The sequence below is a fragment of the Oncorhynchus gorbuscha genome, linkage group LG03 (genome assembly GCF_021184085.1).
Source record: "Oncorhynchus gorbuscha isolate QuinsamMale2020 ecotype Even-year linkage group LG03, OgorEven_v1.0, whole genome shotgun sequence".
Lineage (NCBI taxonomy): Eukaryota > Metazoa > Chordata > Actinopteri > Salmoniformes > Salmonidae > Oncorhynchus > Oncorhynchus gorbuscha.
Window position 1 is genome coordinate 51915971 of NC_060175.1, and position 144179 is coordinate 52060149.

Sequence of the window (144179 nt, forward strand, 5' to 3'; positions counted from 1 at the left end):
TCCGTCTTTAAAGCCAATGGGACTGTCATCAAACGCTTTTAGCTCTTGCTTTTTTACTCATTGTATTATTGAATTTCATCATCGACAATACTTCGCAAACTCAATGTGCAATCAAATGTTATATGAATGCTTCCTTCCAGGGAAACCGAGGTCTGTCCTCAGCTAGGTGCTCACTTGGATTTATGCCAAGCTTTGACTCAGTGCCAGTGCCTAGTCATTACTTGATTACTTTATTGTATCACTATGATAACGCTATGATGTCCAATGTGTAAGACGAGTGTGAGACATCTCATCTCCTGTATTTACTCTAGTGCCCCTTACATCTATGGTAAACACCGGGTAACAACTCAGGGGAGTGTTTTGAGCAGCTCCAGTACCAAGGGGTCCTGAGGATGGATACATGTGATGAGGTGGAGGTCAAGGTGCCAGTCGATATGATATACACAGATGTCCTGGACAGAGTGATTGAAATGCTGCAGGACATCTACCCAGCCGCTAGCCAACTAGAGCAAGAGCTTCTCCAGAGTGTCTCTGCCAGAGCCATTGTAAAAGCGGTCGTGCAGCAGATCAATGCAGCTCTGTCTAGGGCCCTCCAAATAACCTGCTTATATCGTAATTACTTACTATGGTGGGATCTGCCAAGCACTATAGCGAAGATGGGTTGGCAGCTGTTGAGGGCCATGGAGTTCCTTTGATCAGCCCTTCAGCAGACATCTGTGGTAATGAGGAAGGATGTAGACCATTCAAATGTCGTTCTAACATTTTCCTTTGTGTCATGTCAGTGAAACTGAGGAGTATCTCCAAAGGGGATCAACAGAGTAACAAGGGAGCACAACAAGAACACAGGCTACTTGTTGAACTGCCATCTTCTAGCAAGAGTCAGCAGTGGAAGCTGGGTCTAGTACAGTTTCTGAACCCTCTAGGGAGATCACTGAGGTCAGGGAAGTCCTTCAGTCAGAATCAGACAATCCTCTACCATTGGGGCAATGCTCTACAACGTTGGGTTCATGTCGCAGGAAGGACGTGTTGATAAAGGCTTGTCCAAGGCTTGTTCCAGGACAACTTCTTTAGCACCACTTTCTCAATTGATGAGACCCAGAAGACTGTCGCTACTATGAGCACTTCTGGAAGTGACAGGGGTACTAGCATTATCACTACCACAGAAACCCCACTGCAGAGTCTGCACCACCAGGAAGGAGGTCTCTTCAGAGAAAAGAGTGGCCGAAAGTGACAGAAACAGCCTTTCAACCTGGTCAGATGCAGAGGGATTTAGTACTGCAGAAATGGCTGTATTGGAGCTAATTGAGATGGTGCTCAGCGGGGAGGATGTAGCATCCGGAGCCTGGAGAGCCTCCTCTCCTCTAGTTGTCTTCGTCCTCACACTGACAATTTAGTCGACCAGCTGTACGATCTTTTGACTGTAAACAACACTTTTACTGCTCTGCAGAAGTCCAAAATAACAGGGGAACTCAAGGGAGGGTTTTCTATAGATGGCATATGCTCTCACCGAGAGATCTACACTCAACAAAAATATAAATGCAACATGTAAAGTGTTGGTCCCATGTTTCATGCACACATGAAAAAATCCCAGAAATGTTTCATATGCACAAAAAGCTTATTTATTTCAAATTTGTTTCCATCCCTGTTAGTGAGAAGCTCTCCTTTGTCAAGATAATCCATCCACCGGACAGGTGTGGCATATCAAGAAACTGATTAAACACCATGATCATTACACAGGTGCACCTTGTGCTGTGGACAATAAAATGCCACTTTACAATGTGCAGTTTTGTCAAACAAAATAATGTCTCGAGTTTTGAGGGAGCGTACAATTGGCATGCTGGCTGCGAGAATGTCCACCAGAGCCGTTGCCAGAGAATGTAATGTTCATTTCTCTACCATAAGCCGCCTCCAATGTTGTTTTAGAGAATTTGGCAGTACATCCAACCGGTCTCACAACCACAGACCCTGTGTAACCACACCAGCCCAGGACCTCCATATCAAACTTCTTCACCTGCACCTTCACCTAAGGAATTTCTTTCAATTGACTGATTTGCTTATATGAACTGAAACTTTGTCAAATCTTAGAATTTGTTGCATGTTGCGTTTATATTTTTGTTCAGCATAGCCTAATAAAATAATCCCCATAAAAATCTGCCAGTTTTAAGCAAGCGATATTCATTTCTTTTCTTCATTGGATGCATCTCAATCCACCACAACGGCCTATGTAACAATTTCACATCTGTGGTGAAAGGTGGCAGAGCTAGAACGGTGTCAGACCATGAAACATCCTGAAAATCAGTCTTCTCACAAAGTCGTCTGTAGTGTCCAAACAGTTTAGCCTAAATGTAGTTAAATTACTTTTTTTTTAATGTATCATATATATTTTGTGCTACAAAAATATCCCGGTTTTTCATTTCCAAAATCTGGTCACCTCATTCTGTTTATTTCTGAGGCTACCATATACATATTGAAGTATACAGATTTTCAATGATTTTCTTGAGATATGCATGGTAAACCCACAAATAACAGAACCAAATATTTATTATAACATCCAAACTGATGCCACATGTTAACAATTAACTCCCCATTCATATATTTCAGGGAATGATTTATCTATCATTGCCTTGAAAGCATATTTGCATTGTTTTTCTTTATTTGCATTGTTCATTTCTGCATGAGATACAATAATAGCTTTACAAATACAATTACAAAGTAATCGAAGAGCCAATGCATTAGGGGTGCATTTTAACAAAGTGGGCGGGAGACGTTTGGTTCTTTTGGGTGGCAGCAATGTAGAATCTGAATGTCCTAGAGGAAGTTGTCATCACTGGAGACATAGGAGAAGCCAGTGAAAGCATTTGGGCTGCTGGTTGATAAGTTGGAGAATTCAGGGGTAACCCCCACAGAGCCTGACACCATCTCTTTGGTGAACTCTGGATCAATATGCTGCATGTCTGCTGGGCCTTTCTGTTGGGACAAAAGGTTTAGCCCTGCAGAAAACACTGAATGAATGTCATATTAATTGTGTATGTATGTTATGGATCGAAATTCGACGAAAAACAATACTGAAATCAAATTTGTTTTACACACTTACCACGTTGGGGTTGTACGGAGGTTTGATTCTCCGATGGTAAAGGTCATCCCAGTTTATCGGCGAGAAAAAAGTATGGTTTTTAACTTCGAGCTGCATGTGAAAGACAAAACGATTTTTAAGGCTCAATGCAGCCGTTTTTTAAAATCTTGATATCATATCATTTTCTGGGTAACAATTAAGTACCTTTCTGTCATCGTTTTCCTTTCAATTAGCAAAAAAACCTATTTCTCACGCAACAATTCTGCTTGGACTGTCTGGGGGTGGTCTGAGTGAGGGGCCTAGTTGGAGGGGCATAATTGGAAGGATATGTAACCTGAAAACTAGCTGTTATTGGCAGGGAGGTTTGAAACTCTCTTTGTTATTCGTCTATTAACTCATACTGCCTGCCAGGCATGTGGACTGTGGTTTATGAGTCAACCCATGTATCACTATCAGAGGACACCTGGACCACCTATTGAGATGTGCCTTTTGTTAAAGATGCCATCCTGTATTTTAAGGGCTTACAAACATTCGTTTTTGCAGGACGTAACATATCATATGAAATGGATGATGTTGTACACAATTGTGCCCGAGTTTCGGGGACCCGTTTTGCCTCGTTGGCACTACTTTCAAAACTACTGGCTGAAGTTATACAAAAGCTCTGGAGCATCCCTTTAAGTAAATCAGATGATAAATGAGGTTCTAGTGATTCTAGAGTGGGTCTGTGTGTATGTGTCTGCACGTGCGTTAACTCTAGGAAAGAGAGCGAAAGTAGACTGTCCGGTGAGGACATCCTCATCCTGCGTATTGTGACAAGTTCACTCACGAAGTCTGCGATAGCACCCAACCTGCGATGCTGGTCTTTCTGTAGGAGGCCCATCAGCAGGTCACACGCCCCAGAGCTGGCCCCCCCTGGCACACTCAAGGGCCTGTGGAGGATGTTGTCGTACATCTCAGACATATCCTGGCTATAGAAGGGGGGCTGGAAGGAACAGAGGACAAAATTAATTGATACTCACAATGAGGTGTGGCCGGCTTGGTTTGGAGAATGATAAATACATTACTATAGTACGCAGAACCATATTTCATTACAGCAAAGTGCACGTGACTAGGCCTTTCAGAGGGTATGCTCACCAGCCCATATATCATCTCATAAAGTACAGTTCCCAGACACCACCAGTCTACCGTGTGGTCATAGGGCTGCTGTTTCAACACCTCCGGAGCCAAATACTACAGAGCAAAAGGCGGTGTCAGTGGATACAGTGACTAAGGGAAATGGGGGGGACTGTAGGATATACAATAGAAATCAAAACTTACCTCTGGGGTTCCACAGAAAGTGGAGGTGGTGGACTCCGGGTCTATCCCCTCTTTACACAAGCCAAAGTCAGTCAACACAACATGGCCCTGGAGAAGGTCCAAATCAAAACATCAGGGTGACCTTGTTCAACCCACGGAGAACTAATATAACGATAGTCGTGAATTCATGATATACGTACACTTACCTCAGAGTCTAACAGTACATTTTCAGGCTTCAAGTCTCTACAACAGAGAAAATTGAGTTTTTTTTTTAAAACAGAGAACCTTCTGTACAGCCTAAAGGCTCTGCTGACAGAATGACCTTCCATAAAGGGAGCATAGGAAACCAGCAGAGAACATGTGGGTTTACTGTGAATGACCTGTGAATGCTGTTAAGTGGGTGAGACTTAGTTGTCAACATTGTTGAGAGGGTGTCACTGACCTGTAAACAATGTTGTGCGAGTGTAAGTAGCCGATGGCACTGGCCAACTCAGCCGTGTAGAAGCGAGCCCTTGGCTCTGAGAAGCAGTGCTCTCTCTGAAGGTGATAGAAAAGCTACAGTAGAATATCAAAAGTAGAAGGAAATTAAATTAAAAAAATTATCTCTTGTACAAACATTTAAAAAAAGAACCTATGTCTTTACTCTGTACATTACCTCTCCTCCATTGACGTAATCCATGACAAAGTAGAGCTTCTCTGGGGTCTGGAAGGAGTAGTGGAGCCCCACCAGGAAGGGATGTTTCATACTCTTGAGCAGCACATTCCTCTCTGCCATGATGTTCTTTTGCTTCACATGGAAGAATCCAGTGGCAAATAAATACAGCAAATGTGAATCATTATTGTTAAACCGACTCCTACCGACAGCATGTTTAGTATCTTTCAAAAAGAAAATTGACTGTTATATTCGGAATTATGTGAAACTCTGCGTGGAACCTCTTTTTTCCTCAGTATGATTTTTTTCTGCAGCACTTTCACAGCAAAGAACTTGTTGTCGGATTTCAGTTTGGCAAGAAGAACCTGGGGACGCAACAACATTGATTAATAATAAGGTAATAACACAAAGTAAAGTATATAAATTGTTGGTTATACACCAACAGCATTTTTTTTTTGTCAATTTAGAGAACACTGCCAAAGATGACCATACCTTCCCAAATGTTCCTTTCCCAATTATAGCCAGGATTTCAAAGTCTGATGGCTTGGCACTAAAACGTAAGAGGGAATGGTGTGGGAGAAAGAGGGAAATGGCTTTAGTAGCAAACTGTACAATAGTATACAGTGTGTCTTTAGATTTTAAAATGTATAGGCAAGGCTTTGCTGGTATCTCTTTGTTCTGTGGGAAGCCTTTCCATGTCACCCACAGATATCACCAATACCAGTGTAGTTGCCAAAATAGTGACACATCCTCGGGGTTCTGTCAACAAGTTAAATCATGTCAATAACAGAGGATCTGCTATATATTTTTTTGGGGGGGTGAGAACCATGATAAAACCTGGGAGGGTCATCTCTCGATCAGACCGCATGCTGGTGTTGATAACAATAACATCATTGTTGTGATGTTTCCTCTGTCAATGACTATCCACTGAGTGTTGGCTATATGCTGCAGGTGGTGGATTACAGAAAACAGCTAGAGAGAGACATGGGTTTACTAATTCCCTCTGGCGTCAGCGGCCTGCCCTTAATCGTTTCCTTTACACTAGTTCCTGACTGAACTTGCTTTACCTCTCAACTTCGTTTCCAATTGGCTCTTTCAACCCCCCCCCCGTTGCTGTAAATGAGAACAATTTCTCAGTCAATTTACCTGGTAAAATATGGGTTAAATAACAATTCATTACTGTATAAAAAAATATATATCACTAACTATTATGTGTGTTTAGTGTTCACTTCTTACCCATTTGCAACATCTACAGACAGTATTTAAATATTTGCATTAGACGATCATGACCTGAAGTGTGGACTGCAACAGTGATCCAAGTGTGTGCATCCACATTGCTTATGATCATAAAGCCTGGTTACTCACTGGTGATTGTGTGAGTGACCAAGGTTGACGTCAATGGAGTTTGCTGATTGAAGCTGTGAAGCAATTTGAGGAGACAATATTACTGTGCTAAATGGTTTGAAGTGAACAATGCCATGTTCACTGATTCGATTGATTGTAGAGGGGACAAATAATAGGTATACAAATGAGGAACCATCACACACCCATGTCATTTTGTGAAAATAAAAGTGATTGGAAAATATACATTCAAATATACCTGACTCCAATTATCCATGTCTCTTTTCTGTGCCTATCAGGGTGGGAGTCAAAGGCATTTGAACAGAAATTGATTATTTATTTGTACTCAAATATGAGTGAGCTCAAAATAACTTATACATTTTTTTAAAATACTGACTTGAAACCTAGACACTCTTTGCTAGAAATCAATAAAAGTAAGCAATATACAAAAAAAATGTACAAAATGTAACTGTAAAATAAACAATACATGAGCATTAAGTTGGTCAAGGATCTTACCCTCTTGTGTGTAGAGGACTTTTTTTCCTTAGGTTTTCTCAGGTAGGCTATTGGTATTCTGTCCTCGCAAGAATCTGTGACTTGCCAAATAACCTACATCTTATGTTCAAGTCTCTGATAAATATGTATCTTTGGCCAAGTCTTATGTCCAAAAATCTACGAGAAAAGTGTAAATTCAGAGAAGATTCTCGGGTATGTAAAAGTGTAAGAAATGGATTGATGCTGGACATCCAGAGCACTGACGCAAACTCGTTTGCACACAACAGGTTGTATCACTGTAAACAAGTACTACGCAAACCCACATGGTAACACGTAGCATGTATACAGAGTTGATACGCTCAAACTACTAATTCAAAGGTGCATTCACCAAGAGGGCCCAGGAATGTAATACTGTAGCTTAGTTGTCTCAACATATTTCCTTTTGAAACAAACCAAACTGCACATATTTGACACACCGCGTGTCCGAACCACATTTTATTGCAGTTAATTAGGTACATCGTATTATGGTGACCATTTCAAATAAGACAGTCAAAGCCAAACATGTCAAGACTGTTTATAAACATGAGTGTTTAACACATTTTTTAATATTTTTTAAAGACTTATTTCCACCCCTAAATCAGATATCTCAGAGCAAACAGTGACATGATTTCCCATACATCTTCTTTGAAAATAGCCATAGTAATGCTGTATGTCAGTCAATACTCAAATGCTCAAAGGACAACTGTCTAGACTATACAGACAGCATCAACTACACCAATAGGAAAGAAACCAATATATAAACCAACAAACCTGCCAAATGTATAAACTAGAAAAATGAATCAAAACATTTCAGAGAAAGTAACTGAATCATAAGGAGAACAATTTACATGGGAAAAGATTGTTGGGTGATTGTTGGGTCTTCATTTCCTTCTATTTTCGATTTGTCAAGATAGGTAGATGGCAAGGTATTATTTTAATGCCATAGCAATCACGATTTGATAATGGAATACCAGAGATTCAATGAAGCAACACAGACGGTGTTGACATTTAAAATTAGAAGTAAGAATTAACTTCCTCTTGAAAGACCAACATCAACCAGTATCTTTAACATGACACATAAGCAATCTCAGAAAGATAAGGAAACTGAGAACAACTCGGGAGTGACGCAGCGGTCTAAGGTACTGCATTTCAGTGCTAGAGGCATCACTGCAGACCCTGGTTCGATTCCAGGCTGTATCACAACTGGCCGTGATTGGGAGTCTCATAGGGCAGCGCACAATTGGCCCAGCGTCGTCCGGGTTCGGGCTTGGCCGGGGGTAGGCAGTCATTGTAAATAAGAATTTGTTCTTAACTGACTTGCCTAACGGTTCAAGAAAAAAAATACTACGCATTCTATAGTAATCTACAATCTTTCAGCCTGGTTCTCAACACTTCACAGCCAAGTGCTCAGAGAGGGACAAATTTAAACACTTGTAGCTGTATTCGAGCCGTGATTTATTTTTAAACAATCTTTCCTACTTTCTACTTAAACATGTGTGCATTTAATCACGAGAAGCCGATCGGGACCAGGATTTAGAGCGTGAGGCGGATCCAGAAGCTGGGTGCTTGGCGGGGGACTTGGATTGGTGAAGGTCTTCTTGTGGGAAGGGAGACTTGGACCGCTCTCCGTCTCCATTCTCTGTGGGTTGGTGGAGAACGACTCGGGGAATTCTCGCTGACAGATATCCTTGGAATACCCTCTGGTTCCCCGCTCAGACTTCACTTTAGAGCGAAACTTACTTGTGCGAGAGCGAGATTTGTGGCTCGCCGAGCAGCTGTGAGACTTGCGTGCCAGAGCGAGAACAGGACTTGGAACGGGACTTCCTGGTGCTAGAGCGGGAATTGGAACGGGTCTGGGACTTAGAGTGGGACTTCTTCACGGATCGAGAACAGGATTTGTGGTCGGATCTGGTGCAAGAGTGCTGTTCACAGCATGAGAGTGACCGGTGGGGGACAAACACACAGGAATTTAAACTAGGTCTTCTATTTGTATAGTTGTCTTGTAAAGTATGTGTGCTTGTTAGTATGCTGCTGTGTTACAATGAAATTTCCCCTCTGGGATGAACTATGTATTAATCTATGCAACTTCCCCAGCCACATGAAGTATTGGAGTTCTTGGGCAGGGCAGATGCAATTTGGTCAGTGTTATTTCCGTGAGAGTGACCTGGAGTGGCTGCCAGAACATCTGCAGCTCGTCTGTGAGAGCGACGTCTATTACGAGACCTAGAATGATAGCAAATGAAACCTGCAACACCTTCCACATTAGAGCTGTAAGGATCCAATGCCTGCATTTCTGAGGTGATGTAAGTCCAGACTTAGAGCAGCTGCCAGAAGAGGAGCATCAGCGGCGAGGCTTGTCCTCCACCAGGCAGATCTTCCTCCCATTGATGTCAGTGCTGTACAGCTTGTCCAGGGCCCTCGTCATGTCCGAGCGTGATCGGAACTCAATCACCCCCTCATTGGTCCACTCCTTATGGGCGTCGGCATAGGTCCCCTCACCAGCTTGGCACATGAAGTCCTGTCAACCAAAACAAATGGTGTGCTTGTAACATGTGCTGTTGTTCGGAACCCAGTTTTCAGAGAAGGACGGATAAAATATAAATGGAGACTTGAGCGCTCACCTTTAGGTCCTGCCAGCTGCAGCGACTAGAGAGGTTCTTCACAATAAGGCGGTACTCTGTGCGTGCAGGTGGCCCGTACTTGTCCCGGCCAGTGCGGCTTCGGCTGCTGTAACCACTACTATCTTTAAAAGAACACTGAACAGACAGTATGTCACAGTGGGGGAGTCTACAGAGGCTACACTGGGGGTGAAAACTCAAGGGGGCTACTAGAATTGATCCTTGGATGTTTATCCCTGTGTGGATAAACACAACAACTTAACATGATTGTACAAATAAGTGATGTGGTCTAACATTGCCCTGGCAGAGGTAGTAACACATACATTCAGCCAATGTGCATCTGAGCATCATGGCAGTTACAGGAAATGGACAGCATTCCCGCTCTTTCCCCATTTCTCTGATTCATCGACCTCAGGCTTTTATTTACATTTATTCTGCTGTACAAAAAGGTATACATCACAACACTAAAATGGAGGAGAAAATATGTACGACTACCAACTGATACCACAGTAGCTGGCAGAAATGTACCAGTCCACAGATACCATTTAACTTCCAACTGAATGCAAACTGCTCTCTTATGTAACAGTTAACTAACACAGACGCCAACATGGCTTCAACCTTTGGCGATATTTATTTTTAACAAAAAAACTAAAAATGGGATTCCTCACCATCACCCTGGTCGATTGGCAAAAGGCTGCTGTCGTCATGGCTTCCGTTAAGGTCAGCCAAGAGGTCATACGTCAAAGGTCACACAGACATTAAGGTGAAAGCCAAGGCCAAACGGGACAGACAGGCAGTCATCATAGCCAGTCATCATCAGTCATCTTAGCCTAAAGGTCAACAGATTCAGCCCACAGTGGACTCTTTCAAATTGAAACATCCAAGGACTTTGTTAAGATGGTGTAATTAATCTACACTGCTCCAAAAAATAAAGGGAACACTAAAATAACACATCCTAGATCTGAATGAATGAAATGTTCTTATTAAATACTTTTTTCTTCACATATTTGAATGTGCTGACAAAAGCACACGAAAATGATCAATGGAAATCAAATTTATCAACCCATGGAGGTCTGGATTTGGAGTCATACTCCAAATTAAAGTGGAAAACCACACTACATGCTGATCCAACTTTGATGTAATGTCCTTAAAACAAGTCAAAATGAGGCTCAGTAGTGTGTGTGGCCTCCACGTGCCTGTATGACCTCCCTACAACGCCTGGGCATGCTCCTGATGAGGTGGCGGATGGTCTCCTGAGGGATCTCCTCCCAGACCTGGACTAAAGCATCCGCCAACTCCTGGACAGTCTGTGGTGCAACGTGGCGTTGGTGGATGGAGCGAGACATGATGTCCCAGATGTGCTCAATTGGATTCAGGTCTGGGGAACGGGCGGGCCAGTCCATAGCATCAATGCCTTCCTCTTGCAGGAACTGCTGACACACTCCAGCCACATGAGGTCTAGCATTGTCTTGCATTAGGAGGAACCCAGGGCCAACCGCACCAGCATATGGTCTCACAAGGGGTCTGAGGATCTCATCTCGGTACCTAATGGCAGTCAGGCTACCTCTGGCGAGCACATGGAGGGCTGTGCGGCCCCCCAAAGAAATGCCACCCCACACCATGACTGACCCACTGCCAAACCGGTCATGCTGGAGGATGTTGCAGGCAGCAGAACGTTCTCCACGGCGTCTCCAGACTCTGTCACGTCTGTCACATGTGCTCAGTGTGAACCTGCTTTCATCTGTGAAGAGCACAGGGCGCCAGTGGCGAATTTGCCAATCTTGGTGTTCTCTGGCAAATGCCAAATGTTGGGCTGTAAGCACAACCCCCACCTGTGGACGTCGGGCCCTCATACCACCCTCATAGAGTCTGTTTCTGACCATTTGAGCAGACACATGCATATTTGTGGCCTGCTTGTGGTCATTTTGCAGGGCTCTGGCAGTGCTCCTCTTGCTCCTCCTTGCACAAAGGCGGAGGTAGCGGTCCTGCTGCTGGGTTGTTGCCCTCCTACGGCCTCCTCCACGTCTCCTGATGTACTGGCCTGTCTCCTGGTAGCACCTCCATGCTCTGGACACTACGCTGACAGACACAGCAAACCTTCTTGCCATAGCTCGCATTGATGTGCCATCCTGGATGAGCTGCACTACCTGAGCCACTTGTGTGGGTTGTAGACGACCAGCATTCAAAAGTGACCAAAACATCAGCCAGGAAGCATAGGAACTGAGAAGTGGTCTGTGGTTACCACCTGCAGAACCACTCCTTTATTGGGGGTGTCTTGCTAATTGCCTATAGTTTCCACCTGTTGTCTATTCTATTTGCACAACAGCATGTGAAATTTATTGTCAATCAGTGTTGCTTCCTAAGTGGACAGTTTGATTTCACAGAAGTGTGATTGACCTGGAGTTACATTGTGTTGTTTAAGTGTTCCCTTTATTCTTTTGAGCAGTGTATATTATTTAGTATACATTGCATCTATATTCTTTAGTATACATTAAAGCTAGGCTATTTGAATCTAAGAAGCAGGCAGTGGGTACATTAAGATTACACCAATGCATGTACCAAAGCAAGCAGCATAGCAGAAATGTAAACACTACATTTTACATGCCCAACCCTTAATTTTTTGTTTTATTTAACTAGGCAAGTCGGTTAACAAATTCTTAGTTACAATGACGGCCTACCGGTGAACATTGGGTTAACAGCCTTGTTCAGGAGCAGAATGACAGATGGGGATTAGATCCAGCAACATTTCGGTTACTGGCCCAATGCTGGGGTGGCAGGTAGGCAGATCTGTGGGTAAAACGTGTTAAACAGCAGCATTGTTAGAAATCCGTAAGCATTTCACTGTTAGTCTACACCTGTTGTTTACGAAACATAGTGACAAATACATTTAGATTTGTGAAATTGTATTTTTCAAGTGCTAAAAAATGCGCAATGGTTTAAAATAATTTTGGCAAACAAGACACTGCATACATCCAAACATTATTCTAACATTCAATCTTGTGCTTCATTAAAATTGCAATTATAAGGCTACAGAGAGGAGGTACTATTTCAGTGGCCCTACAAATGACAAGGAACAGGTAGCTAACTTTAAGTGTTGTTCATGACTTTACTGCCCCCTGCTGGAACTCTCCATCATCACACCTGATAAAAAAAGAAGTAAATCATGTAATTTTGCTGTAGTTATACATACAACTTCTCAGAGAACACTTACTAAGTTCACCTCCGCCAGCACCGTATACACCACGGTCCATCCGCCGGGCCTCGAGCTCAATGACAAGTCGTTCACCGCACAAGTATGTCCCGTTCAACATTCGATCGTGCACGTGAGCGAGAAGACGGAGCAATTATTGCTGACAGTAGGTCTACTGTGTTGGCTAAATCAACAACAGCTGACTAACCAGCTAACCGTTGTACTGCATTAGTAGTCGCCATTTTGCCCATACGATCCTAATGTTAGCTAGTTAAAACTTCTTATGGCTGGGGGCAGTATTGAGTAGCTTGGATGAATAAGGTGCCCAGAGTAAACTGCCTGTTACTCAGGCCCAGTTGCTAATATATGCATATTATTAATATATTTGGATAGACAACACTCTGAAGTTTCTAAAACTGTTTGAATGATGTCTGAGTATAACAGAACTCATATGGCAGGAAAAAAACCTGCGAGAAAATCCAACCAGGAGGTGGAAAATCTGAGGTTTGTAGTTTTTCAACTCTTTGCCAAAGAATATACAGTGTTTATGGGGTCAAATTGCACTTCCTAAGGCTTCCACTAGATGTCAACAGTCTTTAGCCAGAAGAGGACTGGCCACCCCACATAGCCTGGTTCCTCTCTAGGTTTCTTCCTAGGTTTTGGCCTTTCTAGGGAGTTTTTCCTAGCCACCGTGCTTTTACACCTGCATTGTTTGCTGTTTGGGGTTTTAGGCTGGGTTTCTGTACAGCACTTTGAGATATCAGCTGATGTACGAAGGGCTACATAAATACATTTGATTTGATTTGATTTAGAACCTTGTTTGATGCTTATACTGTGAAGGAGGGGGGAATGGGTCTGTCAGAGTGGCATGAGCTGACCACGAGCGTTCACGTGAGAGCGACCTGCGTTCCATTACATTTCTAAAGACAAAGGAATTCTCCAGTTGGAACATTATTGAAGACTGTTGATAATATCCTAAAGATTGATTCAATACTTTGTTTGATATGTTTCTATGGACTGTAAAGGAACTTTTTGACTTTTTGTCTGGCCTGCGTGTCATGAATTTGGATTACTGGGCTAAACGGAGGTAAAAGGAGGTATTTGGACATAAATTATGGACTTTATTGAACAAATCAAACATTTATTGTGGAACTGTGATTCCTGGGAGTGCATTCTGATGAAGATCATCAAAGGTAAGTGAATATTTATAATGTTATTTCTGACTTCTGTTGACTCCACAACATGGCGGATATCTGTATGCCTTGATTTGTTGTCTCAGCACTGTACTCAGATTATTGCATGGTGCGCTTTTTCGGTAAAGCTTTTTTGAAATCTAACACAGCGGTTGCATTAAGGAGAAGTGTATCTAAAATTCCAATTATAATAGTTGAATCTTTTATCAATGTGTATTATGAGTATTTCTGTAAATTGATGTGGCTCTCTGCAAAAATCACTGGATGTTTTGAAACTACTAAACATAACGAGCCAATGTAAACTCAGATTTTTGTATATAAATATGAACTTCATCAAACAAAACATGCATGTACTGTGTAACATGAAGTCCTTTGAGTGTCATCTGATGAATATCATCAAAGTTTAGTGATTAATTTTCATCTCTATTTCTGCTTTTTGTGACTCCTCTCTTTGGCTGGAAAAATGACTGTTTTTCTGTGACTAGGTGCAGACCTAACATAATCGTTTGGTGTGCTTTCGTCGTAAAGCCTTTTTGAAATCGGACAATGTGGTGGGATTAACAACAAGTTTATCTTTAAAATGGTGTAAAATACTTCTATGTTTGAGGAATTTTAATTGTGTTGTTTTGAATTTGGCACCCTGCACTTTCACTCGCTGTTGTCATATTGATCCCGTTAGCGGGATTCAAGCCATAAGAATTCAGATGGTATCCATCCTTCAGATCAACCTCCAGTAGTTTCCCGTAACCGCAAAAAACCCTTTGGATGTCTTTCTCACGAACATGTATCTCAATCTGCCGACTTAGAGACGCGGCATTTTGGCCAATAGTTGTAATACTGTTATATAAGTATGGAGGCCCAGGACACACCTTGGCATTTTGTCTGGATAAATCCCAAATCACTCCCTACCCCTTGGCTCTCCATTTGCGCACCTCATTAGATTAAGCAAAGCAGTGCGACAAAAACAACAACACAGAGTTACACAATCAAACATTCAGTCAATAACACAATAGAAAATCTATGTACAGTGTGTGCAAATGTAGAAGAGTAGGGAGGTACGGCAATAAATAGGCCATAGTGGCTAAAATAATTACAATTTAGCAATTAACACTTGAGTGATAGATGAGCAGATGATGATGTGCAAGTAGAGATACTGGGGTGCAAAAGAGCAGGAGGATAAGCAACAATATGGGGATGAGGTAGTTGGGTGTGCTATTTACAGATTGGCTGTGTACAGGTACAGTGATCGGTAAGCTGCTCTGACAGCTGATGCTTAAAGTTAGAGAGGGAGATATAAGACTCCAGCTTCAGTGATTTTTGCAATTCGTTCCAGTCATTGGCAGCAGAGAACTGGAAGGAAAGGCGGCCAAAGGAGGTGTTGGCTTTGGGGATGACTATGTACCTGCTGGAGCGCGTGCTACAGTTGGGTGTTGCTATGGTGACCAGTGAGCTGAGATAAGGTGGGACTTTACCTAGCAAAGAGTTATAGATGACCAGGAGCCAGTGGGTTTGACGACGAATATGTAGTGAGGGCCAGTCAACGAGAGCATACAGGTCACAGTGGTGGGTAGTATATGAGGCTTTGGTGACAAAACAGATGGCACTGTGATAGACTGCATCCAATTTGCTGAGTAGAGTGTTGGAGGATATTTTGTAAATGACATCGCCAAAGTCTAGGATCGGTAGGATAGTCAGTTTTACGAGGGTATGTTTGGCAGCATGAGTGAAGGAGGATTTGTTGCGAAATAGGAAGCCGATTCTAGACTTAATTTTGGATTGGAAATGCTTAATGTGAGTCTGGAAGGAGAGTTTACAGTCTAACCAGACACCTAGGTATTTGTAGTTGTCCACGTATTCTAAGTCAGAACCGTCCAGAGTAGTGATGCTAGTCAGGAGGGAGGGTGCGGGCAGCAATCGGTTGAAGAGCATGCACTTAGTTTTACTAATATTTAAGAGCAGTTGGAGGCCACGGAAGGAGTGTTGTAATGGCATTGAAGCTCGTTTGGGGGTTTGTTAACACAGTGTCCAAAGAAATATCAGACTTCAGACTTTAGTGGGTTCAAGACAACTGGCAACAAAAAAATAAAATCTCCAACTGGGAAAATTCATTTTGAATGGTCATTCAACTCGAAATTCCAATTCAGGAACTTGTGCCACTTTCGAGAGCTCTGACATTCCGACCTTAATGGTGTCACAGCCGCTTTAACGGAACAGATACTAAGATGAGTCCTCTATCTCTATGGTTTGTGCTCTGGAGCGTACACTAAATTGCGTACAGACATTTCCTCGCCTGTAATTTATGTTCAAACCACACTGATGTGCAGTTTGTGCACATCAAAAGATCTGGCCATCAACAATTCTAAATGTTTGTTGGGCACACGTGATATTATCTCATAGAACAAACATATAATATCCACTAAGCCTGTGTTAACCTTAGACCTTATTTTTGCATTCAGCCCAAAAACCCTATTCGTTCCCCATAGGAACGGCTGAATGAATGGCTGAACGCAACTCATTTCTGTTTGTTGGGAAAACAAAAATCCACTAAATATTATTGTGCACTTGATTTCTATTAGCAGGAATCGTTTTTAAAAATATATCATTTGAAGCTTCCATAACTATCCATGGGACCTGTTTCTCCATGTTTTTGTTAAACTTTGTAAAACAAACTATACTGATTCATAATGAATGACGTTTACTCTGGCTCTCTCCGACCAGTCAACCCTTGGATGAGCACACTTCTGGAACACACAGACACAGGAAACCATTTTGGGACTCATAACTAATGGAAGGGAAACTCCTCAGAGTTTGACAAAGCTCCAAAATGAGGAGCTAGAGACCTTTTAGAAAGAGCTGGTTGAACTCGGGGTAATTGCGGAACAGCCACTGACACAGAGGAAGCTGGCCTGGCTACTGTACAGAAAATCATTAAGACTGCAGCACAGAGAAATGAGTATATCCAGAGAACTTTCCTGACCAGGAAACAAAGTGAGAATGAGCTCAAAAAGGACATGAAAGAGACTCATTAAAGGATAACAATTTGATTTAATTCTTCATTTTCTTTACAGGTTTACAGATAACTATATACACACCTAATTCCTCAGATAAACCAACCTAAGAGGTTGCTGGAAAGCATCGATTGTCCACATCCTCTGACACGCCATGCTGAAGGGGGTGAAACGTAAAATAAATAAATAACACACACGCAGATGTAACAGACACAAACAGACAGACACACATTCTTATGGGTTCCATCACAGACATGTAGTCTGGTCTCAGATCTGTTTGCGTGGCCTCTCTATATGCCCTGTGAGGGCAGGAATAGGAGGGGGGGGGGGGGTGATAAAGGACAGAAATCGTTGGTAAGGAAAAGAGATACGACATATAGAAAGTACCCAGTTACACACACACACACACACACACACACACACACACACACACACACACACACACACACACACACACACACACACACACACACACACACACACACACACACACACACACACACACACACACACACACACACACACACACACACACACACACACACACACACACACACACACACAAGGCTACACAGAACTAAAGGCACTGCCAGCAGGAACAGCCTGAACATTGAAAAGGTTAGGGTTGGGTTATAAGGGGTTGAGGAGGTAAGGGGATGGGATGGACATGGACATTTCTTTTGGGCTCTCTGCATCAGGAAGGAATGTGCTTTTGGGCGATGATAGAGACTCATTGGAATACATCGGTATTAACTCTCATATCGTTTTTTATACTATCATCTCCAGCCCTCGACTCACACACCAATGATAACAATCATTATAACCAATGTTAATAATTTATCCTCCAATGTTTACTTCCAGAGCCTTCAGAAAGTATGGACTTTTCCCACATTTTGTTGTGTTATAGTCTGAATTTAAAATAGATTACATGTAGATTTTGCGTCACTGACCAACACCGTATAATTCTGTTTGTAGAACATTTTTGAAATGAATACAAAATTAAAAGATGACATGTCTTTTAAGTCAATAAGTATTCCATTTATTGTGGCACGAGTAAAAATGTGCTTAACGAATTGCACAGTAAGTTGGATAGACTCTGTGTTCAACAATAGTGGTTAAAATGATTTCTGAATAACTGCCTCATCTCTGTACCACACACACACACACACACAATTATCTGTAGGGTCCCTCAATCTAGTAAGTAATGTCAAGCACAGATTCAACCACAAAGGCCAGGGATGTTTTTTAATGCCTCGCAAAGAAGGGCATCTATTGGTAGATGGGTAAATATAACATAAAAAGCAATTGCTGAATATCCCTTTGAGCATGGTGAAGCTGTTAATTAGGCTTTGGATGGTGTATCAATACACATCCAGTTACTACAAAGATAGGCGTCCTTCCTAACTCAGTTGCCGGGATTTCACCATGAGGCCAATGGAGATGTTAAAACAGTTACGAGTTTAATGGTGGGATATGATCAAAGTGAGGATGGATCAACAACACTGTAGTTACTCCACAATACTAACCTAAATGACAGAGTGAAAAGAAGAAAGCCGGTACAGAATAAAAATATTCCAAAGCGTGCATCCTGTTTGTAGCAAGGCACTAAGAAAATGTGGCAAAGAAATTCACTTTTTGTCCTGAATACAAAGCTCTATGTTTGGGGTAAATCCAATACAACACATCACTGAGTATCACTCTTCATATTTTCAAGCATGGTGGTGGCGGCATCATGTTATGGGTATGCTTGTCATCGGCAAGGCCTGGCAGCATTTCCCAAACTATGTCCTCCGGCTTGATGATTAGTTGATTATTTGAATCAGCTGTGTAGTGCAAGGGTAAAAACCAAAGTGTGCACCCCTTGGGGTCCCGAGGACTGAGTTTGGGAAACCCTGGACTAGGGAGTTTTTTTTTTTTTAACTTTAAAAAATGGAATACAGCTACGAGCACAGGAAAAATCAGGAGGAAAACCTGCTTTCTATGGTAAGACTTGAAAATGGCTGTCTAGTAATGAATGATCAAGTTGACAGAGCTTGAATAATTAAAAATAATAATAAATGGGCAAATATTGTACAATCCAGGGGCCTCATTTATCAATATTGCGTAGAAACTATTCTAAAATACTATTTACAAACTGAATTTAGAATGGTGTATGCATAGAAACGGTGTGATTCATCAAACAATCCTACAAGCTTGGTAGTACACTGGTAGGAGATAAACCGTTTTTAAATACCAATTGTTCTCAGCCTCGGTGCTCTTGCACAACCTTGCTGGTTTGCGTTTCAAAATGCCCCTAAATAAACATAATTAAACAATGTTACTACAAAGAAACAATGTTTAATTAGGGGGCATTTTCAAATGCAAACCACATTTCAAAAGCATCACGTTAGAGCACGTGGGGAATATACAACCCCATACCATGAAATACAACAGCCTAACCAAAAAGGCAAAGAAGAGGAACAATCTCTGAGACTGAAAAAAGAGGTGCTTGTGTCAGAGTGAGTACAACCTAAATATTTCATTTGGCCCGCTCAGTTGTGGCTTTAACCAGTTTAACAAAAAACTCATGGCTACAAAGAGGGCCATTATGACAATTCAAGTTGCTTTAGCAATGGCAAATATACTTAAAATAAGTAGGTAACACTAACCAATAAGCCATCCATCCTCAACAGCTCTCTCCTATAGGCGTAGAGGCCAACATTGCTGTTGTGCAGAATGAACGAGTCGTGCGTTGCACCTGGCCACCTTGCCACCACATTCAGCAGTGTCTTTTGCACATCATATAACCTGCACATAAAGAGTGGAAGCCTTTTCTGTTCACATAGTTGAAATGGTTTTGAGATGGTGATTTGATGGCAATGTGGGTGCCGTCTATTGCTCCGTTCCTATTCGGGAACCCGTTGTTGGCATCGTGGCAAAGAAAGCCCTCTCCACTTCAATGTGTTGTGCGATGGTGTATGGAACTTGTATGTGTAGCTACGTTTTGCTGATGACTTCATCCAAAACATTGGCTCATCAAAGGGCTGTGAGATGCCGAACGGCAAGCCCCCCACGCAGAAAAGTACCCGTTGCCAGGTACCCTTAAAGTGCCCTTTTTAAAGTAGGTCTTAAATCCTCTCAAAATTCAATGATATCTGATGAGCCAATCTGTACTTTCTGCAGAAAAGGTCCCACCCGTCTCTACAAAATACAGCGTGTGCCTAATCTTCAAACCGAGCAGGATCAGCCAACACTCTTTCCATTTCACATTAGCTCAGGCTTTTATAGCATTTCAACAATGTTCGAATTAACAAACGACTGTACTTTATATGGATTTTAATCGAAACACGTGTACTGATGCGGTCAAATTATATCGCATGTCAAGGTATAAATGCACAATGGAAATACAATGAAATAAAAAAATGATTTAATTATTACTCAATTAATGTCACACATTTTCAACGTATATTTTCCCCATTCTACACTCAACAAGCAGTTCCCATATTCCAGCATGTGGCACTGTGCGTAAGCATGGTCATGGTCGTGCATAAATTTATGCACACTCAAGCAAGCGTTCATATTCATAAATCTCACACTTTGTGTGGAAACGACTCCATGTATGGTTTACACACAGATTTGTGCATCTGCATGATTGATAAATGAGGCCCCAGGTGTGCGAAGCTCTTAGAGACTTACCCAAAAAGTCTGTCGTCACTGCCAAAGTTGCTTCAACAACGTATGACTCAGGGGTGTGAATATTTATGTAAATGAGATATTTATGCATTTCATTTTCAATACATTTGCAAACATTTCTAAAAACATGTTTTCTATTTGCCATTGTGGGACATTGTGTGTAGATGGATGAGAGAAAATATTGAATCCATTTTGAATTCGGGCTGTAAATACAACAAAATGTGGAATGAGTCAAGGGGTAAGAATACTTTCTGAACGCACTGTATGCGTCACACTCAGATAAACATCATTGGTACGATCAAATTCAATTTCTACAAAATAATCACTAATTTCATGCCTAATTTCATGCCCCTTCTCTAGGATACTCTACAGACCTGTGGCCAGAATCAGTTGGTTTATTCTACAATAAGTCCTATTTCCAGTCAGATATCCCACCACCTCTGGGGAGAGAGGGACACAGGGTTCCTGTCCCTCTTAACTTGGGTGTGATCAACAGAATGGTGTTTCTCAATGAACAATACGGACAGGAGTTTTTCCTGACCACATGAACTGACCAGGAGTACCTCCTCGCGGTATGACCCTTGACCTCCAGTCAGTGTTTAAGCATCAGTTCCTCTCATTCACCCAGTCCTGTAACAGTCAGCTCAGTGGCAGGGCTTCATGGGCCTGTCACAGCAGCACAGAGTGGCTGGCTCTAACAGGCCTCTAACAACAGTAGCTACAGCTGCATACGCTCTACACAGACACAGCAGCACGGCACGTCTCACATCAGACGGAATGTCCATTTCCAGGTTAGGAGATAGGGGGTCGGGGTTTACTGATGACAGGGTGAACAGTTCACGGAGAATCAGAACATCAACATCCCATTGAGCTGTTTGTAAATGATTAAAACACCAGCAGACGGTTCAAGCAGTGAAGGAATGCTTACTTGTTTTGATTGTTTACGTTCTGTATGCTTACGTAGAATGGGTTAATGAATAACAGGGTGGATATCTATTGGGTATATAAGGCCTATTGTATGTTGCAATATATATATATATATATATATATATATATATATATATATATATATATGTGTGTGACTGCTGTCAGGGTACACAAATGGCTGTCTGAAGAGATGGGAATAACATCTACCTATGAAATACACGTCTGTCTGCACAAGACCTCCCACACTAGCATGGCTACTCTGGTAGAGGGAGACGCAGGGTTAAGTGCAAGTTAGCCGCCTGAGATAGAGGGTTCATTTCAGTGCTGGATAAAGAAGTTGGGACAGAGATGTTCAAGTCTTCTTACGATTCTGTAGCCTTCTGGGCTTAATAGAGCGGTTCCATGAGAAACACTGCTGTACATCCCTGGGACTGATATGAGAGGAGTCTGAAGATGAGAATGGATTCTGGTGTTTCTTTTTCCACACCCTAATCCTACAGAGATGTACCCCACCATACCAACCCTGCTTCCCAATCCAACCATGACAACCCCCCCATCCTACCCTCGGCCCTGGACACAAGGCATGCAGGGACAACATGAGAGTTGATATAATAAACATCAAGTAACGGAACATTTCAAATGGTCCACACACCTAAATCTTTATGCATGGGCACCGGGGCAGATAGAGCAAGGTGAGACTCATGCGTAAGCAACACTTGCAGCGGCAGCAGCAGTAGAATCTTCAAAACATTCTCAGACCAAACTGAGATTCAATGTAACACTAGAAGACCCATCATGTCAGATTGTCAGATCAAACCAAGATATCCGAGCCCCAACGAAGTCAGACGGTCGGTCCTTCAGTTCAGTGTCTTTTTACTCACAGGGATGCACAGACTTCTTTTGTTCTAGCATCCTGTCCACTCATCCCTCAAACAGTCCCTTTTCCCCTTTCCATGCTTTCTCAAACCCGCCTCCCTTCTCCAGAGGGGATGTGAGGAGTGAGGGAGGGGCTGCCCGTGTCCTGAGGGGAGAATAGTAATCTAAGCCTCAGTGGGCTCCCGTCTCTCCCTGGGTCAAAAGAGGGTGAGGGTTGAAAGGTCAGTGAGAGATGAAGGGTGAGGGGTCAGGGTTGATCCTCCCGTAATGCCTTCTGCAAGCTCTGTCGGTAGACTGCGAATCTCTGCTCCACCAATCGCACACGCTCTGCCTCCTCCTTCTCCAGAATCACCAGGAAGTTCTGCAGCTCAGGAACGGAAAATGCATGCCACTGAGATGGAGAGAACGAAAGGGAGCGAGAGCGGTATTAGTGATGTTAGAGATGACATTCATGAAGCAATGAATGATTTTAGGACACACAGTATGTGTGTGTGTGTGTGTGTGTGTGTGTGTGTGTGTGTGTGTGTGTGTGTGTGTGTGTGTGTGTGTGTGTGTGTGTGTGTGTGTGTGTGTGTGTGTGTGTGTGTGTGTGTGTGTGTGTGTGTGTGTGTGTGTGTGTGTGTTGTGTTGTGTTGTGTTGTGTTGTGTTGTGTTGTGTTGTGTTTGTCTTACCTCCACCTCTCCAGTCTCGTTCTCCTTGAGGACGAAGCTGAGCAGCTCAGGATCTGGACCCACCACCAGTCTCAAAGCGAGAGGACACTCCACAAGAGGAAGCTTCTGGAACAGATCTACACAGACACACGACAAAGGAAAGACACATTAGATTCCACATCCAGGCCGTTTTCATATTATCAGAAATCTTCAAAATCTACTCTCAGTCGGGTGGCAGAGTGTACATATGCGAATGTATACAGTGGGGAGAACAAGTATTTGATACACTGCCGATTTTGCAGGTTTTCCTACTTACAATGCATGAAGAGGTCTGTAATTTTTACAATAGGTACAGTTCAACTGTGAGAGACGGAATCTAAAACAAAAATCCAGAAAATCACATTGTATGATTTTTAAGTAGTTAATTTGCATTTTATTGCATGACAAAATTATTTGATCACCTACCAACCATTAAGAATTCCAGCTCTCACAGTCTAAACTGGTCTAAACTCCACTCGCCGTGTTTGGAGGAAGAAGAAGGATGAGTACAACCCCAAGAACACCATCCCAACCGTGAAGCATGGAGGTGGCAACATCACTCTTTGGGGATGCCTTTCTGCAAAGGTGACAGCATGACTGCACCGTATTGAGGGGAGGATGGATGGGGCCATGTATCGCGAGATCTTGGCCAACAACCTCCTTCCCTCAGTAAGAGCATTGAAGATGGGTCGTGGCTGGGTCTTCCAGCATGACAACGACCCGAAACACAGCCAGGGCAACTAAGGAGTGGCTCCGTAAGAAGCATCTCAAGGTCCTGGAGTGGCCTAGCCAGTCTCCAGACCTGAACCCAATAGAAAATCATTGGAGGGAGCTGAAAGTCCGTATTGCCCAGCGACAGCACGACTCCTTGCTGCAGTGTGTGCAAACCTGGTCAAGAACTAGAGGAAACGTATGATCAAAGGTTTCTGTACCAAATATTAAGTTCTGCTTTTCTGATGTATCAAATACTTATGTTATGCAATAAAATGCAAATTAATTACTTTAAAATCATACAATGTGATTTTCTGGATTTTTGTTTTAGATTCCTTCTCTCACAGTAGAAGTGTACCTATGATAAAAATGACAGACCTCTACATGCTTTGTAAGTAGGAAAAAAAAATCGGCAGTGTTTCAAATACTTGTTCTCCCCACTGTATACGCGTAATCTGTGTGCGTAACTTACCTTGTCCATCGCGGTGTGTCTGTCTGTACAGAGCAAACTTGCGTGGGTTATCCTGCACCATAAACTTCTTCAGCAGGCCCTGTATGACCTCCCTGACTGTGGTAGTACTACTGATGTGGATCTGCTTCACACAGTCACTGGGCAGGTAGAACGACGTCCGCTTCTCACTGAACCCTGCTCCCGCCCCCTCCTGGCCCTCTGACACAGTCATTGGCCGTCTTTCCGCCTGGCCGTCTAATCCTGTCCCCTCCACAGCAAGCACCGTGACTGGTCGACTTAGTCTGAGGTGTACCTTAATGAAGCCAGTGTACAAACCATCAGCACCCTGGGGGATAGACAGAAAGAGAGAGATTCATGTGTGTCTGTATTGGTAAATTCCCACTCAGTACTTCATTCTTGTACACTCTTAGAAAAAATGGTTCCAACATGGTTCTTCGGCTGTCCCAGTAGGAGAACCCTTTTATGGTTCTAGATAACACTGTTTTTTCTAAGAATGTACCTATGTGTATATTTAAGTGTTGTAGCACCCACCAGTTTCATGCCATTCTCTGAGACCGTAGAGTTGTAGTCCTCTATCTTGGCCCGTAATTCTTCCTCTGACAGAGCCTTGGGCCCTCTCTCCTCTTCGACGTCTTTCTGCTGAAACACAGAGAGAGAGACAGACAGCAGGCTGTGTGAGAAACAGGAACTGCAGTACAGGGGGAAGTTGACACAGACAGAGCAGTCATTATGACTCAGACCTGAGGACACCTGGACTATATATGATGTTTCTTTCAGTCTGCTGCCATCACTCCAAACAACAGAGGGCGCGCTGTCTTTCAGACAGGCAGAGTGGAGTTTACACTTAGGCCTAAGAACCCAGGGTGCACTGTGCGCGCGCACACACACTCACAGTCTTGTACAGCTAACCTTGTGGGGACACACAATTCAGTTCCATTCAAAATCCTATTTTCCCTAACCCTAACTGTACTCTTACCCTAACCCAAAAACCTAACCTTAACCCTAGCTCCTAACCCTAACTCTTAACATAATTCTAACCCTAATTCTAACCTTAACCCTAAACCCCCTATAAATAGCATTTGACCTCGTGGGGACTGACAATGTCCCCAGTTGGTCGAATTGTTATATTTTTACTATTCTTATGGGGACTTTTGGTCCCCACAAGAATAGTTAAACACGTCCACACACACACACACACACACACGCACACACACACCCCCATTGCCCATTGGGCTCTAACATTTATAGAATGTTGCGTGACTCCTCATTCTTGTCTCCCTTTCCCTTCCTCCTCTTCCCATCCTCCCAAGCCCCAGCATGACACAACACTGCAGTTGCCCCCACAGACTGAACAGGAGGCAGGAAATATTCTGAATGGAGCAGAGACATGGAGAATTACTGACACTATGCCTCTGTGTTGCTCTTTCTCTCCCCCCGTTCTCTCGCTCGTCATCCCCACTGACAGACACATCAAGCAGTCACTCGGACAGCTCCAATCTCTCCCACTGCTAAGGCCACGAAAAAGCACAAAACTCCCCCTCCCACCATGCAGTGTGAGTGAAGGGCTCATCATGAGGCTCGCTCATTATGGGGGTGAGGGAGAGATGAAGGAGAGATGGGGGATGATGAGGCGCGAAGAGATGATGAGAACGGGGGAGAGGAGGCGAGAAGAGGAGAGAACATGGGGAGGCATGGTTGCTGAGCAAGCCTTAGCAACACAGAGTTTGACTGGGTTATTTATAGATGCATCCTCTTATGTGGATGTTGCTGTTTTCTATTTTTTCTCCTCCTTTTCACTCTCTTTTTCTGGGACACGGTGGTGTGAGCGATAGACAGCTAGGGGAAGAGATAGAGAGAGAATGCAGGGCAGGAATCTTTTATGTATGGGAGTCCTCAGGGCGTGAGGGGACAGATTCTGCTTCATTCAGTACAGTCACTTTGTATACGCGTGTCTGTGTGTGTGTGTGTGGTGAGGGTGCAGTGTATCTTGGCTTGCGTTGAGCAGAGATGGGGAGTAGGTTCAGTATGAACAGGACATGGCGTCTTCCCTTTCTTCACTCCTCTCTTGTCTCATGACAGACCCATTAACTGCTCTCCTCCATGAACAATCTGCTCAGGCGGAGAGTTACGTTTGCTGTGCGTTTACGGCTTAGTGTGTGTGTGTGTGTGTGTGTGTGTGTGTGTGTGTGTGTGTGTGTGTGTGTGTGTGTGTGTGTGTGTGTGTGTGTGTGTGTGTGTGTGTGTGTGTGTGTGTGTGTGTGTGTGTGTGTGTGTGTGTGTGTGTGTGTGTGTGTGTGTGTATCTTGGCAGGTTCCAGTGCAGTAAGAGTTAATGATGTGAAAACGCAGAGGGAGCTTTGGGAAAACTGGTATAAAATGTCAAACTGACCATCTCTAAACAACCGCGAAACTAAAGACCTTGAAACAGCATGAACATTCCTGCAACATCAAAGCTAGAGGATTGGCACAGCATTACTGTATTATGTGCAACTCAATGTCTGCTGATGGGGAAAATACTCCACTGCAGACTGTATATATTTTTTATATACATTTAGGTTGCTATATGTCATAGAGACGCATTTTGAACACACACACCTGCCTCACACATAGGCAGGGTCAGACTACGGCATTTGGGACGCCGGGGCACTTCCCCAACCCCCCCCCCTGCTGTTTTATAGCTCATCTCATGCTATTCTTCACTAAGAAATTCCAATGACCCTGGGATTAAACACCTCCCTCTGGAATTGGATCCTGAACTTCCTGACGGGCCGACCACAAGTTGGTCAGGGTAGACAAAAACACATCCTCCAGGCTGACCCTCAACACGGGGGACCCTCAACACGGTGGGCCCCTCAAGGGTGCGTGCTTAGTCCCCTCCTGTACTCCCTGTTCACCCATGACTGTGTGGCCACGCACGACTCCAACGCCGTCATCATGTTTTCAGACGACGTAACGGTGGTATGCCTGATCACCAACGACGATGAGACAACCTACAGGGAGGAGGGTAGAGACCTGGCAGTGTAGTGCCAGGACAACAATCATTCCCTCAACGTCAGCAAGACAAAGGAGCTGATCGTGGACAACAGGACCGAGCACGCCCTCATTCACATTGATGGGGCTGTAGTGGAGTGGGTCGAGAGCTTCAAGTTCCTTGGTGTCCACATCACTAAGGCTCGATCATGATCTAAACTAGGGTTGAATATTTTCTATGTATTTTACAAAATGTTCTATCCTGAAAATAAATTACTTTTCTCCTGGGTAACCTGGTATTTCCTGCCAAAACCGGAAGTGTCATTCAAAATCATTATAAAGCATATCACCCCGCTCCTCCGCTCTCTCCACTGGCTTCCAGTTGAAGCTCGCATCCGCTACAAGACCATGGTGCTTGCCTACGGAGCTGTGAGGGGAACGGCACCTCAGTACCTCCAGGCTCTGATCAGGCCCTACACCCAAATAAGGGCACTGCGTTCATCCACCTCTGGCCTGCTCGCCTCCCTACCACTGAGGAAGTACAGTTCCCGCTCAGCTCAGTCAAAACTGTTCGCTGCTCTGGCTCCCCAATGGTGGAACAAACTCCCTCACGACGCCAGGACAGCGGAGTCAATCACCACCTTCCGGAGACACCTGAAACCCCACCTCTTTAAGGAATACCTAGGATAGGATAAAGTAGTCCTTCTCACCCCCCTTAAAATACTTAGATGCACTATTGTAAAGTGGTTGTTCCACTGGATGTCATAAGGTGAATGCACCAATTTGTAAGTCGCTCTGGATAAGAGCGTCTGCTAAATGACTTAAATGTAAAATGTAAATGTATATGCATCGTGCCTTTGTAAAGTATTCAGACGGCAGGGACTGTAAGACGAGTCAGGATCGAGCCAAAAATTAACAGAGCAAAGTACAGATCTTAGATGAAAACCTGCTCCAGAACGCTCAGAACTTCAGACTGGGGCGAAGGTTGACCTTCCAACAGGACAACGACCCTAAACACACTGCCAAGACAATGCAGGAGTGGCTTCTGGATAAGTCTCTGAATGTCCTTGAGTGGCCCAGCCAGAGCCCCGACTTAAATCCGATCGAACATCTCTGGAGAGACCAGAAAATAGCTGTGCAGCAACGCTTCCCTACCAACCTGATAGAGCTAGAGAGGATCTGCAGAGAGGAATGGGGGAAACTCCCCAAATTGACTCGGTACCGGTACTCCTTGTATATAGCCTCGATATTGTTTTTTTTTAATAAATAAATATAAATCTTATTTGCTAATCTTTTCTTACTTTTTAACTCTGCATTGTTGGTAAAGGGCTCGTAAGTAAGCAATTCACGGTCAAATCTACACCAGTTGTAAGATATTGTACAAATATTATTTGATTTTGCCATGAAGATGAGAGAACATTTTGCAGTTTTAAAGCTAATTTTCTGCCATTCTACACATTTTGCCATGAGGCTGAGACACAAGATTCCAGGGTCAGAGTTGAAAAATCCTCCTTCACTAGTTCTTAGTTCTTGAAAACTCTCAAGTCTCTCAGGAATTCCTGTGTTTGTGGCTTGATGTTTCCTAACTGCTAAATATAGTTCTCTCCCTCCCCTCTGTGCATTCCTCTAGAAGTGAGAGAGAGTATGGTCAGAGGACAATAGAATGGTAGGACAATTCACCCCTGCCGGGTCCATGACCTACCACACCCACACAGAGCTCAGGCCAAGAGAAAGTAAACCAGAATACCCCAACTCAGACCCAGGGCTCCCAGACATCCACAGCCAGAGAAAGTAAACCAGAATAGCCCAACTCAGACCCAGGGCTTCCAGACATCCACAGCCAGAGAAAGTAAACCAGAATAACCCAACTCAGACCCAGGGCTCCCAGACATCCACAGCCAGGGAAAGTAAACCAGAATACCCAAAGCCAGACTCAGGGCTCCCAGACATCCACAGCAAGGAAATTAAACCAGAATACCCAAAGCCAGACCCAGGGCTCCCAGACATCCACAGCCAGGGAAAGTGCACATGGCTCACACATTGGGGCCCTGGGGCGGCAGGGTAGCCTAGTGGTTAGAGTGTTGGACTAGTAACCAAAAGGTTGCAAGTTTGAATCCCCGAGCTGACAAGGTACAAATCTGTCGTTCTGCCCCTGAACAGGCAGTTAACCCACTGTTCCAAGGCCGTCATTAAAAATAAGAATTTGTTCTTAACTGACTTGCCTGGTAAAATAAAGGTAAAATAAATAAATAAATAGGAGGTTGTTGTTGCTCCCACTTTGACAGGATCAAACTTTGTGAAGCATTCATTTGGGCTGCAATCTGAGGTGCAGTTAATTTCCGATATCTGAGGCTGGTAACTCTAATGAACTTATCTTCTGCAGCAGAGGTAATTCTGTGTCTTCCTTTCCTGTGGCGGTCCTCATGAGAGCTAGTTTCATCATAGTGTTTGATGGTTTTAGCGACTGCACTTGAAAAAACATTAAAAGTTCTTGACATTTTCCAGATTGACTGACCTGCATGTCTTAAAGTAATGATGGACTGTGGTTTCTCTTTGCTTATTCGAGCTGATCTTGACATAATATGGACGTAGTCTTTTACCAAAAAGGGCTATCTTCTGTATACCTCCCCTACCTTGTCACTTTACAACTGATTGGCTCAAACGCATTACGAAGTAAAGAAATCCCACAAAGTAACTTTTAACATGGCACACCTGCTAATTGAAATGCATTCCAGGGGACTACCTCATGAAGCTGGTTGAGAGAATGCCAAAGGTGTGCGAAGCTGTCATCATGACAAAGGGTGGATTCTTTGAAGAATCTCAAATACAAAATATATTTGGATTTGTTTGACACTTTTTTTGGTTACTACATCTATGTGTTATTTCATGGTTTTGATGTCTTCACTATTATTATACAATGTAGAAAATAGTCAAAATAAAGAAAAACCCTTGAATGAGTAGGTGTGTCCAAACTTATGACTGATACTGTATGTTAGAGCACTTTGGTTTCATGAATAAATGTGTTGTAATGGAACCACATGACCGGTTTCTGTCTTCCGTCCTTTTAAAATTAGGATAGATGGGCTATATGGGCTAGGGTATAGGTCGATTGTAATAGTCTGACTATAACCAGCCTAAAACTTCATTCCTATTCAGAGTTTAGAGAAAATTAATCAAATTGGAAATGAGCTATTATCAGGCTGGTTAATCTGAAGCATGTCTGTTGAATTTTGAAAAATCCATCGCACTCTTCCCCACCCCACCTACTCAGCCAGTCAGGAGCGGCTACTGCGTTGCAGCCATGGCATACTGCATACCTTTTACTAAATGGTACATGCTAAATAGTATGTGGCAATAAGTACATAATATACAGTTTAAATATGTAGTACGCTAGTATGGGTATTCGGACACGGCCAGTGTCATCGGAGGCTGCAGTGTTGCCCCAGAAACATTACAAACAGATTCAGGCAACAAACACAACAGCTTAACGTTCAACATTTACTAAAAACTTTCCCCTCAACGGTAAATGGTGATGACTCATATTCGCCTGGGTACTCCGTGGCTCACTCTCAGATACCAGCTTACAGAAGGTTACAGCACTTTAGTGTCATAAGCATTTTCCAAACCAGAACTTTAAGTGACGTCTGTGGTCGTCCTGATACCGGATTACCTAACCCATGACCTGAGCTGCACCCTCATCTCAGACTTTGTCTCAGAACGTTAGGTCTTTATTTGTACTTTAAAAAAATAAAACATTTTCTAAAACAGTAGACAACATACACATCTAAATGACAACATCATACAAATATCAACCACATCACACCTGCCCAGACCCACTAACACACACAACCATCTCCAGTGCCCGAATCACTTTCCACCACATAGCCTGAAACTGAACCATTTTGTTTCTCTCTGTAACCCACGGACTTGATTTTCCCATCGTGTTAATGAAGGTGGATTGATTTCTTTTAGAATACATTTCTTCAAGATGATTGATTGAGAAGAGAATCAGCCAAACCATCGGGTATCCCACTGCACCCCCATATGCATGTCTTGAAATATGCAGACAGATTACAAAGGAAGTTAACATTGTAATACTTCTGACAGCCAACTTTCTAGCTCCTCCCCCAACTTCCAGACTTTACAGTGTTCCCAGAAAGCATGGATTATTGAGTGTTTATTAGTTTTACACTTAAGACACGACTCTGTTGTACTGTAGAATTTGAGAATTTTGTCTCGTATAATAAACTCCATACATTAGTTTACACTGGATTAAGTGTACATTTTCATTAACTGAAACTTTGTTAGTTATGCCCAAACTTTCCCTACATATTGCACCAACATCACTACTTTTTAAGTCCTGGTTCCAATAGTTTATATTTTTTTCTAAGAGATTGTCAGTTGGATATGCTCTCTGCAAGGTTGTGTATATATTTCCTATAATATGAACATCCTTTTCCCTCAAGGTTGCTCTGATGTCCAAAAGATGTCAAAGTTGCATGTATTTGAAACTATCTACATACTGTATTATTGGTTAGTCCAAAATGATTTTTAAAATTCTGCCATGGAAATAAATGCATTTCCTTTAACCACGACATTTACAATTTCTATGCCTTTAGTTTTCAATGTGGACAAATGTATTGGTGAATTCTGAAAAGCTACCAAGTATTGTTTTCAGGGTGTTATATTGGTTCTTGTAGAATACACTTAAAAAGATTCTGGGAATGAGCATGCGCATTATCAATATGTACCCATTTTTCCTCTTTAGTGCATTTAACTATATGTCGCAAGTAAAAGCCTTGAGTAGCGAGTTGATACAATCCAACATCTGGAAGGTTAAAACCACCCACTGACTTTTAAGATGCAAAACTTCCTTTTTATTCTATTAATTTTATTTGCCCATATAAAAGTACTATGACAGAGTCTACTTTTTTTGTGTCTTCGGTGGGGTAATTAGTATTACAGAAAAGAAATGCAAAAAAACTTTGGCTGCCATGCCATTCTAAAAGAGGTTTATTCTACCTGTAAAATTTATGGGGAGATTATTCCATTTAAATCGATCTGCTTTCATATTGTTGAGTGATGGAATAAAGTTATCTTTATATATTTGTCGTCACTTATTAAGCATCCTACGCATGTCATTTTTTGTGGTCCACTTGCTGTAGATCGTGAGTTATTTATTTTCTTTTTCCTATTGCCATTATTTTGGAGGTTTTCCATGTAAAAATTTTATCCTGAGATTTTTGAGTATTCTGAAAATAGTTTTAGCAAAGGGAGCATTGAGTTTTCAATATTGGTCAGGTATATCAGGAGATAATTTGCAACTAAATTTGGTTTATAATCCTGTTTACCAATACAGATACCTGTTAGAATTAGACAGGGCCCAAATGTTTCTGCAATTGGAACAATTGCCAGTGCATACAGGAAGGGAGAGAAGGGACACCCCTTTCTTGTGCCCCTTTCTAAAGTTTTATTTGTGCATATTTTTCCTTTAGGACATGTATAAAACATTTTTTTACAATGTATTATTTAATCTGTAAAGTTGTAAGCTTCCAAAGTTTTGAATAGGAAAGGCCATTCAAGGCGGTCAAAAGCCTTCTCGGATTCAACAGCCATTATTGATATATCTATATCTTGTTTTTCGTGTATTGTATTAAATTTAAACATGTTCTTATATTTTTTTTGTAAGTATCAAACCTTGTTTGATTGATATTTGTTATTATTTTGTCACAATTTATTAAACTTGTGGATTTATAATGAGCAGGGGATCCTTCAGATTTTCCTGGTTTTAATATAACTGAAATAACTGTTTGATACATGGAATTAGGGTGTACAGCATTGAGTGACGTGTGTTGTCATTTGTGCAAATAAGGGAGCTACTTTGTCCCAAAATGTTGAATAGAATTCTATAGGAAAAGCATCCATACCTGGTGCTTTTCTCCACACTAACGGTTTAACGGTATCTAATATTTATCTTTAGGGTACCTCTATTTTTAGTGATTAATTTTTGTCTGCTGATAATTGCTTCAAATTTGTTGAGTCTAAGAAGGCTGTAGGATCAATCCAACAATTCAGATTTGTATAGATATAATCTTTTAAACATTGTTGTTTCTAATTACCGCTTTTGTAACTTTATCTATTAAAATTATAACTGGTTTATCATGTATTAATTTTGTGAAAGCTGCTTATTTGCCATTACGTAGTATGCTTTATTTGAGTTTAACCTGTAGTTGTTGGATCTCAAATGCAAAAGACAGTATTCCTGATTAAGTTCCAAAATGTTATTTTCTTCTTTCCCTTGTCAAGATTTTTTATGCGCTTTTTCTAAGATGGTGATTTATTTTTCTTTCATTTTAATTTCAAAACCAAGTTGAATTTTTACTGAGTATGAGATTATCATCCCCCTAACGTATGCCTTAAAAGGTATCCCAAATTACTTTTCATTTACGTATATAATACACGTGCTCTGTTCATTATATAAATTCTGTCGCTATATGTATTTTCTATTGGTGTAATGATCCGATACGACCTCATCATTACTTTTTTAATCCAGTAAATAGTTGAGCGCATTTCAGGAAAAAAAATGTAGTCAATTCTTGAATCGTTTTTTTACTTTAAGAAAAAAAGGAATAGTCTTTTGTAGTTGGGAATAAATCTCCAGTTTTCCTGTAAAATATGTGTAGAGATGAACATGTTCAGCCTCTTTGGAGGCTCCCTAAATTAGACTTTTTAAAATTAATATGTCTGTTAATCTTATCGAATGTATAATTTAGGTCCCCTGCTAAAATAATAGTTCCTGTCTGGATTTAATCTAATATAGCTTGATATATAGCTTCTATCTAAAATCAGCAGATTTGTCGCTGGTGGAATATACAATGAAATCAATGTGCAATTTTCACCATGTTAGTTACAATTCATCATTAGAAAATGGCCTTCTTGGTCCATGTGCTGGGATATAATGGAAAATGGTGTATTCTTATTTATCAGGATGCCTACACCTCTGCTATTACTACAGTAGGTGGCAGCATAGGCCTCTCCAACCCAGCTCCTCTTTAAATGTTCAATTTCTATTTTAAAAAATGTAACTCTAGCTAGAAAACCACATCTGCTGACAATATCTCTTTAAATGTTCAAGAAACATATGTTATTTTACTCATCATGGAGCGCGTGCACTTTCCATGTAATAAGTTGGATTTTTGTTGGTCTTTACTTGTGTAGAATCAAAGTTAACCTTATAATAATAATAATAATAATAATAATAATAATATCTATTCCGTCTATCATTGAAGAACCAAGTAAAACATTTTAGCAGACATGACATGTGAAGGTGGTGGGCATTCCATAGAATGGGAGGATCACAGTATAAATACACAGTTATGGTATACATTACATACATAGAGAGTGTGGGCATGTGGGCCGAGCAGACATATTTATAGATTTTTTAAATAAAAAGCAAAGTACGTCTTTGTACTTGAGGCGCCATGCTTCAGTTCTACACGTCGACCGTTACCACGGCGACACAAAACCCACTTCCTGTCGTGGCACATGGTCGTTGGACGTGATCAGGTGACACAACACCCCTGGTGTCACGCACCGCTGTGGCCATTACCGTCTAGAGTGAGCCTGTAGAGGACTCATATCCCACAACACTGCCATACAGACATCACAGAGAATGAAACCCACGTACAACTCTATGAAACGACCTCTCTGAAATGGATCCGGGCTGGTATAACGGCGGTCCACAACACCATTGAGCCCTGAGCAGACTGCTCCAGTAAAGGAGGCACACGGGAGAGGAGACCACACTGAGCTCCCCAAGTCTCTGATAGCCAAACTCCTGTAGATGAGCTGTGACAGCTGCGGTAGCAGAGTGCCGCTAGGATAATGAGCGGTGGAGGTGACATAAGGGAGTGACTGAGTGAGGGAGGCCGGGGAAAAGAGAGGCACGGATCCTGTAATGGAAGCTCTAACCCACGCCTCGTTTCCCCATTTCACAGACGGCATAGACAGTAGACCAGGTGTGTGCGTTTCCCTGTGCTACTAGTTTCATACTTTCATTCAGTGTCGTATCTCACCCAATCACGTTCGCTCCTCTTGTAATCAGCAAGCGCCAGACAGACACGAATACGCACTCACACTCCTGCTTGCGCACCTTCGCTGAGCTCTGTTAGTGGGTCAAAGTGTCGAATGGAAGAAACACATGATCCAACCCCAGCACTGATTCCATTTCACAGCTCGGTGTGCGCAGACACACACAAGCACATGTAGACATGTGTGTGTGTACGTGTATCTCTGTGACATTAATTATAAACACTGGTGATTTGACTAATTCATTCATTTCCACGACATCAAAGCTCCCTTTAGAGCAAGGGAGCGCTCCACAGCAGTAACCACACACACACACACACACACACACACACACACACACACACACACACACACACACACACACACACACACACACACACACACACACACACACACACACACACACACACACACACACACACACACACACACACACACACACACACACACACGACACTGACAAACACGCAGGACGGGAGGGAGGAGATTAGAGGTCCTCTTTTCTTTGTGAATTAATGTCAAGAGAGGAGCCTACTGCTCCAGATCAGCCAGCTTTCACATTCAGCTAGGGTGAGAGAGAGAGAGTTTATAAATGCATGTAAATGTGCGTGTGTCTGTTTCGCTGGGTTTGCATTGGCGCCATTCCTTCTGCGTTTCTTCTGTGGGAGACAAAGTGCTTCCAGTTCAGAGGTCATTAAAGCTGGAATCCACAGCAGTGAAACTGCCATCTCCATTAGGTTGATGGAGAAGGCCTGGGGAGTAGGAAGAAAAAGCCCCTAGACCCGGAGGTAGGGTTTCTCCCATTATGGTCAGGATTAGGGTTTGGAGAGCTGATTCTAAACCTGTGGCTGGAGCCATTGTAGACAACAACAAGAGTAAACTGACACGCACTCTAGTAGATTGTGTCGGAGAGTACAGGCAAACTGTGGCTTTCCTATATTTGCATGTCTGTTTTTCATATTCAAACATTAGTGAGTGACAGGGTGGTTTTCCTGTACTGAGAGACAGTTGCTACCGCACGGTATCGTTCTTACAGTTTATGGGGAATTGGAAACTTTGGGTCATGGTTTAAGACTGGGTCCTTTGTTTTTGGGGCACAACAATCTCCACTCTGGCCTTCCAAAGTCCCCAACACACAACAGTCTTCACCCTGGCAACCCAAACTCCAAACAGACAGACACAGGGCTGGGGCTGAATTATTTAATGATGGTGCTCTTTCCAAACCAGTGAGCAGAGGCACTGCAGGTATTGAGATCACACTGACAAAGGCCTGTGTGTAAGTGTCTGTCTGTCTGTGTGTGTGTGTGTGTGTGTGTATGTGTCTGTGTAAGAGTGTTTGTAAAACAGCATCTCTATGCCCTCTGTCCTAATCAGCAAACGTTTGCTTCCTACACCTCCTTGTTTGTGTGTGTGTGTGTGTGTGTGTGTGTGTGTGTGTGTGTGTGTGTGTGTGTGTGTGTGTGTGTGTGTGTGTGTGTGTGTGTGTGTGTGTGTGTGTGTGTGTGTGTGTGTGTGTGTGTGTGTGTGTGTGTGTGTGTGTGTGTGTGTGTGTGTGTGTGTGTGTGTGTGTGTGTGTGTGTGAGAGAGAGCGAGAGAGAAGGTCAAGTAGCCCGTTAAAAGCCTTAAGAACAATCTCCCAGTTGCGGTGTGAGAGTGGTGTGGGGGTGTTTTCTGCATAAATATTTAGTACATATTATTCTGTAACTTTACACCGACACAGTTGCAGTCCAATGTTATACAACTGCTTACTATTTACATGAACAGACAGACAAGCTCCAAAAACAGCATCACCACTGCTCTGCAACATTAAAAGTGTGTGTGTGTGCGCGCGCACGCGCTCCTGTGGAGTTCTGATCTCAAAGCAGAATCAGTGAGATCCGCCGTTGCTATGGTTACATTGACCAGCTGAATTATGCTAAGCGAAAAGAAAAAAACGTGGAAGAGCGAGAATGACAGCTATAGCAAAACTCACACTGAACAACGGATGTGTGTAACTATTTAACTAACTTCCCTGTTTCTACGGAAACAGCGCCAGGCGATGAACCCATTACCATATTGCTGCTATGCAGTCCTTTGCGTTTTAAGCCATGAAGAACTGTCCTAGAGGGGCTCCTACAAGGAAGGCTGCATGGATAGCTGATCGAATGCAGGCACACCTCTCTGTTACACACACACACACACACACACACACACACACACACACACACACACACACACACACACACACACACACACACACACACACACACACACACACACACACACACACACACACACTTTATTTGGATAGTCCAGATATTCTATCTGAAGACCCTCTACAGATGGTCAACCAATCTGTTGATAAGCAGATGCTTGCCAAGATTACGGTTAGGGATAAGGGTTAGAGCTAGAGATAGTCTGTAGAGCCTCTACCGATGGACCATCCACACAGTGTTACCACACACACATACTCAACGCTTCTCCTTTTTTCAGGCATAAAAAATGGACACAACATGAAGCGAAACATACCCCTCCTCCCCTCCCTCCATCTTAAAAAAAAATTAATAATCTCTGTCGTACCTTAACCAGCTTTGGGGGCTGGCGGAAGAAGGAACTCTTTGCGGTGAAGAAGGTGAAGTCTTCGCCCTCCTCGTCCAGACTGCAGTAGCCGCTGCTCATGCTGTTGCTGCCCGTCATTTAAGGGCTTCAATTTGAGCCCTCGGCTGCCTAGAAACACCCAGCAGAGCAGCAGGAGGAAACCTGATTGTCCCCGAGGGGGAAATACTCTGTCTGGAGAGGCATTCAGCTCACTGTTCACAACGCTCACAGTCCCAGAGCCCTTCACATCCACGATGCATCCACAGTCAGTCACCTCAGTAGGTCAGTATAGGGACACACATACGGCTCACAATCCAAGTGGCACCTCTCGATTCCAAACATCCACTGCCAGTCCTCCACAGTCTTGTGTCTGTAGGTACCCAGATAAGCTTGGGCTCCAGAATCAGGGGTGAGGTCAGCTCAGATTCGGGTCCTATCAGTGCTCCTCGTGTCACCGGAGAGGCTTCAGGAAATCCGAGAGCGCGAGTAGAGACGTGTCACTTCCTCCTGTCGTGTGTGCTCTGTCCCCGATATCACACACACACACACACACACACACACACACACACACACACACACACACACACACACACACACACGTTGGTGTCACAGAGTCAGTTAACCCTGCTCACCTGAATGCCTCACACACACACACACACACACACACACACACACACACACACACACACACACACACACACACACACACACACACACACACACACACACACACACACACACACACACACACACACACACACACACACACACACACACACACACTTCCCCTTCTGCCCTGCAGCTGTGTGTGTTGATCAGCTAATAAGAACTGTGAATGGGTGCACACACACACAAATGACTTCAGCAGGGCACTGCTGCTTACCCATTCAGACACACGCTCACATCAATTACTCTGACAGGCTCTCTCCCACACACACACACACACACTCCGGTAACTGTAGTTCAGGTCAGTGGCTCCAGACTGCAGTGGGCCTGTGCTGTATGGCTGTGTGAGAGTAGTCCTTGGTTCTTAGGGAATAGACCCAGGCTGCTGCAGGCTTCTGACATTCAGCGGTTTCTCCTCTCTTCTCCTCTCTTCTTCTCAGACTCACGGACTAACAGAGAATCCTACGCGCTGCACCTCCCACTCGCTCTCTCTTCTTTTGTGTTCGTTTTGCTCTCTCTCTTCCTCTCTCAGCCTTGCTCAACCATCTGTGGTTGAGTCTTATCTGCCAACGAGCTTTCTGCAGAGCTACAAAAACACCCCCCCCTCCCCAATTCGCTCTCTTCCTGCAAGCAACGGCACCCAGCTCAGCCCAGCCACATCCTCTGAGAGAGAGAGAGAGAGAGAGAGAGAGAGAGAGAGAGAGAGAGAGAGAGAGATGCGGCCTCGCTGCTCATAACACCTGATATGCATGAGCAGGAAGCCACTCAGTAACATGGCTGCTGTGCTCTGCCTTAGCGCTACCAATGCTGCATGAGTTGATTGTACCTCTTATAGAATATTAGCTCAACATTATTGTAGAGTTCCTGTACCTAAATATAAAACAGTACTGGCACCCATTTAATTCCAAGTCAAGCACTGGTGATGATCAAGAACAGGAATCTCAGAGAACCTCATGAGGTCTAGTTCCATAAAAAGGAATTGAAAACATGGGTACGATTGTCTGTTGGTTTTAGGAGAAACCAAGCGTGGAGGTCACGTGATCGTCCCCCAGGGGTCAGTGATGAAGATGACCTCTAACCTTTCGTTGACCCCTGACCTGTCCCCTCTGCCCTCTGGCCCTGGTCTTGACCATATGAACAGGGTCCAGCTAATGCCCCTGTCAAAATAGAGATGGACTACCAAATAATAGTGTGTGTATATGTACGGTGTGTGTACGTGTGTGCCGGTGTGTACGAGTACGTGCATGTGTGTGCGTCTAAGTCAGAGAACAATATCTAGCTCTGGTCTTTCTCTAAATCACAACCAACTCAAGGCATACAGCAGGTTATTCATTAAAACATTCGATTAACAGACCGCTGTTCAGGTGGACTCTGTCAGTCTGTCAAAGAGAGGGAGGCTGTTCCGTCAGAGGAGACATATCCTCCATTAAAGAGATGGAGCCTGTCCATCTCCTCAAGCCATCCCCCCTGTCAGAGGTTGATTAGATTCTGAAAGATTGTTGGGAGAGCTGTCTGTCTCTCGCCAGTGGTAATCACAGACAAACAGAGAGCCGTCCGTCTCTCGCCAGTGGTAACAACAGACAAACAGAGAGCCGTCCGTCTCTCGCCAGTGGTAATCACAGACAAACAGAGAGCCGTCCGTCTCTCGCCAGTGGTAACAACAGACAAACAGAGAGCCGTCCGTCTCTCGCCAGTGGTAATCACAGACAAACAAAGAGCCGTCCGTCTCTCACCAGTGGTAATCACAGACAAACAGAGAGCCGTCCGTCTCTCGCCAGTGGTAATCACAGACAAACAGAGAGCCGTCCGTCTCTCTCCAGTGGTAATCACAGACAAACAGAGAGCCGTCCGTCTCTCTCCAGTGGTAACAACAGACAGACAGAGAGCTGTCTCTCTCTCTCCAGTGGTAACAACAGACAGGCAGAGAGCTGTCTGTCTCTCTCTCTCCAGTGCTAACCACAGACCGGCAGAGAGCTGTCTGTCTCTCTCTCTCCCCAGTGCTAACCACAGACAGGCAGAGAGCTGTCTGTTTCTCTCTCTCCATTGCTAACCACAGACAGGCAGAGAGCTGCCTGCCTCTCTCCAGGTCAGTATCAGCTGACGACAGATTAGTCTACCAGCAGAGACAGCCGTCAACCCCATTACCATCATCACTGTGGAGGGAGACAGATGGGGACAGTGGGTGGTGGGGAGGTTGAGAGGAGCTCATTGACAGACCACACCCCCATCCCATCTCAGCCCCTCCCAAACCCCTACCTTTCCCAGAGTCGATAAAGCCCAGCCAACCCTTACTAGGCTCCAGTCTGACTCAATGAAACACAATGAGCGTTTGGCGAAAAGGGGGATCGATCTCTGCTGGTGTAAGCACAAAAGAGAAAGAGGGAGGGAGAGGAAAAGAGTGAGAGAGAGAGAGAGAGAGAGAGAGCGAGAGAGAGACAGAGTATAGAGTTGACGAGGGAGAAGGGCCTTGAGATGGGAGCGGTCATCTCTCATCAGGTCTCTGGTGCAGCAATAGTGTACCCATTTCAGCCTCCGAGTCAGACTGGAGGCCAAGACACCCTCAGCCTGCACACCAGACAAGAGTGTAACATGACTCCAGGTTACAGAGATAATCAACTGGCCCTCCACTGCAGCCCTCAGCTCTAACACACAGGTCCTTGTCACTGTACACCCTCTCACTGTAGCACATTACACTTATACTCCACGAGCACCACACTTGGATAAGGAGTCTATTTTCTCCCTCTAGTTACGTTTGCAAGGTCACCCCATCGGCATTCTGTCACGCTATTTCTCACATTCGCTCATTCTCTCTCTCCTACACGTGGTGTGTGTGGAAGCAGATTACATTGTGTGTGTGTGTGTGTCTGTGTCTGTGTGTGTGATCCATGGTAGCAGTGTGGTATTTGGCCTCTAGGCATGGCTACACAATTGCCAGCATACTTGTTACACACCGATAGAGATGTGTATTGTGTGTGTGTGTGTGTTATCTGGCTCACTCTAAGCAGTGCCAGAGTGTGTGGGCTTTGAGAGCAGAGGTGCCAGTATCACAACAGAAACACGCAGGTCCACATGTACACCTGCTCACACAGACACCCTCAGTTAAAAAGGTCAGATATGAATTTGATAGAGAGATACAGTTATACTTCATGTGCGTGAACACCTGAAAATATTTAGGACCTCGATAGTTAAAACCAGAAAGATCCGTTCGGGTGCATGTGTGTGTGCTTCCATGTCGTAGGCAGTGTGGGCAGACAAACATCTAACGCATCTGTGCTCACAGAGGCCAAGAACAGTTGGAGGTCTTATTAAATTACTAGAGGGACTATGTCATAAACCCTCAAAGTTCCATAATGGCAGCCATCTTGGTCAGGGAGAAATCCAAAACTAGCCTTGTTGGAATGAATGGCAGTCGAGGCATTGGGAACACATTTCCTGCCTTTACTATTGCAGGAAAATAAAAAAAATGGAAGGTGCGTTATGCATCAGAAATTGTGTAATGGAATTATGGTTCTTTGAGTGTGTCTCTCTGTATGCTGATGTCTCGACACACGTCCGCTACGACAGCGACTGAAGTGACTGCAACCCTTAACCAATGGCTGCAGTTGGTTTCAGAGTGGGTGGCAAGGAATAAGTTATAGCCCTAACTATTTATAAAACTGAACCCCAAACTCTCAACTAAATCTTGTAATGAGTCGATGTGGAAATCGAGCAGGTCGAGGAGACTAAACTGCTTGAAGTAACCCTGGATTGTAAAACTGTCACGGTCAAAACATACTGATACAACAGTAGCTAAGATGGGAGACGTCTGTCCATAGCAAAGCGCTACTCTGCACTGTCAACAAGGCGGGTCCAGTAAGCACCCGTTTTGTTGCACCTGGACGACCGTTCAGTAGTGTGGTCAGGTGCCACAAAGTGGGACTTAGGGAAAAGTACCATTGGCCCATTGGATGTACACAGAGAGCTAACGTTAATGATACGTATGTCAATCTGTCCTGGCTCAAACTGGAGGAGAGTGACATCATGATGTATTGTATTTATGAGAAGTGTTGACATGTTGAATGTACTGAGCTGTCTGTTTGAACTACTGGCACACAGCTCGGACACCCATGTATACTAGAGGTCGACCTCTAATGCCTACCCCACAAGAGGTCTCTTCACAGTCCCCAAGTCTAGTACATACTATGGGAGGTGCACAGTACTACATGGAGCCATGACTACATGGAACTCTATTCCACATCAAGAAACTGACGCAAACAGTAAAATTTGACTTTTAAAAAAAATATATGAAAATACACCTTATGGAACAGCGGGGACTATGAAGCAACACAAACATAGGTACACACACACACACACACACACACACACACACACACACACACACACACACACACACACACACACACACACACACACACACACACACACACACACACACACACACACACACACACACACACACACACACACACACACACACACACACACACACACACACACACACACAGTAATGTAGATATGTGGTAGTGGTGGAGTAGGGGCCTGAGGGCACACGGTGTGTTGTGAAATCTGGGAATGTATTGTAATGTTTTTTAAATTGCACAACTGCCTTAATGTTGCTGGACCCCAGGAAGAGTAGCTGCTGCCTTGAGGATCCTTAATCCACCATAATAAATACAAAGAGTAAAGTATCGTCAGAACTACTATCATTACAGTTCATGCTGGTTCATGCTGGGGACTGACTATGTCGCTGTGAATGTTGGTATAGTGGCAGTTCATTGGAAAAACGGAGTCGTCATTCCTCCAAAACTGGCTGGTTAGCTACCTTCTTCCCATTCATTGTTGTACACAATATTTTCTGATCACAGCACTGGCAAACCATGGGTATCCAACTCCCTGACCAACATGGCTGACCTAATATTATAATTCTATTGCAACAATTTAACCAGGAGTATAGCCCTAATCATCTGACCAAGAGCCTACATCACGTGACCAACACCCACTATAATACACACTGTTAGCTAAAGCAGCTTGCTTGCTAAAGCATTGTCTGTTTACCAAAGAGAGGCTATATAAAACACAAAGAGCATACACACGCTGAGAGACTGACACAAAGGGCACAGCAACACACACACACACACACACACACACACACACACACACACACACACACACACACACACACACACACACACACACACACACACACACACACACACACACACACACACACACACACACACACACACACACACACACACACACACACACACACACACAGTAGATGAGTTCTGTGACAGTTCAGACAGAAGGCCGGGCATGTTTGGAATAGCTCTGGGGGGTGAGGGGAGGGGGTGCTCTGCTCCCAGACTCACAGAGACAGCACAGCCAGGCTGGCGTAAGGCTACGGCTAGGCTAATGACTGAGCATATACAGACCCCTAGGCAGAAAGACTGGGGTCTGAGGATATGAGGACTGACACTACCACTGTTTACCGCCCTTAGAGAGGGGTAGGAGGGGAAGGGGAGAGTAGGGGGAAGGAGTAGACTGCAGAAGGGGAGAGTAGGGGGAAGGAGTAGACTGCAGAAGGGGAGAGTAGGGGGAAGGAGTAGACTGCAGAAGGGGAGAGTAGGGGGAAGGAGTAGACTGCAGAAGGGGAGAGTAGGGGGAAGGAGTAGACTGCAGAAGGGGAGAGTAGGGGGAAGGAGTAGACTGCAGAAGGGGAGAGTAGGGGGAAGGAGTAGACTGCAGAAGGGGAGAGTAGGGGGAAGGAGTAGACTGCAGAAGGGGAGAGTAGGGGGAAGGAGTAGACTGCAGAAGGGGAGAGTAGGGGGAAGGAGTAGACTGCAGAAGGGGAGAGTAGGGGGAAGGGTAGACTGCAGAAGGGGAGAGTAGGGGGAAGGAGTAGACTGCAGAAGGGGAGAGTAGGGGGAAGGAGTAGACTGCAGAAGGGGAGAGTAGGGGGAAGGAGTAGACTGCAGAAGGGGAGAGTAGGGGGAAGGAGTAGACTGCAGAAGGGGAGAGTAGGGGGAAGGAGTAGACTGCAGAAGGGGAGAGTAGGGGGAAGGAGTAGACTGCAGAAGGGGAGAGTAGGGGGAAGGAGTAGACTGCAGAAGGGGAGAGTAGGGGGAAGGAGTAGACTGCAGAAGGGGAGAGTAGGGGGAAGGAGTAGACTGCAGAAGGGGAGAGTAGGGGGAAGGAGTAGACTGCAGAAGGGGAGAGTAGGGGGAAGGAGTAGACTGCAGAAGGGGAGAGTAGGGGGAAGGAGTAGACTGCAGAAGGGGAGAGTTGAGATACAGATGTGAGAGGCGTGAAACATGTTCTCAGAGAACATCTGGTCTCCAAATCATCCGATAAATGAATGAATAAGTGAATGAGGGAGCGAGATGAGAGGGTGAGGAAGAGAGAGAGAGAGACAGAGAGAGAGAGACGCCCCACAGAGCCCCAGGACAGCAACACAATTAGACCCAACCAAATCATGACAAAACAAAAAGATAATTACTTGGCACGTTGGAAAGAATTAACACAAAAACAGAGCAAACTAGAACGCTATTTGGCCCTAAACAGAGAGTACACAGTGGCAGAATACCTGACCGCTGTGACTGAACCAAACTTAAGGAAAGCTTTGACAATGTACAGACTTAGTGAGCATAGCCTTGCTATTGAGAAAGGCCGCCGTAGACAGACCTGGCTCTCAAGAGAAGACAGGCTATGTGCACACTGCCCACATAATGAGGTGGAAACTGAGCTGCACTTCCGAACCGCCTGTCCAACGTATGACCATATTAGAGATACATATTTCCCTAAGATTACAGAGATCCACAAAGAATTTGAAAACAAATCCAATGTTGACCAACTCCCATATCTACTGGGTGAAATTCCAGTGTGCCATCACAGCAGCAAGATTTGTGACTTGTTGCCACAAGAAAAGGGCAACCAGTGAAGAACAAACACGATTGTAAATACAACCCATATTTATGCTTATTTATTTTCCCTTGTGTACTTTAACCATTTGTACATTGTTACAACACTGTATATATATATATATATATATATATATATATATATATATATATATATATATATATATATATATATATATATATATATATATAATATGACATTTGTAATGTCTTTATTGTTTTGAAACTTATGTTTGTGTAATGTTTACTGTTAATTTTTATAGTTTATTTCACTTTTGTATATTATCTACCTCACTTGCTTTGGCAATGTTAACATGTTTCCCATGCCAATAAAGCCCCTTGAATTGAGAGAGAGAGAGAGAGAGAGAGAGAGAGAGAGAGAGAGAGAGAGAGAGAGAGAGAGAGAGAGAGAGAGAGACAGAGACAGAGACACAGAGGGGGGGGTCAGGAAGTGTGATGAAGGAGAGAGACAGAGGGAGAGAGACAGAGACAGAGACAGAGACACAGAGGGGGGGTCAGGAAGTGTGATGAAGAAAGCAGGGCCTCATGGGGATTCCTATTAGTTACATAACAACCTGAGACTCAACAAAATGAATCCAGTGAAAATCCCATCCCATCCCATCCCAAACACTAACCCCATCGCCGAGAGAGCAACCGCCAGTATGAGAGACATACTGTGGGGCAAAAAAGTATTTAGTCAGCCACCAATTGTGCAAGTTCTCCCACTTTGGTCAATAACAAAAGTTTCTCAATACTTTGTTATATACCCTTTGTTGGCAATGACAGAGGTCAAACGTTTTCTGTAAGTCTTCACAAGGTTTTCACACACTGTTGCTGGTATTTTGGCCCATTCCTCCATGCAGATCTCCTCTAGAGCAGTGATGTTTTGGGGCTGTTGCTGGGCAACACAGACTTTCAACTCCCTCCAAAGATTTTCTATGGGGTTGAAATCTAGAGACTGGCTAGGCCACTCCAGGACATTGAAATGCTTCTTACGAAGCCACTCCTTCGTTGCCCGGGCGGTGTGTTTGGGATCATTGTCATGCTGAAAGACCCAGTCATGTTTCATCTTCAATGCCCTTGCTGATGGTAGGCTTTGTTACTTTGGTCCCAGCTCTCTGCAGGTCATTCACTAGGTCCCCTCGTGTGGTTCTGGGATTTTTGCTCACCGTTCTTGTGATCATTTTGACCCCACGGGGTGAGATCTTGCATGGAGCCCCAGATCGAGGGAGATTAATCAGTGGTCTTGTATGTCTTTCATTTCCTAATAATTTCTCCAACAGTTGATTTCTTCAAACCAAGCTGCTTACCTATTGCAGATTCAGTCATAGTGGAGTTTGGAGTGTGACTATTTGAGGTTGTGGACAGGTGTCTTTTATACTGATAACAAGTTCAAACAGGTGCCATTAGTACAGGTAACGAGTGGAGGACAGAGGAGCCTCTTAAAGAAGAAGTTACAGGTCTGTGAGAGCCAGAAATATTGCTTGTTTGTAGGTGACCAAATACTTATTTTCCACCATAATTTGCAAATACATTCATTAAAAAGCCTACAATGTGATTTTCTGGAATTTGTTTTCTCCTTTTGTCTGTCATAGTTGAAGTGTACCTATGATGAAAATTACAGGCCTCTCATCTTTTTAAGTGGGAGAATTTGCACAATTGGTGGCTGACTAAATACGTTTTTGCCCCACTGTACATAGCAGTGATGATATAGACTATAGACAAAAGGAACAAAAAGTATACCCAAACACTTTCGACCAGCTTAAACAAAAAAGGGAATCAGGTGCTCGACTAAAACTTCAAAATGGTGACAATCCCGGAAGAATAAAGAAAAATAAGCACTCTGTTTCTTCGGTGATCAGACTGGACAAACAAACAATAGTCCCACAAGCTGAGGGTCTCCTGACCATGCAGAGCACTGCGCTCACTAGAATAGTGGATCAATGAAGACAATCTATAGTGACTGAGTGGATGTTACATCTTTGTCTCCTGTGTGTGTGTGTGTGTGTGTGTGTGTGTGTGTGTGTGTGTGTGTGTGTGTGTGTGTGTGTGTGTGTGTGTGTGTGTGTGTGTGTGTGTGTGTGTGTGTGTGTGTGTGTGTGTGTGTGTGTGTGTGTGTGTGTGTGTGTGTGTGTGTGTGTACACGTGTGTGTACACGTGTGTGTACACGTGTGTGGCTTTACTATCCTTGGATACCAGAAGTCCTCACAAGGATAGTAAAACAAGGAAAATTCAGACAAGTGGGAACATTTCACCGGTCCCCACAAGGGAAAAAGGCTTAGGTGTTAGGTTCGGTGTTACAATTTAGGGTTAGGGGTTAAGGTTACGTTTAGGTGTTAGGGTTTAGGGAAAATAGTTTTTTGAATGCTAAATCAATTGTTAGGTCCCCACAAGGATAGTAAAACAAATGTGTGTCTGCTGCATTGACTTTCTGTGTGTCCTTCACATCCAACAAGACCAGCAGCAGCAGCCTGTCAAACAGCTCGTGACCTACAACTACCCCCACCACACAGTATATGCACCTAATTGATTTAGCTCCAGGTCAAATTTACCTTGTACTGAGGAGGCGTGGAGCAGTGTCTTCTGGGAGATGTCCTTTCCCGTGGGTTGCTGTCTCTCTGGTTGCAGTCCAGCTGGACCCGCCCGCCACACTCCTGGTGACAGGTGTAGTTGCAGTCTGACGGACACACAAACAGACCAATCAATGACTGGGTCCACACACAGGGCACCAATTAGAGAGCAGCAATGATAACGCATTGTCCTCCGAACTGAGGGGATTCTATTAATCTGGCCCAGGTGGTGTAATTTACGCCAGATGAAAACAGATTGCATTCGTTTTGGAACTGGGCTTCAGCTAGGTGCCCTGTTCAGGCTGATGGTGAAGTTGGCTCAAAAATAAAAGTGATGTCGGCACAGGAGGTTGCTGGCACCTTAATTGGAGAGGACGGGCTCGTGTTAATGGCTGGAGCGGAATGGTATCAAATACATTCTATTGACTCTATTCCAGAGATTATTATTAGCAGTTCTCCCCTCAGCGGCCTGACGTGGAGAGTAATGAGTGTTCTTTTTGCATGTGTGTTCTCACATGCAAAAAGGATTGTATTTTATTTCATTTTAATCTCTTACTCTGCCTTCCCAATAAACTGTTTTTTTTTTAAAATTACATTTTAAATGCTTCATCTGCCTTCCCAATGAAAACTGTTCGATATGAACAAGGTGTGACTCCCTCACCGCCTTGCCCGGTCACGTGATGGACCATAGACCAGTATAACCCTGGCCAGTTGAATCAAATCCCCTCATTCATGGTTTGACCATTTGTATCACCTTTGTCTTTGTGTGGCGTACTGTAATGCTGACAGAGTGCACTGCTCTGTGTGTGAGTCTATTGAAGAACCACATACTAGCCATGTAGCCAGCAGTCAGAGACCTCTCTCCCAGAGCAGAGGAATGAGTCGAGGTCTGGGGACGTTTTCCAATACAACACACATGTAACAACATTTAACTACGACAACACACGCTTACAAATCCTTTCTCCGGGAAAAACAATTAAATAGATTCGATGACTCAGGTCTCCAGTGTATTTTCACCATATGTCAGACAAATCTGCTGACGTGCTCCGGTGTTCAGTCTTCTGCCTGAGAAACGTGTTCACGTGGCGCCACCTAGAAGGCTGCTCTCTGTATGCTTTCGACACAGCACTAATTTTGAGGGGAACTATCCCTTAAAGTACAGTACAGTGATACTCTATGACAGATGTCACTAGATGGAGCCAAAGAGCTAAAATCTCACCGATCGAGATGAGAGAGTGCGTGGCGCGAACAGAATCAACAGTACACATAGAAAAGAATGTCACTGCTGAGTGTTCGTAGATCAGAGGTCAGGGGGAAAGGAGCAGAGGAAAGGAAGAGATTGATCTCTGAAGGGAAAGGGACAGCCTTGCTCTCCCATTAAAACAAAAAGAAGGGTCGACAGTCAGAAGCGACACACTTTGACAGCTACACAGAAGCACGGTAACCAAGGCAAAATATCCTTTCTGGAGGAGCCTGACGCGTCAGCGGGAGGCACAGGCTGGGAGGCCTTGCTTATAGGAGGTGCCTGGGAAAGAGATTCTCAGTGTTGATGGAACTAGAGGTCAGAGAGAGAGAGAAGGCCAAACCAAACACTCAGAGAGGGGAAATGCATTTCGGGAGGAGACGCTCCCATCCTGTCCTCCTCTTCACATCTCGCCCCTCAGGTTTAGGTGACACCCCATCTGTCCCACTCACGTCAGACTCGTCCGCCCGGGTGGGTCTGGCGCTGCACCTTCCCAGAACAACGATCAGTTAAGACCTGTCTGTTGGAGTGTTGATGCGATTTATAAATCAAATCAAATCAAATTTTATTTGTCACATACACATGGTTAGCAGATGTTAATGCGAGTGTAGCGAAATGCTTGTGCTTCTAGTTCCGACAATGCAGTGATAACCAACAAGTAATCTAACTAACAATTCCAAAACTACTGTCTTATACACAGTGTAAGGGGATAAGGAACATGTACATAAGGATATATGAATGAGTGATGGTACAGAGCAGCATACAGTAGATGGTATCGAGTACAGTATATACATATGAGATGAGTGTGTAGACAAAGTAAACAAAGTGGCATAGTTAAAGTGGCTAGTGATACATGTGTTACATAAGGATGCAGTCGATGATGTAGAGTACAGTATATACATATGCATATGAGATGAATAATGTAGGGTAAGTAACATTATATAAGGTAGCATTGTTTAAAGTGGCTAGTGATATATTTACATCATTTCCCATCAATTCCCATTATTAAAATGGCTGGAGTTGGGTCAGTGTCAATGACAGTGTGTTGGCAGCAGCCACTCAGTGTTAGTGGTGGCTGTTTAACAGTCTGATGGCCTTGAGATAGAAGCTGTTTTTCAGTCTCTCGGTCCCAGCTTTGATGCACCTGTACTGACCTCGCCTTCTGGATGATAGCGGGGTGAACAGGCAGTGGTTCGGGTGGTTGATGTCCTTGATGATCTTTATGGCCTTCCTGTAACAACGGGTGGTGTAGGTGTCCTGGAGGGCAGGTAGTTTGCCCCCGGTGATGCGTTGTGCAGTCCTCACTACCCTCTGGAGAGCCTTACGGTTGAGGGCGGAGCAGTTGCCGTACCAGGCGGTGATACAGCCCGCCAGGATGCTCTCGATTGTGCATCTGTAGAAGTTTGTGAGTGCTTTTGGTGACAAGCCGAATTTCTTCAGCCTCCTGAGGTTGAATAGGCGCTGCTGCGCCTTCTTCACGACGCTGTCAGTGTGAGTGGACCAATTCAGTTTGTCTGTGATGTGTATGCCGAGGAACTTAAAACTTGCTACCCTCTCCACTACTGTTCCATCGATGTGGATAGGGGGGTGTTCCCTCTGCTGTTTCCTGAAGTCCACAATCATCTCCTTAGTTTTGTTGACGTTGAGTGTGAGGTTATTTTCCTGACACCACACTCCGAGGGCCCTCACCTCCTCCCTGTAGGCCGTCTCGTCGTTGTTTGTAATCAAGCCTACCACTGTTGTGTCGTCCGCAAACTTGATGATTGAGTTGGAGGCGTGCGTGGCCACGCAGTCGTGGGTGAACAGGGAGTACAGGAGAGGGCTCAGAACGCACCCTTGTGGGGCCCCGTGTTGAGGATCAGCGGGGAGGAGATGTTGTTGCCTACCCTCACCACCTGGGGGCGGCCCGTCAGGAAGTCCAGTACCCAGTTGCACAGGGCGGGGTCGAGACCCAGGGTCTCGAGCTTGATGACGAGCTTGGAGGGTACTATGGTGTTGAATGCCGAGCTGTAGTCGATGAACAGCATTCTCACATATGTATTCCTCTTGTCCAGGTGGGTTAGGGCAGTGTGCAGTGTGGTTGAGATTGCATCGTCTGTGGACCTATTTGGGCGGTAAGCAAATTGGAGTGGGTCTAGGGTGTCAGGTAGGGTGGAGGTGATATGGTCCTTGACTAGTCTCTCAAAGCACTTCATGATGACGGAAGTGAGTGCTACGGGGCGGTAGTCGTTTAGCTCAGTTACCTTAGCTTTCTTGGGAACAGGAACAATGGTGGCCCTCTTGAAGCATGTGGGAACAGCAGACTGGTATAGGGATTGATTGAATATGTCCGTAAACACACCGGCCAGCTGGTCTGCGCATGCTCTGAGGGCGCGGCTGGGGATGCCGTCTGGGCCTGCAGCCTTGCGAGGGTTAACACGTTTAAATGTCTTACTCACCTCGGCTGCAGTGAAGGAGAGACCGCATGTTTCCGTTGCAGGCCGTGTCAGTGGCACTGTATTGTCCTCAAAGCGGGCAAAAAAGTTATTTAGTCTGCCTGGGAGCAAGACATCCTGGTCCGTGACTGGGCTGGATTTCATCTTGTAGTCCGTGATTGACTGTAGACCCTGCCACATGCCTCTTGTGTCTGAGCCATTGAATTGAGATTCCACTTTGTCTCTGTACTGACGCTTAGCTTGTTTAATAGCCTTGCGGAGGGAATAGCTGCACTGTTTGTATTCAGTCATGTTGCCAGACACCTTGCCCTGATTAAAAGCAGTGGTTCGCGCTTTCAGTTTCACGCGAATGCTGCCATCAATCCACGGTTTCTGGTTAGGGAATGTTTTTATCGTTGCTATGGGAACGACATCTTCGACGCACGTTCTAATGAACTCGCACACTGAATCAGCGTATTCGTCAATATTCCCATCTGACGCAATACGAAACATGTCCCAGTCCACGTGATGGAAGCAGTCTTGGAGTGTAGAGTCAGCTTGGTCTGACCAGCGTTGGACAGACCTCAGCGTGGGAGCCTCTTGTTTTAATTTCTGCCTGTAGGCAGGGATCAGCAAAATGGAGTCGTGGTCAGCTTTCCCGAAAGGGGGGCGGGGCAGGGCCTTATATGCGTCGCGGAAGTTAGAGTAACAATGATCCAAGGTTTTACCACCCCTGGTTGCGCAATCGATATGCTGATAAAATTTAGGGAGTCTTGTTTTCAGATTGGCTTTGTTAAAATCCCCAGCTACAATGAATGCAGCCTCCGGATAAATGTTTTCCAGTTTGCAAAGAGTTAAATAAAGTTCGTTCAGAGCCATCGATGTGTCTGCTTGGGGGGGATATATACGGCTGTGATTATAATCGAAGAGAATTCTCTTGGAAGATAATGCGGTCGACATTTGATTGTGAGGAATTCTAAATCAGGTGAACAGAAGGACTTGAGTTCCTGTATGTTTCCTTCATCACACCATGTCCCGTTAGTCATGAGGCATACGCCCCCGCCACTCTTCTTACCAGAGAGATGTTTGTTTCTGTCGGCGCGATGCGTGGAGAAACCCGTTGGCTGCACCGCCCTGGATAGCGTTTTCCCAGTAAGCCATGTCTCCGTAAAGCAAAGAACGTTGCAGTCTCTGATGTCCCTCTGGAATGCCACCCTTGCTCGGATTTCATCAACCTTGTTGTCGAGAGACTGGACATTGGCAAGAAGAATACTGGGAAGTGGTGCGCGATGTGCCCTTTTTCGGAGTCTGACCAGAACACCGCCGCGTTTCCCTCTTTTTCGGAGTCGTTTCCTTGGGTCGCTGCATGCGATCCATTCCGTTGTCCTGTTTGTAAGGCAGAACACAGGATCCGCGTCGCGGAAAACATATTCTTGGTCGTACTGATGGTGAGTTGACGCTGATCTTATATTCAGTAGTTCTTCTCGACTGTATGTAATGAAACCTAAGATGACCTGGGGTACTAATGTAAGAAATAACACGTAAAAAAACAAAAAACTGCATAGTTTCCTAGGAACGCGAAGCGAGGCGGCCATCTCAGAGCTAAGAGGTGAACAACCCTGGCCTGTCCACAGGCTCGGAGACAGAGGAGCAGGAGGGTGGATCCAGTCTGACAGATAGATAGATAGATAGATGCCCCGTAAGTCTTAGAGCGCAGCGGGATGGAGAGAGCTGCCTGAGCTGCCTGGGCGTCTATCTGTTCCTCCTCTTCCTGCCTCTGATACACTGCTGTCAACAGGGGACGGATAATGTCGTCTGATATTGGTCACACTTACTGTATTCACTCTGCACACACACACACACCCTCGCATGTTGATGAAGCGTCGCACCCTGAAAAGATTAGCTGTGAGCGCAGACTAAGCCACATTAAGAAGAGAATAAAGACACTCTCATAACTCCAGGCTGAAGAAGAAGAACACAGCAGAACAGGGCTGAAGGCAGATGAACGTGACAGCCTCTGTGTCTCTACAGCACCGAGGGGGATGCAATTAACTGGCCCAAACAGGCTCAGAGTGGATTAGAGAACTCAAAGCCCCCCGAAGACCCCATGAGGTCCCCCAGAACACACATTAGGACTATTAGTGAGTAAAACTCCCTACACCCCATCAGTATTAGGGTCTTTACTGTCTAAACCCCTCTGCCGCTGTAACCACACTGAGTTAACCGTACCACCCTCTCTCCTCGCCGCCTTCCCTCTACCCACGTACCCCTAGAAATTCAACTCCCACCCCTATGACCTCCTTTACGAATCCTATAACCTTTGTTAATTTACTCCCCCTATCCCCCCCTATTCTACCCTACAGTATTGCTTGCTGGAAAAGAGACTACCCCCTACCCAGAGGAGCACAGTAAACATATGTTCCTACTGCCACCATCACCCAGCCGTCTGTCTGTCTGTCTGTCCCACGTCTCAGTCTGCCCTCCTACTAATCTGGGCAGGATGCAGACTATCTGTACCCTCCCCTGGCCATCAAACACCCCCATCCCTTCCTCCCCCCTCTCCCTATCGCCTGGCCCAGCCTTGGTCACACACACACAGGGCGTCTCGGGTTACAGACGCAGGGATGAGCTGAGATTTTCCGGCTCCTTGAGCATTGTCTCACAAAACTAGACGCAGGGGAAAAATCTATGGCATAGGAGAGAGGAAGAGATGAGAAAGAGAGAGAAACAGCAGTGGGTGCAGAGGTGGTCCTTCTGTAGCTCAGTTGGTAGAGCATGGCGCTTGTAACGCCAGGGTAGTGGGTTCAATTCCCGGGACCACCCATACGTAGAATGTATGCACACATGACTGTAAGTCGCTTTGGATAAAAGCGTCTGCTAAATGGCATATATATTATTATTATAGTGTGGTCGATGTCATCTGTCTACAATGAGGACAAATCTCTCTCTCTCAAGCAGGGGATTCCATTTTCTCACAGGATTTACCTGAAAACACCCATATCTAATCAAAAGAATCAAACCTCAAAGCCAGAGCTTCCAAACGCTCTCTACAGTAGAGACAGTGACAGTTGGAAATCCCCTCAGGGAAAAGCCATCAAACTGAAACGACAGAGGATAAAGAGAGAGAGAGAGTCAGCACTCTTCTACTTTCCTTTCCTCTGAAAGAGTAAACATTCCCTCATCCGTGACGGAAAACTAGGGGTATTAAGAGCTGTTGGGCCAACAGTCACCAAAGAAACATACACACACACCTTTCGGTTACTGGCCCAACGCTCTGAGCCACTAGGTTACCTGCCACACACACACACACACACACACACACACACACACACACACACACACACACACACACACACACACACACACACACACACACACACACACACACACACACACACACACACACACACACACACACACACACACACACACACACACACACACACACACACACACTTCAGGTTAATGATACTGATGAATTACAGTTTTGAGGTCTTCATTAACGTGTGAAACTGTGTATCTGCTGCTATCTGGGGATGGGCATAGTGTGTGTGAGCTCTTAGGAATGCTAACTGTGTGTGTCTGTATCTGTGTGTGTGCAACACTTTCAGGAATGCTGACCGGTTCCTCCGTAAACTGTGTGAACCACCTAAAAAGAATGATCTGTGCCTGTATGAACACAAGGGACGAGGTCTGTCTGAGCAGGTCTCTACCCACTCAGACACAACCATTTAAAATCAGTTTCACAATTCCTGACATTTAATCCTCATAAAAATTACCTGTCTCAGGTCAGTTAGGATCCCCACTTTATTTTAAGAATGTGAAATGTCAGAACAATAGTAGAGAGAATTATTTATTTCAGCTTTTATTTCTTTCACCACATTCCCAGTGGGTCAGAAGTTTACATCCACTCAATTAGCATTTGGTCGCATTGCCTTTAAATTGTTTAACTTGGGTCCAACGTTTCGGGTAGCCTTCCACAGCCTTCCCACAATAATTTTGGCCCATTCCCCCTGACAGGGCTCATGTAACTGAGTCAGGTTTGTAGGCCTCCTTGCTCACACATGCATTTTTCAGTTCTGCACCACACATTTTCTATAGGATCGAGGTCAGGGCTTTGTGATGGCCACTCCAATACCTTGTCTTTGTTGTCCTTAAGTCATTTTGCCACAACTTTGGAAGTATGCTTGGCGTCATTGTCCATTTGGAAGACCCATTTGCGACCAAGCTTTAACTTCCTGACTGATGTCTTGAGATGTTGCTTCAATATATGTTTTACTGTGGGTATAGATACCGTTGTACTCGTTTCCTCCAGCATCTTCACAAGGTCCTTTGCTGTTGTTCTGGGATTTGCACTTTTCGCACCAAAGTACGTTCATCTCTAGGAGACAGAACACGTCTGCTTCCTGAGCGGTATGACGGCTGCACGGTCCCATGGTGTTTATACTTGTGTACTATTGTTTGCACAGATTAACATGGTACCTTCAGGCATTTGGAAATTGCTCGCAAGGATGAACCAGACTTGTGGAGGTCTACAATTTTTTTTGTAGGTCTTGGCTGATTTCTTTTGATTTTCCCATGATGTCAAGCAAAGAGGCACTGAGTTTGAAGGTTGGCCTTGAAATACATCCACAGGGTTCATCTCTAATTGACATCAATTAGCCTATCAGAAGCTTCTAAAGCCATGACATCATTTTCTGGAATTTCCCAAGCTGTTTAAAGGCATTGTCAACTTAGTATATGTAAACTTCTGACCCATTGGAATTGTGATACAGTGAATTATAAGGGAAATAATCTGTCTGTAAACAATTGTTGGTCAAAATGACTTGTGTCATGCACAAAGTAGATGTCCTAACCGACTTGCCAAAACTATAGGTTGTTAACAAGAAATGTGTGGAGTGGTTGAAAAACGAGTTTTAATGTCTCCAACCAAAGTGTATGTAAACGTCCGACTTCAACTGGATATGGATTTCCTGCTAGCAGTCACTTTTTATGTATAAACCCACCTCAACAGCTCCAGTAACCCTGCACATTGAATAAAGTACTGGACCTAATCTGTATCAACCTGGATTCTTGTGTTCTTTAACTCTCTTTAGTTCTTGTGTCGTTTTTATTCTTACATTTCATTTTTATTCTATTTCCCGTTATTCTTATCACCGCATTGTTGGGAACGAGCTAAGAATTTTAAAAAGGTAAGAATTTCACTGTCTCGTATTACTACACCTGTTGTATCCCGTGTACGTGGTGAATAAACTTTGAAACTCCACACAGTCATTCTCCCAGAGGCTCTGGGCTCTAAACTCCACACAGTCATTCTCCCAGAGGCTCTGGGCTCTAAACTCCACACAGTCATTCTCCCAGAGGCTCTGGGCTCTAAACTCCACACAGTCATTCTCCCAGAGGCTCTGGGCTCTAAACTCCACACAGTCATTCTCCCAGAGGCTCTGGGCTCTAAACTCCACACAGTCATCCTCCCAGAGGCTCTGGGCTCTAAACTCCACACAGTCATTCTCCCAGAGCCCTGGGCTCTAAACTCCCCCAGCCAGCATAAGGAATCTCCTCCTTGTCAAACAAGCCCTCTGTCGAAAGAGTCACTTCCCTTACAGAGCCACACCGCACTGTGGCATTACTGTACTGAACCTCACTTCCCCTACAGGCACTGCTGAAAAAAACTGGACTTTCCCCAGCACAACTCGTATAACCTCTCTCGCTCTCTCTTACTTGTCTTCCTTGCCCTCTATCCCTCTCGTTCCTTTTGGGTTCTGCAGAAGCCCTTCCCCTATAGGGACAGAACACTATGGAGCGGTGTGGTGCTTCCCTGAGCCGTGCTGTGGTCAGAGCTGGAGAATCCCCCTGCAGTACCTGGAACTCAGGGGGGCTTTTACGAAAGAGGGGAAACACTGATCTCTCTGTGTGTGTGTGTGTGTGTGTGTGTGTGTGTGTGTGTGTGTGTGTGTGTGTGTGTGTGTGTGTGTGTGTGTGTGTGTGTGTGTGTGTGTGTGTGTGTGTGTGTGTGTGTGTGTGTGTGTGTGTGTGTGTGTGTGTGTGTGTGTGTGAGACAGTTGCCAGGACCTTTTATGCTGACACCCCTCTCTCTCTCTCTCTCTCGCTCCTACTCTGTTCTGTATATCTCCCCCCCTCCTTTTCTCTCAGATTCACCTCCGTCAGCAGACTTTTCTGGTGCCAGAGACTGTAACCTTGAGACCAGCTATGTCCCTCTGTGGTAGCACTGCTACAGTCCTCCACACCTCTCTTCCATCACGGACACTTCCCTGTTCCCGTCTCTCTCTATCTCTCATACATACATCTGTGCCCACCAGCCGCTCACCCAGCCTGGATAAAGCCTGAATAAACAGCTCGTGCTCTGACCCGCCTATACCAGCCAAAGTCAACAAACCCTTAAGCTTAACCAAAATGGCCTGCTATCCCCCTCTGAAGCTCCGGTGTGTGTGTGTGTTTGGTCCCTGCTGGATACAGTAACACCAATCTGAATCTCTCTACCACTCCTTCCTTCCTCAGTTCTTACAGGCTACAGCTCCCACAGGAGGCCAAACCAAAACACAGAACTGTCCCCGTCTCCCAGGCAACAGAGGAGAGAAGGCCAGGACATTATCTAACAGAACACACATGTCGAACGCATCTGTGTGCTTGTCTACAGCTGACATCACACACAGCAGAGAGACCCCCTGAAAACGCAGCTAGCCAAATCACACACAGGGGGCAGATTTTGAGAGAACTAGAGATAGCCAATGAAAGGGAGATGTTGTGAGAGATGGATGAAAGGTGTGTGAAATTGCATTTGTCACATGTGAGGAACACAACGTGCTTACGAGCCCATGCCAAACAGTTTTTAATACGAACAATTCAATAGTAACACAATAGGAATAAAATATACCAGATCAATGTTTTTCAGACAGAATTCATGGTATGAAATGGCGCGTGCACACACACAGCCACACACACACACACACACACCAGATATAACCAGTGTGTCAGGACAGAGGAACGCAGCAGTCCAATGAGAAAAACACACTAACACACTCAGCGACTGGAGGCCAGGAGGTTTTCCTGAGAAAGTAAACATCTGGCCCCTGGGGCCCTTAGACAGGAGGACACCAGAGACAACAGAAGCAGCAAGTCAACAGTTCTATTTGTAAAGCAGAGTGGGGGACAGCAGGGGAGGTGGGGCCAGAAGATGACAGGGATTCCATCTGCCATCTTGGTCAGTTAGTTAGGTCAACACAGAAGCCCTGCTACACAGAATCATGTCAATGACAGCTAGAAGAGAAGTCAGCCAGTAATAAAGACTCATTTCAGATAATTCCATGTTTTGATGCAATGATCTACGATTAAGTAGAAAAGGAACTGTGGAATATGAAGGAGCTCTTTAGGCTATTTAAACTGCTTTTAAACGGAGCTATTTCAACTTCTCCACTAGCCCTGATTGATATAGGAGTCTCTAGAGGCTGTGGCATCACACAGGCGTAGTGATGAGTTCTGGGCAGGACCTTATCAGCCCTACACAGACAGGTCTAGAAGAAAACACCCTTTCATATTTACTTGTTAGTCATTTCGCAGACGCTCTTATCCAGAGAGACTTACAGGAGCAATTAGGGTTAAGTGCCTTGCTCAAGGCCACGTCGACAGATTTCTCACCTAGTCAGCTCGGGGATTCGAACCAGCGACCTTTCGGTAACTGGCCCAAAGCTCTTCAACCGCGAGGCTATCCTGCCACCGTTGAAGTCAAATGGTCCACACACTCACAAATGCATGGACGCACACACACACACACTTCAGTCTCTTTTCTCCTTCTTTCCCTGTGTAAATCTATCGATCTGGCTCTCCTTATTACGTTATTTCTCCTACCATTTTGTGCCTTCTATATTTATCAGTCGACACAACTGCGTCAGTCGTCTCCCTTTCTCTGTGGAACAAACACGCGCTAGAGGGTCGATGCTAAAAACTCCATTCCTGGGCCCCTACGACAGCCAGCTCGAATATCATATTCCCACAACAGACCACAGGCGGGCGTCTATAATCTGGTTGTATGGTATCGTCCCATCAGTTTACAGATCAGGTTTAATATAACACATTTATCAGGGGCTGACATTCAGAGACAGAATATGCATATGACCTGGATGGCCTGTGATAGAACACTGCCAGTGGAGGGGAGTCGGTTCACTGAACAGTGTGTGGATAATCCCTATGCCCTGTTTGGGGGAAGAGTTCCAGAAGCTCCACTGTGTTGATGACTCTCTTTCTGTATCCCTCTATCTATTCATCCCCACACATTTACTCAACACAATAGAGGGAGAGGGAGAGAGAGAGAGAGAGATTCAGAGAGATAGACAGGGGGGGAGAGAGAGAGATTCAGAGTACCAGCATACAAAATGGTCATTGCAGAGCTGTCCCCTGTGACACACAATGTAACAATAGACCCACCGCCTCCCTCTTTTCTCCCCTGTATCCTTTTCTTCCTCTGCTCTTACCGCTTGTCCAGTCTCCTCATCCTCCGTCATCCCCTCCTATCATCTTCCACATCTTGCCATCTTCTCCCCACTCTTTTTGACACTCCTATCCATCCCCCATCTTCTCTTACTCTTTCCCTCCATCCCTCCCTCCCTCCATACCTGAGGAAGAGTTGATGAGTGATCCATTGGAGCTGGTTCTGCGGAGCATCCGAAGTCCATCACTCCAGGAGCGAGACTTGGGCAGGCGCCGTAACAGCCGGCCCAAACGCCTGGACACCTGACCGAAACACGCACTGCCCATATCGCCATCCTCACCCCCCAACTCCCCCTCTCCTTCACCACCCACCTCAGCCCTCACACGCAGAGACAAGGATTGAGAAGCTCTTACCTGGCTCACACCCTCACCGCTCTCCCCCGCCTCCCCCTCCTCTACCCGCCGCCCCATAACCAACGGCGCTACCTGTGCCTGTCTGGGAGCATGGCACCAGCCTGCGGGCGCTGTCCTGTACCCGAGCCCAACAGAGCTCCCTGGCGTGTGCCCTCTGCCCCTCTCCTGCCCGCGGCTGAGGGGCTCCCTGTCGGTCCGAGGGCTGCCAGCTCGCCAGCCTCCCCAGTGCCCGCCATCCCAGCGCCACCACTCGCCCAGCTGTGCCACGCTCCGAACCAGCACCCCGTCCACCTCTCGCTTTGCCACCCCGTACACACACACACACCTAACACACACTTACACGGCTCTTACCTCACACATACACACACTCATGATCAACACCCCTTCCTCCCGTACCACTCCGCTAGTTCGCGCACACACACCTCTACCCTTCAAAGTCCTCAAACCTCAGCTTGCCTATACTTCCTCCTCCTCCTCTGCCAACCGCTTCCTTACTGCCCACACGTACCACTACCCTCACGCTTCTCCTGTCCCCTCCACTGGAATATCTCTCTCTCATTCACTTGTTTTGTAGCTGACGGACTCCGGGGTTCTCTCGTTCTCGCTCTCTCAGTGCCTCTGCTGCAGCACCCACACACTCTGCAGCAGCAAACAGCTTAAAGAGACAGAGCCCCAATGAATGTCCCTCTCTCTCTCTCTGTGTGTGTGTGTGTGTGTGTGTGTGTGTGTGTGTGTGTGTGTGTGTGTGTGTGTGTGTGTGTGTGTGTGTGTGTGTGTGTGTGTGTGTGTGTGTGTGTGTGTGTGTGTGTGTGTGTGTGATAGCCTGATGAACTGAAATGATTCACCACAAAACATCACAGAGATGGTGGGAAATCGTATTATTGTAAATGACATGCATCGCACCGGCTGTGTGTGTGTTTGTGACGTGTGTGTCTGCGTGCGTATCTTGGTGTATATGATACACACTCTAATGGCTATTAATATGCGCTGGAGAAAAGAGAGAGGGCTGCCCTACTTCTGAGCCTGAGGAGTTTGGAGACACAGGATGTTCCAGCCCTCATCAATCACACACTTCTTTACACTGCATGTAAATGTCACCATTAATGAACATTTTAAAAAAAACACAGACAGACACACACACACACACCTATATGACATAATAAACTATATTATACACTAATATAGAGATGCACATCCCTCTTTTGGAATCACTTGTGTACTAAACCGGTAATACCATGAATCCCGGGGTGAGAAAAGGATGGTGTGACGATATGCAAATCTGGATACCGTCCAACCCTAATAAAAGGCCTCATTGCCAAAATCCCGCAGTATCCCTTTAAGCACTGGTCTCTGCTGTAGCTGGAACGCCTGCTGTGTGCCCTCTCCTCCTCCCTTTAACATCCTTTAAGACAAGGCGGTTCACACACACCTCTGATGAGCAGTCCCAGGACCTGTCAAGGGCACCCTAAATTTAGCCTGAGTAAAACTCCCCACAGATCTGTCACACATACAGGAGAACTGCGCCAGCCTAAACACACACACACACACACACACACACACACACACACACACACACACACACACACACACACACACACACACACACACACACACACACACACACACACACACACACACACACACACACACACACACACGTTAGTAACAGATATAGGAGGCTCTTACGTGAAAACAATATCACTTGTTGATATGCATCCCCGGGCAGCCATAACAGTTTAACCACTTCCTTATGTTTTATATTTAACCCTAACCCTAGCTCCATGTCCACCCTGGCTCAACCCTAACTCTAACCCTAGCTCCATGTCCACCCTGGCTCAACCCTAACTCTAACCCTAGCTCCATGTCCACCCTGGCTCAACCCTAACTCTAACCCTAGCTCCATGTCCACCCTGGCTCAACCCTAACCCTAACCCTAGCTCCATGTCCACCCTGGCTCAACCCTAACCCGAACCCTAGCTCCATGTCCACCCTGGCTCATCCCTAACCCTAACCCTAGCTCCATGTCCAACCTAGCTCAACCCTAACTCTAACCCTAGCTCCATGTCCACCCTGGCTCAACCCTAACTCTAACCATAGCTCCATGTCCACCCTGGCTCAACCCTAACTCTAACCCTAGCTCCATATCCACCCTGGCTCAACCCTAACTCTAACCCTAGCTCCATGTCCACCCTGGCTCAACCCTAACCCTAACCCTAGCTCCATGTCCACCCTGGCTCAACCCTAACCCTAGCTCCATGTCCACCCTGGCTCATCCCTAACCCTAACCCTAGCTCCATGTCCACCCTGGCTCAACCCTAACTCTAACCCTAGCTCCATGTCCACCCTGGCTCAACCCTAACTCTAACCCTAGCTCCATGTTCACCCTGGCTCAACCCTAACCCTAACCCTAGCTCCATGTCCACCCTGGCTCAACCCTAACTCTAACCCTAGCTCCATGTCCACCCTGGCTCAACCCTAACTCTAACCCTAGCTCCATGTCCACCCTGGCTCAACCCTAACCCTAACCCTAGCCATAACCCTAACCCTAACCCTAGCTCCATGTCCACCCTGGCTCAACCCTAACTCTAACCCTAGCTCCATGTCCACCCTGGCTCAACACTAACCCTAGTTTCATGTCCACCCTGGCTCAACCCTAACCCTAACCCTAGCTCCATGTCCACCCTGGCTCAACCCTAACCCTAACCCTAGCCATAACCCTAACCCTAACACTAGCTCCGTCCACACCCTGGCTCAACCCTAACCCTAACTCTAACCCTAGCCATAACCCTAACCCTAACCCTAGCTCCATGTCCACCCTGGCTCAACCCTAACCCTAACACTAGCCATAACCCTAACACTAGCTCCATGTCCACACCCTGGCCCAACCCTAACCCTAACCCATAACCCTAACACTAGCTCCATGTCTACCCTGCTCAACCCTAACACTAGCTCCATGTCTACCCTGGCTCAACCCTAACCCTAACACTAGCTCCATGTCCACACCCTGGCTCAACCCTAACCATGCATGCCATACACTCATCATTTTATGGGGCTCCCGAGTGGTGCAGCGGTCTAAAGCACTGCATCTCAGTGCTAGAGGCGTCACTACAGACCCTGGTTCGATCCTGGGCTGTATCACAACCGGCCGTGATCGGGAGTCCCATAGGTTGGCACACAATTGGCACACTGTCGTCTGGGTTAGGGGAGGGTTTGGCCGGGGTAGGCTGTCATTGTAAAATAAGAATATGTTCTTAACTGACTGGCCTAGTTAAATAATGGCTAAATAAAACGAAGAGAAAAAAAATGAAATCATGAAGGGGTGAATTGAAAGCTCAGAGGCAGCAACTTCTCTATGACGGACACATACAACCAACCTTCACACACTTTAAAAAAATATCTTCCTGCCTGGCTGGCCCAATGTTGAACTCTCTGCTCAGATGACACTAGCGTGGTCAGGAGGGGTTATGTTAGACATCCGTAGCTATGCTGGTGGCAGTGGTATGTTAGTACAGGAAGCTAAGAGATATTAACACACTCTACTTCCTCTGCTGGAGTCCAAGGAGCTTTGAGAAAGAAACACCCAGTCATACTACCATGGCTGCTGCTGAGGACAAGGCCAGCACTGTGTAGGAGATGGGGGAGGGCATAGGGTTTAGGGTAGGGAGCATAGGAAAGGGACATGGTATATGAAGTGTAGGGGAGGACAGAGGTTATATTGTAGGGAGGGCATAGGAAGGGAATATGTAGAGTATAGAAGGTGATTAGGTACCAACGGAGAGAGCTTTGTAAGGCCTAATGCAACAGTGACACACATCGCTACAGGCCAAAATAAACAGGCCCACTGCACGAGAAGGGCGGTTGATCTCCTATTTTTTCTGCTTTCAGTTTTCGTTCTGTATTTAACTAATTCATGGTTGTTTCTGCTCAAATGTCCCCTGCTTGTCAACCTGCATGCTGCGTTATCAGTGGCAGTGTCACTTCATATCTTTTCCTGTGGGAGCAGTGACCAGAGGCCGACCCCACACCTGCCTGCCTGCCTCCCTGGAGAGATAGAGAACAGGAGAGATAGAGAACAGGAGAGAGAGAGAGAACAGGAGAGAGAGAGAGAACAGGAGAGAGAGAGAGAGAGAGAGAGAGAGAGAGAGAGAGAGAGAGAGAGAGAGAGAGAGTGAGAGAACAGGAGAAAAAGCAGAGAGAGAACAGGAGAGAAAGCAGAGAGAGAACAGGAGAGAAAGCAGAGAGAGAACAGGAGAGAAAGCAGAGAGAGAACAGGAGAGAAAGCAGAGAGAGAACAGGAGAGAAAGCAGAGAGAGAACAGGAGAGAAAGCAGAGAGAGAACAGGAGAGAAAGCAGAGAGAGAACAGGAGAGAAAGCAGAGAGAGAACAGGAGAGAAAGCAGAGAGAGAACAGGAGAGAAAGCAGAGAGAGAACAGGAGAGAAAGCAGAGAGAGAACAGGAGAGAAAGCAGAGAGAGAACAGGAGAGAAAGCAGAGAGAGAACAGGAGAGAAAGCAGAGAGAAGATGGAAGAAGAATAATGCAAAAACCTAAGAAAAACATTGAGAAACCTATTCACAGAGACAAAGAAAACCTGAGCCTACGCCTTCACTATGGTGAAACACTAAAACAGCATAGAAATACACTAAAGAAAAAGGAACAGCACGTCAGAAACCAGCTCAATGTAATTAAAGATTCCGTAGAATCTAACCACTTCTGGGAAAATTTGAACTTATTTAACAAACAACAACATGAAGAGACATTAACCCAAATCCACTTCTCCAATATTTTTGGCCCTATAACAAAGAACAAACAGCAAAAACATATGCATGATCAATTACAAATCTTAGAATCAGCTTTTAAAGACTACCGGATCCCACTGGATTATCCAATTATCCAATTAAACTACAGAACATACTACAAACCCCTCCAACCCAAAAAGGCCTGTGGTTTTGATAAATTAAATTATAAAATATCCAGACCGCAAATTGGTTACACTTAAACTCTTTAACATCATCCGTAGCTGTGGCATTTTCCCAATATTTGGAACCATGGACTAATAACCCCAATTCACAAAAAAAGGAGGCAAATTCGACCCCAATAACTACAGTGGGATATGACTCAACAGCAACCTTGGGAAAATCCCCGGCATTACCATAAACAACTTCTACACCACAGTGAAAATAATGTTCTGAGCAAATACCAAAATTGTCTTTTTACCAAATTACCGTACGACAGACCACGTATTCACCCTGTACAACCTAACTGACAAATTGACAACCTATTTGACAAGCAAAACAAAAGCAAAGTCTTCTCATGCTTGGTTGATTTAAAAAAATACTTTTGACTCAGTTTTGCACAAGGGTCCGCTATAGAAATGGATGGAAAACGGTGTCAATAAATCCCAAATAGTTACAGAATTAATAGCACAAACTTCACTTCATTTTAACGGACCTAGAAAGTTAGAACCAAGCCCCCCTTCTCGTCCACTGTACATAGCACCCCCCTGACGCCCACACCCTATATTACATGGTCCAGTGTGAGCGGAGCCCGCACCAGCCACAAGCAGCACAGCTCTGGGGTCAGCGCAGCTCTGGGGTCAGCGCAGCTCTGGGGTCAGTAGAGCTCTGGGGTCAGTAGAGCTCTGGGGTCAGTAGAGATCTGGGGTCAGCACAGCTCTGGGGTCAGCGCAGCTCTGGGGTCAGTAGAGCTCTGGGGTCAGTACACCCCGCCCCCTGCATCTCATATTTCCTGATCTTCCACACTGCCATTTTTTGCCGGCCCCAACAGGTAATTTAGTAGGCAGCCCCTTCACCTGTTGGCTATGTTACACCAAGGCCCTCCAATGTACAGGTCATGTCTTAAGTGTAAAACTAAGAATGATTCAATAATCCATGCTTTCTGGGGAATTCTATAAAGTCCAAAAGTTATGGGCGGAACTAGAAAGTTGGCTGACAGAAGTATTACAATGTAAAAATGACTTTGAATTCGTCTGTCCAAATATTTCAAGACATGACAAATTGGAGGTGCAGAGAAATACCCGATGGGATGGACTAGTCTCTTCTCATCTCTCATCTTGAATAAAACGTATATAAAACATTTGGAAATCAATCAATCCTCCATCATTAACACAATAGAAAAATCGAATGATTTAAATATTGAAACAGCATGTCACGCCTTGGTCTTAGTATTTTGTGTTCTTTAATTATTTGTTTAGGCCAGGGTGTGACATGGGTTTTTGTTGTATTTCGTATTGGTTTTTTTTGTAGTCATTGGGATTGCGGCTGAGTAGGGGTGTTGTATGGGCTTGGCTGCCTGAGGCGGTTCTCAATCAGAGTCAGGTGATCCTCGTTGTCTCTGATTGGGAACCATATTTAGGTAGCCTGGGTTTCGCTTTGTATTTCGTGGGTGATTGTTCCTGTCTCTGTGTAGTTTCACCAGATAGGCTGTAATTAGGTTTCACTTTCCGTTTGTTGTTTTTGTATTTGTATAGTTATTTCATGTGTCACTTTTTCCTATTAAAGTCATGAGTAACCACCACGCTGCATTTCGGTCCGACTCTCTTTCTACAAACGAAGAACGACGTTACACAGCATGGGCGACCGAGATAAACACATTGGTACAATCTAAGGCAAACAATAATGCAGGCCCTAGGGATGGAGATGTGAGCATGCAGGCCTGGGCAGAGGAGATGTCGTCGTTGTTTGTGCGTCTGTAAGTTGTTCCTATGTGTATGTTTGTATTTGACCTTAATAAATAAATAAATAAAGCAATCTTCTGGGACTTTGAAAGAAAGGTCTCAAAGGAGCATAGGGGTTTTAAAGTGTGTGTGTGTGTGTGTGTGTGTGTGTGTGTGTGTGTGTGTGTGTGTGTGTGTGTGTGTGTGTGTGTGTGTGTGTGTGTGTGTGTGTGTGTGTGTGTGTGTGTGTGTGTGTGTGTGTGTGTGTGTGTGTGTGTGTGTGTGTGTGTGTGTGTGTGTGTGTCATCTTTACTGTTAATGCAAGGCTGCAAGTTCTCCCAACAAAATATAATCTATCACTCTGGTACCCTGCAAACCATGACCCATTGTGTATTCTACATGAGTGAAACGTCATGGATTATGAATGGCTAATGTTCATACAAGGATTTGTACATTGTTAGACATTACCACCTAATCGACCTGATAGCAAACGAGGTGAGACGAGTAGTCTCATCAACAGCACACGTGAAGAAACATTCTTGTGTAAGGGGAAGCTGGTTTGATGTGGTTGATGATGTGTTTTCCTGTGGGCCAAACACGCCAGATATTGTTGTTGTGGGTGGAGGCCAGGGGGAGGTGCTCCTTTTGGAAGTGGGCTGCTCATTGGACAGCTACATGGAGAAGGCTTTTACCGACAAGCTGCTTAAAATGCCAACCACTCGTGGCACGCTTGGACAGCCTCGGGTGTAGGTGCAAGCTGGTGGCGCTGATATTTGGCAGTCTCGGAACGTACACAGATTTGCAGATTGCGGGCCTGACAAAAACTAGGGCAAATCAATTGGCTAGGTACTGCTCTGTTTCAGCTGTCATGGGCAGCCTAGCCATTTTGAGAAGGAGGTGCCTTTGAAATGTTTGGATACTTTTTTTGTCAATTTGATTGGTGGATTAAAATAAAGCATTTCCAATGTGTGTGTGTGTGTCTCAGTCACCAGATCTCAACCCAGTTGAACACTGATGGGAGATTCTGGAGCGGCGCCTGAGGCAGTGTTTTCCACCATCAACAAAACAGCAAATGATGGAATTTCTCATGGATTAATGGTGTCGCATCCCTCCAATAGAGTTCCAGACACTGTAAAATCTATACCAAGGTGCATCGAAGCTGTTCTGGCTCGTGGTGGTCCAACGCCCTATTAACACACTTTATGTTGGTGTTTCCTTTATTTTGGAAGTTACAGTGACTTCAGAAAAGTATTCACCACCATGGACTTTTTAAACATTTTGTTTTTGTTACAACCTGAATTTAAAATGGATTAAACAGATTTTTTTTAGAAACAGCCCCCCCCCCTCCCCCACACACTACCCCAAAATGTAACAATACAATAATGTTTTAGATATTTTTTTACAAATTAATTCAAGATGAAAAGCAGACATGTTTTGAGTCAATAAGTACTTAACCCCTTTCCTATGGCAAGCCTACATAAGTTCAGGAGTAAAAAGTTGATTAACAAGTCACGTAGTAAGTTGAATGGACTGCAATAATAGTGTTTAACATGATTTTTGTATGACTACCTCATCCTTGTACCCCATACATACGATGATCTGTAAGGTCCCTCAGCCGAGCAGTGAACTTCAAACACAGAAGCAACCACAAATACCAGGGAGGTATTCCAAAGACACGCAAAGAAGGGCACCTACAGTATTGGTAGATGGGTTAAAAAAAAGATACAGGGGTCCTTTCTAACTCAGTTTACGGAAAAGAAGGAAACCACACATGGATTTCACCATGAGACAAAATGGTGATTTTAAAACAGTTAGAGAGTTTAAGACATGAACGTCAGTCAATGTGGAAAATGTCGAGATCTTTTAATGTTTCTTCAAGTGCTATGATGAAACTGGCTCTAATGAGGACCGCCACTGGAAAGTAAGACCTAAAGTTCTCTCTGCAGCAGAGGATAAGTTCATTAGAGTTACCTGCACCTCAGATTGCAGCCAAAATAGATCTTTAGAGTTCAAGCAACTGTCCAGAGGAGACTGCATGAATCAGGCCTTCATGGTCGAATTGCTGCAAAGAAACCACTACTAAAGGACACCAATAAGAAGAAGAGACTTGCTTGGGCCAAGAAACACGAGCAATGGACATTAGACCGGTGGAAATCTGTCCTTTGGTCTGATGAGTCCAAAAGATAGATTTTGGGTTCCAACCGCCATGTCTTTGTGAGACGCAGAGTAGGTGAAAGGATGATCTCCACATGTGTGGTTCCCACTGTGAAGCATGGAGGAGGTGTGATGGTGTGGGGGTGCTTTGCTGGTGACACTGTCTGTGATTTATTAAGAATTCAAGGTATACTTAACCAGCATAGCTACCACAGCGATACGCCATCCCATCTGGTTTGCTCTTAGTGGGACTATCATTTGTTTTTCAACAGGACAATGACCCAAAACACCTTCAGGTTGTGTAAGGGCTATTTTACCGGGAAGGAGAGTGATGGAGTGCTGCATCGGATGACCTGGCCTCCACTATCACCCGACCTTAACCCAATTGAGATGGTTAGGGATAAGTTGGACCGCAGAGTGAAGGAAAAGCAGCCAACAAGTGCTCAGCACATGTGGGAACTCAAGACTGTCGGAAAAACATTCCTCATGAAGCTGGTTGAGAAAATACAAAGAGTGTGCAAAGCTGTCTTTTGAAGAATCCAAAATATAAACACTTGATTTGTTTAAGACTTTTTGGTTAATACATGATTCCATATGTGTTATTTCATAGTTTTGATGTCTTCGCTACTATTCTACAATGTAGAAAATAGTCAAATTACAGAAAAACCCTGGAATGAAGGAGTAGGTGTGTCCAAACTTTTGACTGGTACTGTATGTGTGGTTCTACGACAGCCGCCTCAGAAACATTCAATTAAAAGTTAATCTGACGTCTGACTGCTCTCCCAGTCTTAATCACCCGGCAGGAGCTGCCTCATCTGGGATTAACAACCCACTGCAGTCACTATAACATAACAGAGAGAGGGAGCAAAAAGATATACAGACAGAGAGAAAATGGGGTTGAGGAAGACTAGAGGAAGTGGTGAGAGAAAATGGAGGTGGAGAGGAAAAGAGAAGGAAATAGGACGAGGAAAAGGGGGAAGAGCGAAAGGAAAGCCAGTGAGGATAGAGGGGAAGAGGAGTGATCCTAAACTAGCCAGATTAGTGTCTGAGAGACAGACATAAGGAGATGTTTAACGTCTGTCATAGGTCTTATAGGTCTCTGTCTGTCACCAGCCTTTTAGACTGGATGTCTGCTCTAAGTATTATAGTTGTCTGTCTGTCTACCATGGATAACAGAAATAATCTTCTTCACCACTTCCTGTTGAACTCGGAACGAGGGAGAGCTCAGTTTGTTGTTTTGGGAAGTTTTGAAAATTCTATTGAAAAAGATTGGTTACTAGCTAGCTACCCTTGTTGTTGTTTTCAATCTTCCTTGTGATCTGCCCTGTCTGGGACCTCGAGTAGTAAGAGTGTAACCTACGTAACAGTGTAACCTATGTAGAATCTCCACATGAGACCTGGACGGAGTCTGAGGACAAAGTGAGCCAAATGACTGAGAAACTGAGAAACTGAAGATGGATCACAGGAAGATTGAGGTGGAGCGCACACACAGGACTGGAAAACCCACCACCGGCCCAGGTGACAGGCCCAGGACGATAGTAATCAAGTCACAAAATCAATAACTTGCTAACATCAGATAAGATTCATATATTAGCCATTTCTGAGACTCACTTACATAATTCATTTGATGATACAGCAGTACAGTGCCTTGCAAAAGTATTCATCCCCCTTGGCATTTTTCCTATTTTGTTGTATTATAACCTGTAATTTAAATTTATTTTTATTTGGATTTCATGTGATGGACATACACAAAATAGTCCAAATTGGTGAAGTGAAATTAGAAAAATAACTTGTTTCAAAACATTCCGCAAAAATCAAATCAAATGGAAAAGATTTGCTATATATGTATTCACCCCCTTTTCTATGAAGCCCCAAAATAAGATCGGGTGCAACCAATTACCTTCAGAAGTCACATAATTAGTTAGATTACACACGGGTGTACTTTACGTGTCACATGATCTGTCACATGATCTCAGTATATATACACCTGTTCTGAAAGGCCCCGGAGTCTGCAACACCACTAAGCAAGGGGCACCATGAAGATCAAGGAGCTCTCCAAACAGGTCAGGGACAACATTGTGGAGAAGTACAGATCAGGTTTGGGTTATAAAAAAATCTCTGAAACTCTGAATATCCCACGGAGCACCATTAAATCCATTGTAAAACAATTGAAAGAATATGGCACCTGCCAAGAGAGGGCACCAAAACTCACAGACCAGGCAAGGAGGGCATTAATTACAGAGGCAACAAAGAGACCAAAGATAACCATGAATGAGCTGCAAAGCTCCACAGCGGAGATTGGAGTTTAGGACCACTTTAGAGCCCAGCTCTGTGGAGTGTACGGCTTACAGAAGAGTGGCCAGAAGAAAATGCCAATAATTAAAGAAAAAATAAGCAAACACGTTTGGTGTTCGCCAAAAGGCATGTGGGAGACCCCCCAAACATATGGAAGGTACACTGGTCAGATGAGACTAAAATTGAGCTTTTTGGCTATCAAGGACAATGCTATGTCTGGCTCAAACCCAACATCTCATCACTCCGAGAACACCATCCCCACAGTGAAGCATGGTGGTGGCAGCATCATGTTGTAGGGATGTTTTTCATTGGCTGGGACTGGGAAACTGGTCAGAATTGAAGGAATGATGGATGGCGCTAAATACAGGGATATTCTAGAAGGAAACCTGTTTCAGTCTTCCAGAGATTTGAGACTGGGATGGAGGTTCACCTTCCAGCAGGACAATGACATACTGCTAAGCATACTGCCAAAGCAACACTTGAGTGGTTTAAGGGGAAACATGTAAATGTCTTGGAATGGCCTAGTCAAAACCCAGACCTCAATCCAATTGAGAATCTGTCGAATGACTTAAAGGTTGCTGTACACCAGCGGAACCCATCCAACATGAAGGAGCTGGAGCAGTTTTGCCTTGAAGAATGGGCAAAAATCCCAGTGGCTAGATGTGTCAAGCTTATAGAGACAAACCCCAAGAGACTTGCAGGTGTAATTGCTGCAAAGGGTGGCCCTACAAAGTATTTGACTTGGGGGGTGAATAGTTATGCATGCTCAAGTTCTGTTTTTTAAAAACTTATTTCTTGTTTGTTTCACAATAAAAAATATATTTTGCATCTTCAAAGTAAGTAGGCATGTTGTGCAAATCAAATGATACAACCCCCCCCCCAAAAATGTACTTTCTTGGGGACCTGAATATTGACAGGTTTTCATCTAGCTATCTGCTCAAGAGGAAGCTTCTTACTGTAACCAGTGCCTGTAATCTGGTACAGGTTATTAATCAACCTACCAGGGTGTTTACAAAGACTACAGGAACAAGATCATCCACATGTTTCGATCACATTTTTACTAATACTGTAGAACTTTGTTCTAAAGCTGTACCCATACCCATTGGATGCAGTGATCACAATATAGCGGACTTTGGAGTACTTTAAATGAAATTATGGGCAGAAAGACTAATTCAAGTCCATCTTTCATCGAATCAGATGGCTTATTCATGACAAAACCATTTGATGTTGCCAATTATTTTCATGATTACTTCATTGGCAAAGTGGGCAAACTTAAGTAGGAGATGCCAACAACGAACAGTGAGCCATAGTGCTCATGTATGTAAAAAAACAAATAATGAAAGAAAAACAATGCAAGTTTGAATTTGATATTTTTGTAAAGTTAGTGTGTGAGACGTGGAAAAATGATTGTTCTCGATCAATAATGACAAACCTCCTGGCATTGACAACATAGATGGAGAGCTACTGAGGATTGTAGCGGGCTCTATAGCTACTCCTATCTGTCATACATTTAAGCTGAGCCTAAAGGAAAGTCTTTGTCCTCAGGCCTGGAGGGAAGCCAAAGTCATTCCGCTACCCAAGAATGGTAAAGCGGTCTTTACTGGTTCTATCAGCAGACCTATCGTCTTGCTGCCAGCTCTTAGCAAACTGTTAGATTATAGTTTAAATTCGATTTGATCTATATAATTTTGTAAAACACTTTCTACAAATCAAAAGTAATCCGACGATGGGTAGTTTGTGCGCGCCAACCAAAGATAACTAAAGACAAGATGAGTTTGGTCTGTTTGCATGTTGAAGGGGTCTGTTGTCCACGATCATTCACTACTAGAAAGATGAGTGAACCATTCCTTCACTTCATTTTGTTATAACATCTTTAGTCTAACAGACATTTACGTGACACCCAGAATACAGTGTATTATGTCAAACATAGCGACACACATAGTTGGCAAATAGCTTACCATTAGCGCATCATACTCAGTACAACCTTCAAAAAAGTATTTTACACACATCATAGTTGTCCATTGCAATCTATTCAAAAATCGGAATGCATGATTTGCCACCAGTACTTCAAAACATGTGAATAAAACAGTAAACACATTATGCAGAAAATAAGGCACTTAGAAATAATAATTTTTGACAAAGTAAGGAAAACAACAATGAAGGCAATGCGAGCGCCAACCAAAAAATGTGCCAGGGGGAAAAGGTTTGTGCAAGACTGTGCAAATGTCTGCATACTTGATCTGCGGAAACACTGGGAAGTGCTTGAACTCCCATCAAAGAGAGACGTTTGTCCAGCTCAGTAAAGCTTCAAACAAATTGGCAACAGTGAAATGGGCTCCTTCTCTGTGAATTAATGAGGAGGTGGAACACACCACAATTCAAACTGTTAGAAAATAAAACTTGTTGGAAAATAATTAACTGTTGTGTTGCGTAACAATCACATTTTGGAAAACTGACATCACCTGCTTAAAACAACTCACACTGGGGCGACCGTTAGAAATATTTGGAACACTAGTGAAAAGGTTAAATGGAAGCTTCTCTAATGTAAAACATGTAAAGTGTGGTGTACTGCAGGGCAGCTCTCGAGGCCCTCATGTTTTTTCTATTTTTATCAATGACTTGCCACTGACATTAATCAAAGCATGTGTGGCCATGTATGCTGATTATTCAACAATATATGCATCAACAACCACAGCTAATGAAGTCACTAAAACCCTTAGCAAAGAGTTGCAGTCTGTTTTGGAATGGGTGGCCAGTAATAAACTGGTCCTGAACATCACTAAAACTAAGAGCATTGTATTTGGTACAAATCATTCCCTAATTCAAGACCTCAGCTGAAACTAGTCATGAATGGTGTGGCTGTTGAACAAGTTCAGGAGACTAAATGACTTGGTGTTACCTTATACCATAAGTCTGTTGGAACACAGAACTAGGGATGAGAATTGTGCTGCGGGCCATATGATTCCTGGGAAGTGCTCTTCCAAGAGGAGTAAACAGAGGATTATTTCTATAGGCTATAAATTTAACAATACCAACAAAGACGGAACACTTGAGATAAATTACAGAGTGAGAAAAGAGAGAACGATGGTTGTTTATCGGTATGAAAGGCTCGGCCACAGTTCCCTGTTATTAGCTGTGTGTGTGTGTGTGTGTGTGTGTGTGTGTGTGTGTGTGTGTGTGTGTGTGTGTGTGTGTGTGTGTGTGTGTGTGTGTGTGTGTGTGTGTGTGTGTGTGTGTGTGTGTGTGTGTGTGTGTGTGTGTGTGTGTGTGTGTGTGTGTGTGTGTGTGTGTGTGTGTGTGTGTGTGTGTGTGTGTGTGTGTGTTTTAAAACTACACTGACCTAAAGACCTAGCCATAATCTTTTTTTAGCTTGAGGGGCCAAGTTCATTACCACTACAAATACCCCCAAACATGCCATTCAACCCTTGTTCCCTAGCCAATAACTCCTCCCTCTCCATTGTTCCTGTCCATTGATAATGCATTTTGTGTGGCTTCAGTTAAAGACCAAGGATGGTTAAAGTAAGAAACTGTACACACACACACGATTAATATATAAAGAGGGATTAGTGTGTCTATCCCAAACTGCTCTATGAGATTATAACCTGCATGTTATGGAGATTATAAACAATTGTACTATATGGATGTAGAATAAAGCACTGTCAACAACTCCACACATAACACTCAGTTGCTGGAGTGTTGATCAGTAGCTATAGCGTGTCTCTGGTCTCGCTCCAGTGAGCTCCTGCTGATGGCACATTAAATCAGAGAGCACTGCAGTACTGGGCTCCCTCTCTCTCTCCCCTTCTCCTTTCTCATTCCTCTATCCCTCATCTACTCTTTTACTCTCCCTCTTCCCTCTCTCTATTCTTTTCTCCCCCTCTCCTCCCCCTCTCGCTCCCATTTTGTCCTCGACTCCAACTATCCTTTCTCACTCTCGTTCTCGCCCTGTTCCCTCGCTCTCTCCCCTTTATTTCCTTTCTCCTCATCAACACTTCTCCTCCTTTCTTCCTCTAGCTCTTTTCACTCTGCTCCGCTCTTCCGTCTTTCCAGTCTTCATCCCATCCAATTCATCTTCTCGCGCGCTCGCGCTACCGCCCCACCTTCCCTCATTTATAGCGAAGTCCTCTGCAGTCACAGCTTCCCCATGACAGAGTGCTGCTGACACACTACCTGCTCAGCACGCACACACACCACAGAAAGTGCCTGGTCAAACACGCTTGCTTGGTCTAACCTTCTGCAGCCCAGAGCAGTGCAGGTGTGTGTTATATCATTCTAATCGATGACCTGCTCTCTCCTCTATGCACCGGGTAGGACAACTCAACTATGTCATCGGTGCATGCTGACATAGCACATACATAGGGCCTACTTAGGGCCTTCATAGGACAGAGAACGAGTGGAGGAGGTCATGGAAGAGTCAGTGGCGGATTGTTGTTGCACTGTGGATCTAGAGCAGAAAGTAGTGTGTGAGGTTGTGTGTGTGAGAGAACAATTGTGATAGAGTAGCCTACAGTAAGACTAAATGTAGGGCAGATGACACCTGAGCCATGTCTGTTTACCCTCTTGTTAAAACACACACACACACTATGAAGGCATGGGCCCCAGGTGGTGAGGGTAGGTAACAACATCTCCACCCCGCTGATCCTCAACACTGGGGCCCCACAAAGGTGCATTCTGAGCCCTCTCCTGTACTCCATGTTCACCCACGACTGCGTGGCCATGCACGCCTCCAACTCAATCATCAAGTTTGCAGACGACACTACAGTGGTAGGCTTGATTACCAACGACGACGAGACGGCCTACAGGGAGGAGGTGAGGGCCCTCGGAGTGTGGTGTCAGGAAAATAACCTCACACTCAACATCAAAAAAACTAAGGAGATGATCGTGGACTTCAGGAAACAGCAGAGGGAGCACCACCCTATCCACATCGACGGGACAGTAGTGGAGAGGGTAGTAAGTTAAGTTCCTTGGCGTACACATCACGCACAAAGTGAATTGGTCCACCACACAGACAGAGTGGTGTAGAAGGCGCAGCAGCGCCTCTTCAACCTCAGGAGGCTGTAGAAATTCGGCTTGTCACCAAAAGCACTCAAACTTTTACAGATGCACAATCGAGAGCATCCTGTCGGGCTGTATCACCGCCTGGTACGGCAACTGCTCCGCCCACAACCGTAAGGCTCTCCAGAGGGTAGTGAGGTCTGCACAACGCATCACCGGGGCAAACTACCTGCCCTCCAGGACACCTACACCACCCGATGTCACAGGAAGGCTATAAAGATCATTAAGGACAACAACCACCCGAGCCACTGCCTTTTCACCCCGCTATCATCCAGAACAGGTGCATCAAAGCAGGGACCGAGAGACTGAAAAACAGCTTCTATCTCAAGGCCACCAGACTACTAAACAGCCACCACTAACATTGAGTGAATGCTGCCAACACACTGACTCAACTCCAGCCACTTTAATAATGGAAAAATTGATGTAAAAAATGTATCACTAGCCACTTTAAACAATGCTACTTAATATAATGTTTACATACCCTACATTACTCATCTCATATGTATATACTGTACTCAATACGCTCTACTGCGTCTTGCCTATGCCGTTCTGTACCATCACTTATTCATAAATCTTTATGTACATATTCTTCATCCCTTTACACTTGTGTGTCTAAGGTAGTTGTTGTGAAATTGTTAGGTTAGATTACCCGTTGGTTATTACTGCATTGTCGGAACGAGAAGCACAAACAGTTCGCTACACTCGCATTAACATCTGCTAACCGTGTGTACGTGACAAATAAAATGTGGGCACACACATGCCATCCCCTACCCTCCAGAGCAGTCACACGTCCAGATAACTGTGACCAAAAACACCCCCATACAGATGTGACAATGGCAGATGTCCCACAGTAACAGTACTGACACGTTCACTGCAGTAGGCCACGATTATTACGCACACAGATAGGAAACACTGTTAACGCCCTAAACTAACTTTGTCCGCTCACATCATGTCTCTCTCTACACCTCTCTCGCTTTAATGGGCTTTATTGGCATGGGGAAAATATGTTGACGCCGCCAAACCAAGCGAAATAGATAATAAACAATCCAAAAGCTGTGCTTGCAACTCTGGCTGTGACACAAGAGGCGAGGGAGGCTGGAGGAGGAGAGGGGGCCAGGGAGATGAGGCTGGGAGGACAAGATAATGAGGTTTCCATAGGAGGCTGCTGGCTGCAGCTCTGAATGCTTGGCAGAGTCACACTAATACGCTCTCTCATACACACACACACACACACACACATTTCTCTCTCTCTCAGAAGTGTACATATGTAGATGCTCTACAGACTCTCAATAACATTTCAACTATTTACTATCCCTGTCCCTAGCCCTTATCCTAAATGTAACCCTTTTCCTAATCTGAACCTTAAAGCAAGCAGTTGTTTATCAACATGTAGCCTAGTTTGTTGATAGTATGACCATCTGTAGAGCATCTACAGATGGGTTATCCAGACTATCCAAATAAAGTGTGACCAATTGCTATTCTAGTCCTGGCCTGACAATGCCCTTCACATTAATCCGGTCACAACAAGAGCCAGCAGCCTCCACCTTGGAATGAGGTCGATATCCAAGCCTCAACACCAAACCATGACGTCACAGCACACCCGTCAAAGCAATTATGCTAAACGTAACATAAAAGCAAATCAACCACAAACCATCTCTATCATCTTTCAATATATAAATGTAAAAATGGTTTTAAAACAATTTAAATATAATGCATAGAAATGTTGTGGGACAATAGTAGATGAAGAATCAATATTTTTTTAGATTGAGTACTTATTGGGTCATTATGTCAGTACACTATGTATGTTTGTAATAGTGTGTTATATGTGAAAATGTGTTTGCATTATAAATTGTATCTTAATGTTTAAGGACTCTTGGAAGATTAGTCCAAATGGGGACTAAAAGAGATCCAAATCAAATCAAATCAAATAATCTGGTAGTAAAGCAACAGATGGCAAATCTTCCTCTGGCAGAAGTGGGAATTTATTTGTAATTCTACTGTCATAGCCTAGAGGCTAGCCTAGCCTACCCTACTTACTTTTACACTTGAGCGCCTGCTGAACACTGATCCGCTGGTTACAGACGTCGCACCAGTCTTGAGTCACGGTTCTGGTCCCAAACGTGTGGCCTTCTCCTGTCTCCGACCGCACGCGCGCGTCCTCCTGCTCCTCGGAGCCAAATATTGACCAGACCTCCCTTCGGTGGGATTCTGTGCGCGCGAGTTTAACGACCCCGGTCCTTCCCTGTGTCAACCGCTCCAGCGGTGGTCCCCCGGTGTCCCCTTTGGTCACCAGCCTAGTGGTCTGACCATTGTGGGATGCGCGCCTTCTGACCGGACGGTCCCGATGTGAGTGTGCTCCCATGTGTCCGTTTGTTGGCGCGCTTGATCTGTCACACTTGACGTCTGTCATCTGTGTGTTAGCTGACGTGCTTGACATAACATTTGTAAGGATCTTCAGGGAACTCCTTCGATCACGGGTTGAGTCATTCCCTCTACCGCTCCGTCCGCTTTGACCAGTGTCCTTCTCCCTCGCCGCTTTAGTGTCTCCACAGTCAGGGCTGCTGCTGTCGCTCTCTCTGTCTGAACTACGTGGCACCAGCACCGGCTGAGCCTCACGCCTCACCCCGGGATCCCTCCCTCCTACCCCGGCTGCGGCTCCTTGTTGTCCCGGGGTCAGGGACGGGTTTAGTGGGGATGCTGTGACTGCTGATACCGCCGAAACAGAAACGCACTCCCGCGTCACCGAGCTCTTCCCGAGGATGATGTCCACGGAGGATTTCCACGGTAACGTTCTTTTATTCCTCCCGGCGGCCTTTAGTTTATGAAAGACTAGCTGGTGGTCGGGAGCCGGTCGATGTTGTCCTGGTCCTACCACACTCACTGAAGCCATGGCTCGGCGTATGTGAGTGCGTGTGTGCTGTGAATGTAAACTCTAAATTGAAGCACCAGCCAAGGCACGCATGCAGCTAGTGTGACGCCTACACTACGATGAATCTATAAACGTTTAAATGCCACCGGCTCGAGCACTTTTAAAGCGGCCGCGCGCCTAATCCGGGGATTAATCGGTGATTTCTGATTTGGTGTGAGGCTAACCAGGGATTAAACTACTACTACTAACCTATTTCTAGGCCTACTGTTACAGAACTGCATGACAATGTAGCCGACCTGAGTTCGTATTTGAGTGTCTTATATTTTAAATACTTTTGTCTGTATATTTTTAATATATTTTTTAAATACAGCCCAAAACAATTACTTTTATTTAAATATTTGAATTGTTATGTGTAAAAAACGAATAGTAAAATATTATTTTCTAAGTCAAATACTTATTTCCAATCATTTACAGAATAAAAATGTCTGACTGAGCCCAAAGACAACAAAAAAACGGAGCTTTTTCTGTTGGATTTTACCTACATTGAATTTATAAACTCGGGGCTTCCCAGGCAGCGTCAGTGAGTGACATCATGTTACACTGTCATATTGAAGAGCCTGTGGGAGGTTGGTTCTAGCAATATTATAATGCAGTCTTAGGTACAATACAGAATAATGCAAACAGAAACAGAGGATAGCAAAATGTCTTTTAAATTACGGTGAGGAAAATTATGAAAATCTCCATGCCACAATACATCATCAGTGTTCTGAGAAACCACGATGCAGTGAGCTTGTCCCCACGTTCACTTTCGCATTCTGACAAGAGTATTTAGTTCATATTGTGATGAGTTCAGTGGTTTCTTGTTTGATCTGGAAAACTTCTCCCATTGTCAACTTACTCTTTGAATCGGTCATCCTCAAACACGAGTAAATTTAGGAGGTTGTACATATTCAGTACTTGCACAATGAAGTCACCGTGATGTCCTGAATATGAAAGTGTGTGTTGCGATGTGTTTTTGTAGTTATTGACCCGGTCTGATTCGAGAGGGAGGCAGTGGTTGATTGTGAATTTCCCTCGATTCTCCCCAGTGCTGAAATGAAACATGTTTCACACAAGACAGAAGAAAACATATCAATTGATCAATTGTCCACAGACTATGCGCTGTCCGTGTTCTCTCTATATATATAATAATATAATAATAATATATGCCATTTAGCAGACGCTTTTATCCAAAGCGACTTACAGTCATGTGTGCATACATGGCTTTCGGAAAGTATTCAGACCCCTTGACATTTTGATACATTACAGCCTTATTCTAAAATGGAAAAATATATAATCTACACACAATAACCCATAATGACAAAGTGAAAAACAGGTTTTTAGAAATCTTTGCAAATGTATTAAAAATAGAAAACAGAAATACCTTATTTACATAGGTATTCAGACCCTTTGCTACGAGGACTCGAAATTGAGCTCAGGTGCATCCTGTTTCCATTGGTCATCATTGAGATGTTTCTACAACTTGGGAGTCCACCTGTGGTATATTCAATTGATTGGACATGATTTGGAAAGGCACAGACCTGTCTATATAAGGTCCCACAGTTGACAGTGGATGTCGGAGCAAAAACCAAACCATGAGGTCAAAAGAATTGTCTGTAGAGCGCATAGACAGGATTGTGTAGAGGCACAGATCTGGGGAAGGGTAACAAAACATGTCTGCAGCAATGAAGGTCTCCAAGAACACAGTGGCCTCCACCATTCTTAAATGGAACCACCAAGACTTCCTAGAACTGGCTGCCTGGCCAAACTGAGCAATCGGGGGAGAAGGGCCTTGGTCAGGGAGGTGACCAAGAACACAATGGTCACTCTGACAGAGCTCCAGAGTTCCTCTTTGGAGCACTCCACCAAATCAGACCTTTATGGTAGTGGCCAGATGGACGAACCACCCTTGCTGTCTCTGCCTGGCCGGTTCCCCTCTTTCCACTGGGATTCTCTACCTCTAACCCTATTACAGGGGCTGAGTCACTGGCTTACTGGTGCTCTTTCATGCCGTCCCTAGGAGGGGTGCGTCACTTGAGTGGGTTGAGTCACTGATGTGATCTTCCTGTCTGGGTTGGCGCCCCCCCTTGGGTTGTGCCGTGGCAGAGATCTTTGTGGGCTATACTCGGCCTTGTCTCAGGATGGTAAGTTGGTGGTTGAAGATAGTGGGTGGGGTGATATCCTTCCTGTTTGGCCCTGTCCACAGGGCCACAGTGTCTCCTGACCCCTCCTGTCTCAGCCTCCAGTATTTATGCTAAAGTAGTTTGTGTCCGGGGGCTAGGGTCAGTTTGTTATATCTGGAGTATTTTTCCTGTCTTATCCGGTGTCCTGTGTGAATTTAAGTATGCTCTCTCTAATTCTCTCTTTCTTTCTCTCGGAGGACCTGAGCCCTAGGACTACCTGGCATGATGACTCCTTGCTGTCCCCAGTCCACCTGGCCGTGCTGCTGCTCCAGTTTCAACTGTTCTGCCTGTGATTATTATTATTTGACCATGCTGGTCATTTATGAACATTTGAACATCTTGGCCATGTTCTGTTATAATCTCCACCCGGCACAGCCAGAAGAGGACTGGCCACCCCACATAGCCTGGTTCCTCTCTAGGTTTCTTCCGAGGTTTTGGCCTTCTAGGGAGTTTTTCCTAGCCACCATGCTTCTACACCTGCATTGCTTGCCGTTTGGGGTTTTAGGCTGAGTTTCTGTACAGCACTTTGAGATATCAGCTGATGTACGAAGGGCTATATAAATACATTTTATTTGGAGCATGGTGGTGGCAGCATCATGCTGTGGGGATGATTTTCAGCAGCAGGGACTGGGAGACTAGTCAGGATCGAGGGAATGATGAACAGAGCAAAGTACAGAGAGATCCTTGATGAAAATCTGCTTCAGAGCACTCAGGACCTCAGACTGCTGGGCGAAGGTTCACCTTCCAACAGGACAACAACCCTATGCACACAGCCAAGACAACACAGGAGTGGCTTCGGGTCTCTGACTGTCCTTAATTGGCCCAGCCAGAGCCCAGAATTAAACCAATCAAACATCTCTGGAGAGACCTGAAAATAGCTGTGCAGCAACACTCCCATCCAACCTGGCAGAGCTTGAGAGGATCTGCAGGGAAGAATGGTAGAAACTCCCCAAATACAGGTGTGCCAAGCCTGTAGCGTAATACCAAAAAAGACTTGTGGCTGTAATCGCTGCCAAAGGTGCTTTAACAAAGTACTGAGTAAATGGTCTGAATACTTACGTACAGTGCCTTGCGAAAGTATTCGGCCCCCTTGAACTTTGCGACCTTTTGCCACATTTCAGGCTTCAAACATAAAGATATAAAACTGTATTTTACATACCCCAAGCGACTTACAGCTGTAATCGCAGCAAAAGGTGGATGTTACGAATCCCTTTTGGCCCGACAGTCTAGGGGGGATGGTAATGAGACCCGTAACATAACTCATGCAAATTATTATTGTGACAAAGTAAAAGTGTGCACGAAATAACCACGACAACAGAAATCTACCGTCAAACTCTAGGTTTATTTATAAACACACGGTAATGGGGGGAGCAGGAAAAGGGGCTGAGCTGGACCCAAGGAAAGAAACAATAAATATACAAAAACACACCCCTAAGCTAGACTAGCCTACTTTAACAACAACTAACTAACTAACCAAAAATACAGTGGGTGGTCCGCCCAGTTCTAACTAGTGTATTTAACAAAGTTCACCTACGGGTAGTGTATGCCCATGGGCGACTTGTCTTGGTTTCCCCTTTTCCCACGAGCAACAAACAAACACCATAACCAAAAACAATACTCACAGGTGATGACAAAGTGCTATGGAGGTGCTTTAAACAAAAGAGAGGTTAAGATACAAAGCGAGAGAAACACAGAGACCTACAGACATGGCATTTACAGAGAGATTGAGCTAGAGATTGAGCTAGAGATTGAGCTAGAGATTGAGCTAGAGATTGAGCTAGAGATTGAGCTAGAGATTGAGCTTTAGAACAAACAAATGATGGGGTTTTTAAACCATGGGGAAGGAACTGTGATAGGTCAGGAAATAGGAGGAGGTGTGTCTTCTGATTGATGATTGATTGTTGACTGATTGGGGAGTGATGGTTTTCACCTGTGAGGGGAGAAGGAGAGAAAAGAAACACACACAGGATACACACACACAGGATAACTGTATCCGTAACAGTGGAGCTACAAAGTATTAACTTAAGGGGGCTGAATAATTTTGCATGCCCAATTTTTCAGTTTTTGATTTGTTAAAAAGTTTGAAATATCCAATAAATGTCGTTCCACTTCATGATTGTGTCCCACTTGTTGTTGATTCTTCACAAAAAAACAGTTTTATATCTTTATGTTTGAAGCCTGAAATGTGGCAAAAGGTCGCAAAGTTCAAGGGGGCCGAATACTTTCGCAAGGCACTGTAAATGTGATTTCAGTTTTTTATTTGTAATAAATGTGCAACAATTAAAAATAACTGATTTTGCTTTCTCATTATGTGGTATTATGTGTAGATTGATGAGGGGGAAAACAATTTAAATAATTTTTAGAACAAGGCTGTATCATAACTAAATGTGGCACAAGTCGAGGGGTCTGAATACTTTCCGAATGCATTGTATTTAATCCCCTCGTGCTGCATGTCTGAAGGCAGCTGATGTCACTCACTGGATGTCCTCCCTCGTGACGTAGGGCAATCACAATATACACAAATCATATGATTTCACACGTCCACCGGTACATGAATGGGTCTGACATGAGACAGATGAGCATCTGTCCTCTTCTCTCATCACAAAGCAGAACAGAAACAGATGTCAATATTTTTTATGTTCGTTTCTCACTAGGAATTCTTCAGTTTGCGTTGTTACTTTAAGATTAGAGAAGAAAGGTCAGAGACTTCCAAACTTCCAAAGCAGCTGAGTTAGAAAAATCTCTCTCTCTCTCTCTCTCTCTCTCTCTCTCTCTCTCTCTCTCTCTCTCTCTCTCTCTCTCTCTCTCGGAGACAAATCGTCACGTCTTAATGAGTGATACTACAGTTTGTCCTTCAGATGAAACAATTGAGGAGCCAACTATGTGTAATCTGGCAGGGATAGGAGGTTAGAGTTAAGGGTTAGGGCGCTAAAGTTAGGGGTAAAGGCCACTGACCACTCAATGATGATGGGGTTGTTGCATGGAAATTCTCTCACCACTATCTCTCTCCTACGTCATCCGGTGCATCCTGGACACACAACAATAAAAACACAGGGGTTTACACGCACATGCAAGACGGCAGGCAGCCAATCACTTACGCACGCACATATGTATGTAAACTGACACACACACACACACACACACACACACACACACACACACACACACACACACACACACACACACACACACACACACGTTTTACAATACTTGTGGGGACCAATCAATTGAATCCCATTCAAAATCCTATATTTTCCCTAGACTTAACTAAGGGTCTTCACAGGCCCAAAAAGTTGGACCCGTTCCAAAAATGGATTTGGGGCTTTCTCACCCGGACCGCATAAATACATATTTTAAATTTAAAAGAGCCGTACCAAACAGAACAGCAGAAAAATATATTCTGGGAAGGTTTCCACTAGATGTTGAAACATTGGAGGCAAGTCAACGCAGCATTCAGCCACAAGAGCATTAGTGCGGTCGGGCACTGATTGTGGGCGATTAGGCCTGGCTCGCAGTCGGTGTTCCAACTCATCCAAGGTGATCGATGGGGTTGAGGTCAGGGCTGTGTGCAGGCCAGTCAAGTTCTTCCACACCGATTCTGACAAAACATTTCTTGTATAGTGCCGTGTAGCTCAGTTGGTAGAGCATAACGCTTGCAGCGCCAGGGTTGTGGGTTCGATTCCCACAGGGGACCAGTATTAAAAAGTATGCACTCACTACTGTAAGTCACTCCGGATAAGAGCATCTGCTAAAATGACTAAAATGTAAAAAATAAAAATGTAAGGACCTCGCTTTGTGCACAGGGTCATTGTCATGCTGAAGTGCCTTCCCTAAACTGTTGCCACAAAGTTGGAAGCACAGAATTGTGTCGAATGTCATTGTATATTCTAGCATTGGGGCAGGTAGCATCCGCCAAACTCAGATTCGTCTGTTGGACCGCCAGATGGTGAAGTGTGATTCATCACTCCAGAGAACGCATTTCCACTGCTCCAGAGTCCAATGGCAGTGAGCTTTACACCACTTCAGCCAACGCTTGGCATTGTGCATGGTGATCTTCGGCTTGTGTGGCTGCTTGGCCATGGAAACCAATTTCATGAAGCTCCAGAAGAACAGTTATTGTGCTGACGTTGCTTCCAGAGACAGTTTGGAACTTGGTAGTGAGTGTTGAAACTGAGGACAGAAGAAATTTACGCGCCACGTGCTTCAGCACTCTGCGGTCCCGTTCTGTGAGCTTGTTGTAACGGATTTCACGGTGTGGTGAAGTAGAGTCGGACCAAACTGCAGCGTGTAGATTGCGATCCATGTTTAATGAAAAAACAAACGTAAATACGAATAAACACAAAACACTACAAAACAATAAACGTAATGAAAACCGAAACAGCCTATACTTGTCAACTAAATACAGCGACAGGAACAAAGACACTAAGGACAATCACCCACGACAAACTCAAAGAATATGGCTGCCTAAATATGGTTCCCAATCAGAGACAACGATAAGCACCTGCCTCTGATTGAGAACCACTCCAGACAGCCATAGACGTTGCTAGATAACCCCACTAGCTACAATCCCAAATACATACACACCAAAACCCCAAGACAAAACACACCACAATACAAAAACTCCATGCCACACCCTGGCCTGACCCAATACATGAAGAAAAACACAAAATACTTAGACCAGGGCGTGACACTTGTGTGGCCTACCACTTCGTACCCGGGCCTTTTTTATGCTCCTAGATGTTTCCACTTCACAACAGCACTTACAGTTGACCGAAGCAGCACTAGCAGGGCAGACATTTGACAAACTGACTTGTTGGAAAGGTGGCATCCTATGGCAGTACCACGTTGAAAGGCAGTGAGCTCTTCAGTAAGGCCATTCAACAGCCAGTGTTTGTCTGCGTCGCTGTGTGCTCAATCTTATACACCTGTCAGCACTAATTTGAACGGATGCGGGTGTCCATATACATATACACACACAAACACACGTGTATATACACTGCTCAAAAAAATAAAGGGAACACTTAAACAACACAATGTAACTCCAAGTCAATCACACTGTCCACTTAGGAAGCAACGCTGATTGACAATACATTTCACATGCTGTTGTGCAAATGAAATACACAACAGGTGGAAATTATAGGCAATTAGCAAGACACTCCCGATAAAGGAGTGGTTTTGCAGGTGGTGACCACAGACCACTTCTCAGTTCCTATGCTTCCTGGCTGATGTTTTGGTCACTTTTGAATGCTGGCGGTGCTTTCACTCTAGTGGTAGCATGAGACGGGGTCTACAACCCACACAAGTGGCTCAGGTAGTGCAGCTCATCCAGGATGGGACATCAATGAGAGCTGTGGCAAGAAGGTTTGCTGTGTCTGTCAGCGTAATTCGCCACTGGCGCCCTGTGCTCTTCACAGATGAAAGCAGGTTCATACTGAGCACATGTGACAGACGTGACAGAGTCTGGAGATGCCGTGGAGAACATTCTGCTGCCTGCAACATCCTCCAGCATGACTGGTTTGGAGGTGGGTCAGTCATGGTGTGGGGTGGCATTGAAGTGGGGGGGCCGCACAGCCCTCCATGTGCTCGCAAGAGGTAGCCTGACTGCCATTAGGTACCGAGATGAGATCCTCAGACCCCTTGTGAGACCATATGCTGGTACGGTTGGCCCTGGGTTCCTCCTAATGCAAGACAATACTAGACCTCATGTGGCTGGAGTGTGTCAGCAGTTCCTGCGAGAGGAAGGCATTGATGCTATGGACTGGCCCGCCCGTTCCCCAGACCTGAATCCAATTGAGCACATCTGGGACATCATGTCTCGCTCCATCCACCAACGCCACGTTGCACCACAGACTGTCCAGGCATTGTAGGGAGGTCATACAGGCACGTGGAGGCCACACACAATTCTGAGCCTCATTTTGACTTGTTTTAAGGACATTACATCTAAGTTGGATCAGCCTGTAGTGTGGTTTTCCACATTCATTTTGAGTGTGACTCCAAATCCAGACCTCCATGTGTTGATACATTTGATTTCCATTGATAATTTGTGATTTTGTTGTCAGCACATTCAACTATGTAAAGAACAAAGTATTTAATAAGAATATTTAATTCATTCATATCTAAGATGTGTTATTTTAGTGTTCCCTTTATTTTTTTGAGCAGTGTATATATATATTATGTAGTATTACGTAGTATGTCTTGACTGCATCAAACCGGGACAAACTAGTTAATCTAGCTAACGCTTTCTCATCCTAACAACTCCATTCAGAATATTTAGTAGCAGCCTACCTATTGGCTCTTTGTCGTTGCATCCTTGAACTTTTAATTCCATCTGCTATTGACTTGGCATCTCCTAACTTTTGTCACACACGGAGGCTCTATGACTGTAACCTATTGCCGTTTTGATGACTTACGATTGGCCCCTCTCGTGAAAGGCAAGGATCTCCCTCGTCTGTATGGGTTGACTTCCGGACAAGTCAGTTAAAATTACACATACCTGAGACGTTATTTAAAATACTGGATCCGCTCGGGTCCCCGATCGGGTGCAGGTGGATCCGTGAAGACCTATAATCCTTGAAATATTTACTACCAAATTCCAAGAATCCTCAAATAATATACAGTAAAGTCAACTTGGTGTAACGTTGTTCGTCTGTTGAATGAAGAGAGTCAGACCGAAATGCAGCGTGTAGGTTACTCATGACTTTTAATGAAGATAATGCGGTACATGAAATAACTGAAGAAGAAAACAACAAACAGAACGAGAACTAATTACAGCCTGTCTGGTGACTAACACAGAGACAGGTACAATCACCCACGAAATACAACGCGCACTCAGGCTACCTAAATACGGTTCCCAATCCGAGACAACGAGAATCAGCTGACTCCAATTGGGAATCGCCTCAGGCAGCCAAGCCTAACTAGACACACCCCTAATAATACACAATCCCAATTAATACAAACCCCAATACGAAACACAACATATAAACCCATGTCACACCCTGGCCTACCCAAACATATAACAAAACCACAAGATACAATGACCAAGGCGTGACACTTGGAAAATCATCAATCATCTGTTGAATAATAAAAAGGCAGCTATCTCAATTTAATGTTGGAAATAAGACAGCTATTGTTCCTAAAGCTTTGAAAATTGTCAAAATTATCCCACTCTTTTAATCTGCGGATCTAAGATATTTGACAAATTATGGCCAAATATCTGTACCGCCATGTTTTTCTAAAATCCTAGAAATAATTTGTTTATCTGGAACCATTCAGAAAACTTTGCCATGCCCGAGTTGGCTTCATTGATTAGTGAATCAAAATTGTAGTCACTGGTAATGTCACATCCTGACCTTTATTCCTTTGTTTTGTCTTTATTTAGTATGGTCAGAGCGTGAGTTGGGGTGGGCAGTCTGTTAGTTTTTCTATTTCTGTGTTTGGCCTGATATGGTTCTCAAATCAGAGACAGCTGTCTATCGTTGTCCCATATTTAGGTAGCCTGTTTTCCTTTGTGTTTTGTGGGTGGTTATTTTCAGTCTTTGTGTGGCTACACCAGATAGAACTGTTTCGGTTGTCACTTTGTTGTTTTGTTTTTGAAGTGTTCAGTTTCATTAAGAGAAAGATGAACACTAACCACGCGGCGCTTTGGTCCTCTCCTTCTTCCACCTCTGAATGCCATTTCAGGTAAGAATAATAAATGTGTTTGTTTTTTGGTTTTTTTAAAGAGCCCGGAATCTCAATTGGTGTTCTAGTTGATGGAAAGTTGTCCTGGAAAGATATTCACTTTGTCTGCAGCAAAGTGGTTTAGTCTGTCGGTATCATCAGGACAAAACATGTGGTTTGGTTTATCAGGCTTGTTTTCTAACACGCTGACAACACCGCCCGTGTCGCATGCGCGCCAGTGCTGCAAAATAAATGTACACATACATGTTATTCCATCACTGCACCCACACTGCTCGAGCGCATCTGCGTAACCAGGTGCTAAAATAGAACTTGGTTCTATTTGTGACGCTTGACGCACTGCAAGTCCCACCTCTCCCATCTCCTCATTGGTTTTTAGGAGCATATACCCACATGGGTGATTGAAAGATGAACTGAGGTCCACACTCCAGTCCAGTTGGTGGTGGTAATGCACCTTAAAGTTGGTTGCCAACCGCCATATAAAGTCCACATAAGAAGCCTGAAGGAGGAGAGATTACCAGAAACAAACTAGGTTTACCCTTTTAAATGTGGATTAATTGTCCCAGTAGAGGACCTTGTGCATTTCAGGTAAAATAACATCCCAATGTTTATATCCCAGAACAAATTAGCTACCAACAGCAAGCTAGCTAGCTAAATTGCCATAAATGTTTAATGCTTTTCGACCTGTCCAGAAATGAATATAGTTGGTTCAGAGTTCATTTTGATATTTCAACCTAAGTGTCCTGGTCTGTTGCGGGTGGACAAAAATCAACATGCGTGCGATGGTGCACACGTACGCAGTGTGGTCAGCATGTAACACTATAGTACAGCTTAATTTACCCATATCTCATTTACTGCAAAATCTTCTGGGACAGTACATATGGTTCCTACCTACAGTGGGGCAAAAAAGTATTTAGTCAGCCACCAATTGTGCACGTTCTCCCACTTAAAAAGATGAGAGAGGCCTGTAATTTTTAGCATAGGTACACTTCAACTATGACAGACAAAATGAGGGGGAAAAATCCAGAAAATCACATTGTTGGATTTTTAATGATTTTATTTGCAAATTATGGTGGAAAATAAGTATTTGGTCACCTACAAACAAGCATGATTTCTGGCTATCACAGACCTGTAACTTCTTCTTTAAGAGGCTCCTCTGTCCTCCACTCGTTACTTGTATTAATGGCACCTGTTTGAACTTGTTATCAGTATAAAAGACACCTGTCCACAACCTCAAACAGTCACACTCCCAACTCCACTATGGCCAAGACCAAAGAGCTGTCAAAGGACACCAGAAACAAAAGTGTAGACCTGCACCAGGCTGGGAAGACTGAATCTGCAATAGGTAAGCAGCTTGGTTTGAAGAAATCAACTGTGGGAGCAATTATTAGGAAATGGAAGACATACAAGACCACTGATAACCTCTCTCGATCTGGGGTTCCACGCAAGATCTCACCCTATGGGGTCAAAATGATCACAAGAACGGTGAGCAAAAATCCCAGAACCACACGGGGGGACCTAGTGAATGACCTGCAGAGAGCTGGGACCAAAGTAACAAAGCCTACCATCAGTAACACACTACGCCACCAGGGACTCAAATCCTGCAGTGCCAGACGTGTCCCCCTGCTTAAGCCAGTACATGTCCAGGCCCGTCTGAAGTTTGCTAGAGAGCATTTGGATGATCCAGAAGAAGATTGGGAGAATGTCATATGGTAAAAACTCAACTCATCGTGTTTGGGGGAAAAAGAATGCTGAGTTGCATCCAAAGAACACCATACCTACTGTGAAGGATGGGGGTGGAAACATCATGCTTTGGGGCTGTTTTTCTGCAAAGGGACCAGGACGACTGCTCCGTGTAAAGGAAGGAATGAATGGGCCCATGTATCGTGAGATTTTGAGTGAAAACCTCCTTCCATCAGCAAGGGCATTGAAGATGAAACGTGGCTGGGTCTTTCAGCATGACAATGATCCCAAACACACCACTCGGGCAACGAAGGAGTGGCTTTGTAAGAAGCATTTCAAGGTCCGGGAGTGGCCTAGCCAGTCTCCAGATCTCAACCCCATAGAAAATCTTTGGAGGGAGTTGAAAGTCTGTGTTGCCCAGCAACAGCCCCAAAACATCACTGCTCTAGAGGAGATCTGCATGGAGGAATGGGCCAAAATACCAGCAACAGTGTGTGAAAACCTTGTGAAGTCTTACAGAAAACGTTTGACCTCTGTCATTACCAACAAAGGGTATATAACAAAGTATTGAGATAAGTATTTGGTCAATAACAAACGTTTATTTTCCACCATAATTTGCAAATAAATTCATTAAAAAATCATACAATTTGATTTTCTGGATTTTTTTCTCATTTTGTCTGTCATAGTTGAAGTGTACCTATGATGAAAATGACAGGCCTCTCTCATCTTTTTAAGTGGGAGAACTTGCACAATTGGTGGCTGACTAAATACCTTTTTGCCCCACTGTATATATATACACACACACATACACAGTTTAAGTCGGAGGTTTACATGCACTTCGGTTGGAGTCATTCAAATTTGTTTTTCAACCACTCCACAAATGTATTGTTAACAAACGATAGTTTTGGCAAGTCGGTTAGGACATCTACTTTGTGCATCTACGTTGTGCATAATTTTTCCAACAATTGTTTACAGACAGATTATTTCACTGTATCACAATTCCAGTGGGTCAGAAGTTTACATACACTAAGTTGACTGACAGCTTGGAACATTCCAGAAAATGAGGTCATGGCTTTAGAAACTTCTGATAGGCTAATTGACATCACTTGAGTCAATTGGAGGTGTACCTGTGGATGTATTTCAAGGCCAACCTTCAAACTCAGTGCCTCTTTGCTTGACATCATGGGAAAATCAAAAGAAACCAGCTAAGACCTCAGAAAAAATTGTAGACCTCCACAAGTCTGGTTCATCCTTGGGAGCAATTTCCAAACGCCTGAAGATACCACGTTCATCTGTACAAACAATAGTACATAAGTGTAAACACCACAGGACCACGCAGCCGTCATACCGCTCAGGAAGGAGACGCTTTCTGCCTCCTAGAGATGAACATACTTTGGTGCGAAAAGTGCAAATCAATCCCAGAACAACAGCAAAGGACCTTGTGAAGATGCTGGAGGAAACAGGTACAAAGTGTCTATATCCACAGTAAAACAAGTCCTATAACGACATAACCTGAAAGGCCGCTCAGCAAGGAAGAAGCCACTGCTCCTAAACCGCCATAAAAAAGCCAGACTAAGGTTTGCAACTGCACATGGGGACAAAGATCACACTTTTTGTAGAAATGTCCTCTGGTCTGATGAAACAAAAATGTAACTGTTTGGCCATAATGACCAATGTTATGTTTGGAGGAAAAAGGGGGAGACTTGCAAGCCGAAGAACACCATCCCAACCGTGAAGCACGGGGGTGGCAGCATCATGTTGTGAGGGAGCTTTGCTGCAGGAGGGACTGGTGCACTTCACAAAATAGATGGCATCATGAGGACAGAAAATGATGTGGATATATTGAAGCAACATCTCGGGACATCAGTCAGGAAATTAAAGCTTGCTCGCAAATGGATCTTCCAAATGGACAATGACCCCAAGCTTACTTCCAAAGTTGTGGCAAAATGGCTTAAGGACAACAAAGTCAAGGTATTGGAGTGGCCATCACAAAGCCCTGAACTCAATCCCATAGAACATTTGTGGGCAGAACTGAAAAAGCGTGTGCGAGCAAGGAGGCCTACAAACCTGACTCAGTTACACCAGCTCTGTTAGGAGGAATGGGCCAAAATTCACCCAACTTATTATGGGAAGGCTGTGGAAGGCTACCCATAACGTTTGACCCAAGTTAAACAATTTAAAGGCAATTCTACCAAATGCTAATTGAGTGTATGTAAACTTCTGACCCACTGGGAATGTGATGAAATAAATAAAAGCTGAAATAAATCATTCTCTCTACTATTATACTGACATTTCACATTCTTAAAATAAAGTAGTGATCCTAACTGACCTAAGGAATTTTTACTAGGATTAAATGTCAGGAATTGTGAAACTGAGTTTAAATGTATTTGGCTAAGGTGTATGTAAACTTCCTACTTCAACTGTTTAAAATAAAAATATTTGTTTAACACTTATTTGGTAACTACGTGATTCCATGTGTTATTTCATAGTTTTGATGTCTTCATTATTATTGTACAATGTAGAAAATAGTAAAAATAAAGAAAAACCCTGGAATGAGAAGGTGTCCAAACTTTTGACTGGTACTGTATGTAAACTCGATAGTGTTTTGTATTTTTGTAAATTAGCAAACATTTCTAAAAACCTGTTTTTGCACTGTTATGAGATTTAAAAAAATATATATTTTAGAATAAGGCTGTAATGTGGAAAAAGTCAAGGGGTCTGAATACATTCCAAAGGCACTGTACATATACAGTGAGGGAAAAAAGTATTTGATCCCCTGCTGATTTTGTACGTTTGCCTACAACCGGTTTAGGTGTTCATTCGCAATGTTACAATGCCTGAGATTGTACATGTTGGTATGCGACCGTGTGTCTTGTCACTCACAGTGTATGTAGTCTGTGCTCAGAGCTGTGGCAGGACTGCAGTCTCGTGTTGACCGAGCATCACGTCGCCACACTCCCTACGCACCTTCTCACTGGGAGTGGTTTGTTCTAACGGTGTGTGTGTGTGTGTCGCTGTAGTATCCGTGTAAGAGCACCTCTCTGTCTGTGTGTAAGGAATGCATTACCCTCAGGTACTGCTGGACCACTCCTACGATCACCTAGACAGAGGAGAAAAGAGAGGGAGGAGAGGATGAGAATGGGGGAGAAAAAGGGGGGGGAGGGGTTGATTAATAAGAGTGATTTATTTACTAAATAGAAAACCACCACCGTCAACAGATCATTCAGGGAGTTTTAACTGTCTCTTCTAGTTGGTCAAACACTGCTGGATCCTATGATTGGCCTGTGTGTGAAGTGAAAGAGCAGGTGGGTGTGAGTGAAGACTGGCAAGTGTGTGTGTGTGTGTGTGTGTGTGTGTGTGTGTGTGTGTGTGTGTGTGTGTGTGTGTGTGTGTGTGTGTGTGTGTGTGTGTGTGTGTGTGTGTGTGTGTGTGTGTGTGTGTGTGTGTGTGTGTGTGTGTGTGTGTGTGTGTGTTTGGGTGTATACTCACGTGTTGTGGTGGTGAATGTATATGCGGTGAGCTGCGGCCTGTTGCAGGCAGAACAGATGGACTGAGACTCTCTGTAGTATGTCTGTGGTGGCAAAAAATACACCCAACACTTCTCCTGGTCTGCCTCCAGTATCCCAGCTAACACTGGCACCAGTTGACCCCTACACACAGAGGGGAGGGGGGAGAAGAAGTGGAAGAGTGAGAGGTACCGACTGAGAGCTGGCAGCTCTGTGGCAGGCGGTAACTCCACTCTATAGGGCCGTCGTCAACCCTCTGGACTCCAGCAATGGCCCCAACCGGCTTCTCTGTGGTGACCTTATACCTACACGGCACCGACAGGGGGAGAGTGGGAGCAGAGGAGAAGGAAGACACCAGCATTTTATTGTCCTGTCCTGTTTCATCTGGTGTTGTGTTTTGATGAATCCCAAATCAATAAAATGGCAATAACTTGTTCATTTCAATGTAATTCCAGGTTGCCCATCGTAATTACACACACACCAACTGTTGGAGCTATGAAACACACAACACACACAGACTTACATGGTGGGCTTGTTCTTGCGGGGTTCTCCGTAGGGTGTGAAGGGTGAAGCACTGGCGGCAGCGTGGTAAAACGTCACTCCAATACTCCACAGGTCAGCACTCACACCATAGGCCTTCTGCTGGGGTTTCCACATGACTGCACACTCATATATGTCTGGGTGCCACACACACACACACACACGCTAAATACCATAACCTGTCCTACCTTATGTTATCTGCTGAGGTTTAGGAAACACTGCACGCTCAGACAGGTCTGAGACAACATTCGAAGTAATCTCTCCTCTCCGTCCCGTTGTTCTTGTCTATAACTGCCCTGTGCTTTGTCATGTACTTGTACATGTTATGTGGACCTCAGGAAGAGTAGCTGCAGCATGTGCAGTAGCTAATGGGGATCCTAATAAACTAAGCTGTCGCTTACCTTTCCCCTCTTCTCCCCATAGCCTCCCCGTTTTCTCTCCTCCACCACCCCTCTCTCTCACCACGTATTCCTCTGTCCCATAGAGGGAGACAAACTTCTCATCGTACTCTAGTTCTCTGGCCGCTCCAAATGCTGTTAGCTTATAGATGGACCTCCCCTCCTCTCCCACCTGACGAATGATGTTCCCAGGCTTAATATCCCGATGCACCACCCTGTTCTCACGCAGATGGTTCATCCCGTGCACTAGAAGAAATAGGACGAATGGTTCATCCAAATTATTGGGGGGGGGGCACACCTTCTCATCCCCCGGCTCCTAACCTCTCTTCGCCTCCACCCACACACACACTGACCCACACAATGTAGTACTATGAGGAGCTCTGGTTCTGGTAGACCGAAGGCGTTCTCTGGCTCCACCAGCAGACTGAGCAGACTGCCTCCTGAACAATACTCCATCACCAACACCCTCGGTTTACTCCTCAGCTACAGACAGAGAGAGAGAGGGGGGGGGGCATGACTAATCAGGTTTGATGAAGGTAAAAAACTGTTTGTTGCTACCGCTCTTCCTCTCCTCACCTCCTCCATGGAGAAGAGCTTGACGATGTTGTTGTGGTTGAGTCTCCTGAGCATCTCGAACTCTCTCATCTGAACCTCGTACGGACGACTGTAGCTCATCAGTTTAAACACCTGCACCGCAACCTGCTGCCCTGTCATCTACACACACAAGTTAGTTATCAAAAGTTAGCGATCCCATGACATCTCACTCACCCTTTGATGTGTTTGAAATATAAACGCAACATGTAAAGTGTTGGTCCCATGTTTCATGAGCTGAAATAAAAGATCCCAGAAATGTTCCGTATGCACAAAAAAAAGCTTATTGCTCTCAAATGTTGTGCACAAATTTGTTTACATCCCGGTTGGTGAGCATTTCTCCTTTGCCAAGATAATCCATCCATTTTTTTAATTTAACCAGGTAGGCCAGTTGAGAACAAGATCTCATTTACAACTGCGACCTGGCCAAGATAAAGCAAAGCAGTACGACACAAACAACACAGAGTTACACATGGAATAAACGAACGTGCAGTCAATAACACAATAGGGAACAAGTCTATATACATTGTGTGCAAACGAAGTAAGATACTAAGGGAATAAATAGGCTATAGTGGTGAAATAATTACAATTTAGCAATTAAACACTGGAGTGACAGATGAGCAGAAGATGAATGTGCAAGTAGTGGGGTGCAAAGGAGAAGAAAAAAAACAGTATGGGGATGAGGTAGTTGGATGGGCTATTTACAAATGGGCTTTGTACAGGTGCAGTGATCTGTGAGCTGCTCTGACAGCTGGTGCTTAAAGCTAGTGAGGGAGATAGGAGTCTCCAGCTTCAGTGATTTTTGCAATTTGTTCCAGTCATTGGCAGCAGAGAACTGGAAGGAAAGGCGGCCGAAGGAGAAATTGGCTTTGGGGGTGACCAGTGAAATATACCTGCTGGAGCGCGTGCTACAGTTGGGTGTTGCTATGGTGACCAGTGAGCTGAGATAAAGCAAAGACTTATAGATGACCTGGAGCCAGTGGGTTTGGCGACGAACATGAAGCGAGGGCCAGCCAACGAGAGCATACAGGTCGCAGTGGTGGGTAGTATATGGGGCTTTGGTGACAAAACAAAAGGCACTGTGATAGACTACATCCAGTTTACTGAGTAGTGTTGGAGGATATTTTGTAAATGACATCGCCGAAGTCTAGGGTCGGTAGGATAGTCAGTTTTACGAGGCTATGTTTGGCAGCATGAATGAAGGATGCTTTGTTGCGAAATAGGAAGCAGATTCTACATTTAATTTTGGATTGGAGATTCTTAATGTGAGTCTGGAAGGAGAGTTAACAGTCTAGCCAGACACCTAGGTATTTTGCTAGGTGCTTGGGGGGTGCAGGGCTGTTGATCGGGATAGGGGTAGCCAGGTGGAAAGAAAGGCCAGTCGTAGAGAAATGCTTATTGAAATTCTCAATCGTCATGGATTTATTGGTGGTGACATTGTTTCCTAGCCTCAGTGCAGTGGGCAGCTGGGAGGCAGCTGGGAGGAGGTGCTGTTATTCTCAATTGACTTTACAGTGTCCCAGAACTTTTTGAAGTTTCTGCTTGAAAAAGCTAGCCTTTGCTTTCCGAACTGCCTGTGTATATTGGTTCCTAACTTCTGTGGCATATAAAGAAGCTGACTAAACAGCATGATTATTACACAGGTGCACCTTGTGCTGGGGACAATAAAAGGTCACTCTAAAGTGTGCAGTTTTGTCACACAACACAATGTCACAGATCTCTCAAGTTTTGGTGAAGTTTGCAATTGGCACGCTGACTGCAGGAATGTCCACCAGAGCTGTTGCCAGAGAAACACCGATGTTTTAGAGAATTTGGCAGTACATTCAACCACCCTCACCGCAGACCATGAGTATGGTGTTGTGTGGGCTAGCGGTTTGCGGATGTCAATGTTGTGAACAGAGTGCCCCATGGTGGTGGTAGGGTTATGATATGGCCAGCATAAGCTACTGACAACAAACAGTTGCATTTTATCGATGGCAATTTGAATGCACAGAGATCCCGAGGCCCATTGTCATCCCATTCATCCCCCACCATCACCTCATGTTTCAGCATGATAATGCACGGCCCCATGTCGCAAGGATCTTTACACAATTCCTGGACGCTGAAAATGTCCCAGTTCTTCCATGGCCTGCATACTCACCAGACATGTCACCCATTGAGCATGTTAGTGATGCTCTGGATCGACGTGTACGACAGCGTGTTCCAGTTCCCGCCAAGTTCGCGGCCTGTGAGTGTCGGCAATAAAAGAGGAAAGCCACAACTTGAGAGGAAGAGCTCTAGTGGATGTTCAAAGGTTGCCAGCAACAAGGGGTGGAGTGAGAGGAGACAGCCCGTCAATTCTGTTACCCTTCCAAAGACCGGTTACTGACAAAGTGACCATAGGATATACGAGTTATTAGGGGAGGGCTTATGTACCGAAGCCTTGAAGATATTAGAACTGCCAGAAGTATGGGCATGTGGCAACAGCCTGTAAAGAGAAAAGGTGCCAGGTGTGGAGGGGAGCATGAGTATGGGTAGTGTGGGGATGGTGAACAACCTACGCGCTGCAGCTGTGTGGGTGCTCATAGCGTGGCATCTAGTGGGTGTGAGGCAAGGAAGCAGGTAGCGGAGGTGCAACAAGTGCCATATGCTGAGGCAGTGAGGGTGGTCCAGGGAGCTGCAGGCTCCAGGGAGACATGGGTTGGAGCATCAATATGGTATACATAGATAAGAGAAAGCTGGTGACAGTTCATAGCAGGAGCTATCAATAGCACTGCTAAAGTAGAGTCTAAAACAGAGAGGATTCAGCTAATAGTGAAATCTGCTGGGAGACATCCGAGTGTGACAGGGTTGACCTGGGAAGAGGTTGGAGATGACCTCAATCAGCCGAGAGTGACAGGGTTGACCTGGGAAGAGGTTGGAGATGACCTCAATCAGCCGAGGGTGGAGTCATGTATTACTGGATCTTAGTTAATACTACAATGGAATGCCCGAAGCCTGTTGGCTGATGGGTAGGAGTTCAAGCAGTTCATTGTGGATGTGCCAGTTAAGCCTGATGTGATTTGTGTCCAGGAAACAGGGGGGGTGGACTTGCCTACAGGATGCTCGGCAGAGGTAATTAACAGGAATATGTGGTGGTGGTGTGGTTGAGAGGAGGGGTGATAGTGAACAGATATTGGGCCTGGAAGTGCTGGAGAGGGTGGAGGGCCAGAATAGAACTAAGGTAATGTGGTGTGGGGATTTTAATGCCCACAACACACTCTTGGGGGGAAAACGGATAGATGGAAATGGCCAAGTGATGGGAACATCTGATAGAAATGAAAGATCTAGTGTGCCTGAATGATGGTCGAGGGACCAGGCTTGATGAAGCCATAGGGACAGAATATGCCTTGGACCTCACTCTGGTATCTAATGTGATGGCAGGAATCTGTGAGTGGGAGGTATGGGAGGAGTCGACAGTAGGGAGGGATCCTTACCTCATAGTATTCACAGTAGGGAGGAGGAGGTGTCAGTGGATGGAGTAGGCAGGTGGGGGATTGGAATGGCAAAGTGGGATCAGTTTAAAGAGCTGAGTTTAATACCTCTGGTTGTTTCAGCAAGGCTACTTAAAAATCAAGAACCTTGTGTGTGTGTGTGTGTGTGTGTATATATAACAAACATGAGAATTTGTTAATGCAGAAAATAACGTAGACAACACCACTGCCAGAGGTGAGTGAGTGAGGTGATGGCTCGGGTGAATGTGAGATGGGATGTGGATAGTATGAATAACTGGGTGAAAACAGCGTTAGGGGGAGCAGCTACTGAGGTTATACCTAAGAGTTCAGGGAGGAGGAAAACAGTCCCATGGTGGACGGAGGAGTGTGGGACAATACTTCCTGGAGAACAGGGGGCTAGTATCGCCACATTAGAGTGGGTTCAGGAAGGGTAGGAGAACTATAGACCCAGTGCTCTGCTTAGAAGCAGAGGTCAGGAAGACTCAGGTGAACAAGGGGACTGTTGTAGCGGTCTTTTTTGATGTGGAGAAGATGTATGATATGATGTGGAAGGAGGGGTCGTTAATCAAGCTTGATATTATGGCGGTAGGAGGAAGAACGTACAAATGGCTAAAGGATTTCCTGTTTGGAAGGTCTATCCAAGTGAGGGTGGGGAAGTCTCTCTCAGGCAGCTACCTGGTGGATAACGGTACACCGCAGGGGAGCGTGATTAGTCCTCTGTTGTTCTCAATCATGATCAATTATGTTTACTCTAAGGTACAGCCGGATATTGGGAGGTCGTTATTTGCAGATGGCAAATGTGCCATTACATAGTCAGGAAGGTCCAGGAAGCAATTGATGAGGTAGAGTGGTAGGCATTAATGTGGGGGTTCAGGTTCTCTGTAGAGAACTCAGTGTTCTTTACCAGGAGCAAGATGGGAGATGAGGTATGCTTGAGGTTATATGGGAGAAACTTTGAGAGGGTGGACACAAGCTTTGGGTGGGTAATACCTAGGCGAGGGAGATGGGACTGCATGGAAGGGAGTTTAGTCAGATGGTACAAAAGATCCAAGGACAAGATGTACTGGGTCAGGATTTGTAGTGCAGGAATATGGGGGGGGCAGTCAGGAAACGTATTACAGATCATCTGGCTGTATATACGGCAGAGCTGATGGCCATTCTGTTGGCCTTGCAGAGGGTAAAGGATGTAGTTACTTGCTATAATGTATGTGCAGTGTTGATGAGTCTCCAGTCCTTTAGGTCACGTAGCAGACCAGACCTGCTTGGTTAAGATGCTACAAACCCATGGCAGGATGAGACAGATGGGTATACAGATAAGATTTACTTGGGTCCATGTCCATGTGGGGGTGGAGGGGAATGAGACAACTGATACAATGGCTAAACAAGCACTTAGTAGTGGGAATGTTGATGTTGAAGTTTCAATGATTGAGGCAGAGGTAAAAAGCCTGATATGGACAGTGATGGTGCAGAGATAGCAGGAGCAGTGGAATAGAGATACTAAGGGCAGGCATTTATTTCAAGTACAGAGGAAAGTTGGGGAGGGGAGGATGGCAGGAAGGGACATAAGAGGGGAGATAATTTTTTTACAAGATTAAGGGTGGGATACAGCCAGTAGATTAAGGGTGGGACACAGCCAGTAGATTAAGGGTGGGACACAGCCAGTAGATTAAGGGTGGGACACAGCCAGTAGATTAAGGGTGGGACACAGCCAGTAGATTAAGGGTGGGACACAGCCAGTAGATTAAGGGTGGGACACAGCCAGTAGATTAAGGGTGGGACACAGCCAGTAGATTAAGGGTGGGACACAGCCAGTAGATTAAGTGTGGGACACAGCGAGTAGATTTAGGGTGGGACACAGCCAGTAGATTAAGGGTGGGACACAGCCAGTAGATTAAGGGTGGGACACAGCCAGTAGATTAAGACTTTAAATGTGATAGGAAAGCATCCAACAGGAAAGTGTGATTATTGACAGGAAACAGAGACTGTGGAGTCTGTATTGCTACAGTGTGGAGAGTATCAGAGGGAAAGAGAGAGGCTGACATCTAGTATAAGGGAGAATGAGATACAGGAAATGAGTTCAGAGTATATTGAGTAGAACGTAATTGAATGTAGTCCCAAATATGTTATCTTTAAGAGCAACAGGCCTGGCAGGTAGTTTTTGAGGCATCACTACAGACACCTTGGTTTCGAAAGGCTGATTGTGAGTCTCATAGGGCGCAGCACAATTGGCCCAGCGTCGTCCGGGTTTGGCCGGTGTAGGCCGTCATTGTAAATAAGAATTTGTTCTTAGCGGACTTGCCTAGTTAAATAAATGTTCAATTTTTTTTTTTTTAAATGTCTCCCTGTCTCTGGCCCACACTCCAGTACAATAGGTGGTAATGTACCATAACATTGGATGCCAAGCGCCTATAAACCCCACCGAAGAAGTGTTAACTGCAATCTTTTTTGTAAGGGGGAGTTTGGAGTCCTACCTGGTTGCGGGCCTTATAGATGCTGGCGGTGGTACCCTGCCCAAGCACATCTTCCATTGACCACAGGTAGTTGGCTGTGCTCACCATCATTTTCTGACGTTTCCCAACAAATCCGATGGCAATTCCCAATGTATTCTCCGTCACTGAATGGGGTTATCTTTGAAGATTTCGGTGGAAATACGGTTTACTCTGCCAAAAATCTGTCCATAAAATGAGTTGAATCGTTTGGTATGGAGATCAATGACAGGGTCGAATTTGCTTGACAAAAAAAATGTAATTGCTTATTTGATATACTGTAATGACCCGACTAGATCATAAATGAACAATTGTCCAGACAGAGGCTTGAGTTTACGAATTGACGGTTTATTACACCAACTTTACACAGGCTACTGTTTGGGCCGTAGCACACGCCAAATAGATGACACAAGCCAATCGTGACCTTCTCTTGTGAAGCCCAGACGTAAGAGAGAGAGAACAAAGGCTGAACCTGGTCTTAACTTCCAATGCTCCACCCCCCTGCCCAACCCCCCTCCACGCCACTCCGCCAACCACCAGGATGCCTGGCATCAGAACATTCCAGGCATTCCCGTGATTGGCAGATAGCAGGTTGATTGACAGGTCGGACCCCGCGAACACCGGGTACTGGTCAGTACAACACAACCACCTCCTAGCCTAACACATAACACACAGCTGTCTGTGCGGGTCGCTACACAGCCCCCCCCACCACAAAGTCCCTCGTCCCCGAGGGAACAAACAAAGTCTCTGAAGCGACCCGGAGGTCTCCTTTGCCTGCATGGCCGTGATGGTCGCAGAGTGCCCCTCTGGGACCCAGGGGATGAAGGCAGGGATATGGGTGACAAGGAAGCGGGAACGGGTAATACAGTCCGTGGCTCTGGGGAACTACGCGGTGACACAGGGGGGGAGACCGGGGGAGTGGGCTGTCTGGAGCCTTGTCTGCGGCACCTGAGGGTGGGTGCCTGGAGAATGTCATTGCCAGAGAGGGGAATTGTGGGGGTTCCTGGGGTTTGGGGAGAAGAGGCCCCTCTGTATGGGGCTAACCTGTCCCGGTGCAGTGCCACCTTTCTCCCCCTGGGAGGAAGCTGCACCCGTACACAACCTCCCCTACCCTCTCCAGGACACTGCAGGGTCCCACCCAGTGACTGTCCAACTTGGGGCATCTGCCTTTTTTCCTTAGGGGGCTGTAGACCCAGACCAGCTCCCCAGCCACAAAGTGCCTTCCCCGGGTGTGCACGTCATAGTTCCTTTTCTGCCTCACACCTGCATTCACCAGCTGCTCTCTGGCGAAGGTGTGGGCTGTCTCCAGGCGGTCCTGGAGTCTCCGGGCATACTCCGGCCCCGGAGGAACATGAGAGCTATCCAGGGGCCGACCAAACGCCATCTCCGCAGGGGTGCGGATCTCTCTCCCCAGCATGAGGAGGGCAGGCGTGCAGGAAGTGGAGTCTTGGACAGCGGAGCGGCATGCCATGAGGACCATAGGCAGGTGCTTGTCCCAGTCACGCTGCTGTTTGGAAGAGACGATGGCCAGCTGCTGTCCAAGCGTTTTGTTGAAGCGCTCCACAAGGCCATCACTTTGAGGATGGAGAGGAGTAGTGCGGGTCTTGTGCATACCCAGCCTCTCACACATGGTGGCGAACACACGGGACTCAAAGTTTCTGCCTTGGTCGCTGTGGGTGGACTCTGCAGCTCCAAACCTGCTGAACATCCCCGCTGTCAGGGCGTCGACGATGGTCTCTGCCTCCTGGTCAGGCAGAGCATAGGCCTCGGGCCATTTTGTGAAATAGTCCATGGCCGTGAGCACCCAGCGGTTTCCACTGTCTGTGGAAACAACTACATCCACTCCCACCCTCTCCATGGGAGCCCCCACTGGGAACTGTTGGAGCTGAGCATGAGAGTGGCCTGGGGGGCCCTTTCTCGCTGTGCAGTTGTCACAGCGGCGACAAAAGTCCTCCACATCCCTCTTGTGCTGCCCCCAGTAGAAGCCCTGACGGAGACGACGCAGTGTTTTTGTGACCCCAAAGTGTCCAGTCCCCACCCCCCCATGAGTACTCTGGAGCACAGCCTCCCGCAATGCTTTTGGGACCACCACCTGCCACCTCTCCTCTCCCGTAGCTGACTCCTTCCATGCCCGCTGTAGCACGCCATCAGCCAGCCGCAGTCTCTCAAACTTCGACCACAACCCTTTGGTCGCGAGTGAGAGCGCTATCACCTCTTCCCATGGTGGCCTCACCTGCGCCTCTACCCACTGTAGCACTGGCTGTAGGTCTGTGTCCCGTCCCTGCTGCTGCCGCCATTCAGCCACGTCGACAGTCTGCAGCTCACAGCAGACAGGCCCGCTCGCCCGACACACTGTGGCACAGACACCCTCCTCTGCCCGCAGCTCTCTCTCCCGTCCCTCTCTCCGTTCACAGTGGCGGCAGCCGTCTGCAGTACAGGGCCGACGGGACATGGCGTCGGCGTTGGAGTGGCGTGCCCCTGCCCTGTGCACCACCGTGAAGTCATACGGCTGAAGCTCCTCCAACCAGCGTGCCACCTGCCCCTCTGGCTCTCTGAAAGACATGAGCCACTGGAGAGCAGAGTGGTCAGTCCTTACAGTAAAGGGCAGACCACCCAGGTAGTACTTGAAGTGTTTGACGGAAGCCACAACAGCCAAGAGCTCCCGCCGGGTGACACAGTAGCGGCGCTCATGTTTGTCAAATGTTTTGCTGAAGTACGCCACCACTCTCTCCCCCTCTGGCCCCACCTGGGCCAGCACCCCACCCATGCCCACATTGCTCGCGTCTGTGTCCAGGATAAAGGGCAAGGTGAGGTCAGGGGGCGAGCACGGGGGCCTCGATCAGTGCACGTTTGAGGGTGTTGAACGCCTCCTCACACTCCACTGTCCAAGTGAAAGCCTTGTCCTTCGGCAGCAGGCGGTTCAGTGGAGCAGCAACGCTTGAGAAGCCCCGTACAAACCTCCTGTAGTACGAGGCCAGGCCCAGGAAGCTCTTCAGCTGACGCTGGTCGGTGGGGGTGGGCCAGTCTCTGACAGCCCCTACCTTGTCCTCCATGGTGCTGATCCCCTCCTTCCCCACTCGGTGGCCCAAGAAGGACACCTCTCTCCTCATGAAGTGGCACTTCTCGGGGTGGAGCTTCAGACCTGCGGCAGCCACCCTCTCCAGCACACGCCGTAGCGCCCCCAGGGCTGACTGGAAGGAGCTGCCATGGGCCAGGATGTCATCGAGGTATACCAGACACTGCTGTCGGGGATGCCATCCAGCACCCTGTCCATCAAACGCTCAAAAGTAGCTGGAGCGTTGCACAGGCCAAAGCACAGGACCTTGAACTGCCAGTGTCCTCTGTTAGTGGAGAACGCAGTTTTGGCTCTGGCCTCTGGGGAGAGGGGCACCTGCCAGTAGCCACTGCGGAGGTCTAGTGAGGAGAACCAGGAGGACCCCTAACCAGGTCCAGCGACTCATCGATACGTGGTATGGGGTATGAGTCCTTCCTGGTTACCTCATTCAGCCGCCTGTAGTCCGCACAGAACCTCAGCTTGCCCCCCTTCTTCGGAACCATGACGACTGGCGCCGCCCAGGGGCTGTCTGAGGGCTCAATGAAGTCTGCCCGCTGCATCTCCAACACAGCCTTGTCTGCCGCCTCCTGGCGTGCCAGCGGGATACGGCGGGGACGCATCTTGATGGGTCGAGCATCACCTGTGTCGATCTCATGCTGCACCAGATGAGTCTGACCCACCTCTTCCTCACTCAACGCAAAGCTGTCTCTGAATTCAAACAGCAACTGCCACAACCATTCCTGCTGCTCAGGGTCAAGACCAACACAGTTCCTCCCCCATATCTCCCTCACTGCAGACAGTGTCCTCTCCTCTCCCATCTGGGGTAGCTGGGCTGGGGGGGGTGCGACCCGGGCTCACAGAGGGCTGTGTCATGGAGGTAGCTGGGGGAATGTAACACACCGCCGTAGGTGACAGGGGGACTGGGGAAAAGTCACACACAGCTGTGGGGGAGGGGGCGCAGCCATGAGTCTCTGCTGCTTTAACTGTTGGAGTAAAGGATTTGTTGGGTTGAGTGAATGTGACATTAGGGGGGGCCATGGTGACTTCCGTCCCTCCCTGGAAGCTCAGTGTGCCCCTATTTAGGTCTAACTGGCAGCCTGTGCTCCTAAGAAAGTCCAACCCCAGGATACAAGGGTCCTGCACAGCCGCCACCCACACAGGATGACGCACAGTCCTGCCCCCTACTGTCAGAGTCATTATTCCCTTCCCTTTCATGGGTGCCAGCTCACCTGTGACTGTGCGGAGCTGCACAGTTGTAGTAGAGTCCAACCTGGCACAATATCTGGCCTCACCAGGGTTACTGTGGACCCAGTGTCCACCAGGGCGGAGCAGGGCACCCCCTCCACAGTGACAGGGACATGACAAAAGTCCCCAACACAGGTCCGGCCCACCACAACAACAGGCTCCATCCGCTTGCCCTCGTCTGCTTCTGGGGGAAGTGGAGCCTTGCTTCCCCGTCTGTGCCGGTGGGCTCCTCCTGAAGATGATGGTGGTTGGGATAGAAAGCCAGGGGTCCGCACTACCTGGTCTATGCAGACCCCGAGCCGTTTCCCTGAGCTCTGGGGGACATGGGGCAAACTCGGCGCAGATGGCCTGGCTGGCCACAACCCCAGCAGACCCTGGGACCAGGGCGTGTGTTTCGTTCCGCCTGTAGCGACACAGCACGAATGAGTTTTGTCATTTCGGCCACCCAAGCAGGCTTTTCCGGCTCCGGGCTGCTCTGCCCCCCAGCTCGCACAGAGGGTGTGTCTCCCTGCACCCCCACCAAAGCCCCAGCTGAAGCCCCAGCCCACACCAGCTCCCTCTCCAAAGCCATCTCCAAGGCTGTCTGCAATGACTCAGGATGAGCCAGCTGGGTCTGTATGCGCAGCTCCGTAGGAGAGAGCGCCTGTATGAACTGGTCCCGTGCTAGCTCGCTCTGCACGGAGGGGGGCATGTGAGCATATGCCCGCCGAGAGAGGCTCTCAATGTCATTAGCTAGCACCCGTAGAGGCTCTCCAGGCTGCCTGCGTCTATTACTCAGTTCGGAGCGCAGTAGCCCGGGCTGTACACACTGTCCATAGCGCCTCCTCAGTGCTCCCACTAAAGCCCCATAATCATGCCTGTCCTCGGGGCTAATCAATATCAAACAGGCCAGAGCTTCATCCGTGAGGCATAAAGCCAACTGCAGTGCCCTTTCTTCATCCGACCACCCCCTAAAATGAGCTAACAGTTCAAACTGAGCATGAAAAGCTTCCCAATCCGCCTTACCGGAATACTTCGGGGTCTTAACAGATACGGACGCAGCCGGGAACTGGGCGCCGCCATGTTTGTTTACATCCTGAGCCCCAGATTCCTCATCACGCCGCGTCGACGTCACCACTTCGGTCCGCCCACCAGAATCCGTGCGAAATACATTCGACAAAGCACTCATGCCCGCTTCAGCCGCCATCGCTCTAACGTCCTCCCTCAAGCGGCCTCTGCGCTCCGACGCCCTGGCGATCTCCTCAGACAGAGCCCCCGACGTCCATTCACACGCACCTCCTTGGCCATAATCGTCCCCTACCTCCACCTTCACTTTCGGATTCCCTCGAAGCATTTTCAATCCCCGTTCTCACCTACGGTAGCTAGCCACATAAGTTAGCTAGCTAGCTGGCTAACTTGTATCAACGTTTTTACTTCTGACACCAATGTAATGACCCGACTAGATCATAAAGGAACAATTGTCCAGACAGAGGCTTGAGTTTACGAATTGACGGTTTATTACACCAACTTTACACAGGCTACTGTTTGGGCCGTAGCACACGCCAAATAGATGACACAAGCCAATCGTGACCTTCTCTTGTGAAGCCCAGACGTAAGAGAGAGAGAACAAAGGCTGAACCTGGTCTTAACTTCCAATGCTCCACCCCCCCTCCACGCCACTCCGCCAACCACCAGGATGCCCGGCATCAGAACATTCCAGGCATTCCCGTGATTGGCAGATAGCAGGTTGATTGTCAGGTCGGACCCCGCGAACACCGGGTACTGGTCAGTACAACACAACCACCTCCTAGCCTAACACATAACACACAGCTGTCTGTGCGGGTCGCTACAATACGTTTCGTAATGGTTAGGTTGTTATGAGTGCACTGATATAAGTGAACGAAACCAACTCAATTGTTCCTGCTGTTCAGGCGCGTACCTGCCCTTTCATTGTCTAGAATGGTCCCACCACTTCCCTAACCTTCCACCTTTGAGGACATGTATGTATATTGTATGTATATTGTTAGAGCGATCACTCGACTATCTTATAATATAATGGATACCCTTCGATTCTATGAAAGTTTCGGTGCAGTGCTGTAACGTCCGAATTTTGAACCAGCCGGCTTCAAAGGTAGGCTCTGGTGACATCTAGTGGTTGATAATTGCCTACTACATCGCTCTATACAGTCGGGTTGCCTCCCACAAAGCTCATTGGTCTTGATTTCACATGGCCTACTGTAATTTATTGGAAACATCCATTTTGAAAATCCAGGTTTTTTGACGATGGAAAGATAATAATATTCATATTGATTATGATGTCCAGGTCTGGACTATTAGAGAGAACTGTGAGGGGTGTTCCTTGAGGTTTCCTACACTAAATGATCTCCTGACCCCTTAATGAACACATGTTGCCTATCTATGGTAGGACGTCTCTGATGGAGGAGACAACCATCTCTCCGTCGACACGGGCGCCGTGTTTGCTCCCTCTCTCCGTAATACAGTCCTGTGGATGCAGCACTTCTGTAGACACAAGTGGTGAATGCAGAAAGTCTCATCCTATAAGTGTGTGTGTGTGTGTGTGTGTGTGTGTGTGTGTGTGTGTGTGTGTGTGTGTGTGTGTGTGTGTGTGTGTGTGTGTGTGTGTGTGTGTGTGTGTGTGTGTGTGTGTGTGTGTGTGTGTGTGTGTGTGTGTGTGTGTGTGTGTGTAGGAGAGAGGAGAGAGAAGACAGAACCAGATGCATTGCAATCCATCGACTGCATCCTTATGTAATACATGTATCACTAGCCACTTTAACTATGCCACTTTGTTTACTTTGTCTACATACTCATCTCATATGTATATACTGTACTCGATACCATCTACTGTATGCTGCCCTGTACCATCACTCATTCATATATCCTTATGTACATATTCTTTATCCCCTTACACTGTGTGTATAAGACAGTAATTTTGGAATTGTTAGTTAGATTACTTGTTGGTTATTACTGCATTGTCGGAACTAGAAGCACAAGCATTTCGCTACATTCGCATTAACATCTGCTAACCATGTGTATGTGACAAATACAATTTGATTTGATTTGTCATGATAATCTCCCCACCAACGCAGAGACCTTTTATAGCAAGAGATGTTTATTTTAAAAAAAAAGTCTACTACAAGAACTAGACATATAATTATATAAGACCTATTTGATTAAGCTACTATTGCTATTACTGTACAATATTGTACCAGAAAAACAGTGTACCTCTGTAATGTACAACATTGTATGTACAAAGTACATCGTAACATAGGATTCTCCGGTAATACAGAGACAACTATAAATATATTTGACATTACAGTCATTTTTTAATTTTTTTTTAGGTCCCGTGTTTTCAAAATGGGCAAGAAATGCATATTTAACAATAGTTCAATCAGAATTTTAAAAATCATCATCGCTCAAATCAGTCCGTGAGCACACTGTAATTTCAAGTGTGCGATGAATGATTTGAGCTCAACTGATAATACGGTGTGGAGACTGAGGCTCCCGGCTCCTATACAGCGAAGCCAGGTGAACAGAGACTCCAACCACAAAGCATCACCCATGAGTGTGTGTTCGTATGACATGTGTGTTGATGCCTAATCGCCCCAGTGGCCAAAGATGAGGTAAGGAGAGCAACCCTATGTAAAACACATCTGAAAATACACACAGAGATAAAACCCTATGTAAAACACATCTGAAAATACACACAGAGATAAAACATTACATTTAAGAAATCAACCACCTGTTACAGAGCATTTGGGATTGCAATAATACAATTATATACCTGGGGTTTGCAGGATGGGGAGGAAGGAATAAGGGAGGAACTAGAGGTGTGTGTCTGTGGGAACAGAGGGAGAATGCTAGGAGAAGGAGAAAGGTACTAAGAGAGGAGGGTGATAAGGAGAGGGGGAAAGACAGAAACTGTCTGAACTCGTTGTTCTTCTCTTCTCCCCTGAGGGTTCTCTTGAGCCCTGTCATTGACGATCCTGATCTCAGACCGGGCGTTAGAGCTGTCAATCACTAGAGCATCCCGCCCTCCCACTGACCTTGACCAATCAAAACATTCTGTCACATTCTGTCACAAATCAGAGTTCGGACTACAGAAAAATGCAAATGATGTCACCGTGACAGACAGGACAGGACCGTTTTGACGTTGACCACGCGACAGTCAGAGTAACAGATAGTTAGGGAGCCACAGCAGAGGTTCTCTTAAAGACGAGCACCACAGAACAGGCCTCTGGGCTGTTGCTTTAACTCATGTCATTGGGTTATATAAATCCCAATAAATGATTGGACGCTGGTCCGCCAATGATACACACCAATGCTCTTGGTAGAGGAACGAGAGAGTGACACTTTTCCAGAAATGGCTGAAATGACTGGGACTGAGTACTAGTCAGTCACACAAACATTAAGCCTAGTGAGGCAGTGGCTCTGGTGACACAGGAAGTGGCTCTGCTGTCTGTGGTGTCCCCTTCCTGTTGGTCCCCCTGTCCCCAGAAAGCTGCCATTAGTTGGTTCCCTTCATGATGCGCAGTTAATGGGCAAATCCACTTAAACTATAATTTGGTATTTGTTTAGTCCACTGTTGATACAGTCCCAAAATGTTTTGAAGGTCAACAGTCAAGTTTTCAAGATGTTGGGAGTTTCAAGAAGCAAAGTGTCTCCGGCCGCATCATCATTGATGACGCAAATTATCCTGAAAAATGTTTCGCTTGCCAGCAGTCAAGTTCGGGACTGTATCAGCAGTGGACTAATGAAACAAACACCAAATGATTGTTTTGAGTGGGTTCTCCCTTTACGTTTCAGTTCTAAGAGCTGTGCAGAGTCCCTGACAGACACGGTCCAGTATGACATATTCTGAGGATTAACTAACAACTGGGAGAAAAGAAGCATTATGTAATTATTCCAAATGTGCTTGACGAGGTTTTGTTTGTGCTCGTATCTAAACAAACTCTTCCACCTCACTGAGATTCCTCGTCTGCACTTTTCCAGTTAATAATCATGATTATTAAACATTAAACAAGGTAAAACAAACATGTTTGAGGATTTTGTTCGGAGTCATCATTTGCGTGTAGCTGGTCGAAGAGGTGCATTGCTTGTATTGTAGAGAGACGCAGTCAGTCAGTCAGTCAGTCAGCACTGCGACTGCTGTGGCCCCAGCATGCGAGGAGAACCTGAAATGGCATTTAGCTGCCACAGAACACACACACACACACACGTCATGCATGCGTGTGTGTGTGTTCTACTTCTGTAATAGAGTGTATATTAATGCTGGGAATCTAAGGGAGAGAGAAGCAGCAGGCCTGGCATGCTGCTGAGTTTTTGAGTCTCTGTCAGACTCTTATTGCTAAAGAAAGGGGGGGTTATTGAGCAAGGCCACATCGTGCCCTTATGCACCAGCAGGTGGCACTGCTGTAAAGCCAGACAAGCATTGCGTTGCACTATGTTGGTTGTACCGAATGTCGAACAGGGCTATTCAATTCTGGTCCTGGAGGGTCCCGTCACTACTGCATTCAATTCTAGGGACTTCTTCCCAGCCGGGAAACAGGTGATTGGACTCTCTGGCAAATCGATGGCATCAGATGGTCAATCAATTTCCACTTAGTAAAGAGAACCAGCATTACTTTGGCCACTGAGGGCCGCTAATTGAAAAGCCCGGATGTCGAGTCCAGGAGAGTACAGTAGAAAAGACCCTCGTGTAAAGCAACTCTACGGGTTAGCGTTTTGTGTTATGATGAATCTCCACAACACGCCGCTTGCTGCCCAGACACCTCGGAGGATCAGAGATGTAACCTAGCTCTCTCCTCCTCACATAGAAGCAGGGATTCCCCCTGCACTCTACTCCAGAGCTTTTCTATCGGCGATATAGCCCGGCTTTTCACCGGAGTTGCTGCATCTTCTAGTCCTCTGTCCCTCCATCCATCTGTCAGTCCAACTCTCTCACTCTCTGTCCAGGCTGGCAGATCCAGTCTTGCCCCAGTCTTGAAGCAGCAGAGTGAACAGGTCACAGAGTTTCTACAGAGTTAGTTAGGGTTCTCTGTTTCCACAGTCGGTCTGTGTGTTCTCAGAGAGTGTGGAATCCAGGAGTCACACTGCCACACACACAGCCAACCAGGTGAACCACTCCTCCCGTCCACTCCAGTATTCTCAAGGTTAGTTGGGGATAAATGTCCTTAAATGTCACCATCTATTTAAAATCAAACGGTGCTCTCACTCAAGTGTAAGGTATGCCACACACACACACCTCATACACACACACACCTCACACACACCTCACACAGGCACACCTCACACCGGTATATACAGTACAGGCGCCATATCTCTTTTTGTCAGGCTGTTTGTCCATTTGGATGCCTTATTTGATTTTCTGTATTAGTCCATGTCAGTCAGAAGGTAGGTGTGATGACTGAAGCTACCAAGAGGGGGCAGAGTTGAGTCAAGGATGCTTTACATATGGTTCGGGGGTTTTCCCCATAAATGGTTAAGAGTTTGCGAGGGTAAGCTGATCCAAGATTGGAGCTATCCCACTTATTACTGGGGCGAGAGGAGATGGAGACAGGGTGTGAGGATCGAAGGGGAGTGTGTGTGTGTGTGTGTGTGTGTGTGTGTGTGTGTGTGTGTGTGTGTGTGTGTGTGTGTGTGTGTGTGTGTGTGTGTGTGTGTGTGTGTGTGTGTGTGTGTGTGTGTGTGTGTGTGTGTGTGTGTGTGTGTGTGTGTGTGTGTGTGTGTGTGTGTGTGTGTGTGTGTGTGTGAGAGAGTGCCCTCAGGCAGGGCAGGACTTGTCATTAGGTTGGGGTGGGGGTGGGGGTGGAGGGGTTGGGGGGACAGTGGTGGTTGGGGAGCCCATAGCCGGACTGCCGCCTCCTCCACCCTTGGGGAAAACCACCGGCTTGGGCCGCGTGGCTGGAGGGCGAGGCTCTCGGAAGGAGGGAGTGGAGGCAGAGAGGGCTGAGGAGGCGAGAGAGGAGGATGCGGAAGAGGGCAGGGGGCTCCTGGGTTTGGAGGGCCGGAAGGAGGAGGGGACGTCGCTAGCGGACGAGGCGCTGCGTTGGAGGGGGTGTGAGTGTGGAGGCCCTGCGCCCTCGCTGTCCCTCAGCAGACGGGAGTGGAGGGGACTGGAGGGCTCGGACGCCCCGCCACCCCCACACACACCCTTCAGCTGCTCCAGTGTGTCCAGCACCACGTCGGGGGTGTGCGTGTGCTTGACACTGCTCTGCCTCTCCAGCTCTTTCAGCTCACTCAGAGCAGAGCTCATAGCCGCCTCGATATCCTGAAACAGGAGACGTCGGACAGATACAAATCAGAATACACACGAGCACACATTTGCCTGAGGGGTGAGGGGTCAAAGGTGAGAGGTGCGGTGTCAGAGGTCAGAGACGGGCGCACCTGTGAGGTGGGCTCCATCTGAGCGATGACCTCAGGATCCAGGGGCCGGTGGTTGCTGAAGCTCTTAGAGCGGCCCGTGGTAGTCGCCTTGCAGAACTGAGGGCTCTCCACCTACACAACAAATGAGAGTCGTTGCAATCAGCAATAACAAGAATGAACAGAGAACAGTGGAGGCTGCTGAGGGGAGGACAGCTCATAACAATGGCTGGAAGGGCATCAAACAACATGGAAACACCGTGTTTGATGTCTTTGGTACGACTCCATTGACTCGTTCCAGCCATTAGTATGAGTCGTCCTCCCCTCAGCAGCCTCCACCGACAGATAATAAGACCCAACAACTGAAAAGAGCGATAGTACGGCACTAATGGAAGCAATGTTTTTGACGCTACCTTGGTCTTGAGAGAGGAGTGGCGCGTGATCGAGGAGTTGAGGACACTGTGGGCGCTGACCGGTCGCTTGTCGCCGCCCTCCTTCACCAGAGCCCCTCCCACTGGCAGACTGGCCGTCCTTACGCCCCCTCCTGTCGCCCCAGACAGGGACACATCACCCCCCTGGACTCCCTCAGACCCCCAAAAGGTCCTACGGATACTCCCCAACTCAGGCCTCTTCCTCATCCTGACACAGAGAGGTGGGGGGGAGAAAGAAAATTGAAGGCGAGAGAGAGAGAGAGAGAGAGAGAGAGAGAGAGAGAGAGAGAGAGAGAGAGAGAGAGAGAGAGAGAGAGAGAGAGAAGGAGAAAGAGAGAAAGAGGGAAAGAGGGAGAAAGAGGGAAAGAGAGAGAAAAGAGAGAAAGAGAGAAAGAGGGAGAGAGAAAAAGAGGGAGAGAGAGAAAGAAAGAAAAAGAGAAACCAGGGAGAGATCAGAATGGTTAGTGAGAAGGTGAAAACAGACCGAGATCTGATTGGGTCAGTGAAGGTGTAAATGACGAGATGCTGTACTGTGATTGATTGATGCCGGGTGTGTCTTACTTGTTGAGGTTGGCTAGGTAGATGTCTGCTACATGAGCTCCAGTAGGAGAGGCAGCAGTGCCCCTAGTAGACACTCTCTCCTCCTGCAACTCCGCTTCAGTCTTCGGACTGCCTCTGCCCCCGTCCGGCCTGGAACACACAACCATCAGACTACAGCCAAGCCAACTAGAACTCCTTTCTCTCATCATCTTCTCTATGTTGGTCTGTACTGGTCCATACTGGTTTGTACTGGTCTAAACGGATCTATACTGATCTGGACAGGTCTGTACTGGTCTAAAGTGGTTTGTACTGGTTTATTCTGAGCTGAACAGGTCTGTACTGGTCTGAAACCTTCTGTACTAGTGTAAACTGGTGTCCACTGGTCTTGTGGTTTCTTACATGTCCTGAACCACTATGTACTGGTGAGGCACCAGTCCATCCACTCCGTTGTGTCGGCCCTCCCACCAGTCATCACTGGCTCGCTGGAAAAGGAGGAGAGACGCGCCCTTCTTAAATGACAGCTCCTGGTTGGTCCGTCCGGAGAAGTCGAAGCGAGCAATGGCCTCTATTGGGTCCGATTCTGAAACGACCAACGAGCCTGAGAGTCAGAGAGAGTGTAGGAAGGGGGAGGGAGAAATAAAGAGAGAGAGAAATGGGGGGGTGGACAGGGGGAGAAACAGGGAAGAGTGAGGGGAGAAATGGAAAGAGAGGGGAGAAACAGAAGAGAGAGGGGAGAAACAGAAGAGAGAGGGGAGAAACAGAAGAGAGAGGGGAGAAACAGAAGAGAGAGGGGAGAAACAGAAGAGAGAGGGAGAAACAGAAGAGAGAGGGGAGAAACAGAAGAGAGGGGGGAAACAGAGGAGAGGGGAGAAACAGAAGAGAGAGGGGAGAAACAGAAGAGAGGGAGAAACAGAAGAGAGAGAGGGAGAAACAGAAGAGAGAGGGAGAAACAGAAGAGAGAGAGGAGAAACGGAAGAGAGGGGAGAAACAGAAGAGAGAGGGGAGAAACAGGGAAAAGAGAAAAGAGAGGGGAGAAACAGAATAGAGAGGGGAGAAACAGAAGAGAGGGGAGAAACAGAAGAGAGAGGAGAGAAACAGAAGAGAGGGGAGAAACAGAAGAGAGAGGGAGAAACAGAAGAGAGAGAAACAGGAGAAACAAGGGAAACAGGGGAGAGGAGAAACAGAAGAGAGGGGAGAAACAGAAGAGAGAGGGGAGAAACAGAAGAGAGGGGAGAAACAGAAGGGGGAGAAACAGAAGAGAGGGGAGAAACAGAAGAGAGAGGGAGAAAAACAGAAGAGAGAGAGGGAGAAACAGAAGAGAGAGGGGAGAAACAGAAGAGAGAGGGGAGAAACAGAAGAGAGGGGAGAAACAGAAGAGAGGGAGAAACAGGGAGGGGAAAACAGAAGAGAGAGGGAGAACAAGGGAGGGAGAGGGGAGAAAGAGGGGAGAAACAGAAGAGAGAGGGAGAAACAGAAGGAGAAAACAGGGGAGGGAGAGGGGAGAAACAGAAGAGAGGGAGAAACAGAAGAGAGAGGGGAGAAACAGAAGAGAGAGGGGAGAAACAGAAGAGAGAGGGGAGAAACAGGGAAAGAGAGAGAAACAGAGAGAGAAACAGAAGAGAGGGGAGAAAACAGAAGAGAGAGGGAGAAACAGAAGAGAGGGGAGAAACAGAAGAGAGGAGAAACAGAAGAGAGGGGAGAAACAGAGGGGAGAGAGGGGAGAAACAGAAGAGAGAGGGGAGAAACAAACAGAAGAGAGGAGAAACAGAAGAGAGGAGAAACAGAAGAGAGAGGGGAGAAACAGAAGAGAGAGGGGAGAAACAGAAGAGAGGGGGAGAAACAGAGAGAGAGGGAGAAACAGAGGGAGAGAGAGGGAGAAGAGGGGAGAAACAGAAGAGAGAAACAGAGAGAGGGGAGAAACAGGGGAGAGGAGAGAGAGGGAGAAACAGAAAGAGGGGAGAAACAGGGGAGAGAGAGAGGGGAGAAACAGAAGAGAGAGGGGGAGAAACAGAAACAGAGGGGGAGAAACAGAAGAGAGAGGGGAGAAACAGAAGAGAGAGGGGAGAAACAGAAGAGAGAGGGAGAAACAGGGAAAAGAGAAAAAGGAGAAACAGAAGGAGAGGAGAAACAGAAGAGAAACAGAAGGAGAAACAGAAGAGAGGGGAGAAACAGAAGAGAGAGGAAGAGAGAAAACAGAAGAGAGAGGGGAGAAACAGAAGAGAGAGGAAACAGAAGAGAGAAACAGAAGAGAGAGGGGAGAAACAGAAGAGAGGAGGAGAAACAGAAGAGAGGGGAGAAACAGAAGAAACAGAGAGGAGGGAGAGAAACAGGGGAGAGAGGGAGAAACAGAGGGAGAAACAGAGGGAGGGAGAGGGGGAGAGAAAGAGGGGAGAAACAGAAGAGAGAGGGGGAGAGAGGGGAGAAACAGGGGAGGGAGAGGGGGGAGAAACAAGGAAAAGAAACAGGGGAGAAACAGGGGAGAGAGAGGGGGAGAAACAAGGGAGAGAGGGGAGAAAGGGAAGGGAGGGAGAAACAGAAGAGAAAGGGGAGAAACATGGGAGAGAAACAGGGAAGAGAGGAGAAACAGGGAAAAGAGAGGGGAGAAACGGGGGGAGAGGGAAGAAACAGAAGAGAGAGGGAAGAAACAGAAGAGAGAGGGGAGAAACAGAAGAGAGAGGGGAGAAACAGAAGAGAGAGCGGAGAAACGGAAGAGAGGGGAGAAACAGAAGAGAGGGGAGAAACAGAAGAGAGAGGGGAGAAACAGAAGGGAGAAACAGAAGAGAGAAACAGAAGGGGAGAAACAGAAGAGAGAGGGAGAAACAGAAGAGAGAGGGGAGAAACAGAAGAGAGGGGAGAAACAGAAGAGAGAGGGAGAAACAGAAGAGAGAGGAGAAACAGAAGAGAGAGGGGAGAAACAGAAGAGAGAGGGAGAAACAGAAGAGAGAGGGGAGAAACAGAAGAGAGAGGGGAGAAACAGAAGAGAGGGGAGAAACAGAAGATAGAGGGGAGAAACAGAAGAGAGAGAGGGGAGAAAGAGGGGAGAAACAGGGGAGAGAGAGGGGAGAAACAAGGAAAAGAGGGGAGAAACAGGGGAGAGAGAGGGGAGAAAGGGGAGAAACAGAAGAGAAAGGGGAGAAACAGGGGAGAGAGAGGGGAGAAAGAGGAGAAACAGAAGAGAAAGGGGAGAAACAGGGGAGAGAGAGGGGAGAAACAAGAGAGAGAGCGGGGAGAAACAGAAGAGAGAGAGGGGAGACAGGGGAGAAACAGGGGAGAGAGAGGGGAGAAGCAAGGAAAAGAGGGGAGAAACAGGGGAGAGAGAGGGGAGAAACAGAAGAGAGGAGAAACAGGGAAAAGAGAGGGGAGAAATGGGGGGAGAGGGGAGAAACAGGGGAGAGAGGGGAGAAACAGAAGAGAGAGGGGAGAAACAGAAGATAGAGGGGAGAAATAGAAGAGAGGGGAGAAACAGAAGATAGAGGGGAGAAATAGAAGAGAGGGGAGAAACAGAAGATAGAGGGGAGAAACAGAAGAGAGAGAGGGGAGAAAGAGGGGAGAAACAGAAGAGAGGGGAGAAACAGGGGAGAAAGAGGGAAGAAGAGAGGCGGGGAGAAACAGAAGAGAGAGAGGGAGAGACAGGGGAGAAACAGGGGAGAAAGAGAGGGAGAAACAAGGAAAGAGGGGAGAAACAGGGAGAGAGAGGGAGAAACAGAAGAGAGGAGAAACAGGGAAAAGAGAGGGAGAAACAGAAGGGGGAGAGGGGAGAAACAGGGGAGAGAGGGAGAAACAGAAGAGAGAGGGGAGAAACAGAAGATAGAGGGAAACAGAGAAATAGAAGAGAGAGAAACAGAAGATAGAGGGAAAAATAGAGAGGGGAGAAAACAGAAGAGAGAGGGAGAAACAGAAGAGAGAGAGGGGAGAGAGGGGAGAAACAGAAGAGAGAGGGGAGAGAAGAAACAGGGAGAGAGAGGGGAGAAACAAGGAGAAGAGAGGGAAAACAGAGAGAGGAGAGAAACAGAAGAGAGAGGGGGGGAGAAACAGAAGAGAGAGGAGAAACAGAAGAGAGGGGGAGAAACAGAAGAGAGAGGGGAGAAACAGAAGAGAGAGGGGAGAAACAGAAGAGAGAGGGGAGAAACAGAAGAGAGAGGGGAGAAAACAGGGGAGAGAGAGAGGGGGAAAACAGAAGAGAGAGGGGGAGAAACAGAAGAGAGAGAGGGGAGAAACAGGGGAAGAGAGAGGGGAGAGGAGAAACAGGGAAAGAGAAGAAACAGAAGAGAGAGGGGAGAAACAGAAGAGAGGGGGAGAAACAGGGAAAAGAGAGGGGGAGAAATGGGGGAGAGGGAGAAACAGGGGAGAGAGGGAGAAACAGAAGAGAGAGGGGAGAAACAGAAGATAGAGGGAGGAGAAATAGAAGAGAGGGAGAAACAGAAGAGAGGGGAGAAACAGAAGAGAGGGGAGAAACAGAAGAGAGAGGGGAGAAACAGAAGAGAGAGAGGGGAGAAACAGAAGAGAGGGGAGAAACAGAAGAGAGAGGGGAGAAACAGGGGAGAGAGAGGAGAAACAAGAGAGAGAGAGAAACAGAAGAGAGAGGGGAGAAACAGAAGAGAGAGGGGAAACAGAAGAGAGAGAAACAGAGAGAGGGGGAGAAACAGGGGAGAGAGAAGGAGAAGCAAGGAAAAGAGGGGGAGAAACAGGGGAGAGAGAAGGGAGAAAGAAACAGAAGAGAAGAGGGAGAAACAGGGAAGAAACAGAGAGGGGAGAAATGGGGGGGAGAGGGGGAGAAACAGGGGAGAGGGGAGAAACAGAAGAGAGAGGGGAGAGAAGACAGAAGATAGAGGGAGAAATAGAAGAGAGGGAGAAACAGAAGAGAGAGGGAGAAATAGAAGAGAGGGGAGAAACAGAAGATAGAGGGGAGAAACAGAAGAGAGAGGGGAGAAAGAGGGGAGAAACAGAAGAGAGAGGGGAGACAGGGGAGAAACAGGGGAGAGAGGGGAGAAACAAGGAAAAGGGAGGAGAAACAGGGGAGAAGAGGGGAGAAAGAGGGAGAAACAGGAAAGAGAGAGGGGAGAAACAGGGAGAGAGAGAAACAGGGAAGAAACAGGGAAGAGAGGAGAAACAGGGAAAAGAGAGGGGAGAAACGGGGGAGGGAGAGGGGAGAAACAGGGGAGAGAGGGGAGAAACAGAAGAGAGAGGGGAGAAACAGAAGAGAGAGGGGAGAAACAGAAGAGAGGGAGAAACAGAAGAGAGAGGGGAGAAACAGAAGAGAGAGGGGAGAAACAGAAGAGAAACAGAAGAGAGAGGGGAGAAAACAGAAGAGAGAGGGAGAAACAGGGAAGAGAGGGGAGAAACAGAAGAGAGAGGAGAAACAGAAGAGAGAGGGGAGAAACAGAAGAGAGGGGGAGAAACAGAAGAGAGAAACAGAAGAGGAGGGGAGAAACAGAAGAGAGAGGGGAGAAACAGAAGAGAGAGGGGAGAAACAGGGAGAGAGAGGAGAGAAAGAAAGAGAGAGGAGAAACAGAAGAGAGAGGGAGAAACAGAAGAGAGAGGGGAGAGAAACAGAAGAGAGAGGGGAGAAACAGAGGAGAGAGGGGAGAAACAGAAGAGAGAGGGGAGAAACAGAAGAGAGAGGGGAGAAACAGAAGAGAGGGGGAGAAACAGAAGAGAGAGGGGAGAAACAGAAGAGAGAGGGGAGAAACAGAAGAGAGAGGGGAGAAACAGAAGAGAGAGGAGAAACAGAGGGGAGAAACAGGAAGAGAGAAACAGAGAGGGAGAAACAGAAGAGAGAGGAAAAGAAGAGAGGGAGAAACAGAAGAGGGGGAGAAGAGAAGAAACAGAAGAGAGAGGGAGAAACAGAAGAGAGAAACAGAAGAGAAGAGGAGAAAACAGAGAGGAGAGAAGAGAGAGGGAGAAAGAAGAGAGAGGGGAGAAACAGAAGAGAAAGGGGAGAAACAGGGGAGAGAGAGGGGAAAACAAGAGAGAGAGCGGGGAGAAACAGAAGAGAGAGAGGGGAGACAGGGGAGAAACAGGGGAGAGAGAGGGGAGAAGCAAGGAAAAGAGGGGAGAAACAGGGGAGAGAGAGGGGAGAAACAGAAGAGAGGAGAAACAGGGAAAAGAGAGGGGAGAAATGGGGGGAGAGGGGAGAAACAGGGGAGAGAGGGGAGAAACAGAAGAGAGAGGGGAGAAAACAGAAGAAGGGGAAACAGAAGATAGGGGAGAAACAGAAGAGAGGAGAAACAGAAGATAGAGGGGAGAAATAGAAGAGAGGGGAGAAACAGAAGATAGAGGGGAGAAACAGAAGAGAGAGAGGGGAGAAAGAGGGGAGAAACAGAAGAGAGAGGGGAGACAGGGGAGAAACAGGGGAGAGAGAGGGGGAGAAACAAGGAAAAGAGGGGAGAAACAGGGGAGAGAGGGGAGAAAGAGGGGAGAAACAGGAAAGAGAGAGGGGAGAAACAGGGGAGAGAGAGGGAAGAAACAGGGAAGAGAGGAGAAACAGGGAAAAGAGAGGGGAGAAACGGGGGGAGAGGGGAGAAACAGGGGAGAGAGGGGAGAAACAGAAGAGAGAGGGGAGAAACAGAAGAGAGAGGGGAGAAACAGAAGAGAGAGAAACAGAGGAGAAAGAAACAGAAGAGAGAGGGGGGAGAAACAGAAGGGGGAGAAAGATGGGAGAAACAGAGGGGAGGAGAGAGAAACAGAAGGGGGGAGAAACAGAAGAGAGGGGGAGAAACAGAAGAGAGAGGGGGAGAAACAGAAGAGAGAGAGAAACAGAAGAGGAGGGGAGAAACAGAAGAGAGAGGGGAAACAGAAGAGAAAGAAACAGAAGAGAGAGGGGAGAAACAGAAGAAGAGGGGAGAAACAGAAGAGAGAGGGGAGAAACAGAAGAGAGAGAAGGGGGGAGAAACAGAAGAGAGAGAGAAAGAGAAGAGAGAGGGAGAAACAGAAGAGAGAGAGAGAAGGGAGAAACAGAAGAGAGAGGAAGAGAGGGAGAAACAGAAGAGAGGGGAGAAACAGAAGAGAGAGAAACAGGGAGAAACAGAGGGGAGAAACAGAGAGGGGGAGAAACAGAAGAGGGGAGAAACAGAAGAGAGAAACAGAGAGGAGGGGAGAAACAGAAGAGAGAGGGGAGAAACAGAAGAGAAACAGAAGAGAGAGGGAGAAACAGAAGAGAGAGGGGAGAAACAGAAGAGAAACAGAAGAGGGGGAGAAACAGAAGAGAGAGGGAGAGAAACAGAAGAGAGAGGGGAGAAACAGAAGAGAGAGAGGAGAAACAGAAGAGAGAGGGGAGAAACAGAAGAGAGAGAGGAGAAACAGAAGAGAGAGGGGAGAAACAGAAGAGAGAGGGGAGAAACAGGGGAGAGAGAGAGGAGAAACAAGGGAGGGAGAGGGGAGAAAGAGGGGAGAAACAGAAGAGAGAGGGGAGAGAGGGGAGAAACAGGGGAGGGAGAGGGGAGAAACAAGGGGAGAAACAGAAAGAGGGAGAAACAGGGGGAGAAACAGGGGAGAAACAGGGAGAGAGAGGGGAGAAAGGGGAGAAACAGAAGAGAAAGGGGAGAAACAGAGGGGAGAAACAGAGAGAGGGGAGAAACAGAAGAAGGAGGAGAAACAGGGAAAAGAGAGGGGGAGAAACGAGGGAGAGGGGAGAAACAGAAGAGAGAGGGAGAAACAGAGGGAAGAAACAGAAGAGAAACAGAGGGAAGAAACAGAAGAGAGAGGGGAGAAACAGAAGAGAGAGAAGGGAGAAACAGAAGAGAAGAGAGGGGGAGAAACAGAAGAGGAAGAAGAGAGAGGGGAGAAACAGAAGAGAGGGGAGAAACAGAAGAGAGAGGGGAGAAACAGAGAGGGGAGAAACAGAAGAGGAGGGGAGAAACAGAAGAGAGAGAGAAACAGAAGGGGAGAAGAGAGGGGAGAAACAGGGAGAGAAACAGAAGAGAGAGGGAGAAACAGAAAACAGAAGAGAGAGGGGAGAAACAGAAGAGAGAGGAGAAACAGAAGGAGAAACAGAAGAGGAGAAAACAGAAGAGAGAGGGGAGAAACAGAAGAGAGAGGAGAAACAGAGGAGAGAGGGGAGAAACAGAAGAGAGAGGGGAGAAACAGAAGAGAGAAAACAGAAGAGAGAGGGGAGAAACAGAAGAAGAGAGAGGGAGAAAGGGAGAAACAGGGGAGAAACAGGGGAGAGAGAGGGGAGAAACAGAAGAGAAAAGAGGGGGAGAAACAGAAGGGAGAAACAGAGAGAGGGGAGAAACAGAAGAGAGAGAGGGGAGAAACAGGGGAGAGAAGAGAGGGGAGAAACAGAAGAGAGAGGGAGAGAAACAGAAGAGAGAGGGGAGAAACAGAAGAGAGAGGGAGAAACAGAGAGAGGGGAGAAACAGAGAGAGGGGAGGGGAGAAACAGAAGAGAGAGAAACAGGGAGAGAGGGGAGAAACAGAGAGAGAAACAGAAGAGAGGAGAAACAGAAAAGAGAGAGAAACAGAGAGGAGAAACAGAAGAAACAGAAGAGAGAGAGAAACAGAGAGAGGGAGAAACAGAAGAGAGAGAGGAGGGAGAAACAGAAACAGAAGAGAGAGAGAAACAGAAGAGAGAGGGAAACAGAAAAGAGAGAGGGAGAAACAGAAGAGAGGGGAGAAAGAAACAGAAGAGAGAGGGGAGAAACAGAAGAGAGAGGGAGAAACAGAAGAGAGAAACAGAAGGGAGAAACAGAAGAGAGGGGAGAAACAGAAGAGAGAAACAGAAGGAGAAAAACAGAGAAGAGAGGGGAGAAACAGAAGAGAGGGGAGAACAGGGGAGAAACAGAAGAGAGAGAGGGAGAAACAGAAGAGAGAGGGAGAAACAGAAGAGAGAGGGGAGAAAACAGGGGAGAGAGAGGGGAGAAACAAGAAGAGAGAGAGAGCGGGGAGAAACAGAAGAGAGAGAGGGGAGACAAACAGGGGAGAAACAGGGGAGAGAGAGGGGAGAAACAAGGAAAAGAGGGGAGAAACAGGGGAGAGAGAGGGGAAAACAGAAGAGAGGGAGAAACAGGGAAAAGAGAGGGGAGAAATGGGGGAGAGAGGGGAGAAACAGGGGAGAGAGGGGAGAAACAGAAGAGAGAAACAGGGAGAAACAGAAACAGAGGGGAGAAAGAAGGGGGGAGAAACAGAAGAGAGGGGGGAGAAACAGAAGATAGAGGGGAGAAATAGAAGAGAGGGGAGAAACAGAAGATAGAGGGGAGAAACAGAAGAGAGAGAGGGGAGAAAGAGGGGAGAAACAGAAGAGAGAGGGGAGACAGGGGAGAAACCAGAGGGAGAGAGAGGGGAGAAACAAGGAAAAGAGGGGAGAAACAGGGGAGAGAGAGGGGAGAAAGAGGGGAGAAACAGGAAAGAGAGAGGGGAGAAACAGGGGAGAGAGAGGGAAGAAACAGGGAAGAGAGGAGAAACAGGGAAAAGAGAGGGGAGAAACGGGGGAGAGAGGGGAGAAACAGGGGAGAGAGGGGAGAAACAGAAGAGAGAGGGGAGAAACAGAAGAGAGAGGGGAGAAACAGAAGAGAGAGGGGAGAAACAGAAGAGAGAAGAGAGGGAGAAACAGAGAGAGAGAGGGGAGAAACAGAAGAGAGAGAGGGGAGAGAGAGGGGAGAAACAGAAGAGAGAGAGGGAGAAACAGAAGGGAAGAGAAACAGGGGGGGAAACAGAGAGGGGAGAGAGAGAGGAGAAAACAGAAGAGAGAGGGAGAAACAGGAGAGAGGGGAGAAACAGAAGAGAGAGGGGAGAAACAGAAGAGAGAGAGAGAGAGAGGGAGAAACAGAAGAGAGAGGAGAAACAGAAGAGAGAGGGGAGAAACAGAAGAGAGAGGGAGAAACAGAAGAGAGGGAGAAACAGAAGAGAGAGGAGAAACAGAAGAGAGAGGGGGAGAAACAGAAAGAGAAGAAACAGAGAGGGGAGAAACAGAAGAGAGAGGGGAGAAACAGAAGAGAGAGGGGAGAAACAGAAGAGAGAGGGGAGAAACAGAAGAGAGAGGGGGGGAGAAACAGAAGAGAAACAGAGAGAAACAGAAGAGAGGGAGAGGAGAAACAGAAGAGAGAGGGAGAAACAGAAACAGAAGAGAGAGGGGAGAAACAGAAGAGAGAAACAGGGGAGAAACAGAAGAGAGAGGGAGAAACAGAAGAGAGAGGGGAGAAACAGGGGGAGAGAGAGAGGGAGAAACAGGGAGAGAAACAGAGGGAGAGAGAGAAACAGAAGAGAGAGGGGAGAAACAGAAGAGAGAAAGGGAGAAACAGAAGAGAGAGGGGAGAAACAGAAGAGAGAGGGGAGAAACAGAAGAGAGAGGGGAGAAACAGAAGAGAGAGAGGGAGAAACAGAAAGAGAGAGGGAGAAACAGAAGAGAGAGGGAGAAACAGAAGAGAGAGGGGAGAAACAGAAGAGAGAGGAGAAACAGAAGAGAGAGGGGAGAAACAGAAGAGAGGGGGAGAAACAGAAGAGAGAGGGGAGAAACAGAAGAGAGAGGGGAGAAACAGAAGAGAGAGGGGGGAGAAACAGAAGAGAGAGGGGAGAAACAGAAGAGAGAGGGGAGAAACAGAAGAGAGAGGGGAGAAACAGAAGAGAGAGGGGAGAAACAGAAGAGAGAGGGGAGAAACAGAAGAGAGAGAAACAGAAGGGAGAAACAGAAGAGAGAGGGAGAAACAGAAGAGAGAGGGGAGAAACAGAAGAGAGAGGGGAGAAAACAGAAGAGAGAAACAGGGGAGAAACAGAAGAGAGAGGGGAGAAACAGAAGAGAGAGGGAGAAACAGAAGAGAGAGGGAGAAACAGAAGAGGAGGGGAGAAACAGAAGAGAGAGGGAGAAAACAGAAGAGAGAGGGGAGAAACAGAAGGAGAGGGAGGAGAGAAACAGAAGAGAGAGGGAGAAACAGAAGAGAGAGGGGAGAAACAGAAGAGAGGGAAGAGAAACAGAAGACAGAAGAGAGAGGGGAGAAACAGAAGAGAGAGGAGAAACAGAAGAGAGAGGGGAGAAACAGAAGAGAGAGGGGAGAAACAGAAGAGAGAGGGGAGAAACAGAAGAAGAGGGGAGAAACAGAAGGGGGGAGAAACAGAAGAGAGAGGGAAACAGAAGAGAGAAAACAGAAGAGAGGGGGAAACAGAAAACAGAGAGAGGGGAGAAACAGAAGAGAGGGGAGAAACAGAAGATAGGGAGAAACAGAAGAGAGAGGAGGGATAGAGAAACAGAAGAGAGAGAAACAGGGAGAGAGAGGGGGGAGAAACAGAAGAGAGGGGAGGGGAGAAACAGAAGAGAGAGAGGGGAGAAACAGAAGAGAGGGAGAAAAACAGAAGAGAGAGGGGAGAAACAGAAGAGAGGGAGAAACAGAAAGAGAGAGGGGAGAAACAGAAGGGAGAGAGAGGGAGAAACAGGGAAGAGAGGAGAAACAGGGAAAAACAGAGGGAGAAAACAGAAGAGAGAGGGGAGAAACAGAAGAGAGAGGGGAGAAACAGAAGAGAGAGGGGAGAAACAGGGAAGAGAGATGGGAGAAACAGAAGAGAGAGGGGAGAAACAGAAGAGAGAGGGGAGAAACAGAAGAGAGAGGGGAGAAACAGAAGAGAGAGGGGAGAAACAGAAGAGAGGGGGAGAAACAGAAGAGAGAGGGGAGAAACAGAAGAGAGAGGGAGAAACAGAAGAGAGAGGGAGAAACAGAAGAGAGAAACAGGGAGAGGGGAGAAACAGAAGAGAGAGGAGAAACAGAAGAGAGAAACAGAAGAGAGAAAAACAGAAGAGAGAGGAGAAACAGAGAGAGAGAGGAGAAACAGAAGAGAGAGGGGAGAAACAGAAGAGAGAGGAGAAACAGAAGAGGAGAAACAGAGAGGAGAGAGAGAAACAGAAGAGAGAGGGGAGAAACAGAAGAGAGAGGAGAAACAGAAGAGAGAGGGGAGAAACAGAAGAGAGAGGGGAGAAACAGAAGAGAGAGGGGAGAAACAGAAGAGAGAGGAGAAACAGAAGAGAGAGGGGAGAAACAGAAGAGAGAGGGGAGAAACAGAAGAGAAACAGAAGAGAGAGGGGAGGGAAAACAGAAGAGAGAAACAGAAGAGAGAGGGGAGAAACAGAAGAGAGAGGGGAGAAACAGAAGAGAGAGGAGAAACAGAAGAGAGAGGAGAAACAGAAGAGAGAGGGGAGAAACAGAAGAGAGAGGGGAGAAACAGAAGGAGAGAGGGGAGAAACAGAAGAGAGAGGGGAGAAACAGAAGAGAGAGGGGAGAAACAGAAGAGAGGGGAGAAACAGAAGAGAGGGGAGAAACAGAAGAGAGGGGAGAAACAGAAGAGAGAGAGGGGAGAAAGAGGGGAGAAACAGGGGAGAGAGAGGGAGAAACAGGAAAGAGAGGGGAGAAACAGGGGAGAGAGAGGGGAGAAACAGGAGAGGGGAGAAACAGAAGAGAGAAACAGGATAGAGGGGAGAAACAGAAGAGAGGGGAGGGGAGAAAAACAGAGAGAGAAAACAGAAGGGAGAAACAGGGGAAAAAGGAGGGGAGAAACAGAAGAGAGAGGGGAGAAACAGAAGGGAGAAAAACAGGGGAGGGAGAGAGAGAGGAGAAACAGGGAGAGAGGGGAGAAACAGGGAAAAGAGAGGGGAGAAATGGGGGAGAGGGGAGAAACAGGGAAGAGAGGGGAGAAACAGAAACAGAGAGGGGAGAAACAGAAGAAACAGAAGAGAGAGGGGAGAAATAGAAGAGAGGGAGAAACAGAAGATAGAGGGGAGAAACAGAAGAGAGATAGGGGAGAAAACAGAGGGGAGAAACAGAAGAGAGAGGGGAGACAGGGGAGAAACAGGGGAGAGAGAGGGGAGAAACAGAGGAAAAGAGGGAGAGAAACAGGGGAGAGAGAGGGGAGAAAGAAGGGGAGAAACAGGAAAGAGAGAGGGGGGAGAAACAGAAGAGAGAGAAACAGAAGGGAAGAAACAGGGAAGAGAGGAGAATAAACAGGGAAAAACAGAGAGGGGAGAAACAGAAGAGGGGGGAGAAACAGGGGAGAAACAGGGGAGAGAGGGGAGAAACAGAAGAGAGAGGGGAGAAACAGAAGATAGAGAGGGGGGAGAAACAGAAGAGAGGGAGAAACAGAAGAGAGAGGGGAGAAACAGAGGAGAGAGAGAGAGAGAAACAGAAGAGAGAGGGAGAAACAGAAGAGAGAGGGAGAAACAGAAACAGAAGGAGAAACAGAGAGGGGGAGAAACAGAAGAGAGAGGGGAGAAACAGAAGAGGAAACAGAAGAGAGGGAGAAACAGAAGAGAGAGGAGAAACAGAAGAGAGAGGGGAGAAACAGAAGAGAGAGGGGAGAAACAGAAGAGAGAGGAGAAACAGAAGAGAGAGGGGAGAAACAGAAGAGAGAGGGGAGAAACAGAAGAGAGGGGGAGAAACAGAAGAGAGAGGGGAGAAACAGAAGAGAGAGGAGAGAAACAGAAGAGAGAGGGGAGAAACAGAAGAGAGAAACAGAGAAACAGAAACAGAAGAGAGAGGGGAGAAACAGAAGAGAGAGAAGAGAGAAACATAAGAGAGAGGGAGAAACAGAAGAAACAGAGAGAGGGGGAGAAGAAGAGAGGGAGAAACAGAAGAGGGGAGAAACAGAAGAGAGAGGGGAGAAACAGAAGAGAGGGGGAGAAACAGAAGAGAGAGAGAAACAGAAGAGGGAAGAAACAGAGAGGGGAGAAACAGAAGAGAGAAACAGGGAGGGGAGAAACAGAAGAGAGAGGGGAGAAGAACAGAGAGAGAGGGGGAGAAACAGAAGAGAGAGGGGAGAAACAGAAGAGAGGGAGAAACAGAAAAGAGAGAGGGAGAAACAGAAGAGAGAGAGGAGAACCAGAAGAGAGAGGGGAGAAACAGAAGAGAGAGAGAGGGAGAAACAGAAGAGAGGGGAGAAACAGAAGAGAGAAACAGGGGAGAGAAACAGAAGAGAGGGGAGAAACAGAAGAGAGAGAAACAGGGAGAAACAGAAGAGAGAGGGAGAAACAGAAGAGAGGGAGGGAGAAACAGAAGAGAGAGAAACAGAAGGGGGGGAGAAACAGAAGAGAGAGGGGAGAAACAGGGAGAGGGAGAAACAGAAGAGAGGGAGAAACAGAGAGAGAGAAACAGAAGAGAGAGGGGAGGGAGAGAAACAGAAGAGAGGGGAGAAACAGAAGAGAGGGGAGAAACAGAAGAGAGATGGGAGAAACAGGGGAGAGAGGGGAGAAACAGAGGAGAGAGAGGGGAGAAACAGAAGAGAGGGGAGAAACAGAAGAGAGGGGAGAAACAGGGGAAGAGGGGAGAAACAGAAGAGAGGGGAGAAACAGAGGAGAGAGAGGGGAGAAACAGAAGAGAGGGGAGAAACAGAAGAGAGGGGAGAAACAGGGGAAGAGGGGCAGGGGGAGAGAGAAGGAGGCGTGTTAGTATCAAGCAGGTTAGTGCCACAGCAGTTGGTTACAGACGAAGAGGTTGGGAGCACACAGTCATAGAGTGATCACACAGCTGTTATGAAGTGCTCATAAGGGAGATATAAGAGGTCAGAGTGTGGCTGTGTGACGTGGCCAGGGGCCAGGGGATGTCACAAGCAGAATGCTGCTGATAGAAGCAGCTTCAGAGTTAGGGGCAGAGCGAGTGAGTGAGGGAGGGCAGCAAGGCATCCATGGGCATCATGTTTGCCACATCAGTGGGCAAGCTTCGGCTCAAAGGCGAATTATGGAAAAATGTTTTCAACAGTCTTGTCATGTGTGTGTGTGTGTGTACATATTGCTGTGTACTCACCATCATCGCTGTTGTGGATGACAGAGATGGTGTCGGGAGCAGGTATGTCCACCAGGGGGGGCTCACAGTGGGGATCACTGAGAGAGAGAGAGAGAGAGAGATTTGAGTTTGAATAGGGGTGGGAAAATTAGCAACTGGTGAAACAGCTGGTCATGCAGCACAACTGAGCAGATATGTACATGTGTGAGGGTGAGGGTGTGTGTGTCAGTGCGTAAACCATGTGACCCCCTACAGCTGATAAAAACACGCATTTCAGCTAAAAGAGCTCATGTGTTTATGAATGAGAGGATGAAAGATGAAATGGTTTCAATATGACATCAGATACTTCCATTCATCTAGTTACAAACAGACACTTCAGGTCTGGCCAGAGACGGAGAGATCTTCCTCACCGGAGAGATCTTCCTCACCGGAGAGATCTTCCTCACCGGAGAGATCTTCCTCACCGGAGAGATCTTCCTCACCGGAGAGATCTTCCTCACCGGAGAGATCTTCATAACTAGGGGGGGATCTTCCTCACCGGAGAGCTCTTCATAACTAGGGGGGATCTTCCTCACCGGAGAGCTCTTCCTCACCAGAGAGATCTTCCTCACCGGAGAGATCTTCCTCACCGGAGAGATCTTCCTCACCGGAGAGATCTTCCTCACCGGAGAGCTCTTCCTCACCGGAGAGATCTTCCTCCCCGGAGAGATCTTCCTCACCGGAGAGATCTTCGATGTTACTGTAGTGTCTCTGGGATGGCCGGCATGCCTCCCTACCTGCCACTTCTACTGTTACACTAATGGACTGGTCCAACCTAGGCCAGGATTCCAGAGGTGTGTGTGTGTGTGTGTCTTTTGGGCCTAAGTTCAGCACTCTCTGGGTAAGTAGATCCTTCTGGCTCCTCTGGGCTGGACCCTTAAATCATTACACCCCCCCACCCCCAAAACCCTTCACCATCCCCTCGTCCCGTCTCTACCCCTCCCTCCCTCCCACACACACACACACACACACACACACACACACACACACACACACACACACACACACACACACACACACACACACACACACACACACACACACACACACACACACACACACACACACACACACACACACACACACACACACACAGCTCACCAGTTCTCCTCAGTACTAAACAGGTCCCTTGTGTCTACCTCACTACTCGTATAGGGGCCCCTGCACCTCTCTGCCTCACACACACACACTGTCCCCTACTCCTGCACCCCCACTCACCAGTACTCATCAGTGGCCCCTGGGCTGATGTAGACGGGCCCCTGCAGGTCCCGTGGTCCGGGGAAGACCCCGTCGTGGTGGATGATGATGGTCTTGATGAGCTCGTTAACGTGGGCCTGGCAGGACACCTGGTCACAGCTCTCTGGGACTGACATCAGTGTGGGCCCGAAGCAGATGGCCAGGTTATAGGGATCCATCATGTTGTCCTCACTGTACCGGGACAGGCTGGGGAGAGAGGACAGCAGGTTATAGGGATCCATCATGTTGTCCTCACTGTACCGGGACAGGCTGGGGAGAGAGGACAGCAGGTTATAGGGATCCATCATGTTGTCCTCACTGTACCGGGACAGGCTGGGGAGAGAGGACAGCAGGTTATAGTGATCCATCATGTTGTCCTCACTGTACCGGGACAGGCTGGGGAGAGAGGACAGCAGGTTATAGGGATCCATCATGTTGTCCTCACTGTACCGGGACAGGCTGGGGAGAGAGGACAGCAGGTTATAGGGATCCATCATGTTGTCCTCACTGTACCGGGACAGGCTGGGGAGAGAGGACAGCAGGTTATAGTGATCCATCATGTTGTCCTCACTGTACCGGGACAGGCTGGGGAGAGAGGACAGCAGGTTATAGTGATCCATCATGTTGTCCTCACTGTACCGGGACAGGCTGGGGAGAGAGGACAGCAGGTTATAGTGATCCATCATGTTGTCCTCACTGTACCGGGACAGGCTGGGGAGAGAGGACAGCAGGTTATAGTGATCCATCATGTTGTCCTCACTGTACCGGGACAGGCTGGGGAGAGAGGACAGCAGGTTATAGGGATCCATCATGTTGTCCTCACTGTACCGGGACAGGCTGGGGAGAGAGGACAGCAGGTTATAGTGATCCATCATGTTGTCCTCACTGTACCGGGACAGGCTCATGTTGTCCTCACTGTAGACAGGCTGGAGAGAGAGGACAGCAGGTTATAGGGGAGAGAGGACAGCAGGTTATAGGGATCCATCATGTTGTCCTCACTGTACCGGGACAGGCTGGGGAGAGAGGACAGCAGGTTATAGGGATCCATCATGTTGTCCTCACTGTACCGGGACAGGCTGGGGAGAGAGGACAGCAGGTTATAGTGATCCATCATGTTGTCCTCACTGTACCGGGACAGGCTGGGGAGAGAGGACAGCAGGTTATAGGGATCCATCATGTTGTCCTCACTGTACCGGGACAGGCTGGGGAGAGAGGACAGCAGGTTATAGTGATCCATCATGTTGTCCTCACTGTACCGGGACAGGCTGGGGAGAGAGGACAGCAGGTTATAGTGATCCATCATGTTGTCCTCACTGTACCGGGACAGGCTGGGGAGAGAGGACAGCAGGTTATAGGGATCCATCATGTTGTCCTCACTGTACCGGGACAGGCTGGGGAGAGAGGACAGCAGGTTATAGGGATCCATCATGTTGTCCTCACTGTACCGGGACAGGCTGGGGAGAGAGGACAGCAGGTTATAGCGATCCGTCATGTTGTCCTAACTGTACCGGGACAGGCTGGGGAGAGAGGACAGCAGGTTATAGGGATCCGTCATGTTGTCCTCACTGTACCGGGACAGGCTGGGGAGAGAGGACAGCAGGTTATAGGGATCCATCATGTTGTCCTCTCTGTACCGGGACAGGCTGGGGAGAGAGGACAGCAGGTTATAGTGATCCATCATGTTGTCCTCACTGTACCGGGACAGGCTGGGGAGAGAGGACAGCAGGTTATAGGGATCCATCATGTTGTCCTCACTGTACTGGGACAGGCTGGGGAGAGAGGACAGCAGGTTATAGGGATCCATCATGTTGTCCTCATTGTACTGGGACAGGCTGGGGAAAGAGGACAGCAGGTTATAGTGAGGGTTAAGCACGAACACACACACGAACGCACACACACCTTTATCGCATTCCTGTTGAAATCATTACCCATCATCTGTGTCCGTGTCTCTGTGTGTATACGACTGCAATGTTTAAACCAGAAAGAGAGTGTATGTGTGTATGTGTGTGTGCGTGTGTGTGTGGGTGGGTGGGTGCAGGACTGTAATGTTTTAACCAGGATTAGTGGAAAGCAGGGTTCCATTCCCTCAGGCTACATAATGTGTTATAAAGCTCTCAGGCTACAGAATGTGTTATAAAGCCATTAGACAACAGAATGTGTTATAAAGCCCTCAGGCTACAGAATGTGTTATAAAGCCCTCAGGCTACAGAATGTGTTATAAAGCTCTCAGGCTACAGAATGTGTTATAAAGCCCTCAGGCTACAGAATGTGTTATAAAGCCCTCAGGCAACAGAATGTGCTATAAAGCCCTCAGGCTACATAATGTGTTATAAAGCTCTCAGGCTACATAATGTGTTATAAAGTTCTCAGGCTACAGAATGTGCTATAAAGCCCTCAGGCTACATAATGTGTTATAAAGCCCTCAGGCTACAGAATGTGCTATAAAGCCCTCAGGCTACAGAATGTGCTATAAAGCTCTCAGGCTACAGAATGTGCTATAAAGCTCTCAGGCTACAGAATGTGCTATAAAGCTCTCAGGCTACAGAATGTGTTATAAAGCCCTCAGGCTACATAATGTGTTATAAAGCTCTCAGGCTACATAATGTGTTATAAAGCTCTCAGGCTACATAATGTGTTATAAAGCTCTCAGGCTACAGAATGTGTTATAAAGCCCTCAGGCTACATAATGTGTTATAAAGTTCTCAGGCTACAGAATGTGCTATAAAGCTCTCAGGCTACAGAATGTGTTATAAAGCCCTCAGGCTACAGAATGTGCTATAAAGCTCTCAGGCAGTTCATTACCTCTTTCAACTGCCTGGTCTCTTGCTGTTTTTCTATTCCAGAGCCCATAACAACCATGCATTGGATTGGTGCTTTAAAGGGAGTTTCCGACCCAAAAGGTCTGCAAGTCCAATCTTGTGTGGATGAGTGCACTCTCGGGGACAAGGCTAGACAGTCTGACCACACTCTCAGCCCCCCCCACATGGTATGGTGACAGAGAGCAGATGATAAGCCATGGGGGAGGGGGGGGAGGGTAGAGAGGGCCAGGAGTGTTGGGGGTCATGTTGAATCACTTGGACAAAATGGACCAGCTCCAAACAGGTTTTATCATAAGAGGCCTGTCTGGGTGCTCAGGTTACACTCCTCTCCCTCTCTTTTTCTCCTCCCTCCTTCTCTCTCTACCTCCACCCCCAGAGTGGAGGGTTTAGTCATCAAAGCTGAGAGGCCCCTTGTAGGTGTGTGTGTGTGTGTGTGTGTGTGTGTGTGTGTGTGTGTGTGTGTGTGTGTGTGTGTGTGTGTGTGTGTGTGTGTGTGTGTGTGTGTGTGTGTGTGTGTGTGTGTGTGTGTGTGTGTGTGTGTGTGTGTGTGTGTGTGTGTGTGTGTGTGTGTGTGTGTGTGTGTGTGTGTGTGTGTGTGGTGGCAGTAGTAAAGGGTGACTCTGGCACGTGTCCTGCATGACACAGTGGAGAGCTGTAAGGGCGGACAGATGCAGAGCAGCCATTTATACCAGCATGGGAAACACACACACACCTCATTCTGGCAATGATAGTGAAACTGGGTGGGGAAACCACATGGCTAGACGCAGACCGCAGAGAGGGGAGGGAGGGATGAAAGGGAAGGATAGAGAGATGGGAGACTCTGAATAGAACATTCCAGATTAGCCCGAGCACAGCTTTGGTAGTGCAGTGGGGTCACCTGTAGTGTCACTCACGGACCTGTGGTAACGTTCCATTTGTGTTGTAATAGCGTTAGTGCAGCATTACTCACTAGTTGAGGAAGGCAAACAGGTATCTCATGACGATGAGAGTGTTGCTGGGCAGAGACAGCAGAACCTTCCTGATGTGGACAGCCCTCTCCTGCAGGTTCTCCATAGCTGAAACAGAACACACACACACACAAAGGGTAAACACATACATACGACACACACACACACACACACACACACTCACCACTGGACAGTGGTCTTTTTTGTAGGGTACGATCATGGAAAAGGCGTGGCGCTGGGGGAGACTCACAGACACAGGATATGAGGTCATGGAAGACTTCCTTGGGGAAGAGGGCGTGATCCAGGCCTCTGAAGTAGAGCTTCAGAACGCCAGCGATGGAGTCCATGTCGTGATCATTCTGATCCCCCGCCAACGGGTCCTCACCTACAGACAGAGGGGGAAGGGAGGAGGGAGGAGAGAGAAAAAGAAAGAGGAGAAAGAAAAGACATTTGGGGGGTTAAAGAAGAAGTATTGTAAGATGAGCAGGTCCTTCTGTTTATGCTATCGCTGCAGCTGGGATTTCTGGGTAGTGTAGTCTTGCCTCTCTCAAAGGAGTTCTTGATGTCGTTGACCTCCACCTGAGAGCCAGACACTCTGAAGATGCCCTCATGGTGCAGACCTGCAGGGAGAGAGCGAGAGGGGGAGAGAGGCTTTAAATTCTACAACCACCTGAAAAGGAAGCGATTCCCAAACGTTCCATAACAAAGACATCACCTACAGAGAGACGAACCTGAACAAGAGTCCCCTGTGCCATCACAGCAGAAAGAAATGGGCAACCAGTGAAGAACAAACACCATTGTAAATACAACCCATATTTATGTTTATTTATTTTCCCTTTTGTACTTTAACTATATGCCCATCGTTACAACACTGTATATATATATACATAATATGACATTGGACATGTCTCTATTCCTTTGGAACTTTTGTGAGTGTAATGTTTACTGTTAATTTAAAAAAAAAATAAAATAACTTTTGTTTATAATCTATTTCTCCTGCTTTGGCAATGTGAACATGTTTCCCATGCCTATAAAGCCCTTGAACTGAATTAAACTGAGAGTGAGTGAGCGAGCGAGAGAGAGAGAGAGAGAGAGAGAGAGAGAGAGAGAGAGAGAGAGAGAGAGAGAGAGAGAGAGAGAGAGATGTTACCGATCGTCTAGACAGCAGACAGCAGACAGCCGACACAGGCTGTTCATTATTCTGTTGTATTTTAATTATTTATATTGCAATACTTAAAGTTATTCTATTATTATTATTATTAAAGCCAACCACAAAACACCTGTCCACACAGGCAGAGCCAAAGCCAGTCATTGGCACAGCCAACAGAGACACAGCCAGTCGTTGACCTATTCAACAGAGACCCAGCCAATGAGAGCACTTAGCAGGGCGTCCTCACCATGGCGACTGATGAAGCGGATACAGCTCTCCACCATCAGAGGGATGACCTGGCCAGCCTCCTGAGGGAGAGGAGGAGGAGGAGAGGGGGGTTAGAGGAGGAGAGAATACGCAGCGGAGGTAACCAGGGGAGGGGGTGGGTGACAGTGGAGGATCATAGCAAAAGACTCCCACTAGGGGAGCTAGACTCACTGGATGTTATAATAAAACTGGCATCTATCTCTTCTGATATGGTCCTTGGGAAGTCCCTACCCCATTAAAGTGGCAATGTACAATGGCTAAGGTAAGGTTTAAGGTTAGAGTTAAGCTTCGGGTCAGGTAAGGGATATCGTAAGGTTAGGGTATGGGGTTAGGGGAGGGATGTCCCAAGGATCCAGGATAGCACTGACCCTTCTAATAGGGTACAGTCTAGACCTAGCAAGAGAATGGCATGGGGAGTGTGCATCATATGTGGACAGTGAGTCCAGGACAAAGGTAAAAAACCCATACGCAGAGAGAGCAACTCTGAATGGAGAGAGAAAATTACCTGCTTCCGTAATGCAGAGTTCCTCCTGTCACTGGAGAGAAAGAGAGAGAGAGAGAGAGAGAGAGAGAGAGAGAGAGAGAGAGAGAGAGAGAGAGAGAGAGAGAGAGAGAGAGAGAGAGAGAGAGAAAGAGAGAAAGAGAGAGAGAGAGAAAGAGAGGGAGAGAGAGAGAGAGAGAGAGAGAGAGAGAGAGAGAGAGAGAGAGAGAGAGAGAGAGAGAGAGAGAGAGAGAGAGAGAGAGAGAGAGAGAGAGAGAGAGAGAGAGAGAGAGAGAGAGAGAGAGAGAGAGAGAGAGAGAGAGAGAGAGAAAGAGAGAGAAAGAGAGAGAGAGAGAGAGAGAGAAGGGAGAGAGAGAGAGAGAGAGAGAGAGAGAGAGAGAGAGAGAGAGAGAGAGAGAGAGAGAGAGAAAAGGTGAGAGGGTGAGAGAGATACTCTCTATACTGAGAAAGTTCAAGTGAAACAAAGATCATACCACCCCCGACCAAAAATGCTAACCTCTCACCATTTACCAATAAAAGGGGAGGCTAGCATTTCTTTCCGGGGGTATGATCTTTGTCCTCTGTAACTTTCTCACTCATCCTTATTCAGGATTAATTCATGAGTATCCATAATCATGGTAGCATCCACATGAACGTAAAAGTGTTCAGAAACATTCTATTCGTATTTACAATAAAAGTGACTCCAAAATGACAAAAAAATACATGATTTACCATTCATTTATATTGGGTGACATACAGTGCCTTCAGAAAGTATTCACACCCCTTTCCTTTTTTTCACATATTGAGGAAGGTGGAATTAAAATGGGTTTCATTTTTTTTTTGTCAACGATCTACACAAAATATTTTCTAATATCCAAGTGGAAGAAAAATGTGAACATTTTGTAAAAAACAAAAAAACTAACAATAAAACACTAATACACAGTGGGGTAAAAAAGTATTTAGTCAGCCACCAATTGTGCAAGTTCTCCCACTTAAAAAGATGAGAGGCCTGTCATTTTCATCATAGGTACACTTCAACTATGACAGACAAAATGAGAAGAAAAAAAATCCAGAAAATCACATTGTAGGATTTTTAATGAATTTATTTGCAAACTATGGTGGAAAATAAGTATTTGGTCACCTACAAACAAGCAAGATTTCTGGCTCTCACAGACCTGAACTTCTTCTTTAAGAGGCTCCTCTGTGCTCCACTCATTACCAATATAAATAGCACCTGTTTGAACTTGTTATCAGTATAAAAGACACCTGTCCACAACCTCAAACAGTCACACTCCAAACTCCACTATGGCCAAGACCAAAGAGCTGTCAAAGGACACCAGAAACAAAATTGTAGGCCTGCTCCAGGCTTGGAAGACTGAATCTACAATAGGTAAGCAGCTTGGTTTGAAGAAATCAACTGTGGGAGCAACTATTAGGAAATGGAAGACATACAAGACCACTGATAATTGATAATCTCCCTCGATCTGGGGCTCCACACAAGACCCTGTGGGGTCAAAATGATCACAAGAACGGTGAGCAAAAATTCCAGAACCACACGGGGGGACCTAGTGAATGACCTGCAGAGAGCAGGGACCAAAGTATCAAAGCCTACCATCAGTAACACACTATGCCGCCAGGGACTCAAATCCTGCAGTGCCAGATGTGTCCCCCTGCTTAAGCCAGTACATGTCCAGGCCCATCTGAAGTTTGCTGGAGAGCATTTGGATGATCCAGAAGAAGATTGGGAGAATGTCATATGGTCAGATGAAACCAAAATATAACTTTTTGGTAAAAACTCAACTCGTCGTGTTTGGAGGACAAAGAATGCTGAGTTGCATCCAAAGAACACCATACCTACTGTGAAGCATGGGGGTGGAAACAACCTGCTTTGTCGCTGTTTTTCTGCAAAGGGACCAGGACGACTGATCCGTGTAAAGGAAAGAATGAATGGGGCCATGTATGGTGAGATTTTGAGTGAAAACCTCCTTCCATCAGCAAGGGCATTGAAGATGAAACGTGGCTGGGTCTTTCAGCATGACAATGATCCCAAACACACCGCCCAGGCAATGAAGGATTGGCTTCGTAAGAAGCATTTCAAGGTCATGGAGTGGCCTAGCCAGTCTCCAGATCTCAACCCCATAGAAAATCTTTGGAGGGAGTTGAAAGTCCGTGTTGCCCAGCAACAGCCCCAAAACATCACTGCTCTAGAGGAGATCTGCATGGAGGAATGGGCCAAAATACCAGCAACAGTGTGTGAAAACCTTGTGAAGACTTATAGAAAACGTTTGACCTCTGTCATTGCCAACAAAGGGTATATAACAAAGTATTGAGATAAACTTTTGTTATTGACCAAATACTTATTTTCCACCATCATTTTCAAATAGATTCATTAAAAATCCTACAATGTGATTTTCTGGATTTCTTTTCTCATTTTGTCTGTCATAGTTGAAGTGTACCTATGATGAAAATTACAGGCCTCTCTCATCTTTTTAAGTGGGAGAACTTGCACAATTGGTGGCTGACTAAATACTTTTTTGCCCCACTGTATCTTCATTAGATAAGTATTCAAGCAACTAAGTCAATACATGTTAGAATCACCTTTGGGAGACATGAATGGGCTAAGGTGATGTGGTCAATAGTTTGCTGACTCATAAGGTCTGTCTCCTGTTACTTCCAGATGAAGCTGAGGGCTTCTCATTACCAAAACATGATAATAAGTTAATTCTAATGTATCGTCAGTGGGTGTGAGAACCTTAATTTCTAATTTGAATGTAACTTTCATTATTTACTAGGACCACCTATTGTATAGGTGAAAGCAGTAGGGGTTAAGTAGGGCTGGTCAATAAACCTATTGTATAGGTGAAAGCAGTAGGGGTTAGTTAGGGCTGGTCAATAAACCTATTGTATAGGTGAAAGCAGTAGGGGTTAAGTAGGGCTGGTCAATAAACCTATTGTATAGGTGAAAGCAGTAGGGATTAAGTAGGGCTGGTCAATAAACCTATTGTATAGGTGAAAGCAGTAGGGGTTAAGTCTCAGCCCAGTCAAAACTGTTCGCTGCTCTGGCCCCCCAATGGTGGAACAAACTCCCTCACGACGCCAGGACAGCGGAGTCAATCACCACCTTCCGGAGACACCTGAAACCCCACCTCTTTAAGGAATACCTAGGATAGGATAAAGTAATCCTTCTACCCCCCCCCCTTAAAATATTTAGATGCACTATTGTAAAGTGGCTGTTCCACTGGATGTCATAAGGTGAATGCACCAATTTGTAAGTCGCTCTGGATAAGAGCGTCTGCTAAATGACTTAAATGTAAATGTAAATGTAAATGTAAATGATTACAGCTGTGAGTCTTTCTAGCTAAGTCTCTAAGAGCTTTCCAAACCTGGAGAGTGGAACATTTGCCATATATTTTCAAGCATATTTAAATCAAAACTGTAAACTCGGCCATTCACCGACTTCTTGATAAGCAACTCCAGTGTAGATTTGGCCTTTTTCTCTAGGATTCTGCCTGTGCTTTGCTCCATTACGTTTTTTTTTTATCCTGAAAAACTCCCCAGTCCTTAACGATTACAAGCATACCCATAACATGATGCAGCCACCACTAAGCTTGAAAATATGGAGAGAGGTACTCAGTAATGTGTTGCAATCGATTTGCCCCAAACATAACACATATTTTTCTGTATTACTTGGGTGTCTTGTTGCAAACAGGATGCCTGTTTTGGAATATTAAAATGTTGTACAGGCTTCCTTCTTTTCACTCTGTAAATCAGGTTTGTATTGTGGAGTAACTACAGTGTTGTTGATCCATCTTCAGTTTTCTCCTATCACAGCTATTAAAGTCCCCATGGGCCTCATGGTGAAATCCCTGAGCAGTTTCCTTCCTCTCCGGCAACTGAGTTAGGAAGGACGCCTGTAACTTTGTAATGACTGGATGTATTGATACACCATCCAAAGTGTAATTAATAACTTCACCATGCTCAAAGGGATATTCGATGTCTGCTTTTTTATTTGTATCCATCTACCAATAGGTGCCCTTCTTTGCAAGCCATTGGCAAACCTCCCTGTTTTTTGTGATTGAATCTGTGATTGAAATTCACTGCTTAACTGAGGGACCTTACAGATAATTGTATGTGTCGGAGATAGAGATGTGATAGTCACTCAAAAATCATGTTATGTTCATGTTGTGTGTATTGTTATGTGTATTGTATGTGTATTGTTATGTGTATTGTTGTGTGTATTGTGTGTGTATTGTTATGTGTATTGTTATTGTTGTGTGTATTGTTATGTGTATTGTTGTGTGTATTGTTGTGTGTATTGTTGTGTGTATTGTTATGTGTATTGTTGTGTGTATTGTTGTGTGTATTGTTATGTGTATTGTTGTGTGTATTGTTATGTGTATTGTTATGTGTATTGTTGTGTGTATTGTTATGTGTATTGTTGTGTGTATTGTTGTGTGTATTGTTATGTGTATTGTTGTGTGTATTGTTATGTGTATTGTTGTGTGTATTGTTATGTGTATTGTTGTGTGTATTGTTATGTGTATTGTTGTGTGTATTGTTGTGTGTATTGTTGTGTGTATTGTTGTATTGTTGAGCACATTTTTACTCCTGATCTCCTCAGCTTTTCATTTTTAATTCATTTGTAAAAAATAAAATTAAAATTAAAAGAAAGATATACAACAAAAATACTTTGACATTATGGGGTATTGTGTGTAGTAGGCCAGTGACAACAATGATATACATTTAATCCATTTTAAATTCAGGCTGTAACACAACAAAATGTGGAATGAGTCAAGGGGTATGAATACTTTCTGAAGGTACTGTAATCTGAAACACAACCAAAACAAAACAAACAAGCATCCAACAAGTTTGTAGAGTCGCAATCTTGATGTAGTGACTGTGTGCTCGGAATATGGGACCAAATACTAAACTCTTGATTACTTTAATACAATATAAGTACATTTGTCCAAATACTCTTGACACCTTCAAATGGGGGGACTAAACACATGAAGTGCCTTCATTTCAAAATGGTAAAACAGAAAAATACCCTCAACTAAATGATCATATTCTGCACAGTTGCCTCATTATGAAATATTTGAATCCAAATGCAAATTGCTGCAGTATAAAGCCAAATGAAACGTTTAGCTTCACTGTCCAAATAAATACGTAGGGGAGTGTATGTGAACACACACACACACACACACACACACACACACACACACACACACACACACACACACACACACACACACACACACACACACACACACACACACACACACACACACACACACACACACACACACACACACACACAATGTGCGCTAACAGAATAATGAGTATGTGTCCATAAATACACCCTTGTGGACAGTCAAACAGACTGTAGAGTCTACTACAGGACCTCCTGATGGGAAGTGTGTGTGTTTCCTTCCTTCACCTACCTGGCAAGACAACAGTCAGTCTTCTGACCTAAAGCAGGGAAGACACAGGAAGAGGGGGAGGGGAGAAAGCGATAGAAAAAACTGTTATAGCAGAGGGAAATGGCCACAGCAAACTGTTACATACTTCCCCTGGTATACACACACACAAACACATGCTAACAAACAAACACACAAACACACACACACACACATGCTAACACACACACAAACACAAGCTAACACACACATACACACGCTAACACAGACACGCTCTAACACACACACGCATGTTAACACACACACACACACACACATGGTTTTCCTATAGGAGCCATAACTCCAGCTATCCCAGAGGATCACCCCCTCCAATCCACAGCTGTGCTCTTCCTCCCTCCCAGTCAACACATACATATCCTATCCCCCCTGCCCCTTCCTGCTCCCCAGTGTGGCCCTTCGTGTGGCCCAACAACCGCCTGCTCTCTGTGGCCTCCCCAATCCCCCGTCCTCCAATCCCTGCTATGCACTGCTCTCTCACAGACACACACACACACACACACACACATCTTTCTCACACGCTATTGGAAACGTGTTCAAACTATTTGTCCCAGCAGTGACATGCTCAGTTAAAAACATCCAGTTGATGCCATCTGTGACTGTGTGTGTGTGTGTGTGTGTGTGTGTGTGTGTGTGTGTGTGTGTGTGTGTGTGTGTGTGTGTGTGTGTGTGTGTGTGTGTGTGTGTGTGTGTGTGTGTGTGTGTGTGTGTGTGTGTGTGTGTGTGTGTGTGTGTGTGTGTGTGTCTCACTCTCTCCCAGAGTCTTCTGTATCAGCTCATGTTTGGCCTCCAGTTTGGTGATCAGGTTCCGCCCCTCCAGAAACTCCTTCAGTTTCTACAGTGCAGAGAGAGAGGGGGGGGGGGTGACGTTAGTAACTGTGCACAGTGTTTGAGTATGTGTCATCAACACATCACTAACCCCTCCTTAGGCAGCGCGTGTGGCGTGTGAATGTGCCCATCACCACGGCAACACCTCACTGACTCTTCCCTGAGCTGAGCGTGTGTACGTGTATCACCATAACACCCCGCTGTCCTCAACCCTGCACGTCTCTGCTCTGTTATTGGTTCTTACCGTGAAGTAGAACTGCTCCGTCTCCTGCTGATTGGCCCGTCTCTTGGCCAGGCTGGGCTTGCTGAGGAATGATTCGCTCATGGTGGATTTGACCGACTCCATGGAGTTGCTGTGGTGGAAACACTCGCTGACGTCATAGTCCTCCACGGTGACCATGTCCTGGATGGTCGACAGAGTGGCCTCCATAGTCTTCTTCACCTAGAGAGAGGGAGAGAGGAGGGGGTGGGGGAGAGAGAGAGAGAGAGAGAGAGAGAGAGAGAGAGAGAGAGAGAGAGAGAGAGAGAGAGAGAGAGAGAGAGAGAGGGAGGGGAGGAGAGAGAGAGAGAGAGAGAGAGAGAGAGAGAGAGAGAGAGAGAGAGAGAGAGAGAGAGAGAGAGAGAGAAAGAGAGAGAGAGGGGAGGCGAGAGAGAGTGAGAGAGAGAGAGAGAGAGAGAGAGAGAGAGAGAGAGAGAGAGAGAGAGGCGAGAGAGAGAGAGAGAGAGAGAGAGAGAGAGAGAGAGAGAGAGAGAGAGAGAGAGAGAGAGAGAGGTTTCATAACTCGGGTTTACAGATGTTTACATTTGACATTTGTGTCACTTAGCAGACGCTCGTACCCAGAGCGACTTACAGTTAAGTGTTTCCATCTTTAAGATAGCTAGGTGAGACAAGCACATATCTCAGTCATAGCAAGTACATTAATCCTCAATAAAAGTAGCTATCTGCAGAGTCAGAGCTGGCTAGAAGACTGTGAATGTAGACAAGGAAAGAGTGTTTTTTTTCCCCTTTTCCTTTTCTTGGTTCTCTTCGAAATGTGGGTGAAAACGGTGTGAGTGGGAAGCCTCAGCCAAATCCAAACTGTCCCGGACAAACAGAGGAGGCTACGGGAAGACGCAGTGAGAGAGGAGGTTCGGAGGAGGAGGTGAAATGATGGAGTGATGAAGGGGGAGATGGGGGAGATGAAGAGGGTAAAATAGAGGGATGAGGCAGAGGAGTGCAGGTCTCAACCTCCTCGTTCTCGATCGTGAGGGTGGAGAGACGGGACTGCAGCTGCTGACACCTCTGGAGTAATTCCCCTTCTAATGGCTGCTGGGCACAGACTACCCCCATCTAGAAAGACAAAGAGAGGGAGAGCAAGAGAGCAAGAGGGAGAGAGAGAGCAAGAGGGAGAGAGAGAGAGCAAGAGGGAGAGAGAGAGCAAGAGGGAGAGAGAG

General features: G+C 46.1%; 4 protein-coding genes and 1 pseudogene across 13 annotated transcripts in view; all 5 read right to left on the bottom strand.

Moving 5' to 3' along the window:
* Positions 1 to 1910: 1910 nt before the first annotated feature.
* LOC124020798 (serine/threonine-protein kinase Sgk2-like) lies at positions 1911 to 7105 on the bottom strand. 3 transcript variants are annotated; one of them, XM_046336087.1, is made up of 13 exons: positions 6879 to 7105; positions 6622 to 6654; positions 6387 to 6439; positions 5514 to 5571; positions 5303 to 5386; positions 5025 to 5156; positions 4812 to 4924; positions 4576 to 4612; positions 4391 to 4477; positions 4208 to 4303; positions 3900 to 4055; positions 3095 to 3184; positions 1911 to 2967 (listed from the first exon to the last, which is right to left on the bottom strand). In XM_046336087.1, the coding sequence occupies exons 2-13, from the start codon at positions 6637 to 6639 to the stop codon at positions 2809 to 2811; spliced, it is 1083 nt and encodes a 360-aa protein (XP_046192043.1). In that variant the 5' UTR covers positions 6640 to 6654; positions 6879 to 7105; the 3' UTR covers positions 1911 to 2808. The 3 variants fall into 3 exon arrangements, with proteins under 3 accessions (XP_046192043.1, XP_046192039.1, XP_046192030.1); XM_046336083.1 differs by lacking the exons at positions 6622 to 6654; positions 6879 to 7105 and having other exon boundaries at positions 4812 to 4906; positions 6387 to 6614; XM_046336074.1 differs by lacking the exons at positions 6622 to 6654; positions 6879 to 7105 and having other exon boundaries at positions 6387 to 6614.
* Positions 7106 to 8398: 1293 nt separating this feature from the next.
* On the bottom strand, positions 8399 to 10221 carry LOC124017126 (annotated as a pseudogene).
* An 11427-nt stretch (positions 10222 to 21648) lies between these two features.
* Positions 21649 to 79729, bottom strand: LOC124031520 (ras association domain-containing protein 5-like). Of its 3 annotated transcripts, none has more exons than XM_046342854.1 (6): positions 78775 to 79729; positions 48026 to 48150; positions 24785 to 24889; positions 24254 to 24578; positions 23053 to 23168; positions 21649 to 22771 (listed from the first exon to the last, which is right to left on the bottom strand). In XM_046342854.1, exons 1-6 carry the CDS (start codon positions 79625 to 79627, stop codon positions 22628 to 22630), a joined length of 1668 nt encoding a protein of 555 aa, XP_046198810.1. In that variant the 5' UTR covers positions 79628 to 79729; the 3' UTR covers positions 21649 to 22627. The 3 variants fall into 3 exon arrangements, with proteins under 3 accessions (XP_046198810.1, XP_046198809.1, XP_046198811.1); XM_046342853.1 differs by having other exon boundaries at positions 24785 to 24892; XM_046342855.1 differs by lacking the exon at positions 78775 to 79729 and adding an exon at positions 60331 to 61113 and having other exon boundaries at positions 24785 to 24892.
* A 5108-nt stretch (positions 79730 to 84837) lies between these two features.
* Positions 84838 to 102257, bottom strand: LOC124017136 (inhibitor of nuclear factor kappa-B kinase subunit epsilon-like). Its single transcript, XM_046332533.1, is given in 9 exon segments — positions 84838 to 84856; positions 94678 to 94783; positions 94786 to 94844; positions 94886 to 94999; positions 95218 to 95399; positions 95697 to 95878; positions 95986 to 96115; positions 96209 to 96346; positions 102168 to 102257. Coding segments are annotated over 9 exon segments (1020 nt in total).
* A 7314-nt stretch (positions 102258 to 109571) lies between these two features.
* Positions 109572 to 144179, bottom strand: part of LOC124031521 (SLIT-ROBO Rho GTPase-activating protein 2B-like) — a 153956-nt gene continuing 119348 nt past the window's right edge. For 2 of the 6 annotated variants that reach the window (XM_046342856.1, XM_046342858.1), the window contains exons 8-23: positions 143974 to 144075; positions 142990 to 143187; positions 142668 to 142752; positions 141885 to 141912; positions 136468 to 136498; positions 135943 to 136003; positions 135088 to 135165; positions 134730 to 134930; positions 134548 to 134653; positions 130762 to 130986; positions 129526 to 129602; positions 115212 to 115410; positions 114834 to 114962; positions 114255 to 114480; positions 113866 to 113976; positions 109572 to 113749 (exon numbers count right to left, since the gene is read on the bottom strand). In XM_046342856.1, coding sequence (XP_046198812.1) covers positions 113243 to 113749; positions 113866 to 113976; positions 114255 to 114480; positions 114834 to 114962; positions 115212 to 115410; positions 129526 to 129602; positions 130762 to 130986; positions 134548 to 134653; positions 134730 to 134930; positions 135088 to 135165; positions 135943 to 136003; positions 136468 to 136498; positions 141885 to 141912; positions 142668 to 142752; positions 142990 to 143187; positions 143974 to 144075 — 2364 coding nt within the window. In that variant the 3' untranslated portion in view covers positions 109572 to 113242. Of the gene's footprint in view, positions 113750 to 113865; positions 113977 to 114254; positions 114481 to 114833; positions 114963 to 115211; positions 115411 to 129525; positions 129603 to 130761; positions 130987 to 132277; positions 132486 to 134547; positions 134654 to 134729; positions 134931 to 135087; positions 135166 to 135942; positions 136004 to 136467; positions 136499 to 141884; positions 141913 to 142667; positions 142753 to 142989; positions 143188 to 143973; positions 144076 to 144179 lie in introns of those variants that run through there. The other 4 variants (XM_046342859.1, XM_046342857.1, XM_046342862.1 and 1 more) reach the window with 4 other exon arrangements.

Coding starts and splice junctions, on each gene's coding strand:
- LOC124020798 (XM_046336074.1), bottom strand. CDS start 6,577: ATGACATGGGTGTGTGATGGTTCCTCATTTGTATACCTATTATTTGTC. Junction 4,478..4,575: donor ATGTACTGTTAGACTCTGAG/GTAAGTGTACGT, acceptor GACCTTCTCCAG/GGCCATGTTGTGTTGACTGA. Junction 4,304..4,390: donor CTTTCTGTGGAACCCCAGAG/GTAAGTTTTGAT, acceptor TTTGCTCTGTAG/TATTTGGCTCCGGAGGTGTT.
- LOC124031520 (XM_046342853.1), bottom strand. CDS start 79,627: ATGGCTTCAGTGAGTGTGGTAGGACCAGGACAACATCGACCGGCTCCC. Junction 24,579..24,784: donor CAGAGAATGGCATGAAACTG/GTGGGTGCTACA, acceptor TCTATCCCCCAG/GGTGCTGATGGTTTGTACAC. Junction 22,772..23,052: donor ACGAGACTGGAGAGGTGGAG/GTAAGACAAACA, acceptor TCTCCATCTCAG/TGGCATGCATTTTCCGTTCC.